The 142,986-nt window shown below is 47.3% G+C and overlaps 3 protein-coding genes and 1 long non-coding RNA gene across 10 annotated transcripts in view; 2 read left to right on the top strand and 2 right to left on the bottom strand.

Annotated features, from left to right (window-relative positions):
• CNDP1 (carnosine dipeptidase 1) overlaps positions 1-32,068 on the bottom strand; it is a 40,043-nt gene extending 7,975 nt beyond the window's left edge. Inside the window, exons 1-8 of the mRNA XM_030925715.1 lie at positions 32,002-32,068; positions 26,729-26,854; positions 24,337-24,486; positions 22,772-22,934; positions 21,494-21,582; positions 16,287-16,487; positions 12,151-12,235; positions 1-83 (exon numbers count right to left, since the gene is read on the bottom strand). The exon at positions 1-83 is cut by the window's left edge and continues 78 nt beyond it. Coding sequence (XP_030781575.1) covers positions 1-83; positions 12,151-12,235; positions 16,287-16,487; positions 21,494-21,582; positions 22,772-22,934; positions 24,337-24,486; positions 26,729-26,854; positions 32,002-32,034 — 930 coding nt within the window. The 5' untranslated portion in view covers positions 32,035-32,068. The remainder of the gene's footprint in view (positions 84-12,150; positions 12,236-16,286; positions 16,488-21,493; positions 21,583-22,771; positions 22,935-24,336; positions 24,487-26,728; positions 26,855-32,001) is intronic.
• Positions 32,069-62,091: 30,023 nt separating this feature from the next.
• Positions 62,092-121,537, bottom strand: CNDP2 (carnosine dipeptidase 2). 6 transcript variants are annotated; one of them, XM_030925712.1, is made up of 12 exons: positions 121,520-121,537; positions 81,203-81,299; positions 80,209-80,352; positions 75,729-75,891; positions 73,220-73,308; positions 71,158-71,358; positions 69,642-69,726; positions 68,406-68,566; positions 65,798-65,962; positions 63,569-63,710; positions 63,121-63,268; positions 62,092-62,221 (listed from the first exon to the last, which is right to left on the bottom strand). In XM_030925712.1, exons 2-12 carry the CDS (start codon positions 81,260-81,262, stop codon positions 62,152-62,154), a joined length of 1,428 nt encoding a protein of 475 aa, XP_030781572.1. In that variant the 5' UTR covers positions 81,263-81,299; positions 121,520-121,537; the 3' UTR covers positions 62,092-62,151. The 6 variants fall into 6 exon arrangements, with proteins under 6 accessions (XP_030781572.1, XP_010355008.1, XP_030781569.1 ...); XM_010356706.2 differs by lacking the exon at positions 121,520-121,537 and adding an exon at positions 84,860-85,031 and having other exon boundaries at positions 81,203-81,354; XM_030925709.1 differs by lacking the exon at positions 121,520-121,537 and adding an exon at positions 84,860-85,017.
• On the top strand, positions 85,311-101,717 carry LOC115895449. Its single transcript, XR_004055616.1, has 6 exons — positions 85,311-85,595; positions 91,413-91,597; positions 92,187-92,316; positions 94,242-94,320; positions 96,620-96,761; positions 99,233-101,717. It is a non-coding gene; the product is annotated as an uncharacterized LOC115895449 (long non-coding RNA).
• DIPK1C (divergent protein kinase domain 1C) lies at positions 120,627-142,124 on the top strand. Of its 2 annotated transcripts, none has more exons than XM_030925713.1 (4): positions 120,627-121,012; positions 130,840-131,517; positions 135,681-135,845; positions 141,221-142,105. In XM_030925713.1, exons 1-4 carry the CDS (start codon positions 120,815-120,817, stop codon positions 141,368-141,370), a joined length of 1,191 nt encoding a protein of 396 aa, XP_030781573.1. In that variant the 5' UTR covers positions 120,627-120,814; the 3' UTR covers positions 141,371-142,105. The 2 variants fall into 2 exon arrangements, with proteins under 2 accessions (XP_030781573.1, XP_010355007.2); XM_010356705.2 differs by having other exon boundaries at positions 120,770-121,012; positions 141,152-142,124.
• Positions 142,125-142,986: the final 862 nt, after the last annotated feature.

The following is a 142,986-nucleotide window of genomic DNA, read 5'->3' as shown; positions in this document are numbered from 1 at the left end:
ATTTATTTCCTCTTCTGTAAGAGGAGCCACTTCATCATAGATTCCAGGGACCAGGATATGACCCGATGAGTCTACCAGGCTACCTACAAAACACACACAGCAAACAAAGCCAGGTAGAAAGGCGTGTGCCAATGTTGTGGTCCTGGAGCCACAGACTGTGGGAGGACTCTCCAGGGCTGCAGCAGGCCTCGTGACTCTCTGGGTCCCCATGGCCAAAGCCATTGGCAGCAACTCCATCCAAGAAGTGACTGTCAGAGAAAGGAGCTGGTCACCAGGTTCACGCAGCTGGAATCAGCCCTGCTTTAGTGTTCACCTTGTCAAAGGTGAGGCTGAAAACGCCTGGGCCCACAACCAGTGAGTTCGGAGTGAGTTACCTCCATCACGTTCACGTTCTCAGCTATGCCTTTTATACATAAACAAGGTTTGTTTTTTAGTTTTACCTTATGCTGATTTAAAAAGTAATACGCGTTCACTATAAAACATTTAAAATACATGCTGGGTGCGGTGGCTCACATCTGTACTCCCAGCACTTTGGAAGGTCAAAGCAAGTGGATCGCTTGAGCCCAGGAGTTCCCAACCAGCCTGAGCAACATGGCGAGACCCCGTCTCTACAAAAAATACAGAAACTAGTGGGGCATAGTGACACATGCCTGTGGTCCCAGCTACTTGGGAAGCTAAGGTGGGAGGATCACTTGAGCCCAGGAAGTAGAGGGTGCAGTGAGTAATGATCACATCACTGCACTCCAGCCTGGGTGATAAAGTCAGACCCTGTCTCAAAAGAGAAATTATATGGCTGGGCGCGGAGGCTCACACCTGTAATCCCAGCACTTTGGGAGCCCGAGGCGGGCAGATCACAAGGTCAGGAGATCAAAACTATTCTGGGTAACATGGTGAAGTCCTGTTTCTACTAAAAATACAAAAAATTAGCAGGGCATTGTGGCAGGCACCTGTAGTCCCAGCTACTGGGGAGGCTGAGGCAGGAGAATCACTTGAACCCAGGAGGCAGAGGTTGCAGTGAGCCCAGATCACGCCACTGCACTCCCGTTTGGGTGACAGAGTGAGACGCCATCTCAAAAAAAAATTTATGTGTGTGTGTATATATAGCTGGGAAATGGTTAACTGCTTATAGTTAAGTGCCAGAAGCCAGTGCCCATTAGACCCCAGTGAAAAAGGACTGGTTGATCCAGCCCACAGGGAAGTGGCTGTGGGCATCAAAAATCTGCCCAGGAATTCACATCTGATTTGGATTCTAAGATATGCAGATATCTTAGATATATATATATACACACACGCACGTACATGTATACACACCTACGTACATACATACCTGAGAAACCAAAAATTGTCATCTCTTCTCAACTTCTCTTCCCCTACACGCACACACACACACACACACAATATTATAATAAACACTCATTTTTAATTAAAAGCATTATACCCTTCAGGTCTACTCTATGAGATCCCATCATGACCGCAAAATCCTCTATATACACTAGTATGCTCTTCATGAAACAGTTTAGGGATCAATACAAGTGGAAAAACCCATCACTAAATATCTAGAAAAGCAGCAGATGTTGAAATTCAGTAAATGCTGCCCACTCTCTGGAGAAAGTGCTTATCAAAGGCAAAATGCAGCCAGGAAATAGACCGATATAAATGACACAAAAATGTCTCCAGGGCAGCTTAGTGAGTCCCCACTGATAATGCAATCATGAGATCTTCTCTTGAGGGTATATGTCTCTAAACTTCTGCTGACAGTCTTCTGTGTAAGGACAGAGTTGCAGAGTCGTGCTTTCTAAGCACGCACTGTACCTCACGAGTAAAACAATCCAACCCTCTGTTCTTGGCATCATTTTAAATTACAACTTTATTCTCTCAGTATACAAGCAGCCTTCCCTACTGCTGGACTGGGAGAAGGAAGAGTAAGAGGATTTCCTCATTTGCCTTTTCCTTCCTTCCTACCTTCTCTTTCTCGCTCTCTTTTCTTTCTCTCTCTCTTTTCTTTCTTTCTTTCTTTTCTTTCTTTCCTTTCTTTCTTCCTTCCTTCCTTGTGTAAACACAAGTATCCTCTTAGCAGTTCCTTCCTTCCTTTCTCTTTCTTTCCTTCCTTTTTTCTTTCTTTCTTTCTCTTTCTTTCTTCTTCCTTCCTTCTTTCCTTTCCTTTCCTCTCCTTTTCGTTCCTTCCTTCTTTCCTTCCTTTGTTCTTTCCCTCCCTCCCTCCCTTTCCTTCCCTTCCTTTCCTTCCTTTCTTCCTTTTCTTTCTTTCTTTCTTTCCTTTTTTTGAGACAGAGCTTGCTCTGCCACCCAGGCTGGAGTGCAGTGGCATGATCAAGGCCACTGTACCTGGCCTTCCTTTCCCTTTTAATTTGCTTGCAGAGAAATCTGATTAGAGAGCTGTGGAGTACAACTCAGTCACTTCAGCCCTGCCTGAAACACCATCACAGGGAAAGGGGAGCCATTGATGTCTGTGCTACTCAGAAATAATGCTGCTTCACAGATCCCATTTTCCATATTTCTTTGCCCTAGTTCTTTAGTATTGAAAGCATTTGAATGAAAATATTTGCTTAAGAGTGTGTCGCCTCCCATCCTGTTCATTTTCCTTTTGCAGTCATGACATGATGTCATTTCTGCAGTTACCACAGCCATCTTGGCAAGTGCAGGGAAGGCAGAAGGTGCCTTTGAAAACTGCCCACAGGAAACAGAATCCTACATGCCCAGCAGCCATCTTGGATTTGAACATTTTAAATAACATCATTTGGTGCTTATAAAAATGCCCTTGGTGCAATGGCCTTTTCTGTTTTATGGCTTTTAGGGAAATGCAAAGAGTAGGAAAGTGTCTGCAAAGGGAAACCACAGAAGGTTAGAGTTCGATTTGTAAACACAAGTATCCTCTTAGCAGCTTCTACGTCCCCTGCACATTAAGCCCCTTTTCAGACAGGGAACTAACTTGGTTTTGCTTTGTACCCTAGTGGAGGTTATCACACACTAGTGTTTATTGTCTGTTCATGATCACAGAGAGACAGAGAGGTTAGGAGGCTTGCATGAGGCAAGGGCTGCCCATGGATTCCCGCATCCTGACTAGCTTATATGGCTGATTGTCAGCCTGCAGGAGTGGACAGAGCAGAGCCGACTCTCACTTGACATCAGGGGGCCCTGGGAGTCCGGGCATCTCCACTACAGCCCAGCCTGTCAGCAAGCAAAATTCCTGCTTGTCATCTGATAAACACTAAAGCTCAACACTATGTCCTTATGTTTTTGTACAAAACATATGAAAACCACATAGAGGACACAATCCAGAAATTACTGTGCTGTGGATTGATTATTTGATTTGTATCAAAAACTAAAGAAAGTCAAACCACGTTTTTAATTTCATTCATGACCCTGAGCCGACTCTTCCTTAGCAGAGCAATGTGCATTTGTGGGGCTGAATGGAATCCTATGCCTGGCTGAAGCCACACAGCCTGAAGAGATGCCATGCAGCAGTCATGCTTGTGGGAAAAGCAAAATGTGCTGCTAAAGATTTCAGATGCGGGGGCGGAGCAAGATGGCCGAATAGGAACAGCTCCAGTCTCCAACTCCCAGCACGAGCGACACAGAAGACTGGTGATTTCTGCATTTTCAACTGAGGTACTGGGGTCATCTCACTAGGGAGTGCCAGACAATCGGTGCTGGTCAGCTGCTGCAGCCTGACCAGCGAGAGCTGAAGCAGGGCGAGGCATCGCCTCACCTGGAAGCGCAAGGGGGAAGGGGATCCGTTTTCCTAGCCAGGGGAACTGAGACACACAACACCTGGAAAATCGGGTAACTCCCACCCCAATACTGCGCTGTAAGCATACAGGCACACCAGAATATATCCCACACCTGGCCGGGAGGGTCCCACGCCCACGAAGCCTCCCTCACTGCTAACACAGCAGTCTGCCGCGATCTATCCGCAAGGCAGCAGCGAGGCTGGGGGAGGGGCGCCCGCCATTGCTGAGGCTTAAGTAGGTAAACAAAGCCGCTGGGAAGCTCGAACTGGGTGGAGCTCACAGCAGCTCAAGGAAGCCTGCCTGTCTCTGTAGTCTCCACCTCTGGGGACAGCGCACAGCTGAAGACCAACAGGGGAAGTAGCAGGAGCCGGTGCAGACGCGAACGACTCTGTCTGACAGCTTTGGGGAGAGCCGTGGATCTCCCAACGCGGAGGTTGAGATCTGAGAACGGACAGACTGCCTGCTCAGGTGTGTCCCTGACCCCTGAGTAGCCTAGCTGGGAGAAATCCCCCACTAGGGGCAGTCTGACACCCCACACCTCACAGCGTGGAGTACACCCCTGAGAGGAAACTTCCAAAGGAAGAATCAGACAGGTACACTCGCTGTTCAGAAATATTCTATCTTCGGCAACCTCTGCTGCTGATACCCAGGCAAACAGGGTCTGGAGTGGACCTCAAGCAATCTCCAACAGACCAACAGACAGTCCTTCTGACTGTCAGAAGGAAAACTATCAAACAGGAAGGACACCTATACCAAAACCCCATCAGTACGTCACCACCATCAAAGACCAGAGACAGATAAAACCACAAAGATGGGGAAGAAGCAGGGCAGAAAAGCTGGAAATTCAAAAAATAAGAGCGCATCTCCCCCTGCAAAGGAGCGCAGCCCATCGCCAGCAACGGATCAAAGCTGGTCAGAGAATGACTTGGACGAGAGGAGAGAAGAAGGCTTCAGTCCATCAAACTTATCAGAGCTAAAGGAGGAATTACGTACCCAGCGCAAAGAAACTAAAAATCTTGAAAAAAGAGTGGAAGAATTGACAGCTAGACTAATTAATGCAGAGAAGATCATAAACGAAATGACAGAGATGAAAACCATGACACGAGAAATACGTGACAAATGCACAAGCTTCAGTAACCGACTCGATCAACTGGAAGAAAGAGTATCAGCGATTGAAGATCAAATGAATGAAATGAAGCGAGAAGAGAAACCAAAAGAAAAAAGAAGAAAAAGAAATGAACAAAGCCTGCAAGAAGTATGGGATTACGTAAAAAGACCAAATCTACGCCTGATTGGGGTGCCTGAAAGTGAGGGGGAAAATGGAACCAAGTTGGAAAACACTCTTCAGGAAATCATCCAGGAGAACTTCCCCAACCTAGTAGGGCAGGCCAACATTCAAATTCAGGAAATACAGAGAACGCCACAAAGATACTCCTCCAGAAGAGCAACTCCAAGACACATAATTGCCAGATTCACCAAAGTTGAAATGAAGGAAAAAATCTTAAGGGCAGCCAGAGAGAAAGGTCGGGTTACCCACAAAGGGAAGCCCATCAGACTAACAGCAGATCTCTCAGCAGAAACTCTACAAGCCAGAAGAGAGTGGGGGCCAATATTCAACATTCTTAAAGAAAAGAATTTTCAACCCAGAATTTCATATCCAGCCAAACTAAGTTTCATAAGTGAAGGAGAAAGAAAATCCTTTACAGATAAGCAAATGCTTAGAGATTTTGTCACCACCAGGCCTGCCTTACAAGAGACCCTGAAGGAAGCCCTAAACATGGAAAGGAACAACCGGTACCAGCCATCGCAAAAACATGCCAAAATGTAAAGACCATCGAGGCTAGGAAGAAACTGCATCAACTAACGAGCAAAATAACCAGTTAATATCTAATGGCAGGATCAAGTTCACACATAACAATATTAACCTTAAATGTTAATGGACTAAATGCTCCAATTAAAAGACACAGACTGGCAAACTGGATAAAGAGTCAAGACCCATCAGTCTGCTGTATTCAGGAGACCCATCTCACATGCAGAGACATACATAGGCTCAAAATAAAGGGATGGAGGAAGATCTACCAAGCAAATGGAGAACACAAAAAAGCAGGGGTTGCAATCCTTGTCTCTGATAAAACAGACTTTAAACCATCAAAGATCAAGAGAGACAAAGAAGGCCATTACATAATGGTAAAGGGATCAATTCAACAGGAAGAGCTAACTCTCCTAAATATATATGCACCCAATACAGGAGCACCCAGATTCATAAAGCAAGTCCTTAGGGACTTACAAAGAGACTTAGACTCCCATACAATAATAATGGGAGACTTCAACACTCCGCTGTCAACATTAGACAGATCAACGAGACAGAAAGTTAACAAGGATATCCAGGAATTGAACTCATCTCTGCACCAAGCGGACCTAATAGACATCTATAGAACTCTCCACCCCAAATCAACAGAATATACATTCTTCTCAGCACCACATCGCACTTATTCCAAAATTGACCACATAATTGGAAGTAAAGCACTCCTCAGCAAATGTAAAAGAACAGAAATTATAACAAACTGTCTCTCAGACCACAGTGCAATCAAACTAGAACTCAGGACTAAGTAACTCAATCAAAACCGCTCAACTACATGGAAACTGAACAACCTGCTCCTGAATGACTACTGGGTACATAACGAAATGAAAGCGGAAATAAAGATGTTCTTTGAAACCAATGAGAACAAAGATACAACATACCAGAATCTCTGGGACACATTTAAAGCAGTGTGTAGAGGGAAATTTATAGCACTAAATGCCCACAAGAGAAAGCAGGAAAGATCTAAAATTGACACTCTAACATCACAATTAAAAGAACTAGAGAGGCAAGAGCAAACACATTCAAAAGCTAGCAGAAGGCAAGAAATAACTAAGATCAGAGCCGAACTGAAGGAGATAGAGACACAAAAAACCCTCCAAAAAATCAATGAATCCAGGAGTTGGTTTTTTGAAAAGATCAACAAAATTGACAGACCGCTAGCAAGGCTAATAAAGAAGAAAAGAGAGAGGAATCAAATAGATGCAATAAAAAATGATAAAGGGGATATCACCACTGACCCCACAGAAATACAAACTACCATCAGAGAATACTATAAACGCCTCTACGCAAATCAACTAGAAAATCTAGAAGAAATGGATAATTTCCTGGACACTTACACTCTCCCAAGGCTAAACCAGGAAGAAGTTGAATCCCTGAATAGACCAATAGCAGGCTCTGAAATTGAGGCAACAATTAATAGCCTACCCACCAAAAAAAGTCCAGGACCAGATGGATTCACAGCTGAATTCTACCAGAGGTACAAGGAGGAGCTGGTACCATTCCTTCTGAAACTATTCCAATCAATAGAAAAAGAGGGAATCCTCCCTAACTCATTTTATGAGGCCAACATCATCCTGATACCAAAGCCTGGCAGAGACACAACAAAAAAAGAGAATTTTAGACCAATATCCCTGATGAACATTGATGCAAAAATTCTCAATAAAATACTGGCAAACCGGATTCAGCAGCACATCAAAAAGCTTATCCACCATGATCAAGTGGGCTTCATCCCTGGGATGCAAGGCTGGTTCAACATTCGCAAATCAATAAACGTAATCCAGCATATAAACAGAATCAAAGACAAGAACCACATGATTGTCTCAATAGATGCAGAAAAGGCTTTTGACAAAATTCAACAGCCCTTCATGCTAAAAACGCTCAATAAATTCGGTATTGATGGAACGTATCTCAAAATAATAAGAGCCATTTATGACAAACCCACAGCTAATATCATACTGAATGGGCAAAAACTAGAAAAATTCCCTTTGAAAACTGGCACAAGACAGGGATGCCCTCTCTCACCACTCCTATTCAACATAGTGTTGGAAGTTCTGGCTAGGGCAATCAGGCAAGAGAAAGAAATCAAGGGTATCCAGTTAGGAAAAGAAGAAGTCAAATTGTCCCTGTTTGCAGATGACATGATTGTATATTTAGAAAACCCCATCGTCTCAGCCCAAAATCTCCTTAAGCTGATAAGCAACTTCAGCAAAGTCTCAGGATACAAAATTAATGTGCAAAAATCACAAGCATTCTTATACACCAGTAACAGACAAGCAGAGAGCCAAATCAGGAATGAACTTCCATTCACAATTGCTTCAAAGAGAATAAAATACCTAGGAATCCAGCTTACAAGGGATGTAAAGGACCTCTTCAAGGAGAACTACAAACCACTGCTCAGTGAAATCAAAGAGGACACAAACAAATGGAAGAACATACCATGCTCATGGATAGGAAGAATCAATATCGTGAAAATGGCCATACTGCCCAAGGTTATTTATAGATTCAATGCCATCCCCATCAAGCTACCAATGAGTTTCTTCACAGAATTGGAAAAAACTGCTTTAAAGTTCATATGGAACCAAAAAAGAGCCCGCATTGCCAAGACAATCCTAAGTCAAAAGGACAAAGCTGGAGGCGTCACGCTACCTGACTTCAAACTATACTACAAGGCTACAGTAACCAAAACAGCATGGTACTGGTACCAAAACAGAGCTATAGACCAATGGAACAGAACAGAGTCCTCAGAAATAATACCGCACATCTACAGCCATCTGATCTTTGACAAACCTGAGAGAAACAAGAAATGGGGAAAGGATTCCCTATTTAATAAATGGTGCTGGGAAAATTGGCTAGCCATAAGTAGAAAGCTGAAACTGGATCCTTTCCTTACCCCTTATACGAAGATTAATTCAAGATGGATTAGAGACTTAAATGTTAGACCTATTACCATAAAAACCCTAGAAGAATATCTAGGTAGTACCATTCAGGACATAGGCATGGGCAAGGACTTCATGTCTAAAACACCAAAAGCAACGGCAGCAAAAGCAAAAATTGACAAATGGGATCTAATTAAACTAAAGAGCTTTTGCACAGCAAAAGAAACTACCATCAGAGTGAACAGGCAACCTACAGAATGGGAGAAAATTTTTGCAACCTACTCATCTGACAAAGGGCTAATATCCAGAATCTACAAAGAACTCAAACAAATATACGAGAAAAAAACAAACAACCCCATCAAAAAGTGGGGAAAGGATATGAACAGACATTTCTCAAAAGAAGATATTCATACAGCCAACAGACACATGAAAAAATGCTCATCGTCACTCGCCATCAGAGAAATGCAAATCAAAACCACAATGAGATACCATCTCACACCAGTTAGAATGGCAATCATTAAGAAGTCAGGAAACAACAGGTGTTGGAGAGGATGTGGAGAAATAGGAACACTTTTACACTGTTGGTGGGATTGTAAACTAGTTCAACCATTATGGAAAACAGTATGGCAATTCCTCAAGGATCTAGAACTAGATGTACCATATGACCCAGCCATCCCACTACTGGGTATATACCCAAAGGATTATAAATTATTCTACTACAAAGACACATGCACACGTATGTTTATTGCGGCACTATTCACAATAGCAAAGACTTGGAATCAACCCAAATGTCCATCTGTGACAGACTGGATTAAGAAAATGTGGCACATATACACCATGGAATACTATGCAGCCATAAAAAAGGATGAGTTTGCGTCCTTTGTAGGGACATGGATGCAGCTGGAAACCATCATTCTTAGCAAACTATCACAAGAACAGAAAACCAAACACCGCATGTTCTCACTCATAGGTGGGAACTGAACAATGAGATCACTTGGACTCGGGAAGGGGAACATCACACACTGGGGCCTATCATGGGGAGGGGGGAGGGGGGAGGAGGGAGGGATTGCATTGGGGAGTTATACATGATATAAATGATGAATTGATGGGTGCTGACGAGTTGATGGGTGCAGCACACCAACATGGCATAAGTATACATATGTAACAAACCTGCACGTTATGCACATGTACCCTAGAACTTAAAGTATAATAAAAAAAAAAAAAAAAAAAAAAAAAAAAAGATTTCAGATGCAGTTCCTAGGGAAGAAAACATTCATTCTGGTAAAACAGAAATTAACCTCCACTCCCTAAAATCGTGAGTTGCGTACTATCTGATTCGTCTGGAAACCATTTAAACTCTTTAAAGGAAAATGGCTGGGTGTATTCTGTCTCAATTGTCAAGCATGGGAAATATCATCCAAGAGCTATATTTCAGGAAAACTAGAAGGCCATAGAAGAATAGATACATAGATGATAGATAGATAGATAGATAGATAGATAGATAGATAGATAGATGAATGGATGGATGGATAGATGATAGATAATGGATGGATGGATAGATAGATAATAGCTGGATGGATGGATGGATAGATGGATGAATGGATAGAAAGATGATAGATGGATAAATGGATGGATGGATGGATAGAAAAATGATAGATGGATAGATAATAAATGGGTGGATGGATAGATAGATAGTTGGGTGGATGGACAGATGACAGGTAGATGGATAGATAGATAATGGTTGGATAGATGGATAGAAAGATGATAGATGGATAGATAATAGCTGGATGGATTGATGGATGGATGGATGGATGGATGGATGGATGGATGGATGGATGCATGGATGGATAGTTGGATGGATGGATAGAAAGATGATAGATCGATAGATAATAGATGGATGGATGGATAGCTAGATAGATGGTAGAAATATAGGTAAATTTCATTATTCACTTTGGGAGAATGAAAGAGAAAGCTGTGCAACTAAAAATGATGCTGAAGACCTTAAGAAGATTCTTCCAACACCTGGGCCATCTGGGCTGATTGTACCATGGCCTGGACTACTGAGGCCAAGGGAGTAAATGCTTTCTGGCAATTTGCCTGCTCAAAAGGGGCACATTATTAAACTTTTCTTTTTTTTGCTTTTTCTATTTCTTTCTTTTTTTGATAAAGGGTCTCGTTCTGTCACCCAGGCTGCAGTACAGTGGCACGATTATCTCAGCTGACTGCAACCTCCACCTCCCGGGCTCAAGTGATCTTCCTGCCTCAGTCCCTTAAGTAGCTGGGACTACAGGCCTACACCATCATGCCTGGCTAATTTTTGTATTTTTTGTACAGACAGGGTTTCACCATGTTGCCCAGGCTGGTCTCGAAGTCCTGAGCTCAAGCAATCCACCCACCTTGGCCTCCCAAAGTGCTGGGATTGCAGGCATGAGCCACCATGCCGGGCCATGTTGTGAAATTTGCATAAAGGAGCTATACATGTCAAGTGGAGCACAGCGAGGTTTTGCAGAGTCTAAAGCATAAGTAATGTGTGAACCTCTTTTTTAAAAGAACACCAAATTATGAATATAAAATGATGATTGTCCCTGCCAGGACTGTGGAAGGAGCTCTGTAAGTGAGGCCCCTGGAGTTTAAACTTCCTTAGCTTCCCTGGGAACCCACCATGGGCAGCCCTGATGCCTAGAAGAGCTGTAGGTGAATTGAGCCTGGGCAAACAGGCTCCCCGAGAAAAACACACAACTCCCTACTGCACACACCAGCAATCCATGGGAAATCAAGGACAGCACCAGGACAATCGGGGAACTCGTTGGCGTTGCTGTGCCACTCAGGGCCACAGCAACCTTGGAAAATGAAGCCAAGTGGTGCTGACGTATTTGATACCATTTCTGGAGTCAGGCCAGGGCAGGCCATTACTCACTGAAGGACATGCTGCATTCCAGCCACCATGACAAGTGCTCTGCACACATCACCTTTTTGCATCCTAAAAGCAATACTAGGTAAATAGAAGATTGTGCCCCTTTACAAATAAGAAATCGAAGACTAGAGAACTCAAGTAACTTGCCAAGGTCACGCAGGTGGTCTGTGGCAGAGCGAGGACATACCTGGTCATCCACACACAGAACCCACATGCTACAAGGTGTGGGCTGGTCCGCGGAGGGGCCAGTCTGTCGTGAAAAACGAGATGCTCTTGAGAAAGTGGGGGAAGGGCCTCATCTGGTGTGTCGCTTAGTTCCTTTCCCTTTTGATCACCCCTTGGTTGATTTATCTTCAGTCAAAAAGTCATGCCAGGTCTACCAAAGTTGAACTTGTGGTTCAACTGGCTTGGGAATAGCACACCCCACCCAGCCCGGCATTCTAGGAGCAGCAATAAGGGAGCCAGGGTGGCCTCTCAATCTTTTGTATCCTTTGAGTCTCTGCCCTCTTGTCCTTGAGTATGGCTGGATGTGTCACAATGTCCAATAAAAGAAAATGGAGGAACTGAAGAAGAGTTTTGCAGACTTACTTATAAGTGGAGGGAACAGTTAACCAAGGGGAGGAAAATCTAAGCATCTACACCCTTGTACAGAGCTGGTTCAGAAAGCAAGGAGAGGCACATAGAATCAAATAGAACTGTCTTTTAGTTGATCCCTGATCAACTAAAAAGTGAAACAAAATAAGGCATTACCGAGAAGAGCAACCAGATCAGCCATTGGCTCATGAAGGATGCCACCAAAGGTTCCCGAGTGAAAATCCTGGTCTCTGCATTTCACCTGTAGAGTAGATAAAAGGCAAGAGATACACTTCCTGCCTTGGTTGCTTTAGTGGAAGCATTTCACGTGGTGAAATACATATCTGCATGTGTCCCTCAGAACTCAGGTAGGCGACCTCCAGACCTGACTTCACTTTCCGTGTTTCTCAGTCATGGGTACTGGAGTTCCTACCCGCTGTCCATTGCTTCATTCCCACCATCTCCTGAATACCCTAAAGCTGACTCATTCCCCAGCTTTTCCACCACCTTTATTCTAGCCAAGATCACGAGGCTCTCCGTGGCCAAATAATTGACGTTTACACAGCTGTCTTCCTTTTGGTTTCATCCAATATTGTTGATCACTCCTCTTTCTGGAAAAATTCTCTTCCCTTGGTTTCTGAGAAGCTTTCTTCTCCTTCTTTTTTTCTTGCCTGCAGGACAATTCTATTGATATCTCCTGTAATAACATCTTTTCTTCCTCCCACCTCTAAAGCTTAATACTTGGCTCATCCTTCCTCTACATGGGCTTCAAGAGCTCACAGGATAGTGTTTATGTATACAGCACCCTTGACATAAGAGTGACTCCGTCTTAGAAAAAGACTCCATCTTACATTTCCTAAGGCACTTTGCCAACAGGGACTAGGTGTTCTGCCTGATCAATAAAGACTGCATCCAGCTGGATAAGGATATAACCAAACACGTTCTTCCACTATTGGTTCTCATCAGAGGACTTGGCAGTCATCAAACAACCAGGACGTCAGCAGTTCAAAACTTAACAGATACGGTCCTGCTGTCACTTGTGCTAAGAACCCAGCATCTGCCACCAAAGGCTCTGCCCAAATCAAAGGCTCTTCCTTACAAGACCGCTGGACCACCCAGGCCAGGCCAGGATTTCTTTTTGTCTATGTCACACTCCCTGGACTGGTTCATTAACCTGTTTTCCTATCCCTTTTCTTTTCTTTTCTTTTTTAAAATTATTTATTATAATTATTTTTGAGACAGAATCTTGTTCTGTGACCCAGGCAGGAGTACAGTGACACGATTTCAGCTCACTGCAACCTCTGCCTCCCAGCTTCAAGTGATTCTTCTGCCTCAGCCTCTCGAGTAGGTGGGACTACAGGTGCACGCCACCATGCCCAGTTAATTTTTTTGTATTTTTTTAGTAGAGACAGGGTTTCACCATGTTGGGCAGGCTGGTCTTGAACTGCTGACCTCAGGTGATCCACCTTCCTCAGCCTTGCAAAGTGCTAGGATTACAGGCGTGAGCCACTGTGCCCAGCTCCTTCTCTCTTGATGGTAAATGTTACTTTGTTTGTTATGGAACGTTCAGTCTATAACATTCACATATTGGCTAGGTATAGCACGATGTATGCTTTACAATATCGACTGCCTTGTGGAGTAGCTTGAGCCTGTGTGCCTGCAGTTCTGACTCCTGAGTGAATGGGAGGCACTAAGGAGAATTGCCTCCTTGGAAACTGCATGGAGCCCGTGGCTTTTATTATTGAGATAGCATCAGTAAAAGCCTGACATTGTGGAAAGACACAAACATGTGTGGACTTGGTTATCTCTGACCATGCAGTGCTCACGATAATTTAAGGGCAGGGATACTATTAACACCTCCATGCCCTTAAATGTTCATCCCTGGAGGTCTGACCTTCTACGTAAACACCAGACCTAAAACTCTGGGGTGCTTACAGCGCATTCCACTTGAGCATGCTTCCAGTTTCTGAAACTCAGGAGATCTAGACCTGGACTCAACCACTTCTGCAATTACTTCCTACCAGCATGATTTCTCCTATGCATGCCATATCCAATCAGTTACCAATTTCTACAGGTTGATTCTTCGGTTCATTCCCTCCCATCCTTCCGGCGCAGCTGGTCTTCACGGTGTTCCACTCCATCTTCAATGTAGTCCAGAGCAATCTTCGGTTTATTCACTTTAGCATTAAGACTTTCAGTTCACTAGGCAATAACGCTAGCTAAATTACTCTGGAGTATGGACGGTCTTACTTTGAAACCTTGAGCTGGCTGCCTCACATCCTGATGACAGCTCCTCTCCTCCTCTCTTGTAACTTTGCTGTACCACCTGTTCTCGGTCTTCATCAAGACGTCAGTCCCTTGACCCTTCCAAGATGTTCCACATTGCCCTCCTGCCTTTGTTTTTTCCCCTGTTCAACCTGAATACCACCATTGATCACCTCAGCCCCTCTGCTCAACACCTTGACGAGCTCTTCCTTACTTTCTCCACCACAACCCTCTGGAGTAACCTCAACCCCAGGGCCAGTCTGCCCCTCCGAGGCCTTCTCTGTCCCTGGCCACTGAGCATGCTGCAGAAGCCATCAATTTGCATGGATAGATGACTCCAGACCTTAACATTGCCTGGCCCTTCTTCATCCTCCCATCCGTTCTCTTCCCCCGTCCCGAAGTGACCACTTCAAGCCATCACTTCACTGCAGATACACTCACTTCCTGCTAAACAGAAAAAAACTGAGGCTAAGAGGGAAGACACTCTAGGACTTGGAGCTCTCTACCTACCCAAGGCCCTCACAAAAGAGGTTACTTTCCTCCCCTGGGTCTGGAGCTCGCCCCCTCCCACCTCCTCAGAGCCTTTGTTCTCAAAAATCCTCCCCCTCCCTCCCAGGTCTCCAACTGCTCCCTCTGTCTATTGCCTCCCAAGGACTTCCTCCAGCCATTATCCCAGCTCTGTCCCACTTTTCATAGCCATGTTTCCTGAAAGCGGGTTCTAGAGGACAGTCCCTGCTTCCTGTTTTCTCTGTCACTCCCACATCTCTTTAGTATCTGTATCTCACTAGAAGTAAACTTCCTGAGGGCAGAGACTATTTTATTCAGTCCTATACCCCCTGGGACTTAGCATCCTCCTATCTGACAAATAGAAGGCACTGTTTTTCAAATGCCTAGCCATATGTTTCCGTGTATGTGCTCACATCTGAATCTCAAAACTGCCTAGGGATTGGATAGAGCATGGATTATCAGCCTACACATTGCTATATGAGAAAACAGACTGAAATGATGAAATAATTAGCTGTTTACCCGGGAGGGATTTTTTTTTCTTTCTTTCTTTTTTTTTTTTTTTTTTGAGACGGAGTCTCACTCTGTCGCCCAGGCTGGAGTGCAGTGGCGCAATCTCGGCTCACTGCAAGCTCCGCCTCCCGGGTTCACGCCATTCTCCTGTCTCAGCCTCCCGGAGTAGCTGGGACTACAGACGCCCACCACCTCGCATGGCTAGTTTTTTTGTATTTTTTTAGTAGAGATGGGGTTTTACCGTGTTAGCCAGGATGGTCTCGATCTCCTGACCTTGTGATCCGCCCGTCTCGGCCTCCCAAAGTGCTGGGATTACAGGCTTGAGCCACCGCACCCGGCCCCAGGAGGGATTTTCTAAGTCTTATGCATTATCACAGGTTGCCTGTATTACTAGAAAAAGAGAAAAGGGGAAGGAAACTGACTATGCGTCAAACCTGAACTAAAGGCTGCATGTAATGACACAGCATCCTGGGAGGGGGCGTTATTGTGCCATCTTTCAAGGTGGGAAACCAAGGCTTAAGGTGAAGTCACCTGCACGAGGCTGGGCATGGTAGAAGCTAGGATTCAGATACTGGCCTCGGGCGACACCAATGCTCCTTCTCCTTCCCTGTAACCACGGCACTTAGATTTCCTGCCACTGCGGCCAGCAGGCCCACGCCAGGAGCAGGACACAGTACAGTTGCCCCTGCATTGATCAGGCAGTCTGCTTACCTCCCTGTGGCTGCCATACCTGCCTGCAAATCCCATGGCCAGAGTTTCCAAGCTTTGCTTTGTGAGTCACAAACCCCTGTGAATCCCCTCTCCAGAACAAGGTACACAGCCACGTCCACTCCAAGTGTCAGGGGGTTCATGACCTCCCCAAACCCTAAGACCTCTGCACCCATCCCACATCCCCTGAGGCTGTGTGTCCCAGGTAAGGCCTCTGCCCTCCGGAAAGCTTTCTTTCTTCCTCTCCAAGATCCCAGAATGGATTGGCGCTCCCATTCACAACCCCCACAGGTCTCCATCCATGCACTGCTCTCTGTGGATACCTCCACCATGAAGTAGCTGTTCCCCCGGGTTCCGTAAGTGATTGCTGGCTTCCTTTGGCTGATCCACAGGTTATCTGAAATTACGATGTAGTCCACACCAGAGAAGAATCGGTTCTTTTCTTTTTCCACAAGTTCCTCCAGGGCAACAGAGCCAGCCTCTTCCATCCCCTCAATGATGAATTTGATATTCACAGGAAGATCCTAAGTAACAACAGAAGAAAAAAATTGCACAAGTTGCCTGATGTGGTTTGGCTGTGTCTCCACCAAGTCTCAACTTGAATTGTATCTCCCAGAATTCCCACATGTTGTGGAGGGACTCAGGGGAGGTAATTGAATCATAGGGGCCAGTCTTTCCTGTGCTATTCTCATGATAGTGAGTAAGTCTCACGAGATCTGATGGGTTTATCAGGGGTTTGCTTCTTCCTCATTTTCTCTTGCTGCCACCATGTAAGAAGTGTCTTTTGCCTCCCACCATGATTCTGAGGCCTCCCCATCCATGTGGAACTGTAAGTCCAATTAAACCTCTTTTCCTTCCCAGTCTTGGGAACGTCTTTATCAACAGCATGAAAATGGACTAATACAGTAAATTGGTACCAGTAGAGTGGGTTGTTCCTGAAAAGATACCCAAAAATGTGGAAGTGACTTTGGAACTGGGTAACAGGCAGATATTGGAACAGTTTGAAGGTCTCAGAAGAAGACACAAAAACATGGAAAGTTTGGAACTTCCTAGAGACTTATTGAATGACTTTGCCCAAAATGCTGATAGCAATATGGAAAATAAAATCCAGGCTGAGGTGGCCTCAGGTAGAGATGTGAAACTTTTTTGGAACTGGACAAAGAGACTCCCGACATTTTGCCCCTACCCTAGAGATTTGTGGAATTTTGAACTTGAGAGAGATGATTTAGGGTATCTGGTAGAAGAAATTTCAAAGCAGTAAAGCATTCAAGAAGTGACTTAGGTATGGTTAAAGGGATTCAGTCTTTAAAGGGAAACAGACCTTAAAAGTTCAGAAAATTTGCAGCCTGACTATGTGACAGAAAAGAAAAACCCATTTTCTGGGGAGAAATTCAAGCCAGATACAGAAATTTGCATAAGTAGTAAGGAGATTAATGTTAATCCCCAAGACCTTTGGGAAAATGTCTCCAGACCATGTCAGAGACCATCACAGGCCTGGAGATCCAGGAGGAGAAAATGGTTTCATGGGCCAGGCCCAGGGTCCCTGTACTGTGTGCAGCCTAGAGACTTGGTGCCCTGTGTGCCAGCTTCCCCAGCTGTAGCTAAAAGGGGCCAATGTACAGCTCAGGCTGTGGCTTCAGAGGGTGGAAGCCCCAAGCCCTGGCAGCTTCCATGTGGTGTTGAGCCTGCAGGTGCACAGAAGTCAAGAATTGAGGATTGGGAACCTCTAACTAGATTTCAGAAAATGTATGGAAATGCCTGGATGCCCATGCAAAAGTTTGCTGCAGAGGTGGGGCCCTCATGGAGAGCCTCTGCTAGGGCAGTGCAGAAGGGAAATGTGGCGCTGGAGCCCCCACATGAAGTCCCTAGTGGGGCACTGCCAAGTGGAGCTGTGAGAAGAGGGCCACTGTCCTCCAGACCCCAGAATTGTACATCCACTGACAGCTTGAACCGTGCACCTGAAAAAGCTGCAGACACTCAATGCCAGCCCATGAAAGCAGGCAGGAGGGAGGCTGTACCCTGCAAAGTCACAGGGGCAGAGCTGCCCAAGACCATGGGAACTCACCTCTAGCATCAGTGTAACCTGGACATGCGACCTGGATTCAAAGGAGATCATTTTGGAGCTTTAAAGTTTGACTGACCCCTGGATTTCAGACTTGCATGGACTCTATAACCCCTTTGTTTTGGCCAATTTCTCCCATTTGGAACAGCTATATTTACCCAACACCTGTACTCACATTGTATCTAGGAAGTAACTAGCTGGCTTTTGATTTTACAGGCTCATAGGTGGAAGGGACTTGCCTTGTCTCAGATGAGACTTTGGACTGTGGACTTTCAGGTTAATGCTGAAATGAGTTAAGACTTTGGGGGACTATTCAGAAGTCATGGCTGGTTTTGAAATGTGAGGACATGAGATTTGGAGGGGCCAGGGGTGGAATTCTATGGTTTGGCTGTGTTCCCACCATATCTCAACTTGAATTGCTGCTCCCAGAATTCCTATATGTTGTGGGAGGGACCCATGGGGAGGTAATTGAATCATGGGGGCAGGTCTTTCTTGTGCTATTTGCGTGACAGTGAATAAGTCTCACAAGATCTAATAGGTTTATCAGGCGTTTCAGGTTTTGCTTCTTCCTCATTTTCTCTTGCTGCTGCCATGTAAGAAATGACTTTCACCTCCCGCCATGATTCTGAGGCCTCCCCAGCCATGTGGAACTGTAAGCCCAATTAAACCTTCCCACTCTGAGGTATGTCTTTATCAGCAGCATGAAAACAGACTAATACATTGCCCATTCACCTTTGAAGATGCACTGTTTGTTTGCATATAACATAAACACATGAAATTATTATTTACATTCAATGTATGAATGTGCATTCCTCACAGTTCTGTTACAGCAATGGAGTCGTTAACTATGGTTGTGAAGGAGAATTCAAGGTAACGCCTGGTGCGTGCCCTCCAACATGTCCTGCCAATTTAATGCTATGATCAAGAATTGGGGAAAGGAGCAGCTACAGAAAAGCACATTCTATACTACAGAGCTTCCCTGTGTGGCTGCAGAGGGAGGCATTTTTCTCCTTCTCCCCAAAAGGAATTTTTCAAGAAAGGTTAGGCAATTACAAATCACTTTTCTGTCCTCATAATTCTGAACATGAAAAAGGAGAAATTTCTCCTTTGAAAGACTGTTAAGCCTCGGGTTAATTTTTACTTCAAGTATCTGTTATTTTTCAACTGTGATTTCAATCTGCCTTTTAACTTATTCAAAGGCTTTGATCTTGCAGCAAAATGGAACTTGAGTTTTTTTTTAGTTAATATTAGGGCATGGAATAGCTTCTTTAAAATTTTTACAACATGCTTCTTCCCCCATTTGGTTCTGATCTTTTTGTATCTTTATAATTTATAACTTCATATCTTTGAGAACCACATTAAGAGGAGAGGTCAAAGTCTTTTCCTAGAGCACAGGATGCATGCAGAACTCTAAAAGTGATTATATGCAGATAAACAACATGCACACACTATAATCAGCTCTAATAAGTGGGCTTGACTCACCACAGATTAACAAATGCAACATGAGCACAGGATTTGTATGAGAAAGTAGTAAGTTATGTAGTAATTAAAACGAGAAAATTAGAAACTCAGTCATTCAGTTGGAGAAGAACTTTTGGGGGATAGAGATTTGTTCATGTTTCCTTTGTGTTTCTGTATGTCTTAGAAAGTCCATCTGAAGTTCTGAGATCTTAATATCCGAAGGTTCTATGTGAACACTGAACTAGCAAACAATTGCTAAAGAGTAGTTTAATCCTACTAAACTACTAAATCCTAAGAATTTTCTGGCAAGTCACTTTTAATAAAATACAAACCCATAGCACTCAGCATGGCAGGCCGCATGCATTAGCAGCTGGGTTTGCCAAGCCTCCCCTTGGCAGCTCACTGCTCTACCTGTGAAATATGGATATTAGTACTCACTCTGCCTCCTAGAAAATAACCCAGGGAGGGAATGTGTCCTAAGAGCTCTGTAGGCAAGGCAGGCAGAGGAGAAGAAGGGAGGGACCTCACACACCACCCCCAGTGCAGATATTTCTTCACTGAATCCCTGCAAGCCTGTGAGGTAGAAACTGCCTTTCCCACTTTGATCACAGATGAGGAAAGTGAGGCTCAGAGATGAACTGACGTGTCCAGGGCAGTGAATATGTCTTCTGTTTTCTTTGTGATTGTGTAATTTTCAGAGCTGAAATTTATAAAGCAAAACAGATTTTGGCTTTTTTATCGGAACAATCTTATAAATATTGCTATCCCTTTGAAGGAGAGAGAGAGAGGAAGAAAGAGAAAGAGAGGGAGAGAGAAAGAAAGGAGAGAAGGAAAAACAGAGAGGGAGACAGAGAAAGAAACCAAAGCCACATGGAATGTCAGGGCACAGGTGGTGTGAGCTTCATGGATAAGAAGCCACCTTTGCAGTGGTCAGCAGGACGCCACCGAGACCTGTGCTGACTTCCTGAGCATGTCTCTGTGAGATTCAGGAGTAGAGTCAGAGTACTTAAGTCCCCTCCATCTGCTTATGTCTCAGGAGAAAATAAACTTCTGAGAGGAAAGCCCCCGGCACCTAATGAAATAACCTTCAGGAAAAGACATCCCAGAAGCCCGGGTCTTCTCTGCAGGACAGGGTGCCAGCGAGGCCCCTCAGCCCTCAGGGCCTTGCAGCCTTGGACAGGGGAGATGGAACCATATCCCCAGGTTGACCGGATTCTGTTCCACAGAACAGAATCCGAGGCCCAGAGAGGTCAAGTCACTTGCCTAAGTTCACACAGCTAGATCCAGTCCTCTGCTGGCGTCTAAGTACATTCGCTAGGAGGGGGAGAAGAGTGGCTTGAGATAAAACCATCCTTGTGTTGAAACATGAGATAGTTAAAGGTACAAACCTGGGTCCTCTGGAGGCCGGAAAGAGGGGACCCACCTCCTCAAATCTGTACCCCTGCCTCTGCTCCAGAGCCCTTATTTGGACATCTAAAGAGAACCACTGTGCTCTCAGGGAAGAGATCCAAGGATTCCTGCGGAATGTCATGGAGATTCCTATCTTGATCATTTGCAAAGTAGCCGATACATTTTAAAAATGTGTGTTTGTCTCTGCTAACAAATCATACTTTGTGATAAGAAGAAAAAGAAGATTAAAAAAGACAAGATAAGATAAAATAAGGATTAAACAGAAAAAGACAAGTCCCATCAGATAGCAGCTTGGCCACAGGCTTGTTGTGTCTTTGGCTGTGTCTTGTTTTTTAACATGATTAAAAGTGCAGGCTGGAATCCATCCTCAAAGTATCAGCCTTGCCACCAGCTGCACTGCTCTGGGGAAGTTCTCTGACCTTCCCAAGCCTTACTGTCCTTATCTGTAAAATGGATACAATTGTTGCACACACCTCCAAAGATTGTTGGAGTGAATAAGTGACCTAAGGCAGTTTGCTCAGAACACAGCAAACAACTCAAAGTAAGTTGTAGTTACCATCCTCCTCCTCCTCTCTCCCGAACACAGCTGTCACCTACTTGTTCCAGGGCTCTGAAGGCGCTCACAGCATTGATCCAAGCCAAGACAGGGCCTTTGTTGTCGGTTGCTCCTCGTCCATAAAGTTTCCCTTTACAAAGGGAAGAAGAATGTTCAGAGAAGTGTGGACACCTCTGCCACATGAGTTAAAAACCAATGTTGTCTCATGGGTACCAATGTTAACAGTGCTTTCTATAATAACATTCCAGGCACAAATCTTGCTATGAAATTGCAAAGTATGATTTCTTATGTACAAATAAGACCGTACACAAGAGATCCTTGGATCTCTTCCCTGACAAATAGTACAGGCGTCAGCTAGTCAGATAAGACAAGTAAATTTGCAGTAGACAGATCCCACTGTCCTTAACAATAATTAGCTATTTTATCCAAGTTCACTGAAGAGACCCACCGGGGACTTGTTGCAGAGTACCATGTGGCATAGCCTCTCATTTTGGGATTTTACAATTAGTAGAAGAATGAAAAAAATATGTGTGTATATCTCTATTCACCTTTCTTCTTTTTCTTTACAAAATGTGAATGACATTTGATACTGTTCAAAAGGAAGGTGTGTGGCCTGGATAACTGTTTTCCTCACAACTCAAGGACCTCCATCCAGGGGCACAAAAGTGTGTTGTTTTTTTCACAAATGAAAGAAAACCGGCCTCAGTGAACCAATCAGTAGGCTATGAGAGCCGCCTCTCTATGCATTCTCCCTTTTTTTTTTTAGATGGAGTCTCACTCCGTCATCCAGGCAGAATGGAGTGCAATGGTGCCATCTCAGCTCACTGCAACCTCCGCCTCCCAGGTTCAAGTGATTCTCCTGCCTCAGCCTCCTAAGTAACTGGGATTACAAGCATGTGCCAGCATGCCAGGCTTTTTTTTTCCCAGACAGAGTCTCGCTCTGTCACCCAGGCTAGAGTGCAATGGTGTGATCTCAGCTCACTGCAACCTCCACCTCCCAGGTTCAAGCAATTCTGCCTTGGTTTCCCAAGTAGCTGTGATTACAGGCGCCCACCACCATGCCCAGGTATTTTTTTGTATTTTTAGTAGAGACGGGGGTTTTGCCATGGTGGCCAGGCTGGTCTTGAACTCCTGACCTCAAGTGATCCAACCACCTTAGCTTCCCAAAGTGCTAGGATTACAGACATGAGCCACCGCACCGGGCCTATGCATTCTTAATGACAGGGAGAGACCCGAAACCCAGGGACAGAGCCACATCTTCACCCCTTCAATCTTGCAAGCACAGCAGCTCCGCACTATAGCCCGGGTGCCTCACTGACCGTCCACCTCCGTCAGCACGTAGGGGTCTGTGAGCCACCCATTGCCCTGGTCGGCAGGCTGCACGTCCAAGTGGCCGTAGAAGCACACGGTGCCTTTCGTGGGATCATTCCCCAGTTCGGCCAGGATGACGGGAGGTATTGGAAGACTCTGACCATCAGGCAGCTGCAAAATGATCAAGAATCACATTTTTTAAAATGCTGTGTTGTTCTTCCAGAAAATTCAAAGACATGATATTGGGAGTCCTGGCCAGGCTATCCCTGGGTCCTTGGAGAGCCCGTGTCATTTTTCTGAGCATCAGTTTCTCCATCTCTAAAATGAGTCCCATGAAACACTTTTTTTTCTTTTGGAGATAGGTGTCAGTCCCGGCGCCCAGGCTGGAGTGCAGTGGCGCACTCGCAGGCTTATGTGATTCTCCTACCTCCGCCTCCTCACAGTAGCTGAGACTCCAGACGTGCGCCACCACGTCTGGCTACCTTTTTGTATTTTTGGTAGAGACGGGTTTTGCCATGTTGCCCAGGCTGGTCTCAAACCCTCAGGCTCAAGTAATCCGCCCGCCTTAGCCTCCCAAAGTGCTAGGATTTCAAGTGTGAGACACTGCACCCAGCCAAGACACTTTTAATTAAGATATAAAACCTAATTAAAAGTAAAGTGCTTCTTTAGATCCACATTGACAATTAGCATCATTAGCTGAATGTGCTCTTCAGTAAGAATGCAGATGGGCCGGGAACGGTGGCTCATGCCTGTAATCCCAGCACTTTGGGAGGCCAAGGCAGGCAGATCACAAGGTCAGGAGTTGAAGACCAGCCTGGCCAACATGGTGAAACCCTGTCTCTAATAAAAATACAAAAATTAGCTGGGCGTAGTGGTGCACGCCTGAAATCCCAGCTACTCGGAGGCTGAGGCAAGAGAATTGCTTGAACTGGGACTCTGGAGGTGGAGCTTGCAGTGAGACGAGATCACACCACCGCACTCCAGCCTGGGCTACAGAGCGAGACTCTGTCTCAAAAAAAAAAAAAAAAAAATGCAGATGACAACTGGCTTAAATTAGGTGGCTTAAATTAGGTGGCCAAATCCTAGAAAATGTGGACGATCTCAAGGTTCCGCAGTGCTAAAATAAGCACAGCAGGTGCTTAGCTTTAAGACATTCATGATGGAGTAGAGTTCTAAGAGATGGTTCTGATGAAAAAAACAGAGCTCCAGATACAAGGCCTTTGAGAAAGATGCATATGAATTTAAAGAAAAGGACAATTTCCTTTTCCTTAAAGAAGAAATTGGAACCTTGTGTCCAGGAAGTGAAGAGTACAAGGGGGTCCTTTCCATAATAAAGCGACCTTCACTTGTCATCTGCACTGGCTTCTAAGAGCCCATCCCACCCCTGGAGTCCTGATATGACTGGAAAGCAATAACACGGCTTCATTCGAGACCAAGGGAATGCTTCATCTTCATTAGGAATTGGGAGGTTTTGGTTGAGGATCAGGGTGAGCCTCTCCCTTGCCACCCCCGGAAAGGCACAATTGATGTCTAGAAGTAGCTGCTCCCTCGGTGGGAGGGAACACCACAGCACCTGCTGAGAACCCATGTCCACCGAGGTCACATGGGCCCCCAGGCGCTGCAGTGTGTCCGCGGCCACAGCCATCATTCTGAAGAGCTCTTGTCTGAAGCGAGGCACAGGCTGGACAGAGTCACTCTCGATGGCCACCCACTCCTTCAGCGTCTAGGAGGAAGAGTAAGCAGACCATTAGCATGGGGGTCCCACATCTGCTCTGGGGGGAGCGAGGGGAGGGCAGGAGACAGCGAGTCCCCAGGTGCTCTTCTGTTGATTGAGGACCTGAGGACCTATGACAGTGCCAGTGAACACTGTGACATTCAAGAGTAACAGACAGAATAGCTGGGGTTTTAATCAGGAATCTGGAGGCCAGAGACGCCTGGTTAGTATAGAAGGTCAGGCAGGGTGGGCTGGGAGAAAGAGGATGGTCTGGGTCCTCACTGGGTTCACCAGGGCTGTCAAGAAGGGCAAGTCCCCACCCACTATTTCTAATTATTAAGAACTGAGGAGCTGGTGGGTTCTCAGCTTTCTCCAGGACTCCCTGCTTCCCACACTTGGCCCTGGAAGCCTCCCAGCCATGATTGAACCCCACAGTGGCCTCCGCTGGGCTGCAGGTCCCTTCTGACATGCTCTGCACTTAGATTCCCCGGCCCGCCCCTCCCTGCTCTCCTAGGATCCCGCGGGCACTGTGACCTCGGGCTTAAACTCAGCCTGTCACAGCTGTGTGACTTTGGGCGGATTCCTTAATCTCCCTTAGCCTGAGTTTTCTCATCTGCACAAGAAAGTAATGCTCCCTAACAATAGGGTGATGGTGAGGACCACTGAGGTAACGTGTGCACAAGACTCAGCATGATGCCGGGCACCTGGCGGCCACTCCAGCAGTGCTGGCTGATATGAATGACTGATAAGAACCACTCACACACCGGGTTGGAACCTGAGTGGCTCATACTGAGACAGTCAGCATTTTTATGAAAAACTACACAGATTTACTGATCTTGGACTTTTCTTCCTGACTCATTTGAGTTTGACCTCTCTATCCTGGTAGTAGTGCTTTCATTTTTATTATGAAGGCATTTATCTAACCCTAATGAATACTGTGTTTTACATTTTTAAACTGGAATTTACAGAACAGAGACTGCTGGCTTCTCCCTAAGTTCAGTAGATTTGGGTATGTTTGAGGGACTTAGAGGGCTTGGGGTACAAAGTTCAGGGAGACCTCAAGGAGCTCCCAGTCTGGTGAGCACAGACAACAACACATCAGTGTGCACATGTGTCGGGGTGTGTGGGGATGGAACCAGATGGCCACAGAGAGGACAAGAGAGCTTAGGAGAGCGGGGCTGGGGAGGAGCTGGTGAATCTGTGGGCTCCAGCAAGCTCCTGCCTTCCCGCTCCTCCTCCTGTCTCCTCCTCCCCAGGCCTCCCTCTTTTTGCCGTTCCACCTCACCCTCCCTCTACTTTACCCCACTCCCACCCCGTATATGTACAGACCCTGTATGGTGAATTAGCGGTGAAGCAGAGGATTATAAACTTGGGAGGCTAAGGCAGAAGGATCACTTGAACCCAGGAGGTCGAGGCTACAGTGAGCTGTGTTTGTGCCACTGCACTCCAGCCTGGGTGACAGAGCAAGACCCTGTCTCAAAAAATAATAACAAAAAAATAAGAGGGCCAGGCCGGGTGGCTCATGCCTGCAATCCCAGCACTTTGGGAGGCCGAGGAGGGCAGATCACTTGAGGTCAGGAGTTCAAAATCAGCCTGCCGAACACGGGGAAATCCCGTCTTTACTGAAAAAACACAAAAATTAGCTGGGCATGTTGGCAGGTGCCTGTAATCCCAGCTACTTGGGAGGATGAGGCTGAGGCAGGAGAATCACCTGAACCTGGGAGGTTGTGATGAGCTGAGGTTGCACCACTGCACTCCAGCCTGGGCAACAGAGCGAAACTCTGTCTCAAAACAAATAAATAAATTAAATAAATGAATGAATGAATGGAGGAGATAAAATGCCTATTGCACACATACTACAAAACAAACGACGTTGCTGTTGAAGTTTGCAGAGCTCCCTGGCTCCCCAGCTCTGCCTAGGCCTTACAATAACGTCAGGTGGCATTAGGAATGGGCGACCTGATGGACCAGGGCAGACTCAAGCTCAGCGGAGGTGCTGGTCATCTCTGCGTGGACATCCCTGGATCAAGTGTGCTGGATATGAAGAGACAGTGCCCTTTGCAGGAGGAGTGGCTAGGAGGGATCTCTTCCATCCATCTAATGAATACTGAAGATTTTTAACCTAATGAGCAGTCACAGGCATTTTAAATGGAATTAGGCAAAAATATCCACATCTCCAAGCAAATAATTGTCTCACCCAAATACCAAAGGATGTAATCCATGCATTCTGTGTGTAGTTTCCTTCTCCTACCTGCACAAATTCATCCTGATGGAGGTCAATGTACTGGAAGACTTTCTCTAACAGCGCCGGGGGCAGGGAGTGTGAAGAGAACATGCCTCCTTCCAGCAGCAGCAGCACCGCCAGCAGGGACGCAGCCTGGAAGGGTTTGACACAGGAGGAACGAACGAAAATCAGCACCAGTTGCTGGACTTTGGACCTTCCAAATTCCTCAAGAAGGGTTGTTATCTCACACAGCTGCCTCCAGTCAGTCGGAATAAAATAATACAAGGCGGTAGAACCAAACATGTTATTTTTTGCTACATCTTTCCCCAAACACTTTATTTCCAATGCTAAAGAATTTTAATAAGACAAAAATCGAGTTAACAAGCTCATCTTTAAATAACATCATTCCATTTATTCCTAGGATAAGGTGTTTCCTTCTGGCCCCTTGGGGAGGCCAGTTCTGCTGCCCAAGAGTGAAGGACGATCTTTACAAGACAGAAAAGAGCAAGGTAGAACCAAAAACAAACATGCAAAAATCTTCCATGTGTGATGAACTGCTGCACTAGACGAAGGAATTTCTGAGCAATGCCTAAAATCCAGTGTTGTGGGGATTCTTTCTACTGGCTCCTGAAATCACAGTACTTTAACAAGAAAGGAAGAAAAAGGTCTGAGGTGGTGGTTCATGCCTGTAATCCCAGTACTTTGGGAGGTCGAGGTGGGCGGATGACTTGAGGTCAGGAGTTGAAGACCAGCCTGGCCAACATGGTGAAACCCCGTCTCTGAGAGACCCATCCACAACCCTGCCTCCTCCCTCCTTTCCCCTCCCTGACTCCTGCTCAGTCTCCCCAGCCCATCCACAGCTGGAATGATGCCACCTGGGTGTCCTCGAGAGCCTGAGAGCCAGCATTCCTCCTTGACGCCTGAAAGGAAGGTCCTGTGGCAAAGTGGGCAAGGGTCACCCCTTCACAGAGGCCCCCCAGAGCCCTGTCTGGAGTGGGAGCTGCCGGCATCAGGCCCAGGGGCCACCTGCACATCTGGAGGGGCCATTAGCAACATCTCCCCCAGTGCAGCCCCAGCCACCAGAGGCTGGAGAAGAGGAGGCAGGGAGTGAGGGGTGGGAAGGGCCAAGGTGGCTGCAGCCCTTGGTCAGACCCCCGACGTCAGGTTCTTGGCTGGGAAAGCCACCCGCTATCCCCAGGAGACCAGCTGGGCTCCACTGTAGAAGCCAAACCCACCCTCCTGCAGCAGGAGGAAGGAGGGGAGAGTTTAACCCAGCCTGTCTCTGTTAGTTTTGTCTCTGGAATCCCATCTTTTATTGTTTCAAATGTTTGAGATGTTTTACATTATAAAATTCTAATTGTTTAATCTATGATTGTTTAAATGCCCACCTTTCCATAGGTGGAGGTGAGCAGGGGTTGCAGGGAAAACAAGGGGAACTAGGCTGGTGAAGTGTCAGTGCCATCCCCAAGACCTTGAGAGACAGGTGTCCTCACAGCGAGAGGACGCTCCGCACGGATGTGGCCCCGCCAATGTTGCTTATTTTACAATGGAGCATCTGCAAGGCTGTTTGAAAAGCAGTTGGTTGAATATTTTACTTTTCATTCTGTCATTTTCATGGCTTCCTCTAATCCACTCTCCACGAAGCAGCCTGGGTGATTTTTTTAAAGGTAGGGCAGATAGCAAGACTCCCTGTTTTAGCTCTTCCAAGAGGTCCCATTGCCCTTGTGGTAAAGCAAATATCCCCATGGCCCCCAGGACTTACATGGTGGATCCCACCTGCTTCTCCAACCAGACCTCCTCCCTTGTTGGGGTACCATGCAGGGCCCCTCCATCACTTTCCACCTGTTCCCAAATGCATTGCTGAATCTTCCTCCACGCCCCTGCCCATCCCTTGGCCTCAAGCCCCCATGGAGCAAAGGTGAGCTGGGGAGCATCCAAACTGATGAGCCCCCCCAACACATTGCACAGGCATCTTAAATGAAATTGTGCACAGGGAGCTGTGTTCTGTCTCTTCTAGGAATTCACTTACAACAAAACATCTGGTCCTACTGAAAATGTCCCAGATGGCAAGAAGGAGTGCCTCTCCCTAACCAGAGTGTCACTTAGCACCTGGGGTCAATCCATCCCATGCCCAAAAGGACAGTCACTCCCAGGTTGTTCTACCTTCTGTCAGATCATCACTGAAATGCTACAGGGATGTTCAGGCTTCAAGAACTTTTCAGCCAGGATTCAGCTGGCACAAAATCTGAGCGACCACAGAGAACCTGTGTTCACAAAACAAGGCGGCAGAGTGAGAGTCAATGCTGGGTGAGGGCATGTGGATAAAGCAGTGCAGTCGGGGTGGCATCACGGGGAGACCACAGGCCTAACAGTCAGGAGGGCCAGCACCAAGTTCAGCCCTGCCAGATCCCAGCTGTGCTCCTTCGGGTACCTCTCTGAGCCTGAATTTCCTCAACTGTCATCAGGGACTGGAAGCCTCACAGCGGTTGAGGACCCAACCAAAGAGCTATAGAAAAATGTGTGGCTCCGAGCGGACAGAGAGCTCACCAGCTGTCAGGAAAGCAGTCAGACATGCCGTGAAATGCAGACCATGTCCCATTATGGGGTGGGGATGGTCAACAGCAGCATCTGGGAGGAAACTGGTGCTGAACACTGACGGGGAGGAAGGGTAAGTTTGGGGAAGGGCAGGCATTCAGGGCAGAAGTTTTAACCTCTGGAAGTTTCCTCTTTTTGAAGTAGGAGAATGTATCAAAACGTTCTAATAAGAGTCTGAATTCTGCTGGAGAATAATCGAGAGGAAATTGTAAAGTTTAAGAATAGTCATAAATATTCTGGAGAGTGAACTGGCTTAAGGACACACATACATATCAATCAAATAGAACTGAAAACCCAGAAATAAATCCTCACATTTATGATCAACTGATTTTCATCAAGGGTGCAGAGATCATTCAATGGGGGAAAAATAGTCTTTTCAATAAATAGTGCTGGGAGAATTGGATATCCCCGTGCAAATGATAAAGTTTCACTCCCTTCCTCACACCATATATAAGAACTAACCCAAAATGATCAAAGACCTAAATGAAAGTACTAAAACCATAAAACTCTTAAAAACAAACAAACAAACAAACATAGCTGTAAATCTTCCTACCTTTGGATGAGGTGATGGTTTCTTAGATATGACACCGAAAGACAAGATGGTTAAATTGGACTTCATCAAAAATAAAAACATTTGTGCATCAAAGAACACCATCAAGAAAATGAAAAGACAACACATAGAATGTGTGTGTGCATGGGGATGGGGGGGACTACAAATCGTATATCTGATAAAGGACTTATGTTGAGAATATAAATAGCAATTACAGTTCAATAATAAAAGAAAGCCAAATTTTAAATGTGCAAAGGATTTGAATAAATGTTTCCTCAAAGACAATATACAAATGGCCAATAAACACATGGAAAGTTTAGGCTTAGCATGATTAGCCATCAGGAAAACACAAATCAAACCACATGAGACACCACTTCCTACCCGCTAGGATGACTAGAATTAAAAAGCCAGACACTAACAAGTTTTGACAAAGATGTAGAGAAATTGGAACATTCATGTACTGCTGATGGGAACTCAAAAGCTTGCAGCCACTGTGGAAAACAGTCTGAAAGTTCCTTAATCTGTTAAACATAGAGTCACCATATGACCCAGTAATTCTACTCCTGAGTACATATCCAAATAAGTGAAAACATATGTCCACACAAAAACTGGTACATGATGTTTATAATGGCATTATTCATAGTAGCCAAAAGGCAGAAACAAGACATGTTCATTAATGAATGAATGGATAAATAAAATGTATATTTCACTGAAATATTATTTGGCTATACAAAATGATTTTCATCTTACATAAAAAGGAATGAAGTACTGGCACATGCTACAATGTAGACAAACTTTGAATACATTGTGCTAAGTGAAATGAGCCAGACACAATGGCCACGTATTGTGATTCCATTTACATAACAGTCCAGAGTAGGTAACTTCATAGAGACAGAAAGTAGTAGATTGGTGGTTACTCAGTGGGAAAATGGGAAGGGAATGCTAATGAATAGGGGTGCCTTTGGGGTGATGAAAATGTTATAAAATCGATTGTGCAATGGTTATACAATTCTGAATATACTAAAACATCATTAAAATTGCACATTTTAAATGGGTCAATTGTAAGGTAAAAGAATTATATCACAATACAGTCATTATACAAATAATCATAGCTATAGCCACTCATTTGACAAATACATTTGACAAATACATTATGGAGTATGAAAACTGTAGACAGAGGAAGCTATGCATTGGTTAAAAGCAGGGTCAAGGTGAGCAATACCCATTCACGAGCTGATTAAGAACTGCGTCCAGTAGGTGGTGCTGATGAGCCGCTCATGATCTCCCTGGCTGCCCTGCACTCAGAAGGACTGAAGCCGGATCCAGCCCAGCTCTGAGGAACTTAGCCAGGAGCCAGGGTCGGCAGATAAAGTCGGTGGGAGAGACTCCTCTGGCCCTCCAGTAGCCGGAGAGGGAGCTCAGGTGCGAGGAAGGCTTCAATAAAGGCTCTCGGAGACAACAGTGGCAACTTTTTTTTTTTTTTTTTTTTTTTTTGTAATCGATCCATCTACATTAACATTTGAGCTTTTATTTTTCCTTCAGACAAGTTCCATTAAAAAAAAATTTGGTGTTCCTCTCCAGTGAAAAATAAAAAAGGAAAGTTGGAAGAAGAAAACAAGCTGCAGGAAAAAAATATGAAAACAGTGATTGTTGTAAGGACAGAATAGTTCAGATTCAGCAGGAGCCTCCTCCTCCTCTGGCCCTGGGAGAGCAACTTAGCCCTGGTCTTGAATAAAAGACTGACCTGATGCCCTGATCTGATGAATGGCCGTGACAGCAGGGATCTGACAAGGGGAAGTGCATGACTTCATCCTCCCTCCCTTTTCCACAGAGCAGGGCAGCCTGCTGTAGTCCATTTGCTGTCCAGGTTCATGGACATTGACTTTGGGCATGAATCCCCACTTCACCATCTGACTGGGATCGGAGACTCCATCTGTTTTCCTCCTGTTCCTCCACGCCTCTGTTTTTGTTTTTGTTTGTGGGTGTGTGTGTTACAGTTGTGCTTGACCTTGAACTAGTTACCTGTACTAGGCTGTTCTTATTGTATTGCTATAAAGAAATGCCTGTGGGGGTAATTTACTTAAAAAAAAAATAGGGTTAATTGGCTCACAGTTCTGCAGGCTGTACAGGAAGCATGGTGCCAGGATCAGCTCACCTGGTGAGGAGGCCTCAAGGAATTTTTACTCATGGCAGAAGGTGAAGCAGGAACAGGCAGGTCATGCGGTCAGAGCAGGCACAAGAGGGATCACGGGAGGTGCCACACATTTTAAACAACTGGATCTTGCATAAACTCACTATTGCAAGGACAGCGCCCAAATACCTCCCACCAGGCTCCACCTCCAACATTGAGGATTACATTTCGACATGAGTTTTGGGCAGGTACACGTATCCAAACTGTACCATTCTGCTGCTGGCACCTCAAATCTCATGTCTTTCTCACATTGGAAAATACAATAATGGGCTGGGCATGGTGGCTCATGTCTGTAATCCCAGCACTTTGGGAGGCCAAGGCAGGCAGATCACGAGGTCAGGAGATCGAAACCATCCTGGCTAACACAGTGAAAACCCATCTCTACTAAAAATACAGAAAAAAAAAAAATTAGCCAGGCATGGTGGTGGGTACCTGTAGTCCCAACTACTCCAGAGGCTGAGGCAGGAGAATGGCGTGAACCCAGGAGGCGGAGCTTACAGTGAGCGGAGATTGTGCCACTGCACTCCAGTCTAGGCAACAAAGCAAGACTCCATTTCAAAAAAAAGAAAAAAAACAAACAAACAAACAAACAAAAAATGCCTTTCCAATAGTCCCCCAGTCTTCACTCATTCCAGCATTAACTCCAAACTCCCAAGTCCAAAGTCTCATCTGGAGATGAGTTCCTTTCACCTATGAGCCTGTAAAATCAAAACAAGTTATTTACTTCCAAGATACAATCAGGGTAGGACATTGGGTAAATGCTCCCACTCCAAAAGGGAGACATCAGTCAAAAGAAAGGAGCTCCAGTTCCCATGCAAGTCTAAACCCCAGCAGAGGCGTCATTAAATCTTAAAGCTCCAAAATAATCTCCTTCAACTCCATGTCCCACATCCAGGGCACACTGCTGCAAGGAGTGGGCTCCCAGGGCCTTGGGAAGCTCCACTGCTATGGCTTTTCCAATGTTAGGATGCAAGCTGCCGGTGGATCTACCAGTGGATCTACCATTCTGGGGTCTGGAGTATGATGGCCCCCTTCTCACAGCTTCATTAGGTAGTGCCCCGTGGGGACTCTATGTGGGGACTCCAACCCCATATTTTCCTTTTGAACTGTCCTACTAGAGGCTCTCTGTGAGGGCTCCACCCCTCCACCCCTAGGTTCTTTCTAGGCACTGAGGCTTTCTCATACATTCTCTGAAATCTAGGTGGAGGCTGGCAAGCCTCCCTCACTCTTGCACTCTGTGTGCCTGTAGGCTAAACACCATGTGGAAGCTGCCAAGGCTTACAGCTTGCAAGTTCTGAAGCAGTGAACTGAGCTGTATCTGGGGCCCTTTGAGCCACAGCTGGAGCTACAGCCGTGGGGATGTGGTGAGCAGCCTTCTGAGGCTGTACAGAGCAGTACTGTCCCAGGTCTGGCCCGTGGAACCATTTAGTCCTCCTAGGCCTCTGGGCCTGTGATGAGAGGGGCTGCCTCGAAGGTCTCTGAAATGCCATCGAGACCATGTTCTTATTTTTTTGGCTTTTAACACTAGGCTACCTTTCAGTTACGCAAGTCTCTCTAGCAAGTGGTTGCTCTGCAACCTGTTCAAATTCCTCTCCTGGTAATGATTTTTCTTTCTCTGCCACATGGCCAAGCTGAAAATTTCCCAAACTTTATGCTCTGCTTTCCTTTTAATCTTTTTCCCATTTAGAAAAAAAAAAGAAAGTGCAGCTCGTTGCCAGTGCTCATTTAATTTTACATAAACTCACTTTTTGAGGCTGAAGCAAATCTGACTGATTTTCAATGTGAAAATAAAATATAAAAACTGTTCATGGAGTTCTTTCTAAACAGAACATCAGAATCAACTAAATCATCGGAATCATCTATTTGAGAGTCATCAAATGAATCTTCGACCCACAATTGTTCGAGAACAATGTTAACATCGCATGCAGGAATGCTACATTTTCTAGGATTTGACATTTTCAGCAGTTGAAAATTACTACATTTTGTACATGGAAATACCACTAACAAAAACCAGAATGCCCTAAATAGAATGATGTCTGTTGTTTCCAAAGTCAATGTACTAGAGTGATGTGAAAATAATAATAAAAGCAAGATAGCTCATGGCAAAGTTATCTCAGAGTAAATGCTGCAGCCACAAGTGCCACTGGTGAATATTCTTGGAGCAACCAAGAAAAGGGTTAAATGTGAATTCCAACTTTAAGTCATTTCTTCACTTCCACATCTGAACATAAGTTGTTAGAAACAGCCAGGCCACACATCTTGAACACTTTGCTACTTTTATTTCTTCTGCCAGATACCCTAAGTCATCACTCTTAAGTTCAAATTCCACAGACCCTTAGGGCATGAACACAATGCAGCCAAGCCCTTTGCTGAGGCATAACATGGGTGAGGTTTGCTCCAGTTCCCAATCAGTTTTTCTTTTCCATCTGAGACCACATCAGCCTGGACTTTACTGCACAAATCACGATCAGCATTTTGGTCACAACCATTAACCAGTCTATAAGAAGCCGCAAACTATTTCCCTCATCTTCCTGTTTTCTTCTGAGCTCTCCAAACTCTTCCAACCTCTGGCCATTACCCAGTTCCAAAGTTGCCTACACATTTTCAGGTATCTTTATAGCAATTCCCCACTCTCAGTACCACTTTTCTGTGTTAGACTGTTCTTGCAGTGCTATAAAGAAATACCTGAGGCTGAGCAGTTTATAAAGAGAAGAGGTGTAATTGGCTCATGGTTCTGAAGGCTGTATAAGCATGGTGCCAGCACCTGCTCAGCTTCTGGGGAGGCCTCAAGGAAGTTTCACCCATGGTGTAAGGTGAAGCAGGAGCAGGATCCTCACACGGCAAGGACGTGAGCAAGAGTGGGAGGCGCCACACACTTTTAAACAATCAGATCTTGCAAGAACTCACTCACTATTGTGAGGACAGCACTAGGAGGGATCCACTCCCGTGACCCAAATACCTCCCACCAAGCCCCACATCTCAACATGAGATTTGGCAGCGACACCAATCCAAACTCTCATCACCCAGTGAAAATCCAGGGATGTAGAAAGGTTATTCCTGGCTTTTGACCTTGCAAAAAGAAGAAAGAGGAGCTGCAGAACAGGAAGCTGCACTTGGCGGGGGCTGGGGTTAGGGATGCGTAGGGTGAGTCCTGGACTGAGAGAGTCTTTTGGAAAGGCCGGGGTGGGCAGTTGCCCAGCTGAGGGTGCTAAGCTCCCACTGGCTATGGGACCCTGAGGGGAACCCCATTTGCTGCAGAGGCTTGTGTTTATCCCAGCTGGTTGTCCTTAGGTTTTTAGATTTGGAACAAAAGTTCCAAGTGCCCCTGTGGTGAGTCTTCTTTCTAAATCCTGTAACTCTTAGGGGAGGTTTACATCCTCTGCTGTGTTACCATCACAACCTGCCCTTCCCCAAGGTGAGAGGTCCGGGGGCACTTCCTGAGTCTTCTTAGTGTCTTGACATATCATTCTTCTCTTTCTCCTCCCACAGCTTGGCACTGGCTGCACCTCCACCTCTCTCCTAGCTCTCACTTACAACTGGAGAGTTGGATGCCCTGTGGGCTTAGCTGATCGAGGCCTTGACAGTGGCCCAAGATACTTTAATGAAGGACACTTCTGTCTCCTGCCAGGAGAGGAGCAGGCACCCCTAAAGGAGGACGGAGCAGGGGTGCTGTGGGAAAACCCCACTTTTGCACTGGTTGTTTTTGTTTATTTTGGGTGTTGAACAGAAGAAAGAATAGAAAATGAAAGAAAGCGCTCTTGCCTCCACCTCCCACAAAGCCTCAGGCCAAGGGTGGGTCCTTGGTGTCCACACAAGGGCCAATCAGCCAGACCCTTGTTCAGTGGAAGAAACCTCAGTGCCGGTCAGTCATCCTGGATGCCAAGAATTCTATTGACCTCCTAGTCGCGAGTCCTTGTGGGATTGTTTTATAGAGGTTGCTCTGTCCTCGGTCTGCTCTGATGAATTTGTTATAACACAGAAAAGAATGTTTTAGTAGCGTAGTTTATCTCACCATCACAGGATTTTTAATACACAACAGAAACAGGCTTTCCTGGATTCTGCTGGGTTCCTGTGGGCACAGAGCTGAGCCAACGTGGTTCCTGCAGATTAACTCACTCTGGCAGCAAGACCCACGGAGGAATCAGCGAGGGCGCATTTCCTTCAGTCAGCAGCCCGGACAAACTCCAGGGAGCACAGTTCCCCAGAAAGTCCCAAGAACTGTGAGTCCCTCCATCATCCTCTAGTCTGGCCCAACCTGTGAGTTTGACCCCCGAGAAGAACATTGGTTGAGGCCAAGTGCAGTTTCGACTCATTCCCAGAATGTGAGGCCACACACCACGTGAAATGGCTGGAACTAACAAAGTTTACTCCGTTCGCTAGGATCCGCACAGAGCTGCTCCTTGAACGCTGAGCAGAGCTGCAAGAAGTCAGAGACCACCGAAGCCAGGGGACGGAGGAGGAACTGAGTGCCAGTCACGGGGTGGTTGTTTTCGTGGTTTGCAGGGAGAGCTGGCCTAAAGCTCAGGTGCCAGCACTTAGGAACTGGCTGGCTCAGGACACAGGCTCTGAAGCAGGGACAGTGGGACCTACTATGCGCCCTCAGGGTGGGTGGCATGAGAGAGTACAGCATGTGGCACCTACCAAGCGCCTTCAGGGGTGTGGCATGAGATGATACCACATCTGGCACATCACAGCCCAAGGCACTGTACGGTGTCTTCTCTCCTGGGCAGCAGATGGCTAGTCCAGCAACCAAGCCGCCCAGGTGGGCCGTCGGTGCTCCCACCTGTGTCTGGGGTCCTCATGGGTAGGCGGTGGGGAAAAGAAAGCTCGCATTGTCAGGGTGTGAGGCTGGTGTGTTGGTAACGGGAACAATGCCCCTTCAGACACTTTTACTCCCCACAATCTGGACGGGGATCTGGGTCTCGTCAGACATCAGCCAGAGAGACAGCACAGCACCACTTTGCACCACTTCCAGAACCTTCCGTCATCTAGAAACATAACAGTGGCTTGTAGCACAATGACACAGCCAGCCAAACAACAATGACAAAAAAGAGTGAATGAAATAACCAGTGATTTCAGTTATTTCTCCAACAGGCCAGAATCTCATGACAGTTACATCGATACATTGAAGTATACTCTACCAGGGACAGTGGCGTCATCAGATAAGACTGAGCTGTGAGCTCCTCAGAGGCAAGAGCGTGTTTCCAATGAGGGAGTAGGACATGGCTTTCAGTTTTGAGGGGTGAAAGGTGTAAATCCTAAGGGATCCACGAGGCTGTGCCTGACACTGGAGCCAAAACCCAAGGCGAAAATCGCCTTTGGAGATCTCATAGCTGTGGCCACACCAGAGCCACTGGCTCTTCTTCCTTTAAATTTTATTTGAGTGATTTCTGTGTAAAAGTGTCGATAGGATATTTACAGAATACCTGCAGGGGAGACTGTACAATCTCAGGGGGCAGCACGTGAAATTGAGATGTTCCGGCTGCAGAATAGCAGAGAGGAGGAGGAGGGTCTGAGGGAACGGGGAGTTGAGAGAGACGCGGACTGGAGACAGAGGAGGGGTGGCGAGGAAGAGAGCAGAGATTTCTCACAGAGTCAGGAGAAGAGAACCTGGCAGGGTTTTGGTGGGACCGTGGGCCAGGGTGGAGACACCAAAATGCAGACAGCACCAAAGAACACGTTTCTTTTCTAGAAACCTGTAATTATGTACACAGCCTTTAAAGTGTTATCTTACACATTCAACTCACAGCAAAATTACTTTGACTTCAAAGTGCAGGACTTTAGGCATCCTTGATGCCTGTGAACCAAGGTCCCTGGTTAAAGGCGGGGGTGGACTCCAGGGCTTGGCCACCTCTGGCAATGGCATCTCAGGCCACCTTTTGGCTTTGAACAAAAGATCGACAAACGTAAAGTCGAGAACAAGGGCCGATTCGAGGAGAGGGTGGGGCTTTCCCAGTGGTCTCCACTAGCTTCCTCAGGCTGCTGGAACAAAGCACCCCAAAGCGGGGGCCAAACACCAGATCTTTACTCTCCGGCAGTTCTAGAGGCCAGAAACCTCAGTCACGTGTTGGCAGGCCCGGGCTCCCTCTGCAGGTTCCAGGGGAGGTCCTTCCTGCCCCTCCAGCTTCCGGTGTTGGCGGCAGACCCTGGCGCTCCTTGCTATGGCGGTGTCCTTCCGGTCTCTGCCTCTGTGTGTGCACAGTCAGCCTCTTTCTGTGTCTCTCTGTGTACTGTCATCTTAGGAGGACACTGGGTTTTGGATTTAGGGCCCACTCTATTCCAGAATGACCTCTTTTTAACTAATTACATCTGTAAAGACCCTGTTTCCAAATAAGGCCACGTTCTGAGGTTCCAGGTGGACAGGCATTTTTGGAGGAGCGTTATTTAACCCAGTACACCCTGGTTATTATTTTCTTACCACTATATAATATCCTTTTTCTTTTTTCTTTCCTTTTTTTTTTTTTTTTTTTTGAGACAGAACCTTGCTCTGTCACCCAGGCTGCAGTGCAGTGACGTGATCTTGGCTCACTGCAACCTCCTTCTCCCGGGTTCAAGCGATTTTCTTGCCTCAGCCTCCCAAGTAGCTGGGATTACAGGCATCTCCCACCACACCCGGCTAATTTTTTGTATTTTTAATAGAGATGGGGTTTCACCACGTTGGCCAGGCTGGTCTCGAACTCCTGGGTTCAAGTGATCTGCCTGCCTCGTCCTCCCAAAGTGATGGGATTACAGGCATGAGCCAGCACACCCCGCCCCCATCTGCTCCTGATTCATAGGTGCCCGCTTACGTTTTGTATTTTCTCATTCGTTCATGTGGGTGTTAGTCTTTCATTTGTCTCTTAAAGAATTTAAACATACTTCATTTGTATCCTGTTTTAAACATGTTCTACTCTTTGTATGTCAGTCTTGGTAAACCCATTTTCTAACACAATGCAAGAGCTGTTTTTCTCAAGGCTTACATACTTCAGAACTTTGGCTTGCAGCCTCGACTTGAATGATAGTCATTTTATTCTCTTTCTCTGTTATGAGTTCTGCCTAAAACGTAATGGTTGCCTCCACCTGGTGCTTTAAGATGCCCATTCCAGGTCCAGGTCTTAAATTGGTGGCTTACAGTTTTCAAACAGTGTTTAGTGGCACACACTTGTAATCCCAGCATTTTTGGAAGCCAAGGTAGGAGGACCACTTGAGCCCAGGAGTTCAAGACCAGCCTGGACAACACAGAAACTCTGTCTCTACATAAATTAAGTTCGATTTTAAAACTTAGCCAGGCAAGGTGTTGCACACCTGTAGTCCCAGTAACTCAGGAGGCTTGAGGTGGGAGGATCACAGAGTGAGACCTTGTCTCAAAAAAAAAAAAAAAAAAAAAAAAAAATTCCTGAAGCATATATAATTGCTTTGCTTGAAGTGGATGGGGAGTTTTAAGGGTGAACTCATACTGTGTGCTGATCGGAGCTGCCTGACAATGATTTCACTTCCTGGGAGGCAATGTCCCCACAGCCTGGCCCAGTGCCAGGCTCAGTGCTGGGAAAGCAACTGCTGCAAACTTTCCCAAATGGGAGGAGAGCAAGATTCGGGCGAAGATAAAAACGGTCCACTTCAAAGCTCACAAGCTCTGTTCAGGACACCTTAAAAGGCATAAATGTTTGTATCCTGGATAACCTCAGCCTCCAGGAATTAGCAAAGAATAACTAATAACTTAGGCCTTGACACCAGGAGCTCAATAAGCAAACCTCACCCTGTCAGCAGGGACGGGGCCTCTGGGATGGCTCCAGGGCAGTGCTCCTGCCCACACCTCTGGCCTGCAGTACAAGGTGCAACGTTGGGTAACAAGACTGCCCCAGGCAAACTGTGAAGCTGAAACACGCAAAGACGTTTCGCCCTGATCACCACGCACTCTGGGATACCAGGGCACTGGAGCTGTCCTAGGAGGCGCAGGGGACCCCTCCTCATCTGCAGTCTTTGGGGAGTTCCATCTGTGCGTGCCTTGTCTTAGCACTGTTTCTCTCCCTTTCACAATGTGCCCTATTCCTTCTGGGATCGGGAGGGGACAGCACCCTGACTTTATGTGCTGTGGTGCCGGAAGCTGAGGCACGTGTACCATGAAAGGTATCTTTGTCCCAAACACAGTGCTTCTGAAGAAGTAGTGGATTGTAACTGCTGGAAAGAGCAACTGCGACTTGGAACACTGGGGCATTGTGGGGCCTGCGGAGAGGTGCTCTGGGGACAGAAAGCCCCTACCTCCTCATTAGGGCTGGGACAATGGGGCTGGGGAGGACCTCAGGGCTCAGGTCCCCTGCTCCAGCCTTGCTGCTGCCTGCCCTGTGACAGTGAGACCAACCGTGCAACAGCCCGCCCAGGTTCCCTCCCATAAACCATCCGCAGGTGCGTATTTCCTCCTGGGCAGGCGCTCTGCGCTAGGACCAGTAGGATGGTGGCTGGGCCCACCCACCCTTTCTCCTTCTGTGACTCCTCCAGGAGCTGGCTCTCAGCTCCAGCCAACAAATGCTACTCACCCTCCAGATGCCATCCGCTCCTGAACCTGCCAGGGTCCCAAGCCAGCCGAGTGGCAGTCACCAGGGCAGCATCTCTCTCTGGTGAGCCACAGATGACAACCTGCTGAGAAGCTAGGACAGCTGCCCTAGACCGTGCATGCTCAGGGGAGGATCCGATCACTGCGCCTTTCCTGGCAGCTCCTGTGGCAGCTAAATGGTGCCTCTGCACGCCTCCTGTCTCCTTCCCCAGGTGCCTCAGCAGAGCCCATGGCTGGGGCTGTGCTCACTGTGAGCCTCCAGCGGGTGATGGCTCCCGACCACAGCCCCATTCCCCCCTCCACTTTCAGAACCTACAAGTTTCCATTGTGAACCACAGAAAAGTGTGTTCCAGTACCCAACAACTCGCAGGGCTGTCCCAGAACGCTGCTAGTGGGTGTCTGGAACTAGCATTTAACTGTCTATAGCAGTCTATGCTAAACCACCCATGATACAAGAAAATCGGCATCACTTCATTAGAAGCCCGATCCGAAATGTGATGTTTGCAATGTTCCTCAGATTCTAGTGCTGGAGTGAGTTAGGGATTCCACACATCATGTGATTTGTTGACTAATAGAAGTCGTGTCCATTTGCAGTAAGGTCACATTTACATTTTTATTGCGTCTTCACACGCATGGAGCCAAGCACTTCATGGCCACGATGTCATCAATCACTCTGAAAATCCAGTGAGGCAGAGCCACTGTGGCTCCATTTCACAGACGAGTGACCTGAAGCACTAGAGGGGTCAAGAGACTGCCTGGGATCACACAGCCAGGATGAGTAGGTTACACCCCCACGTGTCTCAACACGGCTCTCCTTTCTCGGCTTGCCCTCCAATCCTCACCGAGGTTCCCCAAGAGAGCTGCTGCTGTTCCCTCTTATGTCATGTACAGGGGGCCAGGCTGACGCAGGGTGCCCATTCCAGGCACTCAAGATCAGATCAGAAATTCAGGGCAGAGGCCAGGCGCGGTGGCTCACGCCTGTAATCCCAACACTTTGGGAGGATGAGGCGGGTGGATCACCTGAGGTCAGGAGTTCGAGACCAGCCTGGCCAACATGGTGAAACCCCTGCCTCTACTAAAATATACAAAAATTAGTTGGGTGCAGTGGTGGGCACCTGTAATCCCAGCTAAAAGGGAGGCTGAGGCAGAAGAATCGCTTGAACCCAGGAGGCGGAGGTTGCAGTGAGCTGAGATTGCACCATTGCACTACAGCCTGGACAAGAGAGTGAGACTCTGTCTCAAAAAGCAAAAGCAAAAAAAAAACAACAGATTTATACCAAAAACAAATGTAAAGTGTAGATCCTATTTAGATTCTGATTCGAAAGACCAATGGTAAAAATAATTTTAGGGGACAACATGATCAAGTTGACCACAGGTTGTAGGTTGTATATTTGTTGATCTAAAGGAATTATTGCTAGTTTATAGTGTGTTAATGGTATTGTTGATATACACATGTGCTCGCCTTCAAGATATGTGCTGAACAACCTACAGATGCAATAATGCAATGTCTGGAATTTACTGTAGGATTATCTGGATGCTGAGCGTGAGGGTCCTGGGACGGGCTCTCCTGAAACAACATGGGCCACGTGTTGGTAATTGTTGGAACTGGCCGATAGACACACAGGGACTCACTATCCTCATCTGTCTATGTTTGTGCTTGTTTGAAACTTTCCATTAAAACGAGAGAGCAGGGTTGGGGCAGGCTGAGCCTTGACAAGCAGGCAGTGCCCTGGGCCAACCTGAGTTCATGGCCACCGCGCCTGCGGTCACGCCACTGATCCCAGGAACCTCTTGTTGCTCAGGAGCAGGTGGTCGTGCTTGGGGGCCTATCTGCACCAACAACTCTAACAAGGCGTTTGGTCGGAGGAATCCTGCAGGTGGGGAAACTCCCTGGCTGCGGATGAGCAGCTGGCCAAGGAAGGATCGAATGCCTCATGTGCAGGATAGCTCCCTCCGGCATCTGCTGGCACTGGGAATGAGAGATAAGGAAGCCTCTGGGAGCTGGAAAAGAGCCCACCTGGCAGTCCTGCATCCTCAGACCCTTCGTGAGACAGTGTGCAGGAGAAGTGGGTGGCGGAAAATTAGCACACGCCTACTTAGAAATCCAGGCTCTGGGAAAAGCCTGCATCCTTCCGTCATGAGTTGGGAGTCTATTAACGTAAAGAACTAAAAGCTGGTGGGAACAAACAGGTGTAGATCTCCTTAGTCAAATCCCTGCTGGATAGGGAAGGCTTTTTTATTGTTTTTGAAGGGGGAGAAACCTTGTTGTAGGAAGACAGTGTTTGCAGCGAATGTCCAGGTATTTTCTGGCCATAATCTCTCCCTGTTTAGCTTTAACAGGTTGCTTGAGAGAGAATGCCAGTTCCCATCTTGTGCAAATCAACAGCAGAATTGATTAATTAGAAATCAGCTGAACGCTAGATTAAATAAGAGCTGGGCTTAGGTTCGGAACGTCGGAGCAAGAGATATACCCTGGAAAAGCCAAGAAAAATCTAGGGAGGCTCTTTATACTTGAAGTTGAAAATGTTCTCAAAGGCGATAGGTGGAACGCCTCTGTCAGAATTCCCTGACTGGGGTGAGGGGGAGGGTCATTGTTAAAATGGTGGATCTTTTGGCCAAGAAGTGAGGGAAAAAATGTTCCGTATCATTAGGCATTGGGAAATGCAGATCAAACCACAACCAGACACCACTTCCCACCCAGGAGGATGCCAGCAAGCACAAAGTCAGATGACAAGTGTTTTGAGGATGTGGAGAAATTGGAGCCCTCGCACACGGCTAGTGAGGCTACAAAAGGGGTGCAGCCAGGGTGGAAAGCGTCTGGCAGTTCCTCAGACACTGATCCATGGAGCTACTGTATCGACCAGCAATTCCACTCCCAGGTACACGCCCCGGAGAAATGAAAATACATATCCACACAAAAACTGGGACACAAATGTTTATAGCAGCATTATTCATAACAGCCAAATGGTGGAAAGAACCCAAATCTCCGCTCACAAACAACTGGATAAATACAAAATGTGGCATAGTCACACAGTGGAATGCAGTCCTGATATATGCTATGACACGAATGGACCTTGAAAACATGACATTAAGTGAAAGAAGCCAGTCACAAAAGGCCACATACTGTATGATACCATTCATATGAAAGTCCAGAATAGGAAAATCTATAGAGACAGAAAACAGGTTCGTAGTTGTTTAGGGATAAGGGGAGGGAGGGGGAATGGGAGGGTCAGGTGAGGAGAGTGTTGTGAAATGGACTGTGGTGATGGTTGCGCATGTCAGTGAATATACTAAACGCCATTGGATGATGCTCTTTAAAGTGCTGATTCCTGAGCCTCTGCCCTAAAACTGCTCACACTAAAGTCTGAGAGAGAAAAAAAACAAAAAACAAAAACAACCCTGAGTTTGGGATTTAGTGAAAAAGGCAGTAAATAGTACGTGGATGGGTAACTTCCCACCTTCGTCTAAGTTGTACTTTGCCTTTTGTAATCAACAGCTAGAAGTTCTACTCTATGGTTTTATCAAGAATGCTGCTTGTTGTGGAAAGAAACAAGGAGTGTGGACAAAGTGTAGTGATGTATGACCTCGTTCATTCCCCCAGGGAAGCTGCCTGGTCCCAGAGTCCACATCCCTGGTACCACTGTTTGCCCAGAGTGACTGGGCCCGGGCACTAGAGCACACAGGAGCACATCACACATGCTGATTGCACGTGCCCCATCCGAAGGGCGAGTGCTCACAGCACAGAGCCCCTCTGCATCTTGTGGTCCAGCTCCCCAAACCTCATCCAGTCCCCCGGGCCACAACCAGGAATCCACCCTGGCTGTTGGTGGGCATTTGATCTGTGCTACAGTAAAAGAAAGCGTTTGCCCAATCTTGGGCTCAAGATCCCCAGAATAGAACTCATGACTTTCTTTTCTCTCTCAGTATTAGAAAAAGGTGATGGTACTAAGTCAGCAATAGCAACAAAAACAAGCAATGGGAAAGGACGCCCTATTCAATAAACAATGCTCAGTTAACTGGCTGGCCATATGCAGAAGACTGAAACTGGACCCTCCTTACATCATATACAAAAATCAACTCAAGATGGATTAAGAACTTAAACATAAAGCCCCACACCTAAAAGCCCTGGAAGATAACCTAGGCAATAGCATCCTGGACATAGGAACAGGCAAAGATTTCATGACAAAGACACCAAAAGCAATTGCAACAGAAGCAAAAATTGACAAATAGAATCTAATTAAACTTAAGAGTTTCTGCACAGTAAAATAAACTATCAACAGAGTAAATGGACAACCCACAGAATGGGAGAAAATATTTGCAAACTATGCATCTGACAATGGTCTAATATCCAGCATCAAGGAACTTCAACAAATTTACAAGAAAAAACAAACAAGCCCGTTAAAAAGTGGGCAAAGGACATGAAGAGACACTTTTCTTTTTTTTTTTTTTTTTTTTTTTTTTTTTTGAGACGGAGTCTCGCTCTGTCGCCCGGGCTGGAGTGCAGTGGCCGGATCTCAGCTCACTGCAAGCTCTGCCTCCCGGGTTCACGCTATTCTCCTGCCTCAGCCTCCCGAGTAGCTGGGACTACAGGCGCCCGCCACCTTGCCCGGCTAGTTTTTTGTATTTTTTAGTAGAGACGGGGTTTCACAGTGTTAGCCAGGATGGTCTCGATCTCCTGACCTCGTGATCCGCCCGTCTCGGCCTCCCAAAGTGCTGGGATTACAGGCTTGAGCCACCGCGCCCGGCTGACACTTTTCAAAAGAAGACATATGTGTGGCCAACAAGTATATGAAAAAAAGCTCAATATCACTGATCGTTAGAGAAATGCAAACCAAAACCACAATGAGATACCATCTCACATCAGTCAAATAAGTGTATTAAAAAGTCAAAAAATAACAGATGCTGGCAAGGTTGCAGAGAAAAGGGAACACTTACACATTGTTGGTGGGAGTATAAAATGGTTCAATTATTGTGGAAAGCAGTATGGCAATTCCCAAGCAGCTAAAAACAAAACAACCGTTTGACCCAGTAATCCCATTACTAGGTTATACACTCAGAGGAATATAAATCATTCTACTATAAAGACACATGCATGAGAATGTAAACTGCAGCACTATTCACAATAGCAAAGACGTGGAATCAACCTAAATGTCCATCAATGATAGACTGCGTAAAGAAAATGTGGTACATCTACACCATGGGGAATACTATGCAGCCATAAAAAAGAATGAGATCATGTCCTTTGCAGGAACATGGATGGAGCTGGAGGCCATCATCCTTAGCACAGTAACGCAGGAACAGAAAACCAGATACTGCATGTTCTCATTTGTAAGTGGGAGCTAAATGATGAGAACACATGGACGCATAGAGGGGAACAACACACGGGGGCCTATTGGAGGGTGGAGGAAGGGAGGAGCGAGAGGATCAGCAAAATAACTAATGAGTACTAGGCTTAATACCTGGGTGATGAAATAATCTGTACAACAAATTTCCCTGACACAAATTTACCTTTGTAACAAACCTGCACATGTGCCCCTACACCTAAAACAAAAGTTAAAAAAAGTAAAAGAATAGCAAAGGGGAAAATACATATTACAATCTCTTCCTCTCTTTCGTATCAAAGGGTATTATATTGAGTCCAAAAGAAATTATTTCCTTTCTTTTTTGAGACAGGGTCTTACTCTGCCTCCCAGGCTGGAATGCAGTGGTGTGATCATGGCTCACTGCAGCCTCGACCTCCCAGGTTCAAGCCATCCTCCCACCTTGGTCTCCTGAGTAGCTGAGAACACAGGCATGCTCTACCCTGCCTGGCTACTTTTAAAGTCAGGGTCTCACTATGCTGCCCAGGCCAGTCTTGAACTCCTGGGCTCAGGCGACCCTCCTACTTTGGCCTCCTGAAGTGTTAGGATTGCAGGCATAAGCCACCACGCCCAGCCAGGGAAATTATTTCCTTTCATATTGCTTTTAACGTTCATGTTTTGAATAGATACTATCATGACACAGTTTAAAACTTTTTAAAAGACAGACAGTATTCAGTGAAATGTCCTCTTCTAACCCTCACCCCAGTGCCCTGGCCAGTCATGGGTTCTTAAAAAAAAAAAAAAAAAGTCAGCAATAGAAAGCATGGCCAGGCCATGGGGTGAGGTTCTCTCTCTCAGAGCAGCGATTTCGCAGCATGGTCTGGGAGTCTCGTGGTCTTGCAGGTGGGCAAAGACCACTTCTAGAATCCGGTTGTGGTCAGGTCGCCGCCTGCCTTCTCACTGTGTCTCTAGCCTCGCATTTGCATGTATTTGTTTCAGTATGTCTTTTGAGGGTCTTTTGAGAGTCTTCTACATATCAACCTTCCACAAAATTCTGAACATTTCTGTGTGTGTGTATGTGCGTGTTTGCAATGGAAATAAAAAGGGTCCATGAATTTTATCTTTCCAAGTAGTCTGGGACACAATCCCACAAAACCTCACAGCCAAAGACACCTGCCTGCTTGTTTTCCTAGAGAGAAGCCTTCCTGACACACCCACACTCAGGTCTGCACCTGAGCCATGGAAACCTCCCCGAGAAAGGCCTGGGGTGATTTAGCCCGGTGATTTAGTTCTCGTAAACAAGCCCTTAAGCCGGGAAACTGGGACCAGGGCAAACAGCACACTGTTACCATTATTTAGGCAAATTCTTCCAGGAGAAAACTCATTTTTTTAAGAGAAAAAGTACAGAAAAAAATTGATTTAAGAAGACTGAGTTCAGGAACAATTTGAATATGAACTACTTGACAATAATGCCATTTAATTATTGTTAAGAACACACAACCACCCAAAAGCATTACTGATAAAATATAATTCCAAATACCACGTTCCTCGGCCAAGACAGCACCTGAGAACACCATGAGGAGCAGCATCTGGGGCCATGCTGGGTGCCCGACCTACCCACCTGGGCTTAACACACGTGCTCCTGGGACAAATGGAAGTCTGGCGCCCAGTGCACAGACTCTGAGGGTGGAGGTCCTACTCACCGTTCTCCCGAGTTTGGGATCCATTAGGCTGGAGTTCTGAAGCCTCTAGCAACTTTCCCAACCTCCAAAAGATGTGGCAGAGTTAGTCCCATCAAAGCCCCGAGAGGGTGACATTAAATATCTCTCTGTGCCCTGACCCACGTTGTCCCCCGGAAGGAAGACGAGGCTGGTATAGTGGAGCTATTCACATCTGGAGAACAAAGCGGCTTCGGAGGTATTCATTCAGCTCAACTGCAGAGGAAGAGACAATGCATCTCACATGCACAGACACAGGATGAGGCAGTGGCCCCAAAGTCATGTGATGTCACTGGAAGCCAGCAGCTGGGCTCGGCCTGCGACTCCCCGGGTTCTTCTTTGGGGGTATATGTGTATCATCTCTGCGACAGAGCGGGCCCTGGCCAGCAGGCAGAGCCGAGCCAGCGGCATAGCCCCCTCAGGTGACAGCCCCCTCACGTGACAGGCCCCCACACGCTGTGGCTGTGGGCCCTCGTGATGGAATGTGACGGCTGAGGATTAGCTTCCTAGGGCTGTGCAGGGGCCGAGGGGAGAGTTTCCCCCGCTCTCTGAAGGGTCGCTGAAAAATCTTGCACAAGGCAGTTGAATTGGAGAAAAGGCGTACAGATTGATTTGATCCTGGTTTTACGTGACATGGGAGCCTTCAGAATGAAGGCCAATACCCAGTGGGGCTGGGAAGCTGAGTCACCTTCCTGAGGTTCCACAAGGAGTGGCGGCTTGGATGCTGGCGAAACAGGTGACGGGAGGAGAAAAGAGGACTTCAGCTGAGGACAATCAAGGCTCACTAGGGACGATTCCGTGGGCTTGACGAGTACACCGCAGTCTTCGGCCAAGTCTGCTGGGCCGCAGAGCAGACAGTGGCCTTGACAAGTCTGTCCGGTGTGCTCGATGTCAGCCTTCCTTCCTGAGACACGGGTTCAGTGAACGACAACTCAGGGAAGGGACCACCTTTCTTCTTTGGTGGGTCAGACTTGAAGGAGATAAGGACACTTCAGGATCTCCGGGAGAGACGGTGGGGGTGGGGGAGCGAGAGGCCTTGAAACTCCTTTTCAGTTCAATTGGCACAAAGCACCATATTTTGGGGTATTGGCTTCTGAGCCCCAATATCTGCTCTAAAAAGCACCCTACACTGGTGGCTTAAGCAACAGAAATTGGTCTCAGTTTTGGAGACTGGAAGTCTGAGATGAAGGTGTGGGCAGGGCAGGTTTCTCCTGAGGCTGAGTGGGAAGGGCGTGTTCCAGGCCTCAGTCTGCGTGGCTGCTGGCCGTCCTTGGCATCCCTTGTCTCGTAGAAGCATCACCCGATCTCTGCCCTTGTCTTCATGTGACTCTCTCCGTGTGTGTGTCCAGATTTTCCCTTACCATAAGGACACAGTTATCAGGGGTCCACCCTACGTCCACGTGACCTTACCTAAAGGTAAGTAATTCGATCTGCAATGACCCTATCGCCATAGAAGGTCACATTCTGAGGTCCTGGGGGTTACGACATCAACATATAAATTTTGGTGGGAAGCTCAGGGGACAGTAGAGAAAAGGGGGCCCCAGGGCACAGGCCAGAGCCCTGGGTTGAGGGGTCCCGGGACTTTTCTGGGGGATTGGGATTCTTTTGCATCATTTCTCTCTTAATAACTCTTGCAGAGATTGGCACACTGGAGAGTTACTCTGTAACTTTTTGCTGAATGATAGGACAAATAATCAAATAATTTTTGCCAACAAAGAAGCCTCTGGAAAGGCAGAGCTGGAACTCATTACCTCAGCGAGTTGAGGCTAGCTGTGGCTCTCAGGGCCGGGCCCTCTCCCTTGCAGAGGGGCAGCATCTCCACCAGCTGCACCTCCTCCCCATCCTCGCACCTTTTCCCCAACACTTGCCGGGCCGGGCTCCTTGAGCTCCAGGCCCAGCACAGCGGCTCCCGGGAAGTGGGTCTGGCCCTTCTCCTGAAGGCCAAGTTGCTGGGATCATACTCAGAATTCCAAGGGCTGGAAAGGAAGGAGAGGATGAGGCTGGGCCCAGGTGTGGGCTGTGACCCTATGAGGGTGGGGGCCCTGCTGCCTGCAGCCATCAGAGGAAAACCTTGCCCCTACCCGGTCAAAGTCACTTCTGGCAAGAGCATAGCCCAGGGGCAAGTCCAGCGCTTCAAAAGTCCACGTAATTCAGATCAGAGAATTCCACTTTCTCAGCCTCTGTCAAATGCACTTCACTCTTTCCTTGCAGAAAATATGTGAGATATGAGTGTTCCTCACAATAAGTTTTTTTCTAGAAAACAGAGCTGGCTCAAATATTTTGTTAGGATTCTAGCACTTTGGGAGGCTGAGGCAGGAGGATTCCTTGCCAGGAGCTGGAGACAAACCTAGGCAACAGAGTGAGTCCCCATCTTTATAAAAATTAAAAATACATAAATAAAAATTTTAAAAACATTTGTTAGCTGATTACAATAGAAGACATTTGATTCTATTACTAATATAGTTGGAAGGAGGGAAGGAAAGACTCCAATGGATGTTAGCAAGAACAGAAGCCAAACACAAGTCCAGGCGAAAGTGCTCCTACAAGAATTCCAATTATTTTGCCTTCTCAGTCTTTCATCTTCAAACATCTTCATCTCGGTGCCAGTTAAATCTGGGAGACAGTGGAGAGAAGAGAGGGGAGAAAGGAAGAGAGGAGAGAGAGATGGTGGTGGAGAGAGAGGGGAAAAGACAGAGAGGAGACAGAGAGACCAAGAAGCTGCTCTGGGTTCCCTGCTCCTAACACACGTGAACCTAAGCTAGGCTGTGCTTTTCAGCTTCCCAGGTTTCCATTGGAGAGTATGAGGGGCAATGCCTGGCGCTAGTATTTCCTCTAACTTTGCTGGGTCAGAGGCTACCACCTGTGTGTGTCGGCAGAATATGATGTACACCACGTCGGCAGACAGAAATACATCCTAGGTCTGTGCCATGGTAATTAAGCTCTGTGCCAATGACATGTCCCATTTACAGACCTCACTTGGTTGAAATCCTATCATGATTCTTCAGCCAGATCCCCCAGCACCTTCCATACCCTTCATAAGGCACCATCACTCCCGAGGTGGCACTGCACTCACTTATAAGCCGTCTTCTCTCTCTATAACTGTTGCAGGGATTCGCACACTGGAAGTTACTCTGTAACTGTTGAATGAAAGGACACATTTTACCAATGAAGAAACCTCTGGAGTGGCAGAGTTGGAACTCCTTATCCCAGCTAGCTGGGGCTCATGAAGGCTTCCTGAGCATGCCTGGGGCCCTTTTCCCTGCAGTGTGGCATCTTTCTGTATCTGGTGTAGCACAAGCACGTGGCGCCATCCAGTCACACCCAGTGGAGAGAGAAATGGGCCTCAGGGAGCCCGTACTCCCAGGAGGGAGAGAAAGATCTGCTCCCTCATTGGTGTTCACCATCTTCCGCTTTCTCCTCTTCCTCAACCATCCACACCAAGCTACTGCCACCAAGGATCTGGGTAATGACGCACCACGATGCCCATCACTCTGTGAATCCCACAGCACTGGAAACGCCATGCTTTGGTCCACAAAGAGTCCTCCCTGACTCCGGACTCTAAACAGAGCCAGTGGAATCACCTCTCCAAGTCTCCCGTTTACTTCCCTGGAAAGAGGAGGAAGGAACCTACCTTCTCCGGGTTCAATGAGGCAAAGCTGGTGATGGTTATGATTAGAGATGAAAGCAGACCTTTTGCCCTGTCTTGGGACACTAAAACATGTCCAAGAGGGCTCTTTAGAGATGAAGTTGACAGTAACAGCTTCCATTCCAGTTCTGGGAAAATAAATCTCTGCACACACTCTCCTGTCTGTCCCTCCAACTCTTTTTAACCCCACAGAAATCCAGCTTTTGCCTCTCTCTGGAAGCCTTCTCAGAAGAGGCAAGCCCAGGTGTGGGCTGCACCCTGTGACCTTCTTGCCCTCTGGGGGCACGGGTTTCCTGTCCAGGCAGTGGCAACAGTGTGCATCACACTCAGCGCAGGGCTGAGTACACAGTACCGTACACAGTGGGTGCACAATGAACGGGAGCTGACGTGATTCCAGCTCACCCCAGACTCCCCCAGGCCTTGCCCACCTAGTGAGATTTCACAAGCGTGTCTTGGGTGCTGCCCTGCGTTGGGAACAATGGCTGAGCAAGTGCCCGAGCCCTGCCTTCAAGGAGACAGGATAAATGTACGAAATGGTCCAGCAGCTGCAGCTAATGGCTAAGTGGCTCACGTGGACAGAAGTCCTGGGTTTGAACGTGGAAGAGGATGCTTTGGGCAGATGCTGGGGCAGGCGTGGAGCTGGAGGAGGTGAGCCTTCCTGGAGGGCAGGTGGGACTGGAGAGGTCAGGCCCTCCAGCAGGCAGCATGCTAGAATCACCTGGGAGCTTAAAAAAGGCCAGCGGCCAGGCCCACTCCCAGAGAAATCATCTGATTTGGGATGGGCAGATGAGAAATAGGGATAGGCAGAGGAAGTGGAGGCTTCTGGGTGGGGACGGGGCTGCAACAGGGGCAAGCAGGAAAGCCGTCTTCTCAGAAGGGGTGCCCATTAGCTGACAACAAGATTCAAGATCTGAGGATTGGATGGGGCTTCGGATCTCCTGGTCTTTTCCACTCCGTAGGAGTCCAGGCCCTGACCTCCTCCTGCGTGGCTCCAGCAGCCTCACCCTGGCTGGTCGCCCGGACCCCAGGGGTTCAGGCCACAGGACCATCTCATGCGAACATCTCAGTGAAAGCCCACTCTGTGCCCTTTTGGGTGGGGTTTGGTCAATGAAGATCTGTTGTTCTGAGGAACTTCTGCTGTGACTAAACCACTGTTTCTTTTAAGTTGGCACCTGTCTGTTGAAGCAGCCTCCTATCAAAGGCCATTTGAGGAAACTCAGACTGACAGAATTCTGCATAACTGAGTGAAAACTCCTCTCTCTTACCATGTACAGTAGTAACAGATTCTACTACACACAGGTGTCTTATGATACTGAAGAGTCACCAACGATGAACCACCTGCCCAGGGGGCTCTGCGAGCCCAAGAGGGTCCACAGTTGCCTCCTGATTGTGCAGTGGTGAAAGGAACAGGAGGCCGTGAGCACCATTTACCAGGACTGCCTTCTCCCCTCATGCTGCTTGCTTCCCAAAGCTTCAGGGCTGATGTGGACGGTGAGTTTTCTTCGAAAAATTGATAACAAAGTGTGTTCCATGAGTCTTTCCTCTATGTGTTATATATACTTTAAAAAAGTTAGTTGACAAGTAAAGATTGTATATATTCAAGGTGTCAAATGTAATCATTTGATATATGTATACATTGTATAATGATTATCCCAATCAAATGAATGAACACACCATCACTACCACTCCTGTACAGTAAATCCCAGCACTTCTTTATCTTGTAACTGAAAGTCTGTACCCTCTGCTCACCATCTCATTCCCACACCCTCCAGCCTCTGGCAACCACCATCCTAGTCTGTTTCTATGAGTTTGACTTTCAAGTCTGCATAGAAGATTTAATAGCATTGTATTTTTATGTCTGGCTTAATTTAACTTAGCCTAAAGTCTCCAAGATCATCTATGCTGTCACAAACAACAGGACTCCCTTGTTTCTATCAGGCTGCATAGTGGTCCATTGTGTATATAGACTACGTTTTCTTTATCCATTCATCTGCTGATGGACGTTTAGTGGTTTCCCTATCTTAGCTATAGTGACTAATGCTGCAATGAACAGGAGGGTGCAGACATTTCTTTGACATATTGATTTCATTTCTTTTGGATAAATACACAGAAGCGACATGGCTGGATCATATGGTAGTTCTGGTTTCAGTGTTTTGATAAATCTTTATAATGACTGCATTAATTTATATTCCCACCAACAGTGAACAACAGTGTGCAACAGTGTCACCTCCAACACTTATTATCTCTTGTCTTTGCCACAGTAACAGGTGTGAGGTGATACGTCATTGTGGTTTCGATTTGCATTTCTCTGATGATTAGTGATGTTGAGTATTTTTTTTATATGCTTGTTAGCCATTTGCATATCTTCTTTGGAAAAAAATGTCTATTCAGGTCCTTTGTCCATTTTCAAAGTTGGGTTACTTTTGTTTGTTTCTGTTTTTTTTTTTTTTGCTACTGAGTTGTACGAGTTCCTTATATATTTTGCAGGTTAACCCCCTTATCAGATATGTGGTTTGCAAATATTTTCTCCCATTCCATATGTTGGCTTCTCATTTTGTTGTTTCTTTTGCTGAGCAGAAAATTTGTAGTTTAATGAAATCCCAATTGTTTATTTTTTTCTTTTGTTGCCTATGCATTTGGTGTCACAGGCAAAAAATCATTGCCAGGACCAATGTCATGAAGCTTTTCTTCTGCGTTCTAAGAGTCTTATGGTTTCGAATCTTACACTTAAGTCTTCAATACATTTTGAGTTGATTTCTGTATATGGTGTGAGATAAAGGTCCAATTCTATTCTTCTGCATATGGATATCCAGTTTTCCCATTGTTATTTATTGAAGAGACTGTCCTTTCCCATTTGTTCTTGGCACCTTTGTTGAAAATCAATTGGCTATAAGTGTGTGAATTGATTTCTGGGCTTTCCATTCTGTTCCATTGGTCTAAATGTCTGTTTTTATGCCAGTACCCTATTTTGGTTACTATAGTTTTATAGTATGTTTTGAAGTCAGGTTGTATGATGCCACCAGCTTTGTTCCTCTTTTTCAAGGTTGCTTTTGCTATTTGGGGTCTTCTGTGATTCTATATAAATTTTAGGATTTTTCTTCTATCTGTGAAAAATGCCATTGATATTTTGATAGGAATTACACTGAATCTGTAGATCACCTCGGGTACTATGGATACTGTAAAAATATTAATTCTTTCAATCCATGAACGTGGGATACCTTTACATTTGTATCTTCCTTTTCATCCATGTCTTACAGTTTTTGGTATACAGATCTTTCATCTCCTTGGTTAAATGTATTCCTGCATATTTTATTCTTTTTGATGCTATTGTAAATAAAATCATTTTAATTTCTTTTTGGGTAATTTATTTTTGGTGTATAGGAGTGCAACTAATTATTATGTGTTGATTTTGTATTCAAAATCTTTACTGAGTTCATTTAGTAAGTGAACTATTCATTAGTTCTAAGAGTATTTTGGTGGAGTTCTTTTGGGGTTTTCTATATGTAAGATCATGGCATTTGCAAACAGAAAATTTTGCTGTTTCCAAATTGGATGCCTTTTATTTCTTTCTTCCTTTTTTTTTTTTTTTTTCTATTTGTTTTCCTTGGGGCAGATGTCATGGTATAATTGATGTAACAGAGGAACTTAAAGGTTGACATCCAATGTGCAGAAAACTTATTATTGTTTTCCAACATCTGTTCTCCCTCTCCTACGTAGAATTTTTAGCTGGGCATATTTTCATCCTCTCATACGTTTGGATGTGGCCACCTGACTGTTTTCTGGAGAGTAGAGGCAAGGGGTCGAAACGTTCAATCGTGGCTTGTGCCTTTACATGGAGGGATCATGTCTTGCCCTCTCTTTTCCTCCTTCCCACTGGCTGCTCCAGCAGGAGCTGGTGCAGAGATCTTGGCCTGTGAGACAAAACTGAGGAAGAAAGAGGCTCATAATTGAAGGAATCCAGGTCCCAAATGATACAGGAGCCCCCACACCAGCCCTGAACCTGCTGCTCAGACTTCTGTGTGAAGAACAAACGCGTAAACCTTCACCCCGTGGAAGCCTTGATCATTTTGGTCACAGCAGCTTAGACTTATCCTCACTAACTAATACACTGTTGATTAAGGATCCTGAACATTTCTAGCATGACTTATCTGACCCAGACACTAAAAAATAACAAGAAAAGAATGAACTTGACTTTCTCTAAGTCACATGGAGGATTTAACTGTTCTTCAGGTCAGAAGGGCTCACTCAGCTGACCCTCTTCTAGGTCAAGAATGTGGCACAGCAAGTTCTGTCTTTTTCTACATCAGACAAGATTATGGTGTTTTTCCCACTGGCCAACTTCCTGCTGTGGCCTGAACTTGATACAGGACAAGCTTTTGCTTTTGGCAATAGGGAAAAGGCTCCCAAAGCAGCATCTCCTGGGACTGCTTGTTGATGAATGCAAAGACCCCTGAGGGAGATCTGGGTTACACAAGCATGTGAAATGCTTGCTATCACATTGATTTTTTTAGGATAAGCCTCCCTGAGAGGACTAGTTGCAGGGCTTAGGGAGGACTTGCGGGGTGGGAGCAGGAGCAGGAGAACATCTACTGCTGACCTCAGGGCAGGCGCCCAGGGAGCAGAGGTATTCCAATTTCTTCCCTCCTTTCTAGTAAGTGCTGGGCATGAGAGGTCTGAGCAATGGCGCCTCTTTTTCCCCATCCAAGTTCCGACCTATGAGTCAAAGTAGTCAGCAAAGTGGACTGTAATTAATTAAGCTCGTATTTTAAAGCACGGATTGTATGTGTAGGTAATCCTATGCTGATTCCCAGAATGAGGCAGCCTCGCACTGCAGCCCTGGAGGGACAAAGCAGAGCGCCCCCTCGTGGACAGCTTCCTGCAGCCGGCCCGTGCTCGTGGAAGCATGGTGGCCAGCAGCGTCCGGAAGCCAGCAGTTCCCTTGACGCCCTCCTGGGGAAGTCTCATCATGCAGTGCCTTCAGCAAGCCACCTCCCTGTGCACAACTTCCCTGGCACCCCTGGGAGGCATATTCAGCAAGTTCTCCACATGGACTTCTCTGCCGGGTACTGGGCCGGGGCCATGCTGTCTCCAACAAGGTCTGGACTTAGCCCTGAGGAGTAGCTCTTCCTTGGGCTCTCTGTCCCAGGAGCTGGCTGCTCCCTACGTTTGCCCTTCCAACTCTTGGATTCTACAGGTGTTTGACTATCAGTCTTATCTCTAACCTTCAGGATCTAGAAGCGAGATCATTTTTGTATTGATTGGGTCCAGGCAGAAATGCTGAGATACCATGTCACACCCACTAGAATGGCACGATCAGAAGGATTACAGGTGTTGTTGAGGGTGTGGAGAAATCAGAATCCTGGTACACTGCTGGCGGGAATGTCAAATGGTGCCGCCGCTTTGGACAACAGTCTAGCAGCTCCCCAAACAGCTACAATTGGAATTCCTGTATTGGCCAGCACTTCCCCTCCTAGGCATATACCCAAGAGAAACGAGGAGATGTGTCCACACAAAAACTGGGACATGAATGTTCACAGCAGCATTATTCATAATAGCCAGAGTGGAGACAATCCAAATGTCTACCAGCTTATGGATGGATAAGCAAAATGTGGTCTATACTTAAAATCAACACTACTCAGCTATAAGAAGGAATGAAGTACTAACGCATGGGACACCATGGATGAACGTTGAAAACATTCTTCTGAGTGAAGGAAGTCAGACACAAAGACCACATATTAGGCCAGGCATGGCGGCTTCATGCCTTTGGGAGGCAGAGGTGGGAGAATTGCTTGAAGCCAGGAGTTTGAGACCAGCCTGGGTCATATAGCAAGACCCCGTCTCTACAAAAAATTTAAAAATTAGCTGGGCACAGTCACGCACCCTGTAGTCCTAGCTCCTTGAGAGGCTGAGGTTGGAGGATCACTTGAACCCTGGAGGTTGAGGCTGCAGTGAGCCAAGATGGTGCCACTGCACTCCAGCTGGGTGACAGAGCAAGACATTGTTTCTTAAAAACAAACAAACAAAAACTAAAGGCCATATATTGCATAATTCCATGTATATGAAAGTCCAGGCCAGGTGCAGTGGCTTATGCCTGTAATCCCAGCACTTTGGGAGGCAGAGGTGGGCAGATCACCCGAGGTTGGGAGTTTGAGACCCGTGTGACCAACATGGTGAAACCTCGTCTCTACTAAAAAATACAAAAATTAGCCAGGCATGGTGGCGCATGCCTATTATCCCAGCTACTCAGGAGGCCGAGGCAGGATAATCGTTTGAACCCAGGAGGCGGAGGTTGCAGTGAGCCAAGATCGCGCTGTTGCATGCCAGCCTGGGTGACAGAACCAGATTCTGTCTCAAAAAAAAGAAAAGAAAAGAAAAAAGGAAGTCCATAGAGACAGAAAGTAGATTAGTGGATGCTTGGGCCTGAGGGAGACAGGGCGATTGTGTTGGGGAGGTGATAGGTTACAGGTACTGCGTTTCTTTTGGAGGCAGTGAAAATGTTTTGAAATCAACTGGAGATGGTTGTGCAACTCTGTGACTATATGAGAAGCCACTGAATTGTTCACACTAAACAGGTAGATTGTTTGGCCTATGAATTGCACCTTTACCGAAGCTGTCAACAAGAAATCGCCATGGGGGAAACCAGAAGGAGAAATATTGAGACCTCAGTGGGAAAGGCAGGAGGCCAAGTGCACACCAGGAACAACTGGCCTCCTGCCATGGAGGGGAGGCCATGAGTGTCCCCCAGCAAGGGGAGGGGAAGAGGGGAGGCCTGGGTCCCAAGGCTGCCTCCCAGGAGCTGGGTGATGGCAGGCCACCACAAGGCTCTCAGGCCTTTCCCCTCTATAGCACAGGGACGAAGCCTCCTATTTCACTGGGATGCAATGAAACATTAGACAAACATCTTTAAAGCCCTTTGTAACATGGATTATATAAATAGTAATGAATGAATCCTTTGGGAGGAACTCTAACTCCCCCTAAAGGTACTGTCAATCATTTTTTAAAGGAAATGATCCCTAAAATTGGCAGCTCCTTACTTGGGTGACATAGTAGCAATTTTCCTCTCCAATATCAGGCAGCAGATATTTACTTTCTCACATTTTTCCATTTAATACAATTTCTTACAACTGTTAGGCCAGTAGATAGTATGGACATGGATCTATGGTTGCTCTTCTAGAAATAGTCAAATAATTCATTTGTGAATCTGCAGACCACCGTTGGATTCATGGACACTTTTCAAAGCATTTTGTCTTTTCAGTAAATAAAATAGTTTAGTAATGTCATGTTTAAAGGGCCAAGTGGCTGCAGTTTTCAATGCTTCTTGATGTATGAAACACCTTTCTCTAAAGGACCTAAGATATATCTGCTTTTTGAATAAAACTTAGAAGTGACACTTAGAGAAAGTCTTTTGTTTTTAATAAATTTCAATATTCCTATCATGTACCATACTGCAGTAGTCTGAAAAAAACTTTAGACTTGCTTTAAAAAAAACTGGTCCCAGATTACACAGGCTGAAACAGTATCTATTTACCATACCTGTTTCCCACTTGACAAGATCCAGCTTCATGCATGAGTGGGAACAGTTCTTCATTGTTTGCAAAGGGGTCACAGGGTCATTTCTGTCTTCATAACCTCTCTGCAAAAGTGGTTTGTGCTCTTCTGACACAGGAGGACACGGAGGCTCAAGTTCACAGAACCAGCAGTTAGACCCATTAGGTCCAGGGTTTTACAAAACTGTTGTTTACATCAAAATAGCTAGTGGCATGCCAGCTCAGCTTCTCACATGCGGCAGTCTGGATGTGTGAAAACGTCCATGCCACCCCGCTTAGGCATTTATCTGATCATGGGCCAGTCTTGGGCCGGGTGCTAGGAAATTAGAGCTGTCGAGATGGCCCTTGTGCTCCTGGAGATTCCACGAGGGACTGAGCTTGCAGAGATGGAGGTGAGCATTGGCACTTTCCCCAGGAGTCATAGGCCTTCTAGTAGAACACCACTGTGATTTTCTCCAGATCACCCTCCCCTAGCACTTCCAGAGGTGACGACCTTGCACTTACTTCAAGGGAACCTGACTGCCCTGAGCCACGCAGGGTGCTGCAGGTTTTAGCACGGTGATTGCCTGACTGCCCGTAGGCTGCCTTTTGCTGCTGTAATACGATGCCCAAGACTAGGTAATTTACAATGAGCAGAGATGTATTGGCTAATGGTTTGGGAGGCTGGGAGGTCTGAGGTGGAGGGGCCAGGACCTGGCGAGGGCCTTCTGGCTGTGTCATCCCACAACACAAGAGCTCAGAGAAGGGTAGAGAGAGCAAGAGGAGGCCAAACAAACCTTGTTGTAAAGAGCCCACTCCTACAATAACAGCATTCACTCAGTCAGGAAGACAGGGCCCTCATGGCCTGACCAGTTCAAGGCCCTGCCTCTTAATACTGTTACAATGGCTATTAAGTTTCAACACGAGTTTGGGAGGAACCAGACATTCAGACCATAGCCCCTCTCAGCTTGGGTTCCTGACCAATGCAGGCCCACATGCAGCTCGCATGCATGAGACACCAGCAGCTACTCTTAGGATTTCTGGGGGAAGACCATGCAGTTCTTCTTGCAGGATTAGAATCTGAAAGAAGGCATTTCTCACAGTTCTGATGGAGGAGTTGAGAGTTGGAGACACAAGCCCAGATAGCACTGAGTGCTGGGTCCAGCTGTACCTGAAGCCGCTACCCTTGTCTTCTTTTTTTGTTTTTACTTTGAAATGACAGGAGACTTAGATAGAAGATGCAACAGTCATAAAGGGTCCCCAGACATACTTCGCCCAGCTGACCTCTTATGCAGCCACAGCACAGGGATCAAAACTAAGAGATTAACATCCGCGCAAAACCAACTACAGATTTTCCTCACGTTTCATCCGTTTGTGTTTGTCTGATGTTTTTTCACAATGAATGTGATGTTCCCAGAACTTCCTGGGGCACATCCTCCTCAGGGCGTGGTGTCAGGAGTGCCTGGTGTGGATGTGTCATTACTGCTCAAGTTCATTTTGATCTGAGGGTGGCACCTGCCAGGTCTCTCCACTGTGAAGTTCCTGTTTTTCCCTTGGAAGGTGCTTTCAAGCTATGCAAATATCCCATTCCTTAAACCGCCTACCAATCTGTGAGTGTGTCAGGGATCTCACCTGCAGCAGCAGCTGCTCCAGCTTGGATCTCCCACTTCTCTCCCACATGAGCGGAGATTCTTCATCAAGGGGCACTGCTCCTTCTCACCCACTTTGTCGCTTTATTTATTTATATTACTATAAACTCACAGATTGTTATTTATTCCGTGGTAAAAATCCAACACTACTGCTATTTTCTCACTCCAGTTGCTCCGCTGGGCCCCTGCGAGCTCTTCCAGGCTGGCTCCTGCGTCCTTGGACGCAGCCCCATGCCCTCAGGAGCACATCCTTACGTTCTGATGTGAGAGGGTCCAAACTCATCCTGCATTTCCCCTGCTCAGCCCTGGAACCAACCACTTCAAGGAGCCTTTTCCTTTCATTGAGTTTACTCTGTTCTTTTATGTGAACTCGGCCAATCAATTCTTTGTTTAAGCCAGCTGGACTTCCTGTGGCCCCACAGTCGTAAGAAGCAGGGACAGGGACAGGGACAGGGACACTTCTTGGAACATGCGGGGGCCATGAGTGAGCCTCCACTTGTGTGGACGACGGAGGGAGTGCTCGCCTGGGAAGACCTGGGTTCTGTTTTCTGGGTCCTGCCTGCTGTCCCCTGCCCTGAGCTGACACCATCAACCAGACCCCACTCAATAAGCATGTTGTGCACGCCGCGAGCAACTCAGATGGAGCGATTCTTTTAGAGGTGTCATGTTTACTTTTTATTTAGTACAAACTGAGACAAAATCATCCTTCCAGTTAGGTGAGGTTTTGAGGGATCATACTAAAGAGAAGACAGGAAAACGCCAGTAATGGTGAAGGTCTTGAGAAAAGGACGGGACCCACAGATAGCAAGAGATCAGAGGAGGCCCCGACTTCTCTCCTCATTTCCTTTCCAAATATCCCAAATGTGCAATGCATCACCTGAGACAGAAGGCAGAAAGCATCAAGCTCTCTGTTTATCCCAATTCAATGACAACCAGAACTTTTTTTTTTTTGAGATGGGGTCTCGTTCTGTCGCCCAGGCTGGAGTGCAGTGGGGCAGTCATGGCTCATTGCAGCCTCCAACTCTCAGTCTCAAGCAACCCTCCTACATCAGTGTCCTGAGTAGCTGAGACTACAGGCATCCTACATCAGTGTCCTGAGTAGCTGGGACTACAGGCATGCACCACCACACCTGGCTCATTTTTTAAAAAACTTCTTGTAGACGGGGTCTTGCTACATTGCCCAGACTTAAGTGCAGTGGTGCAATTACAGCTCACTGCAAGCTCAAACTCTTGGTCTCAAGCGATCCTCCTGCCTCAGGCTTCTGAGTGGCTGGGACTACAGGCATACACCATCATGTTTGGTTCATTTCTTAAACTTTTTGTAGAGACAGAGTCTTGTTTTGTTGCCTAGGCTGGTCTCAGACTCCTGGCCTCAAGTGATCCTCCTGCCTTGGCCTCCCAAAGTGCTGGGATTATAGGTGTGAACTGTGGTGCCCAGTCAACAACCAGAACTTTCTGCAGACCTTGTGCTTTTGGACCTTGGGTATTTTCTGCAGGTCAAGCCATCCTGACCACTCCGAGAACTTACCCAGGGTGACTCAGCTGTCACTCTAGGTCACTCATAAGCCCATCGGGTAGCTCTACCCATGGACAGCTGGATGCACTTGTGTCTGTTCTCTGAAGTCGTAGATGACCTGACAAGAGGGAGAGGAAAGAGGGAACCTTCACTTCCCTGGGCGAGTCGGAAAAGGGTGGGGTGAGGGCGGGATTCCTTCTCGTCGGAGGTGACACACAGGAGGCCGGGCCTAGTCCTTCAGCTGGGAGACCTCATAGAGGTACGCGGCCAGCATCTTGGTTCCCTCTATGTAGTTATGCCTGGTAAAGAGGAACACATCGTCGTGTCAGCTGGTGTCATGAGCCAACACCGAGGCGCGGGGTGACTCCTCTCGAGCCCAGACACACGCTGCCTTCTTCCTGGGGAGCATCCCCCAGCGCAGCTTGGGGGCCCTGAGCATTGCTTGCCTTCAGAATTCAGCACTCCAGTTCTCAAGTGCAGCTTCAGTCTGACTGCCCAGCCCAGAGACCAATCCTGGTCCCCTAGTGCCTGGGTAGTGAATATCAAGCTTGGATCGTGGGCTCCTCCCATTATCCACTTGTTTCTGAAGACCAGGCCTCCCCTCCGGTCCTCTCAGCCAGGTCTCTGTCTCCCCCTCCCTCCTTCCTGCAGGGTCTCTGTCTCTGTCTTAGCCCCTGATCGTCTGCCTTGGTTACCACAGGATGCATTCTTGCCTTCTGCCCTCCTCAGCTATGTTAGGGGCCAGAGGCCTCTCCCGGAACTGCCTGAGACCCCTGCCTGCTGGGCCCCTCCTGCTCCCAAGGCCGGCTCAGAGGCTGCACCCGCCCTGTTGTGGGAAGAATCCCCATCACGTCTGCCCAAGTCAGGGATGTGTCAGAGCAGCAACATGTGCAGTTAGCAATGACACTGCAGTTCCCCAAAAAGGAAACAGGAAAATGAACAGGAAAAAAAGGAAATGGAGAGAGGGGTAGAGGAAGTGCACAGAAAAACACTGCATGAACCTTGTTTTTAGCACCTGCTCCTGCAAGGCCTCGTCCCGCCTCCCATCTGAAGTTCCCGCTTCGCAGGAAGGCAGGTCACGGGCCATCGCCCCCACCTGCTTCTCTTGGCAGCTGCACACGGTGGGAAGGGGAAGGGGAAGGGACGAGAGGGACGCTGTGCAGGAGACGCCAACCTGGGCCGCACCCTGGACCCTCACCTGTTGAGCTTTTCATTCTGGGAGTGGGCTCCGTCATCCGCTGACCCCATAGGCAGCAGCATGATGTTCTTGCCCGTGGCCTCCTGAAAGGTCAAGGTCACGGGAATACTGCCGCCTTCCCTGGTCAAGTCTGCCTCAACACCAAAAACTGGGGCAAACGGAATAAAATAAACGGTGAGCTTTGGGGCCCCAAGGTTGGGGATCTATCTCAGACCACTATTCAGTTGCACTCAGTCAGACCCCGTGCGAGGCCCTGGGGACAGCAAATCCATGCTCGAGGTCTGCCGGGGCCCAGGCTCATCCCACACACCGGCTGTCCTCATGCTGACTTAACTACGTGCCCAACGATACAGCAGTGCCCCGACACAGCTACGTGCCCACGCGGTGTAAGAGTCCTGTCAGACATGCGAGGGGCCCTGCCCAGCATCATCCACAAGGAGTGTCCAACCTGTCTTCATGGCTCTTCTCCCAGCCACGTAATGAGGGTGACTGCAGTCGGTGACCCAGGGCTTCCCACCGTGGCCCATGTACACCTTGAACTCGTTGGGGCTGTGCAGTTCAGCAAACTTCTTAGTCAGGTAGCTTGTGACCTAAACCACAAATAGAAGACAGACATACGATGCTTTATAAGCTTGGCATTCGATCCAATGCTAGTGACCTACGGGTCTGCTAAAACGGGGTCTACAGCGAGCCTACAATTGGCCTCTGACAGGTCTGCAATGGGTCTATGCTGAGTCTACAATGAGTCTCATTTTCTGTCGCTTAATACCGAGCTACGTAACGAGAGTAAGGAAAGAGGGGACTTCTGTTTTTTTTTTTTTTTTTTTTTTTGAGACGGAGTCTCTTTCTATCGCCCAGGCTGGAGTGCAGTGGTGCGGTCTCGGCTCACTGCAAGCTCCGCCTCCCGGGTTCACGCCATTCTCCTGCCTCAGCCTCCCGAGTAGCTGGGACTACAGGTGCCGCCACCACGCCCGGATAATTTTTTGTATTTTTAGTAGAGACAGGGTTTTACCATGGCCTCAATCTCCTGACCTCGTGATCCACCCGCCTCGGCCTCCCAAAGTGCTGGGATTACAAGCGTGAGCCACCGCGCCCGGCCAGACAGAGGGGACTTCTCATCAAAAAATAAAACCCAGTTATTTCAAAGTAAAAGACAAAGTTTTAGTATCAAGCAATTCACTCTTTCCAAAGATCTTCCAAATGATGAAACTATTTAAATTAAGTATAAAAACAATCTTCCCTGACCTGCTTTATATTATGGACAGAATGTTCGTGTGCCCCCAGAATTCATATATTTAAGCCCTAAACTTCATTGTGACTACATCTGGGAACTTAACAGAAGTAACTAAGGTGTGAGACAAAGTCACAAATGTGAGAAACTGCGTGTGCGCTGATCCGCTTGCCGGCCTATTTCACAGGCTCCACCCTGCCACTACCTGCAGCTCTCGGGAAAGATGCTTTGAAGACAAAACGGGGGAGCACACACCACCCCTGCCTCTTGCCCGAGTCGCTGCATTCCTTAGCAGATAAACGACCCTGTCCTTACCTTTTCCCACACACAAGATAGCGCCTGACCGCATTAGTGGTTGCGCCTCTGTGACCTATGGCCACACGCGCTCTTACACTGAGGCTCAGTGTGGCCTGGCTGGAATGTAACATCTGAGCAGGTGCGATGTGATTCTGCACGCACCGAAGCTCCCCCGCCTGCAGATGAGCTGCGGGCTGAGCCGCTGTCTTGGAGCAGGCTGGCCAGGCCTCTTGAAGGCTGCTCCTGGGCCCCAGGCTGCAATCCGCAGTCCTCAGTGAGACGCCTGAATAAAACTAACTTGAATTATTAAAAGCCTGGCTTTTTTTCTTTAGTATGTTTTTTTTTTCTTTTTCTAAACCTTATTTAGACAAAGGTTAAATGAGGCCAGAAGGGTGGGACGCAGCCTGAGTAAGAAGATACAGAAAGCCTGCCCTCCGCCATGTGAGGACAAGCGAGGTACCCTTGTCAGATGCCACAGCTGCCGGCACCTTGGTCCTGGACTCACCCACCTCCGACACAGTGAGAAATCCGTTTCTGCCACGTAAGCCACCCGGTCTGTGGTCTTTATTGTGGCAGCCTGAGCAGACCGAAAGCACTTCATAAAATAAATGACCACAGGCTACATTGCATCCAGACCCAGGATAGAGCCAGGCGCTTGTCCGGGGACTCCTCCTTGTGACAAGACCTCAGTGTTCAGCACGAAGGGCGAGCCCCAGGCTCCCGTTCCCAGTGGAAAGACTGTGACTCCATCTCCCCATGAATCCCAGCGGACCAGGGCAGTCAGAAGCTGGGCTGACCTCCAGCCACCAGAGTCCCCTCCACACGGTACCACGGTAAGGGGCGGCTCCGGGACTCTGACCAGAACACACTTGGCCCAGCGTTGGTGTTTGGCCTGGAGCCTTGAGGTAAGGTCAAAGGCCAGACTTTAGTAACAAAGGCCAGATCAGTAACAAAGGTCACTTCCATGTGATGCATTATCTTACATTAGCTTCTGAATCACGACTGTCGTTATGATTACTGATTTTGCCAGAGCCAGGAAGCGGGGCCATGCGTGGCCTGGGTGTCTGCCTAGTAAGAGCCTTTGTTACCCAAGTCTCTGCCTGGACACAGCAGCTCTTGGTCCCCGCCCTGCATCCCAGCCCCACATGCCTGCTCGCTGACGACTTCAGGAGTCATGTTTGGTACGAGCCTGATGGAGAACTTGCCAACCACCTTCCTGGGAATCACCGTCTTGGCCCCCGACCCAGAGAAGGCGCCTTCGATGCCATGGAGGGAGAGAGACGGGTACCGCCATCGGTGCATGAGGATGTCTTTCTGCAGAAAAATCAGAGGGTCAGGGACACCTCAGGCACTCGGTGCCAGCCCTGTCTGCTCACTGAAGAGCTGGGAATGTTGTCTGGGAAATCAGCGGTGTGAGACAGGCCCTGGCCCAGGACCCCGACAACCATAGGCAGGAGGTCCAGGTGCAGGCACCCTGCCCCGGTGCACTCTGGAGCTGCAGCGAGTGACTCAGCACAAAGGAGGCCCCTGACAGGCTGCACACCCTCAGGTGAGGCATTTTACTGCTTCTTACTGCAGTGTGGGTGGCTCAGGTCCACCTGGCAGAACTAGGAGAGCCACGCTGGCCACTGAGCACCTGTAGAACTGGGGGTGTCGAGGTCCCACAGATATTGGAGCTCTTGATGAGCCAGAGGCACCAAGAGGAGGAGGGGATGCAGCCCAGACTGTGTGTAGGCCTCTCCCAGGAGGAGGAAGAGGGGATGCAGCCCAGGCTGTGTGCAGGCCTCTCCCAGGAGGAGGAAGAGGGGATGCAGCCCAGGCTGTGTGCAGGCCTCTCCCAGGCCCACAGGACACAGGTGTGCAGCCCGTTCCTACCGAGAGAGGACAGCCAGGCTGACCAGCAAATCTGGTACAGGCCTGTGAATACCGACGATGCCATCTCCTCAGACCAGGAGAGACTTCATCTCCTGTTTCCCAAGTGTGTCATCAACACCATGACCTTCCTGCCTGCCCCCACCCCCCACATCCCTGCAGCAGAAGGTGGGTCAAGAGAGTAGGTGTGCCCCCAAAGGGGCTTCCAGAAAGTTCCTCAGTGACTTAGCCACTGAATATGTAGATTTCTGTTTGCGAACCAAACAGCTCAATGTTATCTGGGAGGTACAGACGAGGCCCTAAAACACCATACACAGAAGCAAATACGAGCCTGAGGGACAGGGCAGGAGAAACAGACCCACCTTCTCCCAGGCCCGCTCCTCCCTGCACCCAACCCCTCGGTCCATGACATCACTGTCCAGTCATTGCCAGTGGGAACTTTCTCTTCCTATTCCAGAGGCTCCTCCCTGATGCCAGCCAAGGCTCCCACGCCTGCAATAGCCTCATGGGTCTCCCAGCTCCACTGACTCAGCTCCGACACCCCAACCCATGATCCTTCCCTATGCGAGAACCGATGAACTCAAAGCCTGGCAGGGTTCACCACCTCCTAGGAAGACACGGCCGTGCCTAGGCCATCAGGCCAGCATGTCGGTCTTGGTCCCAGGCCTCACTCCACTGCCCGTCTGTCTCCAAGCAGCCAATATGTCTGTGCTCCTGCTCACTGGGCACGCCAGCCTTGCCCTGCACCTCTGCTGGCCGACAGGACCCTCTGATGAGCCTCAGCCGCTCCTAGCACCATGACCCTCTCCTCGTGCAGGCGCACAGCCTTTGGGACTGCCTGGTGTGGCCCTTAGCACATCCTTCCAGAGCCCTTGCCTGTCTGTCTCTGGGAGACAAAACTCAAGAGCCCAGCCGGGCCTTATTTCCCTTGTGTCCCAGGGCTGAGTTGCTTGATTCAACTGATGCTGGCTGAATCAATGGCACAGAACTTACATCTGTATCGCATAAACCCACAGCCTGCAGAACTTAACATCCATACCACATAAACCTATAGCCTGCAGGACTTACATCTATACCACATAACCCACAGCCTGCAGAACTTACATCTATACTGCATAAACCTATAGCCTGAGGAACTTACATCTATACTGCATAAACCCTACAGCCTGCAGAACTTACATCCATACCACATAAACCTGTAGCCTGAGAAACTCATATCTATACCGCATAATGCTACAGCCTGCAGAACTTACATCTGTACCACATAAATCTACAGCCTGCAGAACTTACATCCATACCACATAAACCTATAGCCTGAAGAACTTCCATCTATACTGCATAAACCCTACAGCCTGCAGAACTTACATCTATACCACATAACCCTACAGACTGCAGAACTTACATCTGCACCGCATAACCCTATAGCCTGCAGAACTTACCTCCATACCGCATAAACTTACAGCCTAGAGAAAAGTCATGACCCACTTTTCCCCTAACAGTGAGGTAAACATTCGGCAGTTTCCACCTCGCACTCGGCTCTGGTGTGGCTTAAATGATCCCTAGATCCAGTGGTAAGGAGGTTACTCTATAAACACAAACATGGCAGAGCCGCTGCCAGCAGGAGCCAGCCCATGTCCCCTCTGCATGCTTCTCCAGGTCTGATGGAATCAAAAGTGGATTTTGATACTAAAAAATTCCAGCGACCAGCAACCTGGTCACAGCCTACTTTCTGAGTGTCTCCACTGTTTGGTGACTCATGTGCACTGGACACTCCAGCTCCTTCCCTCGGAGACCTCCTGGAGCCAGGGAAGGTGACAGGGCCTGGGGGACACCTGTGTCACAGCGTGGCCCGGGCAGGTGGCAGGGTCGAGGCCTGAATTAGCACCTTGTTGCTGTGCAGGAGGATCTGCGCCCCCACGTCCTTGGCAAACTCCTCTATGTCAAAGTCGATGTCGTCATACAGCTTGTGCTCCTCTTCCGTGACGGCGGCCACAGCCTCGTTAATGCCGGGGATCAGGATGTTCCCCCTCTTGTCCACCAAAGAGCCTGAGGGAAGTGGGAGAGGGTTACAGCACTCAGGGGAGGCCGCGCCAAGGCGAGCTGCTCTTTCCTGCACTGACCCCAGGGAGCCGGGCTCGGGAGAGAGGCGGCTCAGGCCCCACAGCCACATGGCTGAGGGAGGGGCCAAGAGTAGCCACAACGCTCCACAGAATGATGCTCGTGGACGCGTCCCATGCACGTGTCGCCTGTCAGGCACCGTCCGGGACCTCAGGCTTTGCCAGTGATGTAATCAGCCGAACAGCCAGTGGTGTAATCAGCCGAACAGCCAGTGATGGAATCAGCCAAATAGCCAATGAGGGAGCAGCTTAGGCATTCCCATTTCTCAGGTAAGAAGACTGAGGAACACGTGGGGAAAGGAAATTATCCTTGGTCATGGACCACGACACAAATCAGCAGACTGGCTTCACACAGCCCCACTCTAACAACCGCCGCACTGCCCCATGTGCCTTTTAAATACGCATTCCACAAGAAAAGTGCTGCTCCTGAGCTGAGGGGGGTAAACTGTGGGCATCACAGAGTGGATGTCACACGGGCAGCTGGCATTGGCGGGGAGGAATGGAGAGCTTGTGGATGCTGCAGGAAGGGAGGGCTGTGCTTGGCCTCAGAGCAGGAGGACACCAGGGATAGCATGATGGGATGCCTGGTCTCAACGAGCTGATCAGGCGGGGGACCTGGACGGGGACAGTTATCACATAAGACAGGCCCAAACACATGCCCTGCAAGAGATGTCAAATGACCACGTCTAAAGGAAGGACAGCACCATCTGGCGCAAGGGGCTTGGCCAGACAGGACCTGGGGGCGACGGAGTTGGGTGCTGGAGGCAGGGTAAGGTTTCACCAGGTGGTGACAGGCACACGAGGGCTTCAGGGGCAAAAATAAAACAAGGGGGCCTCTCAGAGGCACAAGTGAGTGGGAGGAGGGAGAGGCACAGTTGGAACCGAGACAGAAGTTGGTTCGTGTGGAATGCTGAAATGCACCCAGTGCTGATGACAGACAGCCTGGAAGTCATGCGCGTCCACTTTCCCCTAAACTGCGGACTGAACGCCCATCCCACACTTACCCATCAGCAAAATGAGATCAGTCATGGCCTCGTGCACCGAGCCCCCATACACCCCGGAATGGAGGTCTTTGTTGCTGCACTCCACCTGCACGGAAACAAAGGCTACTGTATCTGGCTGCCTAGTGGGAGCTTATTTTTATCATGTGACAGTGAAATCAACAAAGAGCATTTACAAGGCCTGACAATTTTCCAAATCAAAATTTGCTCCCTCAGGGAGCAAAGCAAAGCATTTCCCAAATTAAAAACTTAGGCAGGAACAAAAAAAAAAAACAGCTTATCTGTGGCATATGCCAATCACAGATAAGATGGTAACACTAGCCACAGATACAAGCATTCCACAGGGCAATCTGCCTCCCACTCAAAGCCTTGCTAGAAGTTTAACAAAGACCCTGCACCTCTGCTGAGAGGCAGCCCAACATGAATGAGACCCACCACGGGCCTGGAGCCTGAGACCTGGGGTCGGACCTCGCCCTTGCACTGAGCAGCCGCATACCCAGCGTAGGGCAGCTGCCTGCAAAGTGCCCGGCCTCCTGGCCTGCAAATGGGAAGAGGCGCAGTGCCCCTCCCAGCACCGGGGGTGACAAGGGGCCACTTTTAAAACCAGAACAGTGCCTTGCTCAGAGTGAGGGCTCAGGGCAGCAACTGCAGTGATTTCTAGCACTGTTCAGGTTATAAACGACGTCTGCAAACAGGATCTAATTTAATCACCACAGTCATCCTGTGGGGTATTGGGAGATGACCACCAGCCAGTAAGTGGCAGAATCCAGCCAGGCCTGGCCCTTCCCACTCTCAGTGCTGCCTCGGTTTCTCTTTTTTTTTCTGACACGGAGTCTCGCTCTGTAGCTCAGGCTGGAGTGCAATGGTGCAATCTCCACTCACTGCAACCTCCGCTTCCCGGGTTCAAGCGATTCTCCTCCCTCAGCCTCCCAAGTAGCTGGGATTACAGGCACCCGCCACCACACCCAGCTAACTTTTTGTATTTTTAGTAGAGACGGGGTTTCACCATGTTGGCCAGGCTTGTTTTGAACTCCTGACCTCAAGTGATCCACCTGGCTCGGCCTCCCAAAGTGCTGGGATTAGAGGCGTGAGCCACTGCACCGGGCCTCAGTTTCTCCTTATCCCGTGCAGTCACTTAGTCATGGGATAAGGAGCCTAAGTGCTAACATATCAATATTTCAACCTTCAAAAGGAAGTGTTTCTAAAATGCTTTGTATGTGTTTGCATCTCCTGAAATGAACTAGCATTTAATCTCCTCTCAGCCGCTCCAAGGCGACATTACAAATCACACTGTCCTAGCTTGACGCTGCTGTGTGTTAACGTCTGATCACTGGAAGTGTTGCTGTCCACCCTGCAGTATGACGGTGGTTTATGGAAGTTGGGAATTGGGGCACTAAGTGAGCCCTGTGCTTCTCCTTCCTGCGCACCTGACTTCTGGGTCCTTGCCTACTTTGGGCTTGGAAGAACCAGGAGACTCAGGGGTTAGAAAAAAGTGAAGCCGTAGAGCTTGCCACTGTACCTCGATGAAAAAGTAGCAAATGCCCCTGAGGCCATAGGTGATGCAGGGTTTCTTCTTTCCCAGCCAGTAATTGTCAGAAATGCAGACATAGTCCACATCCTTAAAGAATGTGTCTTTCTGGGCGAAAATCAGCTCATCTAGGCCCTCGGAGCCTGACTCCTCCATGCCTTCAAGGCAGAATCGGACGTTGACAGGAATCTCCTGTGAGAAGAGAACAGCAAGAATGGATATTCAGCTTTGTGAAACTTCCTTCTAGAAACCACACTCAGGATTACATATTTCACATCTCTGGCATTCTCCAGACTGACCACATGGGCCTCTGTGTGCACCTGTCGTCATCCCCTCCCCAGGCACTGCCAGGCCACTGTGGCTCCAGACCACTTGGACCTGTCCAGTCTCTCAAGGTGGGGCTCTCTGGAGCCACCCCACATGACCGAGGGGAGCTTCCAGGAAAGCCCGTGCCGCTCCCTCTGCAATAAGGGCCACGACACGAAGAACAGCACACAAGTCCTGATTATACCAGCGGAGCCACCAACACGAGGAGTGGTGGGTCCTCCTGTGAGACCTTCGCTGCTCCCAGGCACAGAAGCGCTGTTCTCCCTGAGGAGGCCGATGGGAACGTGCGCACCGTGCCGTGTATCTGGATCATTGTGGCTTCACAGGTGCTCGCCCGACTCTCACCCCAAAACCCAAAGGTGAAAAATGAGGTTGTGCATGAAGCTGGTGATTTGCCAAAGGCCAGGCAGGCTAAAGAACTGCAGGTCCTAAATGAGGACTCAAAGCTACTGAGTCCTAGTTCAAGACCGCCCAAGCTGCCCCCGGACAGCCCTGTTCATGGATGTGCTTCCTCCCCTGCCTCCCCCTCCTCTTCTGCCCTTCACGTGAAATCTTCCACAGGACCTCTGCCCGTGCACAGCCACCTGTCACCCTTGGTTGCCCCAGTGCCCGAGGTGCCTGCACTGCAGCTGAGGCTGAGGGCTCCACGGGGCCAGAGGTTGGAGCGGCTTCCTAGTTCCCGCCCAGCATGCAGGCTTGGCCGCGCCAGGCCAGGTGGTTCTGGGTGTCACTTCCCCACCATGTAAAGTAATCCCCTGGACCAGCAGGGCTGAGACCCGTTTCAGACCTAACATTCCATGTTTTGACAAAAATGCTTATCTTATTCTTATTTCATCATGATACAAGATAAAAAGCAACATGCAAAGATGTCTATACAGCATGATCACAACTAGGCAAAAAGCAACAGAAAATCTTGGTAAATTTCAAAATATTAATTGTCTTTGGATTCTAGGCAAGTATTTTTCTTTCTACTTGTCTGTTTTTTAGCAAACTTTGAACAATGAGCCGGTATTTCACAGGTAGGAGAATGCTTTTTTTCTTTTTTGAGACAGAGTCTCGCTCTGTCACCCAGGCTGGAGTGCAGTGGCATGATCTTGGTTCACTGCAACCTCTGCCTCCCTGGTTCAAGTGATTTTCTTGCCTCAGCCTCCAGGGAGCTGGGATTCCAGGTGCCCACCACCATGCCCGGCTCATTTTGTATTTTGAGTAGAGACGTGATGTCACCATGTTGGCCAGGCTGGTCTTGAACTCCTGACCTCAAATAATCCACCCACCTCAGCCTCCCAAAGGAATTCCTCCCAAAGGAATTGCAGGTGTGAGCCACCGCACCCAGCCAGAGAATACGTTTTAAAAATCAGAATTTAGTTTTAGGAGGACGTAAACCACACAGAGAGAGTGAGGGGCCTGTGTGATGTCATGAAGCCTGCACTACATTCTGGCAAGGGACAACACTCACAGACTGAAGTCAGGGACGGAAAAGTCACATTTCATGCGGTGGCAAAAACCATGCTGAGTTGCCAATATTGTGACCTTAAAGCAGCTGTAAAACAATTAAACTTTGAATGTTTCTGAAAGCTGGAAACATCATTTGTGCTGATAAGGGCTAGGGGACGCTTGTCTTCTCTTTTCCTGTGAGCTTTACAAGCTGTTGTGTGAACAGAGAGCCTGTCTTTGTATGGCTCAGATGGAACCCAGGACTCAGGCAGAAGTCAGCGTGGGGGCATACCTGGTCTGTTTTCTGATACGCTTCCAGGGCGTTTATCCAGCCGGCCACCGGGCCCTTATCATCAGTTGAACCTCTCCCATACAGCTTGCCTAGAACAGCAATCCACAAAATCATGAAGTGATGATTACAACGAACCCAGAAGCAGCATGTCTCAGGTGCACATCTGATAACCCCTTAGCCAAGCAAGGCTTCCCCTTCCAAGATCAGAAGCCCCCAGTCTCCACCTAACACTATTGTTAAATTTGTCAGATAATTCGACATCATCAAAGAGATAAGCCATGTGGATGCTCCCAAGTCCCCCCTTCCCTCTCCCACCGTGGTCACGGTGGTCAGATGGGGGCACGGCTTCCCGCTAGGTCAGGGCAGAGACCTCCAATCTGACTCCAGGAAGTCGCAGCCAGCTGCTTAGTTCATTAAAACCCATTTACCAGAAGCAGCGGGGAGCTCCTGACCTCCCGGGGCTCAGCCTGCTTCCCAGGTCCCGCTGTCTCAGCATGACCCAGCCCATGGCAGTATGAGGCTGAAAGTCATCACCACCTGGGGAATTTCCTTTGACCAATGAAACCCAACTTTTCACAAAAACTGAAGGTCAAATATAAGCTTTTCTAAAAAAAATCCTCTTCCCTACGACAAACACTGAACAACTGCAGTGGCTGGCACGGTGCTGGCTCAGAGCTGCAGACAAATGTGACCTGCCCCCACTCTCCAAGGCTCCCCAACAAGGAGAGGGAGGCCGGGCGGCTGGCAGTGAAGCTTTACCACAGTACAGGTGCTCTTCCAGGTTCCTTGACAGTCAGGAGCCTACTGAGGCTGGGACAGGGAGGGCTAAGAGGATGGTCGAAGGCAGGCCTCACAGAGCACGAGGCAGTGGTGACAGGGCTGATACCTACGCAGGTGCCCAGGTGCAGTTTTGAGCAGCATACGCTCCTGGGGGCTGCAAGTGGTCCCGTGTGGCTGGATACAGGTGGGAGAAGGGGCCAGCAGAAGGCAGGCGAGGGGAGGGACCCTCTGTGCCATCCTGCGTCCCCCAGGAGGAGTCAAGAAGAGAAGTGGCATGTTGAGGTCACTCTGGGAGCAGCCCAGAAAGGGAGTGGCACTGTGAAGGCCCAGAAATGGAGAGCAGGACCCAGCCACAGAGTGGGTGAGGGAGACAGGGAGCTTTCAGTGTGGGAAGGGCAGTGGTCCCGAAGGAGAGCCTGGTAGGGATGGGGACCAGTTCCCGGTGCAGGTGGCAGAGGTGGTGCCATCACAGGAGACTGTAAGACAGCAGACAAGGAGCAAAGACAAGGACTTCTGTTCAGAGACAGCGAGGTCCAGGAGTGAGGGCACAGTCAAGCAGACATGCGGGTCTGACACTTGAGGGCATGGCCAAGCAGACCTGTGGGTCTGATGCTCGAGGGGCACCCAAGTGCACAGAGAGGGTTAATCCTACAATCCACCATGACAAGGACAATGACATGGAATGTTGCTTTAAGTAAAGTCATTTTCAATTTTGCACAATAATGAACACAACTGACACTGGGCCAGGGAAGGTTTGAACACAGATGCAATGAAACACTTGGAAGGGCTTCGAAGAGAAGAGTCTGGAATTCAGCCCAGAGGGGCCTAGCACCAGGGCGGGAGGATTCCTCATCTGGTCAAAGACTCCCATGCAGGCACATGTGGAAATGAAAGCAGAAGGCCTTTCCACCAGAAGGAGCAGGAAGAAAAGAGAGGCCGGTCTGCGGGGTCCCTCACAGCACGGGCCTCGAAAGGCCTGCAGGTGCCCGGCACACGGAAGCACTCGGTGAATAACAGGAACATCGCCACCCCTACCGAGGCAGCTGGGGTGAGGGAGGCCACTAACAGATACTGCACAAGCAGCTGTCGGTAAGGGCAGGGGAGGGGGACAAGGGGACAGGCTTTTCAGGATGGCCCTGCCTTGATTCCAAATGTGCATTCTAAGAAAAAGCGTCAGCAGTAGAGGAAGCCTGGTAGACCCCAGCCATGGGGTGCTCGTTTGCACACGAAAAGGCAGCCTTTCTGGAAGTTCAGCGACAGAGGCACATGTGAGAAACCTCCATTTCTAGCTTATATTAAAAACAGTCTGTGCCTGGCGTGGTGGCTCACACCTGTAAATCCCAGCACTCTGGGAGGCTGAGGTGGGGGGGGCCACTTGAGGTCAGGAGTTCGAGACCAGCCTGGCCAGCATGGTGAAATCCCGTCTCTACTAAAAATAAAAAAATTAGCTGGGTGTGGTGGTGGGCACCCGTAATCCCAGCTACTGGGGAGGCTGAGGCAGGAGAATCGCTTGACCCCCGGGGAGGTGGAGCTTGCAGTGAATTGAGATCTTGCCATTGCACTCCAGCCTGAGCTACAGAGTGAGACTCTGTCTCAAAAAAAAAAGATTTTAAAAAAGTAATAAAATAAATAAAATAAAATAAAAACAATCTGTACTGGAAACAGAAAAACGGACTAGCAGTGACTTTCCAAAAGTCAGTGCTTTTCCTCTGGGCATGCATGGGCTCACCGTCTCGCTCCACCAGGGTGAAGGGCTCGCTGTCCCAGCCGTCCTCCAGGGCTGCAGGCTGCACGTCCAGGTGCCCGTAAATGCACACGGTCTTCTTCTGTGGGTCGGAGCCCAGCCTGCCGAGCAGAATAGGAGGGAGCGGGATCTCCGAGCCATCAGGGAGCTGAGCATGGAGAGGAAAGGAACCAAGGACAGCCTTTGTTTAAGAAATGCAGTACTTAAGGTGGAGATTATTTAAAGACTTTGAGCTTCCTTATCTGTCCTTATCAACCAACCTCTATTGTAGCGTTTAAGAGCACACTGTTCAATGGAGTCACTAATGAAGATTTACTTTCTGACTTTCTTGTACTCCAGAGCACAGGTACAGAATCATGTTTGCCAGTTGCAGGCAGTTCGGTAATTTTTTTTTTTTTTTTTTTTTTTTTTTTGAGACAGAATCTTGCTCTGTCACGCAGGCTGGAGTGCAGTGGCGTGATCCCAGCTCACCGCAACCTCTGCCTCTCAGGCTCAAGCAATTCTTAGGGTCTCAGCTGCCCAAGTAGCTGGGATTACCGGTGCCGGCCACCATGCCTGGCTAATTTTTTGTATTTTAGTAGAGACAGGGTTTCACTATGTTGCCCTCACGGTGGTCTCGAATTCCTGAGCTCAGGCAAACCACCCACCTCAGCTTCCCAAAGTGCTAGAATGACAAGCATGAGCCACTGCACCCGGCTGGATTTGGTAAATTCTTAAAGACTGATGTTTCTTTGACTTTTATATAACAAAACACGCAGGCTGAGTTCGGGATGCAACTTAGTTTATTATTTTCTGAAATGATGGTTAAAATCAACTATAATCTAAAATCAGAAGAGCTATTTTTGAAATTCTGTGCATAGATTACAATTATGCATGGAAGAGGCCATAAACCAAGATATAAAGAATAAAAGGCCGGGCGCGGTGGCTCAAGCCTGTAATCCCAGCACTTTGGGAGGCCGAGACGGGCGGATCACGAGGTCAGGAGATCGAGACCATCCTGGCTAACACGGTGAAACCCCGTCTCTACTAAAAATACAAAAAAACTAGCCGGGCGAGGTGGCGGGCGCCTGTAGTCCCAGCTGCTCGGGAGGCTGAGGCAGGAGAATGGCGTAAACCCGGGAGGCGGAGCTTGCAGTGAGCTGAGATCTGGCCACTGCACTCCAGTCCGGGCGACAGAGCGAGACTCCGCCTCAAAAAAAAAAAAAAAAAAAAAAAAAAAAAAAAAAAAAAAGAAAAAAAAAAAAACTATATCTAAATTCACATTTAGCCATTCTAAAAAGTTAGTGGTAGCTGGTATGCCTTCTGAGCTTTGTCCCAAAGGCACTACCAGTGTTCCACAATCCCATAGGAATGGAGGACGGGACAGGCATCCCAGCCCGCCCCTGCATCTAAATGGAGGCAAAGCAATCTAGGGCTTTTCCAATTTTCACATCAGGTCAATGGTCTCCGCCTTTTACTTTAGACCTACTCAGGCTGAGCAAAACTCCTGTGGCCACACAGCTCCTCACCAGTGCCTATATTCCAGCACGAAGACACCCCCCGCTCATCACAGAGGGCCACAGGCAGGTGGCAGGGGATGGTTTTAGCTGTAGGAGGAAGAGACTGTTCATACTAAAACATGACATCCATATTTTTCAGTCTAGTTACTAGAAAATACTGGTCATGAAAACAGGTATTAACAGACAGACACAACACACAAACTAAAGTGATACTGAAGTTAAATTAACAGTTTGCAATTAAGAGGTAAAATGAGCCGTCACGGAAATGACAACTGGATCAGGACAGTGCTGGTGATGGGCTGAGAAAAGTGTCCCCTCCAAACTGCAGGGCCCCCAGCTCTAAGTGTGCAAGCTCTTTAGGGAACTGGGCAGGTGGCTGGGATTCTTGTGGGATCCAGGATTTGTGTTCCCAGTAATTTCAGTAACTCCTGTAACCTGATGGCTGCCAGTGTGCAGCATGTAGCCTGGCGCCCTCATTTGTCCCAGCAGCACTGTGGCTGCGTGTTTGGCGTATGGCCTGATGCCCCCTGTCCCAGCGGCACTGTGGCTATGTGTGCAGTGTATGGCCTGATGCCCTCATTTGTCCCAGCGGCACTGTGGCTGCGTGTTTGGCGTATGGCCTGATGCCCATCATTTGTCCCAGTGGCACTGTGGCTGTGTCTGTGCTTTAGTTCTCACCAGGACAGCCTGTAGCCACCAGGGACAAAGAATTGTTGCTGAAATCTCCCTGCTCTGGTCCCAGGGGACCCATGGCCTTGGCAGTCCCAGCTGGCCCTCAGCTTGCCTGAGCAGAATAATGATTTTCAAAGGACCACAGATTTTCTCTAAATAAATTCCTGCTCAGTAGGGCTCCTCTGAAATACTTCAGCATTTTCTGAGAAACTGCTTGGGCCCATAGGTAACATTGTTCTGAAATGCCAAACATCACCTTTCCTTCATCAGCCTGAAAAGACTCCGACTTCTGCACTGACACAGGAGAACACACACCTCCACCTTCACCCTTGAATCAAGTCATCATCACTCTGAAAAACAGACCACCTCTGCCACCCGGGCATGCGGGAAGAGAAGAGAAGAGAAGATGTGGGGTCACCCCTCAGCCACGAGCATCTCTGCAGAAGGTTTCCACCAGTGATGAAATCTTTCAATTCCTTCATAAAACTCAGTGTTATGTAATTCAAAATAGTATAACAGTAATTTAGCTTTTTATGAAAGGCCCTTTCTTAAGAACTGTACAGCAATGTCAGTGATCAATGAAGTAAATATAACTATTGTAATGAAACAACTCCTAAAAATGATTTACCTCACCCAGATTTTTCAATATATTAGGAAAAAAGAAAGGAAAGGGAGCAAGGTGAGTCTGACCCTCAAAAGAAACAACATGAAGAAGCTTGGTTTATTCTCCCAAAGACGGGGGGAAATTGGTGGGAAGCTATAATATACCTTCAGTCAATTCTCAGATTTGTTTTCAGAAGAAAACCTCATATGAACAGCCCTGCCTGGGGAATCGGGAGGCCTGGGCGTGCGCCTGCTCTGCATGAGCCTCCCGTGGGCTCCCATGGACACAGCTGCCTGGCCTCCACTCTCTCCCTCTGACGAAACAAACACGCTGAACTGAACGGCCACACCTAAGCTTCCAGGGCTGTGATTTCAGCTTGACACCCAATCATCAGGCCGAAGGACCCAGATAAGCCTAAGCTTGCAATTAGATCAAAGAATACAAAAGAATATTACCAACTTTGAAAATACATGGCATGAAACATGCAATTAACACAAGGCTGAAATCATTTGAAATAAACTAGTGAAATAATATACAGTAAGAGGCCAGGCATGGTGGCGTGACAATTTGGGATGCCAAGGCAGGTAAACCACTGGAGACTAGAAGTTTGAGACCAGCCTGGAAACCCCCGTCCCGACAAAAAAAAATATATATACACATATATATATATGTGTGTATGTATACACACACACACACACACACACACACATACACACACCTAGTAAGTCCTCACTCAACTTCATGGATAGGCTTCTAGAAACTGTGACTTTAAGTGAACAAAATTACCTTATTCAATGACCTGTTGTTGTATGCTGTCTTGCTTAAAGCTGCAGTTTCTAAGAACCTGTGGATGATGTGAGTACTTACTGTACCACAAAGTGAGACTGTTCATTTAGGAAGAAAACAAACCATTCTTACCTGTCAGAATCCTGCAATGAAAAGCAACCGACCCGCACACAAAATATCTGTTATGAAAAAGTGGCTCACACCTGGCATCCAGCATTTTGGGAGGCCGAGGCAGGCGGATCACCTGAGGTCAGGAGTTTGAGACCAGCCTGGCCAAAGTGGCAAAACCTCGTCTCTATAAAAAAATATAAAAATTAGCTGGGTGTGGTGGCGCACGCCTGTAATCCCAGCTACTCAGGAGGCTGAAGCAGGAGAATCGCTTGAACCTGGGAAGCGGAGGTTGCAGTGAGCCGAGATCACACCACTGCACTCCAGCCTGGGCGACAAAAGGAGACTCTGTCTCAAAAAAAAAAAAAAAAGAAAGAAAAAAAGGCTCAGGGATGCAGCACTGTGTGTGGGGGGGGGAGCTGGGAGTTGGGAGGAGTCTTTATCATTTTTAAACGGACATGAATAAAGTGTAACTTCCTAGTTTGAAAGCTATGGATCACTGGGACGGGAATCTCAGCCATTCTCTAAGAAGGACTATTACATTAACTTAGTCTTGAGTAACTGTCAGCAGTTCTCCTTCCTGGAGAAAAATGCTGAGTGCCACAAAACCTTTGCCCCAGTACAACTGAAGCAGTCACGTACAGGACTTACCATCCAAATCGGGCCCTTCCTTTTTTGTTTTAAAGATGCCTGGAGTATTTGAAGCGAAAGATATTTTAAGAACTTGTGGAGTCTTGTCAACCCCTCAGGCAGAATCTGTTTGTGGTCCTGCACTGCAAAGAATGCTGACTCCTACCTTTTGTTTTCCGATATCCACCAGTTCCACAGAGCCACCCAACTGCTTAACATCTGCGGCAGCAACCTCCATCATCCTCCTGATTTCGCCTCTCTTCTCGGGCCACGCGGACACACTCTGGATAGCTACCCATTTTGCGAGTTTCTGTTTGTGGACAACAAGCAACCAAGGATTCTGAAAAGGTGTCCCTGAGGGAGAAAAGGCTTCCATAATGTTGCCATGTTCTAGGCACACGTGGTTGTCTGACCCTCTGTGGCTGCTGCATTTGAATAGGCTGACTGGAAATAGGACAGACCCATCACATGTGCTTTGGGTTTAAGATTTTAAAAACTGTTTGTACTAACCCTGTACCAAGAACTAGAGTACAAAAGAAAAATGTCAGATGGTTTATTTTTAACGATTAAGGAGGAAGTAAATGTAAAATGTACCAGGTTCCACAAATAAGTTTCTATCTGAATCTAACTAAATTACAACTGAAAGATACAGAAAATACCCAATGTTGCCACAGTCCAAATTAGCTTATTTATCATCCTGACAATGGCCAAATTTTCTAAAGCATAATTTTCAGAATGAGAATTCTAAAGATTTCATCTGTAATGTGTCTACGAAGAATACGTTTACAGCATAATGCTCTAAGTTAACATCAAGAAACAGATTTATATATAACATTATTGAATTACTTAGAATATACTTAATGCAACCTATTTAATCTGTAATTATCACAAGAAATTGTTGATGGAGATGAAACAAAAATTTCAATTAGATTTGCTATTCTTAGAAACATATATTAACACTTTGTCAAAAACCAAAAGTGTAACCTACACTGTAGTAAGAAGCTAATGGAACAGATCTCTAGGCAGATCTTCTAACTCTGGATTTAAATGGCATAATTCATATTAGCTCTTGACAGTTTCTCTGGACCCCATGGTATTAAATCAGATTTTAATGAATAGGGATTTTAGTGAATATCAGATTTTAATGAATATTCCCTTACCTTAATGTAGCGATCCTGATTTTCATCAATGTACTTAAACAGGGTCGTGAGGGCCGCCATCTTTCAACCAAAGCCCAGTCCACAGATCTTGAAGGTTCTTGGAAGGAAGAGCAACTGGTCAGTCCTGTCTCTAGTAGGCACTGACCGGCAACCTGCCCAGAAAGCAATTGTTCAGAATTGTAAAGTGTTGCCCCACCCTCCCAGCCAGCACTGCAACACCCTTAGCCACAAATGCTCCAGGAAGTGACTGCAGCTTCAGAGACAAAAGCTCTGGGAACCAGTTAGAGGCTGGGGCTAATCTTCCCTCCTTTACTTGGAAGGAAAGTTACACAAAATTCCATGTCAGATGACAGGTAACAGAGGGAGGGCCTGAGTTGAAGAAAATACGGTGAAAACTAAAAGCAGGCACTTTTCGTTTCACCGGCACTTTAATAAAAATTTTTATACTCTTAAAGCCCAAAGGTAAGTTCCACTTTCTGTTATCCCAGAGGATATAGTCACTTCAGGGATCTCAGCAAGAATGTCACATCCTGTGTCCACCACCACAAACCCACAACACAGACGACAGAGCCCAAGGAAAACCAAAGTCAGTTTAAGAAAGTTGATGATCTTAGTCCAGAAACAGCCAAAGGGTAACAGCTAAACCTCCACAAGCACCTGACCAAGAGGCCACACAGGCTCCAGGACACATGCTCTCACCCCCCTTCAATGTGTGACGCCCAGCAACTTCCGCCCCACTCACAGATACAGGTGAAAACACGTCATCAGACTCTTTTTAGAAGTCGGAATGAATACAATGTAAAAATGATTCTGGTATTGGGACTTTTATAATTGGCTTTCCGCAGAAGAAAGCACCCAGCTGTACTGAGCAAATTCAAGACTGTGGGGCCATGAAGTGCCTTGGAATCACAGCTGCGGAGTGACAGGACCCTACTATAGCCCCGTGTCTACATGCCAGACAAATGCCTGTGCATTGACATGCTTCAGGTAAAGAGCATTGTTTTCTCGGTATAGGATTTCAAAGAGATTTCTCGGCAGAGAGGTCACTTTATCCACCGTGACACCAAGCGTGGCAACTGTTCACAAGTGGCCGTTGCTGTGCAGGGTGATGAAATCGTAGGGCACTGCAAGTTGCAAATGTGATTTCTATATGGGTGGGAGATCCACCCACTGCCTTCTCAAGTGTTCTCTTCCTCCTCTTCAAACACCAGACACAGAGCATGGAAGAGCTACATACTTCCCAGCCAGCTCGGATCTCTCCGCTGAGGCACTCATTTGGAGGAGCCTCAAGTAAGACAGAGCCCATGAGCACGCCGGAGAGGCGTTTATCAGTGTTAATACATCAAATTGTCGTCCACCTGTTGCCAAAAATGTACGCAGGGAAGCTACCTGTTCACATTAAAAGAAATCCTATTTAGCAGGACAATATGCTACATGTGGTGATTTTCATGAGTTCCTGGTTATTAAATGCCACAAATCCCAAGCTCACTGTGGTACATTCTCATTAATATTATGCTCTTGTAGTCAAATTAACCAATGGCATTATAGCTAAAGTCACTCAAAAATATAGTCACGTGCCACATAACATTTCCATCAACAACGGCAGTGGTCCCAAAAGATTATAATGGAAAATAATTCCATTATAATCTAAAAAATTCATTTTCTGTCTAGATATGTTTAGATACACAAATACCTACCACTGTGTTACAACTGCTTACAGTATCCAGTAAAGGAACAGGTATGGGTTTGCAGCCTAGGAACAACAGGCTGCACCACATAGCCTAGGTATGTAGAAGGCTGTACCGTCCAGGTTTGTGTGAGTGCAGCTCAAGATGTGCACACAACAACGAATCGCCTAACGATGCACTTTCTCGGAATGTGTCCCCATCCTTAAGCAACATATGACTGTAATTATCTAAGTTACAACTTTCACTAAAAGCGAGGAAACAGAGATCAGATTGTTCTACCATCAGAGATGGGCTAAAAAGCAACTCCTGCTAATCACTCATCCAGTCAAACCAGGTTAGGCCAGGTTCCAGTTTCTCCTCCCACTCACACTTCTGGGTTACCCCTGTTTCACCTCCCCCCGTTACAAAGCCATTAAATGGAAGCATTTTTATATGCTCTGGAGAACACCACTAATTGAGGTAAAAACAGTATGCTGGATCGAGCAAAAGCAAGCATTATCCTTTTAAATGACACCTCACTCCCCTCTAAAAACCTAAAGTTCATAAGGAGTAACTTTATTTATCGAGACAGGGTGTCATTCTGTTACCCAGGCTGGAGTGCACTGGTGCAATCTTGGCTCACTGCAATCTCCATCTCCCAGGCTCAAATGATCCTCCTGCCTCAAGTAACTGGGACTACAGGCGCGCACCATCACACACAGCTAATTTTTGTAATTTTTTGTAGAGACGGGGTTTCCTCATGTTACTCAGGCTGGTCTCGAACTCCTGGGCTCAAGCGATCTGTCCGCCTCGGTCTCCCAAAGTGCCGAGGTTACAGACATGAGCCACTGTGCCTGGCAAGGGAGTAAGGGAGTAACATGATTTGAATGTTGAGACTGGTGGAGGGAAGGAGAAATTGCTGTGGCACCTGGAACCATCAGTAGTACACACAAATGAGTCTTCTAGTTCTGAGAATCTCAGTCCCTGTTCCTTGATAATTGAAGGCATATATAACAGAAATAACTGAATCACACCTTCATGTCTGTATAAGAACCAATAAAAAAAATCACCAGTCTGCCCAAGCTAGAACTTGATCCCTAAACACAATGTGAATTCTCTTTCTCCACTCCTGCCTGCAAACATTAGGGACAAGGAAGGCATCGGTAGCAGGCCTCGGGTTCTCCGCCGCTTTATGCAGTCTACGCTTGGATGATCTACGGAATCTGACCTTGGTAGGCGGTGGGGAGGGGTAGTTTTGTGGCCCTGTCTGTGAGGACGAAGGTCTCAAGGACATTGGTCAGGCGGACCAAATATTGTTTCTGTTTCACAGATGAGGAAACTGAAGCCAACTGAATGAGACACCTGCCCCAGATCATCAAGCTGGCATGGGAATTTTGTCTCCCCTCAGATGCTTCCTCCTACATAAACGCAGCCTCAAATGCTAGTGGGAGCTAGGGACCCTGTCCAGGGCCCTCTGAACCTGGGGCGCGTCTGTCCCGCCACACCCCCCACCCTAGGTCTTCAGGAAAGGGATCCCTTGGAGAAAGGCTGGAATTCTCAGCAGGCCCCTGAGGAGGGGAGTGGACTGACCAGCGCTCGGCTCCCTGCAACCCCATCTGCAACCAGGGTCGTTCCACTCGACTCCACCAGGGAGGGCCACGCAGGCTCAGGCCAAGTGCGCCGCCCAGCTTGTCCCTGCGGACCGGGGACGCGCTCGGCGCTGCTGGGACATGAGTGGCCCGGGTGAGCGGGGCCCCGGGCCTCCGGAGGTGCGAGAGGCCCCGGGGCCATGGCCGTCACGGGCCTCCGCCCCCGACCGCGCGCTAGGGCACAGCCCGGACACCATTGTTTCCGCGTGGCTGCGGCCGGGCGCCCCACGCTCCCCCACGAATGAGGCGTGACTCTCGCCGCTGCCCGGGGTCCTCCCCGCCCACCCCGTTCTCCGCTGAGGGTGCCCACCCGGGAAGGAAGGTCCATCAGGAAGACCCACCTGGGAAGGGAGGCCCACTAGGCAAGGCCCTCTTACCAGCAGAAAGCGCGGCGCCGGTTCCGCACCACGTGCCCCGGCCACGACCCCCGGCGCGGGCCCGCCCCGCTGTCGCCCAGGCCACCAACCCCGCCTTGTCTGGAGGGCAGACATCGCCACGCCCCCTCCACGCCCCCCTCCACGCCCCCCTCCACGCCCCCTCCACGCCCCCTCCACGCCCCCTCCACGCCCACCAATCCGGCCAGAGGCAGAGGGGTGGTGTCACCCACTCCCCGCCCCATTTCCGTCCGGCGCCTGGTGCGGAAGGCTGAGGTCACCTCTCCCAGCTCCATTTCCGCTTCGCCAGCCAATCCCGGCCTGGTCTACAGGTCTTACGTCACTCCGCCCCTCCCCGACGGTGGACGGGGATGTGGGCGTGGCGAGGGGGGTGGAGATTTCGTGGGTTGGGCTTCAGGGGAGGCAGGACTCGCGGCAGCGCGTGTCCCAGCTGTGGGCTTGTGCTGTGCTTCCCGGTCGCTCCTGGATGGGCGGGAGGGCCTGGCGCTTCAACGGTGGGGTCCGAGAAGTCGCCTGCAGTGCAGCAATGGAGTCCAAAACTGGGGGGCCTTGACTCCACCCTCTAACCTCCTAGGCTCTGGAGGTCCCGCGACACTCCCCTTCCCTCCCGCATCCTGCACTGCGCTTCCGGTTGCGGAGTCGGGGCACGGACTCATGCCGGTCACACAAGCTCCAATGACAGGTCGGTCTGGACTGGATTAGCAAAGCGTTCGTAAGCACCGTTACTGATAGTGGAAATATTTTAGTATTTGTGTCCCATGACCCTAGGAACTGATGAAGGAAGCAGAGCCAGCACCGTTTATGAGCATCTGCGACAGAGCTTCCCTTTTTAATCTTTACAAAAATTCTTGGGGGTAAAATTGTTATTCCCTGGCCTGCTCACTTTTCCGATAGAGTATTCTCAAAAGAGTGTAAAACTTGTGCCACTACCACATTCTTTAAGGAGTGATGGCTCGGGGGCTATTATTTTTTAAAAATGAATTTAATAGTTGTAAGAGATGTGTACGTTCCCACATAACGTAAAATGTTAAAACGAAATTGCCTCCCCCCTTAAAATTTACATGGCTTGTTTCCTCTTTTATTTTTATTTATTTATTTACTTTGAGACAGAGTCTCTCTCTGTCGCCAGGCTGGAGTGCAGTAGCCCAATCTCTGCTCACTGCAACCTCCGCTTCCCGGGTTCAAGCGATTCTTCTGCCTCAGCCTCCCGAATAGCTGGGACTACAGGCGCGCGCTACCACACCCAGCTAATTTTGGTATTTTTAGTAGAGACGGGGTTTCACCATGTTGGCCAGTGTGGTCTTGATTTCTTGACCTTACTGATCCACCCGCCTCAGCCTCCCAAAGTGCTGGGATTGCAGGCATGAGCCACCCAGCCCGGCCTCCTCTTTTATTATTTCCATTCCACATCCCTCATAGAACTTTGTTAAATGTAACGTTTTTATACTTAATAGTCTTACTCATACCCTAATCATATTTCTCTACAACAGAATATGATAAAAATTTGAATTAATATTTACTTTGCTATAACCAGATGAGATTAGGCATGTTCAGGGTGGTATGGCTGTAGACACTTTGCTATAACCAAAAAGCTTCAAGTATTAAAATGTGTTCTTCTGGATTAAATTCTCGTAACAATTATTAGTACATAAATGATAAAAAGAAAAAACTATATTACACATTTTGCAAACATTGCAAAAAGTAAACATTGGTGGAAAATACATCCTTTAGTCATATCTACTGGGCTTTTAAATAAATTCCTTCAGGTATCTGTAAATGAGATGATTGCTGAAAAGAGTCAGGGTTTGGTAAAAAAAAAAAAAAAAAAACCCATATATATATATGTAGCAAAAAGAAGTGATTTAGAGTAGAAGCCGTAACACACTACTGTTACCAAAATTTAATAGGCTCAAAGTAAGAATAAATAATGAGCAAAGTAGTTGAGAACTTGTTAAGAGCAATCAGATGCTTGAGTCCAAGTGAAAACATGAAAATGCATTTGCAATACTCAGTGTTAACAGAAGTTGGGGAACATGTTTCTCCTATGAATCTGAATAAATGTTAAGAAAATACAAAACACAAAATGTACCCTTAATATAGAACTCTGTTACTTGGAAATAGGTTAATTATTCCCCTGGCAACGATGTTAAGTCAGTACCTGATCAGTGTCCTTGAGTAAGGAGTCGTCCTACAGTGGTACCACGTGGCATTTCAAATTGTCCCTTTGTCTGGAGCATGCCAGGCTTCAAGAGTTGATGACATACAGCATCAGGAACAATGCCTGGCACTAAGAAGGTGCCTCGTGAGTGTTAATTACTCATCATTGTGCAGGGACCAGGACTCCTAGGAAGAGGAGACCCTGGCTGAAGTCAGCAGGTCAGCTGCACCACCCACATGCTCTAGGAGAGAGCCTCTGGAAAATTTGAGCAGCTGGAGGTTGATGCCCTTTAGAACTCTCTGAGTCCTTAAGTCTCCTTGCGCCCTCAGTCGTCTGTCTCAAGACCACCGCCTTACACAGCTGGTAATGCAAGCAGCTGGTATTGGAGCCTGTGTGCTCAGTTCTGACTTTCCAGCAGGTGGCCCCGCAAGTCCATTGCTTCTTAAAGGGTGCATTGGAGGTGGCTCGGTGGCAACAAATCTGAGCTTAAAGAGCTACATAAATATGTTCCTGTTCCTCTCTGCTGAGTTTGAGGACAACAAGGACATTATGAGAGAAAGCAAAGAAAGAAGTATGTGGATGAGTGACCATAGGTTAAGTACTTCAGAAAGAGAAAGGCTGTGACTGTTCTCAGAATTTAGGGAATGCAAACATTGTAAAAGTCAGTACCTAAGGGAATCATGACTCAATCTCAATGTATTTCACATTTTAAATATCCTTTCTCATCAAAGTACCACCCATGTGGTCACACTTGCAACAATTCTTATAATAAACATATCTCACCTTAAACATATTGAGTTCAGAATTTTTGTAATTGAGAAATTCAAGAATTGGAAATCTCTGCTCTATAACCTTTAACATGGTTCTGAGGCTAGTAAAACATAATTTTTAAGGTTATCTCATTCAGAAGATCAAGAAAGTAGACTGTTACCCACTGTAAGTCTTTTATCAGTGCATATTTATTATTATTATTATTATTATTTTGAGACGGAGTCTCACTCTCTCACCCAGGCTGGAGTGCAGTATGATCTCAGCTCACTGCAGCCTCTGCCTCCCAAATTCAAGCGATTCTCCTTCCTCAGCCTCCTGAGTAGCTGGGATTATAGACACGCGCCACCACACCCAGCTAAGTTTTGTATTTTCAGTAGAGACAGTGTTTTCATCATGTTGGCCAGGTTGATCTCGAACTCCTGAGCTCAGGTGATCCACCCACCTCGGCCTCCCAAAGTGCTGGGATTACAGGCATGAGCCACCATGCCCAGCCTTTTTTTTTTTTTTTTTTTTTTTTTTTTTTTGCATACATGTTATTAATCCCCATGTGTACTTTCGTTTGTTTTGCTATTTATTTGGTTGCATGCCAAATCTAATTTTCACATCGTGATTTGTGAGCTGATTAACCTGTATAGTTGGAACTCTTATGTCTTGTGTATCAATTGTAATATGCAGACAGCAAACTCTTAAAGAAACAATAACCACCATATAGCTAGTCTTATAATTTAGAAACATTTTCCCACATATGAGTCTGTCATCAGAAAGAACACCAGGGACTATCACTGCACACACTCTGAATGTGCCACTGTAACAGAAAATGCAAAAAAGGAAATAAAAGATGGCCGGGCATGGAGGCTTATGCCTGTAATCCCAGCACTTTGGGAGGCTGAGGTGGGCAGATCACGAGGTTAGGAGTTCGAGACCAGCCTGACCAACATGGTGAAACCCTGTCTCTACTGAAAATACAAAAATTAGCCAGGTGTGGTGGTGTGTGCCTGTAATCCCAGCTACTCAGGAGGCTGAGGCAGGAGAATCGCTTGAACCCGGGGGGCGGAGGTTGCATTGAGCCAAGATCACACCATTGCACTCCAGCCTGGGTGACAGAGCGAGACTCTTATCTCGAAAAAAAAAAAAAAAAAAAGAAGAAAGAAAAGAAAGCTTTTATTTTATTAATAAAGTAGAAGAACATTTCCTCTTTTAAAAGTAGCATGGATTATTTAATATGTTTCTTTTTAGTAGTGATATTTTCAGGGAAAGATATTATGTCATTGTATGCCTTTATAAAAGTACAGGACATGTAATGGCTTGGTCTCTGGTCTAGAAGGTTATGTGTGTCTATTTTCTGAGGTTTTTTTTGTTGTTGTTAACAAGCTGATTTTAAAAAAAGCTACCAGGCCAATGAATCTTAATCCCCACTATGCCTCCAGAACTAACTTTCTTAGTAAATTTTATTGCTTCATGCCATGGACTAAATGTTTGTGTCTCCCTAAAAGTCATATGCTGAACCCCTAATATCCTATCTGTTGGTATTTGGAGGTGGGGACTTTGGGAAGTAGTTAGGTTTAGATGAGTTCACCAGAGTGGAGTCCCCATGACGGGATTAGTGTTCTTACAAGAAGAGGAAGAGACCTTTCTCTCTCCCTCCCTACATCCCTTCCTCCCTCTTTCTCTCTTTCCGCCCTCCTCCCTTGTTCCCTCCCTCCCTATCTCTCTCTCCCCTCTAACTGACACAGTAAGAAAACAGCCATATGTTAACCAGAGGCGGACCCTCATCAGACATCAAATTTGTCGGCACCTTGATATTGAACTTCCCAGATTCCAGAACTGTGGTTTAAGCCCTCCATGGCTGTGGTGTTCGGTTATAGCAGCCTGGGCTGACAAAACACCTCAATTTATAATTTCAGCTTCTTGGCTAAACACTTAGTTCTCATATTAACCCGTAAATATGAAAGGATGACCGGAAGTTGTAGTTGTCTAGTGTAAGATAAAGCAGTCAGGAACGTCCTCTGAACACCTCATAGATCAGATGGGTTTTTGATTTGGCAAAGTTCCAAATAAGAATTTGAAGGCTATATGTTTGGATTCTCATATATTCTTCAAGAACGTATAGATTATTCTAGGAAGAGCCAACATTCCTGGGAGGGCAGATTTCGCAGACAAACTGATTGTCTTTGCATTTCCTCCAGACCCTCTCCTGTCTCCAATTCTCCAATGGATTTGTCAATTCTGAATGCGCCCAGCTGTTAAAGAGCAAACTCCCAAACCTCCACAACGTCTTCCTGTGCTTTGCCACTTTCACCCAGTGGATCTAATTCTGGTCCATCTAATTTCTCCGAAGGGTCCCTGGCCCTCCTCTGAGAGGCCAGCATTTGCCTCCTCCCCTCCACCTTTGAGGTCCTTCAGTTACCCAGGCCCATGGGCTTTCAGGACATCACTTCTTTTAGAAGTTAACAGGTCTGACCCAGAACTCATGTCACCTGAGGAACGGTCGGCTTTCTCATTGTGGATTCTGCTCGTTTCCTTAGGGCTGCTGTACAAGGTGCTATAAATCAGGTGGCTCCAAACGACAGACGCTTATCCTCTCAGTTCAGGAGGCTGGAAGTCGAGAATCAAGGTGTCTGTCCTCAGAGTTGGCTCCTTCTGGGGCTTGAGGGCTCTGAGGGAGGGCCGTTTCATTGTTTTCTCTCCTTTCGGGGCTGTGCCAGCAATCCCTGGTGTCTGCTGGCTTATAGCGGTCTCACTCCAGTCCAGTCTCTGCCTCCATCTGGACATGGCCATTGTGTGAATCTGTTCTCACACTTGAGGCCTCAGGAAACTTACAACCATGGCGGAAGGCGAAGGGGAAGCAAGCACATCTTACCATGGTGGAGCAGGGGAGAGACAGAAAAGGGGAGTGCCATACACTTTCACACCACCACATCTAGTGAGAACACACTCCACTCACCAGGACAGCAACAGGGATGTCCGCCCCCAGGATCCAATCACCTCACACCACCACATCTCCTGAGAACACACTCCACTCAGCAGGACAGCAACAGGGATGTCCGCCCCCAGGATCCAATCGTCTCATACCAGGCCCCTCCCCTGATACATGGGGATTGCAGTTCCAGATGAAATTTGGGTGGGGACACAGACTCAAACCATATCAGCTATCTTCCCTCTGTGTATGTCTGTGTCTATGGCCTAGTAAGAAGGACACCAGTCATTGGATAGGGCCCATCCTAATCCGGGGGACCTCCTTTTACTTTTTTTTTTTTTTTTGAGACGGAGTCTTGCTCCACCACCCAGGCTGGAGTGCAATGGTATGATCTCAGCTCACTGCAACCTCTGTCTCGCAGGTTCAAGTGATTCTCCTGCCTCGGCCTCCTGAGTAGCTGGGACTACAGGCAACCACCACCATGCCTGGCTGATTTTTGTAGTAGAGACGGGGTTTCACTATGTTGCCCAGGCTGTTCTGGAACTCCTGACCTCAAGTGATCTGCCCATCTCAGCCTCCCAAAGTGCATAATTCACCACGCCTAGCCCCTTTTAACTTTTTTTAATAACTTAATTTTTTTTTTTTTTTTGTAGAGACAGGGTCTGCCTATGTCACCCAGGCTGGTCAAAAACTTCTGGGCTCAAGTGATCCTCCCGCCTCAGCTTCCTAAAGTGCTAGGACTGCAGGCGTGAGCCACCGCGCCTGGCCGGACCTCCTCTTAACTGGATGGCATCTGCGAAGACCCTATTTCCAAATAAGCCACATTCATATATTCCAGGTGGGCATGACTTTTGTGGAGACACTATTCGACCCAGGACAGATCTATACTTATTTAAATACAATTTACATGATTTTCATCTGAAATGGCTTCCACATGCAAACACTTCTCTCATTTGCACAGCTGCCATCCTGTGGGCCTTTCTCTCCTCGTGCCTCAGCTGCAGCATCCAGTGTGCTAGTTCAGTGTGTCCCTCCCGTCACTCACCACCGGTCCATCCTACTGTGTGGATGGGAGACAGAATCCCCGCTTGCCTGGCTGTGCACCCGCTGTATGCGGGGTGCTGCGAAGCGCCTCGTGTGTCTTAGAGAATTAAAGCCCCAATGCTTTATCTGCAAAAGCACGATTTAATTTTTTTTGTAACTATACCTGATTATCTCAAAGACCCAGGTCTGAGGTAGAGACTAATAGAATCCTTTCCAGATAGAGGCACTCACTCCAGTGAATTTTCTTAGTTCCTGTGGGACCTAGTCATAGTTAGAATTCATGTCCCTCCCCTCGCCTCCTGCTTTCCCCTCTCCCCCAGGTTGATGTGAAGCTCATGGCTGATGCCAGTGCTGCTGTCTAAGGACAGCTGGTGTCTTTTCAGTTTGTGTGTCCCCAGCCACAGGGGGTACGAGTTCTGGCCTAAGTGACAGCAACAGGATAGACGAAGGGCTACAGGGACCAAGTGACCCCTGGATTCCTGCTTCACTTCATCCTGCCACAGTCCCCGCCCGGTAAGTCGTGTGTCCCTGCAGAGAGCATTTATGAGCACAGAAAGTGGGAATGTGCCCCCTGCCCAGAATCTGTTTCTCTAGAATGATGGCTTGTACATGTGGGACAGTATAACACCCCACAGGTAGTAACTTCTGTACCTAACAAATAGGAAAATTGGAAACAAATTGGAAAACCGTGTGTTTTCCAATTCCCAGCCCAGGAAAGTGCTTTGAGAATGAGATTGAAAGCACGTTGGGGAGGGTAAGGCAGCTTCTTCCTTGCTCTCTGTTGATCCTTAGTTTTGTGCCCCACCCCACCCACCCACCCAGCCTTTACTGCAGGGGAGTCTCCTTTAGGGTTGGGACCAGGCCTAACATATTTCCTGAACCTCCCTGGGTTAGACTTTCAAGGAACCAGGAACAGAGTAGCACACAGGTTGCTAAGCCTAGTGGGGCTTACCAGGAAAGAGCTTCTTACGGTGAACTGGGAGAGCACGCTGCACGGGACGGTCAGCCCCCCTCTGACCTGCAGCTGCCGAGGCACCCACACCACCCAGGCCTTTGTTCCCTGCTGTCTGTCATTCTGCTTCCAGTTTCTACTTGGATACTTCATTTTCTTCATCTCAGGTTGAAATTTCTCAAAAGAGAGTGTGATTCATTTAGCAAGTTATCGTTAGAACTAAACTTCCCCAGCTGGGCAGGATGTTTGCTCCAGGCTTTCTCCAGGCCACCAGGACCACCGGCCCAATCTCACATACTGATGGCTGCCTTTGGGTCTGGTGCCCACCTAGCAGAACCACACAGCACACAGTGCGGCCATCTGTGCTTGGGGACCCCCTAGAGCAGTGTGGGCATGGAGGACTTTCTGGGACTTCTCCCAGGACAGGGGCTGCACAGCTGGCACACCCCACAGGGCCTGTGGGACAGCCCAGCTCACTGGACATATAGCCGGAAAGGCCTTTTGGCCATTTTCACTGGCTCACTAGGGAAAGTGCTGGAAAGAAGCAAGCAGCAGGAGGCAGAAGGTTCCCGTGCCCTCTTTCTCCACAGTTTTGGGATCAGGTTGGAACTCTCCCTGCATCGTAAAAACAACTATTTTTATCCTCAAGTTAAAAGCTGCCACTGGACTCAGTGCATGCTTCTCGATTCCATGGTCCCCAGGCAGCATTTTTATCCTAGAATCTAGAGGGGCCAACCTGGGCAGAGAAGTTCAAGTAGGCAGTTAAGAAGATGCAAACAAGCTTGCAGAATGAGGCCCTTAAAGTCTGTAAATCGCTCGCGACTTTGAAGGAAACTCCAATTATTCCCATGACTACCCTCCACCCAAAACAGCAGAGCAGCAGCAGCATCTAGTCTAAACATTTTTTATAGGTACTTCTTGCTCTCTGGTTCAGAACAATTATATAATATCTTAACTCTAAGTATGTTAAAGAAAGTTAATTTAATGAATTCAAAACATTGGCTGCAATCTCCTCCAATTCAGTGAAATCTTCCTGGACTACGCCACAGATTTTCACATTCAGAAAGCTCAAAAGAGCTTCAGAACATAAGGCATCACTTTTTTCCACTAATATGTACAGGTTTTTTACAAAGGTCAACAAAAACATCACGGAATGAGAGTAAATCTCATTGCGGCTGTGGTTAGCGGTTAGGTCTGTCATTCTGGCTTTTTGTCTTGTGTTGTCATGTCTGTGCCTTCCGGACAGTATGTTCTCTGTTTTACTGCAGTTATTTTTAGCCATACATATATTTTTTCACTAGAGATAGGGTTTGGCTGCCATGTGTCTGAATAGGAGTCTTGTGATCAGCTTAACGCTGCATTTTTCTTTTTTAACGTTTGTCTTTTAGAGATGCATTACTGTTGATGTGTTAGAGTGGCACATAGATGTTCAAAATATGACATTTTTGGAAAGACTGTTCTGAAACATCACTATGTGTCATGCCAGCACAAAGCGCCAACTAACACTGAACTTTGACCTCAAAGACTGAACTAGCCATGTGCCCGGCTCCATATGAATTTGAAGAGTAAGTGAACAAATGAATGGTTGGATGAAGCTATTCTTTCTTTGCTGCTTTCCTTCTCTGCTTCAAATCTTCCTCTCAAGCAGGTTTATAGCTGCGGGAAAGTTACAATGCTTTCTCTTCCCCCAGCTCTTCCCGCACTGGCAAGCAGAATTATATATGTATATATACAGTGAGATTACATATATAAAATATGTATTGGCTGGGTGCGGTGGCTCACACCTGTAATCCCAGCACTTTGGGAGGTCGAGGCAGACAGATCACCTGAGGTCGGGAGTTCAAGACCAGCCTGACCAACAGGGAGAAACCCGTCTGTGGTAAAAATACAAAACTAGCTGAGTGTGGTGGTACATGCCTGTAATCCCAGCTACTCGGGAGGCTGAGGCAGGAGAATCACTTGAATCTGGAAGGTGGAGGTTGCAGTGAGCTGAGATCATGCCATTGCACTCAAGCCTGAGCGACAAGAGTGAAACTCCATCTCAAAAAAATGTATATATGTATTGTATATGTGTGTATGTACATATATGTGTATTTATATATATTTATATAGGCTGAAAAGGCTTGAGACTCAAGATTATAGTTACTTATAATCTGAGACTGCACATCTGAATAAATGCATAAAACTACTTTTGCAGGTTATAAGTGCTTATAGGCAATCTAATTCTATCCAAGGCAAAAAATAAGTATAATCCCTGACCCTAACAAAATTGCAACACAGTCCAAAATTCCTGCCATAGGTACAGTCCTTGGACATAAGGAAAGAAATCTCCTTCCTCGATTCATGTGCAAGTTTTGAGATGCTAGACCAATTGCCAGCTGGGTGTGATCGCTGTTTAAATAGCCTTCACATGGTTCTACGCTTTCAGGTGTACTTGAATCTTTAGATTGTATCTGAAACTAAATTGTGGTAATTTCCCTTGAGGTTTCTTGCAGTAAGATTCTAATCTTGCAATTAGATTCTTATTAAATCTAAGAAAAATGCAGAAATGCCCTTTAAAAAGCACTATCCTGTTTCAGAATATAAACAGCTTTAAAACCTTTGATAAGGGCCAGGCACGGTGGCTCACGCTTGTAATCCCAGCACTTTGGGAGGCCGAGGCAGGCAAATCACAAGGTCAGGAGATCAAGACCATCCTGGCTAACACAGTGAAACCTCGTCTCTACAAAAAACACAAAATTTAGCCAGGCGCGGTGGCAGCACCTGTAGTCCCAGCTACTCAGGAGGCTGAGGCAGGACAATGGCGTGAACCCGGGAGTCGGAGCTTGCAGTGAGCCAAGATTGCGCCACCGCACTCCAGCCTGGACAACAGAGCAAGACTCCGTCTCAGAAAAAAACAAAACAAAACCAAAAAAACCCCTTGATAAGAAAAGGGAAATTGAAACCATTAAAAGTTCCTGCAAATATCCAAAGTTCTGTGTGCCTTAGGCGATAGCAGTCTACCCAGAACCAGAGGAATGGAAGAAAGCAGGAGGCAGGCCAAGCGCCAGCCCACGCCCTGTGCCTCATGTGTTACCACACAGAGTCTGTAAGCAGAGACTGGAGATTTTCATTCCTTCTTCGGCCATAGCAAAATAACCAAATGCACAAATAAATGTTCACTTATGTGACTGCATTTCTGTTTGCATTCAAATATTTGGCACCGTCAGTGCCCAAGTAGGTTTTCAAAACAATGTTTGGCTCAGAAACATCACTTATCATGAAGTCTGAGTCAAATCAATGTATTACCTTTCCGGGACCCATTTGCTTTAAGGTCTTACCTTTACTTAGGAAATGAAAGCCACGCTGAAAAATCCAGGCATAAACAGGCAAGTTGAGGTGTTTTTCTCTCTCAGTACCTTACAGTCAGCCACACACTTGAGACTTGGTTTCCAAAGTAATTTATTTCCATGTATTTTAGGTGCCTGGGGCTGTGGTAACAAATTGTCGCAAACTGGGTGGCTCACAAAGCCCAGAAACGCATTGTCTCACAGCTCCAGAGACCAGAAGTCTGAGGTCAAGTCACTGGCAGGGACACACCATCTCTATAGCCATGAGGGAGAACGCTTCCTCCCCAGCAAGCCTCGGGGCTCCTGGGTCATGCCACTCCAGCCTTGGCTCTGTGTTCACATGGCCTTCGTCCCTGTGTGTCTCTCTGTGCCCCTCCTCTTCTTATAAGGACAGCAGTCATTGGGTTTAGGGCCTGCCCTAATTCAGTACGACCTAATTTTAATGAATTGCATCTGTAAAGCCCTATTTCCAAATAAACCCAGGTGGACGTGAATTTTGGGGCATGCTATCCTGAGTCGCGTATTATTTACACAGGTTACAAAGCACATTCTGTGTTCCTGGCCTCCTGAAAGCCACTTTGACTCAATCCTCCAATGGCTGCTATTATGGTTTGGCTGTGTCCCCACCCAAATCTCATCTTGAATTCCCACGTGCTGTGGGAGGGACCCTATAGGAGGTAATTGAATCATGGGGGCAGGTCTTACCTGTGTTGTTCTCGTGATAGTGAATAAGTCTCATGAGATCTGATGGTTTTAAAAAGGAGAGTTTCCCTGCACAAATCCTCTTCTCTTGTCTGCTGCTACGTGAGACGTGCCTTTCACCTTCCACCATGATTGTGAGGCCTCCCAGCCATGCGGAACTGTAAGTCCATTAAACGTCTTTCTTTTGTAAATTGCCCAGTCTCAGGTATGTCTTTATCAGCAATGTGGAAATAGACTAATACAGCTTCTATGCCCAACCATGTCTCATGCTGCAGAGTCAGCCAAACAAACCCGCTAATGAGCAATGTTTAGGGCAGCTGAGGTTTACTGGTAGTTCTAAAAGGAAGAAGATAAATAAAAAGAGGAAGAAAAATTGATGGGAAAAGGGAAGAAAAGACTGCTTAGCAGAGACCAGAAATTGTAGCCAGGAGATGACAGTGTGAGCCCCTAGCCGAGGGGCTGACTCTCAGGGCACAGCAGCCTCCCCTGGGCCAGCGTGAGAAATGAATGCTCCAGCCACCCACAGTACCGCGGGTGAGTTGCTTTAAGCCACACATTTGAAGCACAAAAGTGTGAGTGAAATGATGCCCGAGATTAGGTCTTCCAGTAATTTCACTGCATGGAACTGTAGTATAGAAATGGCTAGTTCCGTGGGGCATGCGGCAGATAACTGCCATTCATCCGCAGAGTGCTGGGAGCAGGGCTGGGGAGTCCTGGCACAGACAACACAGAATGCACGGCCTCTCTCAGCCCACTGTCTAGAGCCTCGTGGCCCTTGAACATAGGAGTCCCTCCTTGGAAGGCCTAAGAACACAACCAGTTATCCACACACGAGGAAGCAAGGACAGGTTGACAGTGACACTTGATTGATGGTTGATTAGCACCAAAGAGAGCCCAGCCTGTGCTAGGATATTGAAGCCAAGTTGGAGAAGTTATCTACCATGAAATTAATAAAATTTAAGGTGCAGGGCTCCTCCCCCACAGGCTCCTTCTAAATAAGCAATCACTTTTGTGCCTCACTTTTTTATGCATAGTTTTGTGTTCCTTTTCTTAGGGCAATTCCTAAATTGCAAAACCTTCATGTTGCATAAGCCTGGTTCCAGCCTTGGGCTAATGAAGGAGGCCAGAGCTGCTCAGAACCGCCAGGCAAAGACAGCCAAGGCACCCCAGCCCTGGGTCCCAGCTGCTGCCACAAACCCTGCTCAGGATGTCACATGGGCCCCATTCGAGAGGCTTCTGCCGTCTCCTGATTCAACCATGCTGTCTGTTTTCAAAAACCATTTAGCTCTTCATTGTACTTAATTTGACAAAATAAAATGTAAGAAACCATCTGTGCTAGCAGCTCCACCACCACTTTTAGCTTAGGATATTGATGATCTTCGAGAATTATCTCAGTCCATGGACAATCTCCTGGGAAGCTTTAAAGAGTACAGTCATATCCCCAGTGCCCCAGAAAGGCTAGGTAACTGCTCTGTGGTGCAGCAGGAGCGTCAAGACACTCCTGCCCCTGGGGTGTCTCTGAGCCCAGTAGGTTGAGGACCACTGACTGAAATCCAGGCCTGCTTTCTGGAGCATAGTGGGCCATAAGGATGGGGTGTCTGGGAAGAAGCTAGGGAACTTTCTGCGCACTCAGGGTGATGGGTCACGGGGTTCTGGGCCCATGAAGGAGTCAGGGAGGCAGCTGGGACATGGGCGGTGGGGTTTCTTCTTCCCATCACTCCTCCTTGGTTTTCCTTCTTTTGGAACTACGGGTCCAGTGAGGCCTTGGAGTTGGGAGTTGGGTAGGGGGAGCAGGAGCAGGCGGGGGCAGAAGTGGGTGGGGGCAGAAGTGGGTGGGGGCAGGAGCAGATGGGAGCAGGAGCAGGAAGGGCTGAGGCTGCTGGCAGGGCCTGGGGCCTGTGGCCAGGGGCATGAGGACCAGGCCCCGGCAGAATTCGCTTGACCACAATGGCACTGCTCTGGGATGCAGCGTGACCCCAGGCTGGAGAGGCAGCCAGTCTCCTGCTTGCATCCCAGGCCAGCTGATGCTGCAGGGCTGTGAGCGTAGGGAGCACCCAGCTCAGCCTAGAGGGGATGGTGGTGCCCTCAGGTGCTGGAGCTGACAGGAGGGCCAGGAGACCTGGGGTCAGTGTGAGGCCCTGAGCCACCCCATTGGAGACACTGAGAACTATGGGGGACATGTGTGGCTAGAACATGGGCGTAGAGAGGAGCTGTGTCCTTACTTCTTAGTCACTGTTGGGTAAGACTGGAAACATACGGGTGACTGCTGGAGTCTGAACGTATGTATCCTCCCAAAATTCATATGGTGAAGCCTAAATCCCCAATGTGATGGTATTTGGAGGTGGAATCTATGGGAACTACTTAGGCTGTGAAGGTGGAGCTCTTATGAAGGGAATTAGTGTCCCTATAAGGGGATGGAGAGATCAGAGCGCTCTCTCTTCACCAGGTGAAGATATAACAAGAAGGCGGCCATCCATAACACAGAAGAAGAGTCCCCACCAGAGCCAGGCCACGCGGACACCCTGATCTCAGACTTTCAGTCCCCAGAACTTTGAGAAATTAATGTTTGTTGTTTAAGCCACCCAGTTTGTGGCATTCTTTTAGAGCAGCCTGAACTAAGACAGAAATATTAACATAAACTTATCTTTCAGTTGGGTGGCTTAAAAATTCCCTCAGTACAACTGAAGACAAGTTCCCAGTTAAAGATTTTATTGAACAGATGGACTCAGTTGTTAAATGCTGCTGGGAACCCTGAATAAAGTTTATTTCTCTTTAAAACACATGTTTCCTATTGGATGAACAAGGGCCAGATAAATTAAGTCATGAATTCAGGCAGGTAACCTGGTCATGGATTATTATTCGGGGTTTCAAGCTGTGAACAGTTGTTGTCACTCGCAATTCAGGTGTCTCTCTTCACTGTGCTTCTAAAAAGAAAAACAAATGAATCAGAGCTTGGCTTTATGGACATGAGGAACGCATCCTTAAATTAGCCCACAATGGGATTCAGCTGAATGTTGGATGTGTTCCAATTTCCCCTTTAAGTGTGCTGAAAATCCATAGGAGACAGTGGAAAACCCATTTGCATTTAGCACCTGCGTTTGTCTCATAACTGTGTATTATTATGCTCTTTAGATTTGAAAGTACCTGGAGAACTTTCCTTCCTTTGGGCAAATAAAAGGCAAATAAAAGCTGTGTGTACAGTATTAGCTTCCTGTAGCTACTGTAACAAACTAACATAAACTTAGTGACTGAAAACAGGAGGCATTCATTCTCTTACAGGTCTTGAGGTCAGAAGTCTAACATCAAGGTGTTGGCAGCGCTGGCTCTTTCCTGAGGCTTCAGGGGGAGGATCCACTTCCTTGCTTCTTCCAGCTTCTGAAGGCCACTGAAATTCCTGGGCCTGCGGCCCCTCCTTCCATCGTCAAAGTGCATCACCCAATCTCTGGCTCCAACCTCACACCCAGTTTTTCTGACTTTGACCCTTTGGCCTCCCTCCATTCTAAAGGATCTTGTGATTTCAGTATTGGGTCCACCCAGATGATCCAGGATAGTCTCCCATCTCAAGATCCTTCACTGAATCACTTCTGCAAAGATTTCTTTGCGATACGAGGTAACATATTCACAGGTTCCAGAGATTAGGACATAAGCATCTTCGAGGAGGAGGGGGTCACTATTCAGACCCCCACACTGTGAGGTATCAGTGGAGAAGTCTGGGAAATGCAGTCAGTTCTCAGACCCATCCTGCAGTACCCCGAAGGAACACTGGGGGTCTCTTGCTCCCGCACAGCGGGTTTTTGCTTGGACGGGGGATCCGTGTTGACTTGGCTCACATGAACAGAAAACCTTCCTTCTCTCTTTCCCATTCCTCCTCCTTCCTCTCTCTTGTTAGTAACCACCTTGTTTTATGTGTGTGACAAGATGTTACATGAGACTTCCTGTCGCCTTGGAGTTTCGACAGAAAGTTCTACCAGAATAGAATAGGTCCAAGTACTCTGATATCTCAGCATGAGGGGCTAGACCAGTCAGCAAGGCTTGCAAAGGAGATGCCTAAATTGGGTCCTACCAGGGTTAGACCTTCACCTCTCCCCAGGCCCCTGGTTACCAGCAAAGCTAAGACTATTTAGAGAGGTTGTCTTAGTCTATTTGGGTTGCTATAACAAAAATACCACAAACTGGATGCCTTATATACGATATAAATGTAGTGCTGACAGTTCTGGAGGCTGAGAAGTCCACGATCAAGGTGTTGGCAGATGTGGTTCATGGGTGGTGCCTTCTCACTGCATCCTCACACGCCTGAATGGGACAACAAGGTCCCTTGGGGACAGTTATCAGGGCACTAATCCCATTCATGAAGGCTCTGCCCTCATTCCCTAATCACCTCCCAAAGGCCCTACCTCCTGTTCCCACCTCATTGAGGATTACGTTTCAACATATACATATTTGAGAGACACAAACCTTCAGCCCATGGCAGAGGTTGGAGGCAGGTGAAGTGAATCTCTTTGGGGTGAGCTGTTGGGGTGCTAGAATTTGCTCTCCTCTCCCCACTGGGAAGGAGAGGAGGTGCTTGGCCTGCGTCTACTGACGTGAGTTTGATTGATGCTGGAAAAGCCTGCAGATGAATGTCTATGGCTGCTGGCTGCCCTAGGAAAGCAGAGAGGAAGTGGCTGGGATGGGACTGGTCTGTTTGCAGAGTTTCCCATGGGCCAGGGCCTCGACTGAATCAGCCAGTTTGGGCGGCCATGACAAAGCACCATAGGCTGGGTGGCTTAAAGAATGGGAGTTCATTTCTTATAGTTCTGGAGGTTGGAGTTCAAGATCAACATGCTAGGAGATTTGGTTCTTGTTGGGGACCATTTTCCTGGCTTGTGGCTGGCTGCCTTCTTGCTGTGTCCTTTCATGGAGGGATTTGGGGGTTGGGGGAAGAGACAGAGAGAGAGCACACGCTCTGTTCTCTTCCTTTTATAAGGACACTAATTACCTCTACCGTAGGGTCTCCACCTTCATGACCTTGTATTAGGTTATTGCAAAAGTAATTGCAGTTTTTGCTTCCTTTTTTCTTTTCTAATAATCCTAATCACCTCCCAAAGTCTTCACCTCCCAATACCATCACATTGGGAGTTAGGGCTTCAATGTGTGAATGCAGGGAGGGGTACACAAACATTCAGACTATGCACCACTCACAGGAACCACCTGGAAGGGGCAGGGGTAGAGGACACAGGTACAAGCAGCCAGAGGAGCTGTCAAGGAAATGGTAGGAGAGACACTCAGCTTTTGGAGTGTCATCTCTGAAGAGCCTGTAAAGCATCCCTTGAGGGAAAACCCCCCAGCATTTGAACTACACTATATCTTGAGGGCTTCAATGTCAAATTCAACTGTCCTCCTCAAGTGAGACCTTTCCTGCCCAAGGCTGCCATATGCATGTGAAATCAGTCCCTGGAGTTTTGCAGTGTGCAACCTGCACCATCACACAGGACAGCATAGTTTCTCACTTCTCTTCTGTCCCCTACTCCACAATTGTAGGGGCCTGAAACATCAGCCAACAAGAGGGGAGGGGCATCAAGTTTCTGCTAAAATGTGGACTTAGCATAGGCTCTGGCTGTCTTTCCACAAATCAGCCTTGGATAGAAGAGAAAAACCTGGAATCAAGAAAACCAGAAACAGGCAAATAAGCCCCTGGGGAGAGGGGGCGGCTGAAGGCTGCTTTTGTTGGTGTGGGAGAGGTGGGGGGAAGGGGTAGCTGGGATGGCTGTCAGGGGGTAAGTTAATTGAGAGCAAAGCAATTTAAGTTCTCCTCTTGCCTCCCCCATCAGTGCATAGGGATAATCATTGCCCAAGACCAACAATGGAGGTGTCTGTTGGAGTGGAACCAGGGCAGCATCAAAGCCTTGCTGAGGGATGAGCTGATTCAGGCATTCATTTACTCAACAGATATTTACCAAGTTCTCTCTAATCTGGGCCCTGGAAATATAGTTGCACTCATGGATCTATATTCTTGAGAGGAGACAACATTAAATAACAGAAGTAAAGTATGTAGTATGTAAGATAATAATGAGTTCTAGAGAGAAAAAAATTAAACAGGAAGAGGTAGTGAAGGTGATTTTTGGGTCCAGGCCAGAAGGAAGTGAGGGACTGAGCCATCGGGACTTCTGTGAGAAGAGCATTCCTGGTGGGCGCAGTAAGTTCAAAGGCCATTAGGTGGCCATGTGCCCAGTGTTGCAAAAGAACAACAAAGGAGCCTGTGAGGCTTTCATGGACACAGTGGGAAAAAGAAAGCCAGGAGGTGGGGTCTGAGAAGTCACCAAGGGCAGAACCTGTAGAAAGTGGTGAGGCCTTGGCTTTGCTTATGGGAGATGGAAAGTCTTGAGAGGGTTTGAGCAGAGGAATATCTGTTCTTGAGTATGAGCTGCAGGAGGACAAGGGTAGAGGTTGGCTGAATGGTTAGCTTACTGTGAGTAGAGATGTGAATGAGTGGCAGTGTGTGGTGACGAGTGACTGAATCTGAATAGATGCTGAGCAGAGCCAACAGGATTTGATGATGGATGGGATTTGGGGGTAAGAGAAAGACAGAAGGCAAGGTGATGCCAAGGGCTTTTGCCTGAGCAATGGCAAGAAGGAAGTTGCTGTTTACTGAGTTGGGGAAGAATGCAGAGGGAGTTAAGGAAGGAGGAGCAGGACCTCTATTTCAGAAAGGTTAGGTTTAAGATGCATATTCATTATCCTGTTGGAGACAGATTAAACAGGTCAGGAGTCCAGGTCACAGGGCAGAGCTGGAGATACAATTATGGTAAGTCATGAGCACACAGAAGGTACTTAAATCCACAAGAATGGATGAAATCATCAGGGAGTGTGTGTAAGTAGAAAGGAAAAGTCCAAGGTTTGAGGCCCTAGGCACTGCAACATTTAGAGGCTGAGGGGTTGAGAACAAACCAGTATGTAGGATGAAGCAGAAAAAAGGAGGAAAACCAGGTTAGATTGTGTCCTGGAAGGCAAAGGAATAAGAACATCTAGGAGGAGAGACTGATGAATGTGGTCAAATGTTGGTGCTCACTCAAATTAAATGTCAGCGAAGAAATCGCCATTGAATATAGCAACGTAGAGGTAATCGGTGACTTGGAGAGGAGGAGCATTGGTGGATCATCAGAGTAGTAAGGGCAAAACCATGACTGGAATGGGTTCAAAAGATAACGTTGACAGAGAATAGATGATTTTCTCAAGGGTTTTTGTTGTACATAGAAGGAGAGAGATTAGGCAGAAGATGGAGGCAAAGGGTTTTTGTTGCTTTTTTCTTTCTTTCTTTCTTTCTTTCTTTCTTTCTTTCTTTCTTTCTTTCTTTCTTTCTTTCTTTCTTTCTTTCTCTTTCTTTCTTTTTTTTTTTTTAACAGCGTGAACAGCATGCTTGCATGAATGATGAACTTTGTGCCATCTGAACTTGACCCATTCTCATATTCCCTTTCCCCAGCTCTTCAGTAGCCTAAAAAGCAGCTCAGTCTGGCAGCCACTGGAGAGAGCAAAACAGGTTTGAAGCTATGCAAAAAGTCCCACCCCCAGAGAATTGTCACTATTTGACCTGTCTGGAAGCTTTCTGGAAAAGCTTCATTTTGTCTCTATTTGACGCTATTTGTCTTAGTTTGACCTGACTCAGAGTTCAGGCTGTAAACAGCCCTATCTCCAGAGCATTCCTCAAAAACAGTCAGTAGCAATTGTTTCACATTGTATCCTCCTGAGGTGGTGATAATAGGACCTACAAGAGGCTGACAAAAAAAAAAAAAAAAAAAAAAAACTTAAAGAAGAAGCTAATGAGTAAGATGACTACAGGGGACTTCGAAAAACTCCAACATATTTCTGGGAACTGAGAAAGCCACACACAAATGCAAGGCTGTGTGCATGCCCAGAGAAGACCTCAGAAAGCTCTAATGTCTCATCTCTGGCTGATCTTGAGGTTTTGAACAAGCAGCAAGTAAAGACTAAGACAGAGTTGTGAGTTGCCCAAGAAGAGATGTGCTCCAACAGTGGTTGCACACAGTGAAGAGTACAGACTTCATATAATTAGTCCAAGAAACTCATTAAACAAACAGATGTTACCAGGGGTCCTTGCTCGCAGAGCTCCCAAAATGGTGGCAAGCCTGGTGTTCTCTGACCTGGGGTTCTTGGCCTCATGCATTCCAAGGAATGGAATCTTGGGCCATGCGATGAGGGTTACAGCTCTGTTAGAAGCTGTGGGTCACGGAAGAGAACCACGGAACCCAGTGACTAGTGTTCAGCTTTATTAGGATGAACCCAGGCACTCAGCCATGCAGGAACAATGGCGAGCCTTTAGCCCGATCGGGAGCGGCAAGGGGCGCCTCCCTGGATCAGGAGCACAGTGGACACCCTGCTGGATTTGGAGGGATGGAAGTCAGCGGTGGGTCTGCGACGGCAACAAACAGCAATGATGGATGGCAAGCCAAAGCTCAGCTCCAGCGGAAACAAACACAGACCAGAAGATAGTGCAGTTGCAAGATTTAATAGAGTGAAAACAAAGCTCCCATACAAAGGGAGGGATCTGAAGAGGGTAGCCCTTGCCGGCTCGAATGTCTGGGTTTATATCCAGATCATTGTCCCTCCTGCTGTGCTCTTAGGTGATAGATGATTGGTTATTTCTTTACCTCCTGTTTTTGCCTAATTAGCATTTTAGTGAACTCTCTTTACTACCTGATTGGTCGGGTGTGAGCTAAGTTGTAAGCCCCATGTTTAAAGGTGGAAACAGTCACCTTCCCAGCTAGGCTTAGGGATTCTTAGTCAGCATAGGAAATCCAGCTAGTCCCGTCTCTCACAAATAGCAACAACAACAACAAACAGACAGAACAACAACACTTGGGAATAAAAGAAGAATCTTAATTCCAGATCCGACACACTGCATTATTTTAAAGGTACAGCTTTCAACAAAATATGCAAAACGTAAAGAAGCATGAAAGTATAGCCCATACACAGAGTGGGGGGTGGGAGGCAGGGAAAGCAATCAATAGAAATATCTGAGGAAACCCAAATGTTGAACTTACTAGAAAAAGACTTTAAACCAACTGCTATAAATATACTACAAGAGCTTAAGGAAACCATGTCTAAAGGATTAAAGGAGAGTATGAGAATGATAGCTCAGCAAATAGATAATACAAACAAAGTGATCAAAATTGTAAAAACGAACAAAAGGAAAATTCCAGAGGTGAAAAGTTCAATAACTGAAAGTAAAATTTTACTACAGAGGCTCAGCAATAGATTTGAAATGGCAGAAGAAGGAATCACTGAACTTGAATATAGGACACTGGGATCATCCAGTCTGAGGAACAGAAGAAAATATGCCTTAAGGAAAATGAAAAGCTCTTCTGAGACATGCAGAACACACTTGAGCACACCAATATATGCATGATGAGAGTGCCAAAAGGAGAGGAGAAAGAGCAAGAGGCAGGGAGAATATTTGAAGAAATAATGGCTGAACACTTCTCAAATTTGATGAAGATATTAATCTACACATCCAAGAAGCTGAGCAAATCCCAGATTGGATAAACTCGAAGAGACAACTAGACACATCCTAGTCAAATTGTTGAAAGACAAAGACAGGATCTTGAAAGCAGCAAGACAGAAGCAATGTGTCGTATGTAAGTCATCCTCAAAAAGATTAATAGTTTCTTTTCAGAAACCATGAAGGCCAGAAGGCAGTGGAATGACAGATTTACAATTCTGAAAGGAAAACACTATAAAGCAATAGTTCTACATCTGGCAAAACTATCCTTCACAAGTGAAGGGGGAAAACAAGACATACCCAGATGAACAATAAGGAAGTTTATAACAAGTAGACTTGCTCTACAAAAAACGCTAAAGGAAGTCCCCCAGGCCGAAATGAAAGGACATGAGACAGTAACTCAAAAGCATATGAAGAAAGAAAGAAGAATGGTAAAAGTAAGTACCATTTATATGCTTATTAATATATACTTATATATAAATATAAAAGCCAGTAGCACTGCATTTTTGATTTGTGACTCCCCTTTTTTCCTATATGATTTAAAAAACAAGTGTATAAATCAATAATTATAAAACCATGTTGATAAGTTTATAGTGTATAAATATGTAATTTATGTGATAATAGCACAAAGAAGAAGAGAGAGTGGAGCTATATTAAAGATTTTATATGTGATTGAAATTAAGTTGGTATTAATTCAAACTTTATTGTCTTAAGATGTTATTGTAATCTCTATGGAATCCACTAGGGCAATAACTTCAAAAAATGCAGGCACACATCCATGTTGAGGGGAAGGGGAGAGAGAAAGAGCAGGGAAATTAAAATATTATACTACAAAAATATCTAACACAAAAGAAGGCAGGAATAAATAGGGGAAAAAACTAATACATATGGAAAACAAGCGGTGAAATGGCAGATGTAAAGCCTACCTTATCAGTAATTATATTAAATGTAAATAAACTAACCACTCCATTAAAAGGCAGAGGTTGGCAGAATAGGTAAATAAATATGATCCAACTCTATACGGTCTGTGAGAGATACACTTTAGATTCAAAGACACAAAGAGGGGCCGGGCGCAGTGGCTCAAGCCTGTAATCCCAGCACTTTGGGAGGCCGAGACGGGCGGATCACGAGGTCAGGAGATCGAGACCATTCTGGCTAATACGGTGAAACCCCGTCTCTACTAAAAAATACAAAAAAACTATCCGGGCGAGGTGGCCGGCGCCTGTAGTCCCAGCTACTCGGGAGGCTGAGGCAGGAGAATGGCGTGAACCCAGGAGGCAGAGCTTGCAGTGAGCTGAGATCCAGCCATTGCACTCCAGCCTGGGCGACAGAGCAAGACTCTGTCTCAAAAAAAAAAAAAAAAAAAAAAAAGACACAAAGAGGTAAAAAGTAAAAGGACAGAAAAAATTATACCATGCAAACAGTAGAAAGATGGAGTTGCTATACTGATATGAGACAAAACAAGTTTTATGACTTTTTACTAGAAGCAAAGAATGACATGTTATCAGGCTAAGAGAATAAATCATCAGAAAGACATAACAACTGTAAACATACACCTGCCTACCAACAGAGCCCCAAAATACATGAAGCAAAAATGGACAGAACTGAAGTGAGATACAGAGAGTTCAAGAGTAAGACTTCTAATACACTTTCAATAATGGATAGACCAACTAGACAGAAGATCAACAAAAATATAGAAGACCTGAACATCATAAAAACCAATGAGACCTAAAGACATGAATGAACACTTTCTCCAACAACAACAGAGTACACATTTTTTCTCAAGTATATTCTCCAAGCTACATCACATGTTATGTCATAAAACAAACCTTAGTGAGTTTAAAATGACTGAAATTATACACAGTATGTTCTCTGACCACAGTGGCATAAAATGAGAAATCAGTGAATAAAGGAAATTGGGAACATTTACAAGTATTTGGCAATTAAATAACATACTTCTTGATAATCAATAAACAAATATAAAGAATCACAAGGACATTTAGAAAATACTTTGAAACAAATGAAATGTACAACATGCCAAAAATTATGGGATGCAGCTTAAGCAAGAGTTAGGGTGAGGGGAAGGGTGACTATAAAACAGTAGCATGAGGGAGTGTTTTTGGGTGTCAGAACTGTTTTATATCCTGATTGTGGTGGCGGTTACACAAATCTATACATGTGTTATAATTCATAGAACAGTACACATTTTCACACGAAGGCTGATTCTGTTATGCTAATTAAAAATAAAACTGTAGAAGCTAATATCAGAATTTGTACAGATGATTATGTATCTTAAATGATAGCTATCTTTAAGACCTTCTTTAAAGAACTCCTTAAAGCTCCTAGTACCAGCTGTACGCTTTCTTCAGTTATGCAAATAAAATATTTGATTTAATGACAGGAAAAAAAGTAGGAACAAGATAGGGATGCCTACCACTGCTACTACTGCTATGATTACTACTTCTTCTTCTTTTTTTTTTTTTTTGATATGGAGTCTCACTCTGTCGCCCAGGCTGGAGTGCAGTGCCGTGATCTCGGCTCACTGCAAGCTCCGCCTCGCAGGTTCATGCCATTCTCCTGCCTCAGTCTCCCGAGTAAGTGGGACTACAGGTACCCGCCACTGCACCCGGCTAATTTTTTGTATTTTTAATAGAGACGGGGTTTCACCGTGTTAGCCAGGATGGTCTCGATCTCCTGACCTCGTGATCCTCCCGCCTCGACCTCCCAAAGTGCTGGGATTACAGGCATGAGCCACCGCGCCCGGCCTGCTACGACTACTACTTCTAAACAACATTGCACTGGAGGTCCAAAAATAATTAAAGACATAAGGATTGGAAGAAGGAAATAAAAACATCATTATTTATAAGTAGGGGAGGAGGGAGACCAAGAAATAGAGAGGACACCGATGATACCCCTCCTTCTTCAGTGCAGATGTTCTAGTCTGAGGCTGACCTGAGCCAAGAGAGGAGAGAATTTGTAATGAATTCTGGAGTTCTAATGTTAAACAGGACTAGACGCTTTACTACCTAAAAAAGAGGCTATTGTTTAGCAGTGAAAGTGACTAATCTATGAGAGCTGCCAAAAACGTCAGGAGCCAAGAGCATTAAAAACACTAGATGCTGTGAACAAAAAGGTCTGCTTTCTGATTGCACCATAATAAGACAAGCTAATTAAGTATGCTGATGAGATGTTCACCCCCTGATACGATAAAAGCAAGAAAGAGCCGTGGAAGGGAGGCCTGGACCTGCTCTGCAACTTCCCTGCCCAGATTCCCTCCATCTCCTCCACACGGAGGAGCAGGAAACACAGGCAACTTTCCCAACTCAAAGTAAACAAAACCAATACCTACCCTGCCTTCTTGGAATTTACAGTCTAAGACAGCATTGATGTGAAGGGGCATGTAAGGCTTATGGACAACTAAACAAGACCTTCCTATTAAAACTGGAACCCATTAAAGTAAAAGGGTAAGTGCATTTGGCAGAAGGCATGAGTGAACAAGGTGAAAATGACATGGTAGAAGGAACGAAACTTGGCAGTAAGGCTGGAAAGGGAGACACAGGGCATGCTGGAGGAAGGCCTGTAGGGAATTAGATGATCAAGGTATTGAGATAATTGATCTGTGCAGATGAAATTCACCTTTTTTTTTTTTTTTTTTGGCTAGAGTTATCTGATTACTTGCATTGAGTGGCATTTGTTGTATGAGATTTTCTTCCTGAGTAATACTGTACCTTGGCAAGCCTGTAAAATACAGTTTTTAAACTTAAAAAAAAACATGGTTATCATGTCTTAGTTGCAAGCAGAAAAGCCATAATCCATGCTTTATAAAGAATCAGTTTGTTTTAATTTCACAGAGGCAATCATGCTTTATCAGAAGACTTTCTTTACTGCTTGATATTTTCATTTATTAAAAAACAAGTTTTCTAGCAGGGAATCAAACAAACATTTGTATACCAATGTTTATAGCAGCACCATTCACAGATCCAAAAGGTGGGTGCAACTGAAATCTCCACTGACCGAGGAATGACTAAGCAAAACATATATACAGACAACGGAAGGTGATTCAGCCTTAGGAAGACAATTCTAAATAACATAAGCATCACCTAAAGGACAAATACTACATAATTCCACTTATATGAGGTCCCTAGAATTGTCAAATTCATAGAGACAGAAAGTGGAATGGTGGGTGCCAGAAGATGCGGGGAGGAGAGAAAGGGGAGTTAGTGTTTAACGGGTACAGATTTTCAGTCTGAGAAAATGAGAAAGTTCTGGAGATGGATGGTGGTGATGCTCATACAATAATGTGAATGCACTTAATTAATGTCTGTACATTCAAAAACAATAAAATGGCAAATTTTATGTTATATATATTTTACCATAATAAATAATCCTATTTTATGATGGGGAATTATGTATCTTGCAGTCACTTGTTTTATCATTAAAAATTAATATCAACAAAGAAAAATATATAATATCATTAATCTATTTATGAGCTGCTTTCATGGTTTATCCTTTACTGACTTTTCTCTCCTTTACTCCTTTAGTGCCAAAATTATCTAGAAAATTAACAAAGTGCATATTGACTCAGGAAGTCATGGCCGTGTTTCCTCCTTTTATGAAGTACTATTTAGTGAGGTAAAAGTTGCAATTAGTGGTAGGATATGAGCAGTAGGCTTAAGAGAAATGAAAAAGTGTCTTGGGTCTGGGTTATGTCTGTAGCAGAGGTGTCCATGGAAACACTATGGAACCAATGGATTTGTAAATTCATTTACCAACTTCTCCTGAAGCGACTTTTATTTCCCATTATCATCTTTTGGGTTGTTGTCTTTCACAGATTTGCTATCTGCAGGGAAAGCATTCTTTGGAAGGGCTTCCTGTTGATTCTGAATCTCAAAGTTGGTGAATGAGAAGAGCAGGTGGGACCCTCTTCACTGTCATCTGAGGAACAACCCCGTGCAGCGGGCGGGATGCTGAGTCCAGGAGGAATGAGAAGTCCCCCTTTAGTGGGAGGACCAGGTCTGTAACACACACACAGACGTGCATACAAACACACACACAGTTAGACACATGAGGAAGTATTAGAAGGTGCTGGGGGAGGGAGGAGTCAGGTGAGCCTCCAAGTGGTATTGGAGGTGGTCTTGAAGGATGAGCGGGGGCCCAGGAACGAGGGAGGATCAAGACTTCCGGTGACAAATATCGAGGAGTGGACTGAGACCATGGGGACTGGAGGGCTCGTGCAGGAAAGGGCGGGAATGGCAGTGGCTGGGAGCAGTTCACGGGGCAATCAAAGGACCCTGGTCGGCTTCCTTTTCCAAGAAAATAACTCATAGCTTGACAGAGGCAGGATTAGAAGAGGCCAGCCTAGAGTCTGCAGTCCAGGTCTACAGAGATGACACGGGAGTTGAGCAAATGGCAGCCTTTGCGGAGAGGAAGAGATGTTGTCATGGTGGTCTAGACAGGACTTGCACACTGGGTACCAGGCCTGAGAGGCCAGTGAAGATCTTTCTTTTGTGTCCTAAAGTACTGAATGATGGCAATGATCCCACAAAACTAAATCAACATAAAAATAATTCTCCACCACAAGTCAGGTGCAAGGGAGTATATCGAATTTAGTTGTCCATGATGATTATTTCACTGGCTTTCATGAACTATCCAAAATCAAATTATTTTCTAATTATTTAACATATGTAATTTAATCATTAATATTTAATATAATTATTCTATTTTTAAAAATTATTTTCAGTTTTTTCTGCCATCCTTATGCCTTCATCATTGTAAATGTGTCTTACAATGCCCATTTAAAGTTCATTTAACATCATGTGTCATCAGGGAACTGTAAATTGAAACAATGAGATACCACTACACATCTATCAGAATGACCAAAATCCAGAACGCTGACACCACCAAATGCCAGTGAGGATATGGAGCAATGGGAACTTTCATTCATTGCTGGTGGGAATGCAAAGCGGTCCAGCTACTTTGACAGACAGTTTGTCAGTTTCTTAGAAAACTAAACATACTCTTACCACATGATCTAGCAATCATGCTCCTGGGTGTTTACCTAAATGAGCTGCAAACTTAAATCCACACAAAAAACCTGCACACATATATTTATAGCATTCATAACTGCCAAAATCTAAAAGCAACCAAGAAGTCCTTTAGTAGGTGAATGGATAAATAAGCTGTAGTATAAGCAGAAAACCAAATATTATTTGGTGATGAAATAAATGAGTTATCAAGCCATGAAAGACATAAATGAAGCTTAAATGATTATTGCTAAACGAAAAAAGCCAATCTGAAGAGGATACATGCTATATGATTCCCTATGAAAAAGATCAGTGGTTGCCAGGAGTTAGTGAGGAGGGTAAGATGAGTAAGGTGACATGTAGAGGAATTGTAGGGCCATGAAACTGCTTTGTATCTATATCTGTATCAACTGTAACTGTCACTGTGTCTGTATCTGTAACTGTCACTGTATCTGTATGTGTATCTGCAACTGTAATGGTAACTGTATCTGTATTTAAAACTGTATCTGTATCTGAAACTGTATCTGTGACTATTATGGTATCTGTATCAGTAACTATCTGTAACTGTATGTGTACCTGTATTCCTATCTGTATCTGAAACTGTATCTGTATTTAAAACTGTATCTAGGCTGGGTGCAGTGGCTCACGCCTATAATCCCAGCACTTTGGGAAGCCAAGGTGGGTGGATCACCTGAGGTCAGGAGTTCTAGACCAGCCTGACCAACACAGAAACCCAGTCTCTACTAAAAATACAAAAATTCGCTGGGTGTGGTGATGCACACCTGTAATCCCAGCTACTTGGGAGGCTGAGGCAGGAGAATCGCTTGAACCTGGCAGGCGGAAGCTGCAGTGAGGAGAGATTGCACTCCAGCCTGGGCAACAAGAGTGAAAAAACAGAAAACAAACAACAACAAAAAAACCCACACACACAAGAAAAACTGTATCTATAACTGTATCTGCAACTGTAACTGGATCTATGTTTGTATCTGCATCTGTGTCTGCAACTGTAACTGTCGATTTGTATCTACTGGTAACTGTATCTGTATCATCTGTAACTATCTGTAACTGTTTGCATAATTGTAACTGTATCTGTATCTGTAACTGTATGTGTATGTGTATCTGTAACTCTATATCTGTCTATATCAACTGTAACTGTATCTCTGAATGTATCTGTAACTAATCTGTATCTGTAACTGTCACTGTATCTGTATCTGTAACTCCCTCTGTAACTGTTTCTGTATGTTTACGTTTGCCTTGTATTTACAATGGTGGATCCATGTCATATGTTTATCCAAACCCATAGCATGCAGAGCACCAAGAGTGAACCCTAATGTAAACTATGAACTTCAGGTGATAATGACGTGACAGTGTAAGGTTATTGATGGTAGCAAATGTACCACTCTGGTGGGAGATGTTGATGATGGGGGAGGCTGTGCATGCCAGGGGGCAGGAGTATATAGAAAATCTCTGTACCTTCTTCTTAATTTTGTTGTGAGACTAAAACTGCTTTTAAAATATTCTATTTTTAAAGATCTGGTGTTGGGTGTGAGAGAGGGGTGGAACCAAGAATTTTCCTGGCTTTCTGTATTAGGAGGTTGCTGGGTAGATTGCGATGTCATTGGTGGATGTAATGGCTCCCAGGAGTACTGGGTTTGAGCAAAAGCTGTCTCAAAGTAGAAAGGCTATGAGGCCCTTTTTGGAGAGTGGGGTCAGCTGCCACTAACTCTCCTATGTAATAATGCAGTCTCCACTGATGGAGCCAGTGCCGTCTTACACCAGCATCTGGAGAGCTGAGATTAAAGCGGGCGAGGGAGGTGGTGCTGATGTGACACTGTGGCTTCTCATAGGCTGACCTTCAGCAGCCACCTGATCCTTTGGTAAGGGGAATCTAATTTCAGAGGCATCCGAATCTTTAGGAGATTTATTCAGCAAAGCAGCTACGGCTTTTCTGATGTGAACATCCTGCACCCACCAAAGAGTAAAAAGCCTTCTCCTTCCATCTGCTGCTGAGAAGAACCCACCCAATCGGTCTTGATTTCATGTCAGGTGAGCAGGTCGGGCTACAGGCTCTTTCAGACATGCTTAACATTGGAGCACTGCTCTCTGCAAGAGTTGCATGTTATTTGTTGAAAGGGAAATGACAAATCCTAGGATGTCACTTTTTCCTAAGGACCCTGGTGTGAGAGTTCTAAAGTCAAACAGCACGATATGTTTTCCCCCGTGTTGTGCTTTTGCATGAATAGAATGAGCTTGACAGGAATCTTCATGCGCTTGCGTGAAGACAGTGCCGTGTATGTGGGGGTGAAGGCGGGAAGGAGTAGCATCAAGCATCAGTAGGACTCCTCCTGTCTCTCCCTTTGCACTGGAGGGAAATCTCAACAAGCAGCTGTGTCTCTGTTGGAATGAAAAGACAAGAAGGGCAGCCAAAAAATGGTGAGGAATTTCCTAAAGCTTCGTCCCAGTGAATGCAGTGCAACTGTGGGTGGTTAGGAAATCCCAGAGGGTTACAAACCAAGCTGAGTCCTATAAGGAACAGTGCTTCATTTTGTGCAAAGGTTTCTGGCCAACCTCAACAAACAACAAAAGCATCACAAAATAGAACAGCAAAGACTCCAGTGAGTGGTTCTAGAGGCATGACATTCAAAACAGCCTAGCAAATAATGTTCAGCATCTTCAGTTTTCCACTTCCCGGGCCTTCGTCAATGTGGTAGTCGTTCTAAGATCAAAGGATAACACTGTGTTGATGTGTACTCCAGGAGCTGGAATCCCCATGGCACCCACAATGAAGATGGGGTGCCCCACGTTCTTGGGCTGCAGCTCCCCGATAACTCCATGATAAACAGTTTTGCCTTACCTCTTGTGCAGGCTCTTGCCACTACATCAACCCAGGCAGTGCCACAAAGTGGAGAGAAAGTGAACTAAAATTCTTAAAATGTGGTTCTATTCTAAAAGGACCCAGCTGCAGGACAATGAAAGAATGATTACTTAAATTGCAGGGTGCCTTCTAGCTATTGAAAATAAAAGCTATGACTCTTCATAGGGAAATGCAATGTAAATGCAGACAGAAATACCACCTTGCCCCCTCTAGGATGGCTATAAGGAATATAACGAGTGTTGGTGAGGATATGGAGAAACTGGAATCCTCAGACATGGCTGATAGGAATGTTAAATCGTGCAACCACTTTGGAAAACAGGTTGGCAGTTTTTTTGTTTTTTTGTTTGTTTTTAAGTGAAACATGTATGTACTATGAGACTCAGTAATTCTACTCCTAGGAATTGAAGAGACATAAAAACATACGTCCACATAAGACACATGCATATGTGTCACTGTGTACACAGTGTACAATAGCCAAATAGCTGCACTATGTACAATAGCCAAAAAGTGGAAACAATTCAAATGTCCCTCAACTGAAGAGTGGATAAACACTATCTGATGTATTCACACAATGCAATGGAATGCTATTTTTAACACAAAAGGAACAAAGTAGTGATACATGGTGCGAGACGGGTGACCCTGAAAAGCATTAAGTGAAAGAAGCCAGGTGCAAAAGATGCCTGCTATATGATTCTGCTTATATGAGATGTCCAAAAAATCCCAGCTGTAGAGACCGATTAGCAGTTGTCTGGGGCTGGAAGTAGGAGCATGGAGGGAACACAAGTGAGCAGGAGGGAGCTTCCTGAATGATAGAGACGCTCCTCAGTCACACAGTGGTGGTGTATACAAATTATATACACATATATAAATTATATACACAGTATACAAATTATACCTCAATAAATCTGCTTAGAAATGATGATAGTAGTCAGGCATGGTGGCTCATGCCTGTAATCCTAGCACTTTGGGAGGCCAAGGCAGGAGGATCCCTTGAGCCCAGGAGTTTGAGACCAGACTGGGCAAAATAGCAAGACCCTATCTCTAAAAAAAAATTTTTTTTTCCAATTAGCTGGGAGTGGTGGTGCACAACTGTGGTCCCAGCTGCTCAGGAGGATGGGTTGGGAAGATGGCTGGGCCTAGAAGGTGGAGGCTGCAGTAAGCTGTGGTGATGTCACTGCATTCCAGCCTGGGCAACAGAGTGAGACTCTGTCTCAAGATTAAATAAATAAATAAATAAGATGATGACTATAACCCGGTAGTCGGAAAACCTAAGGTATGGAAGAGCTATGATCCCCCTCCCCTTATAAAGGAGGCATGGACCAGACACAGTGGCTCACATCTGCAACCCCAGAACTGTGGGAGGCAGAGGCAAGAGGATTGCTTGAGCTCAGGAGTTTGAGACCAGCCTGGACAACACATTGAGCCCTATCTCTACAAAAACTAAAGTTTTAAAAAATTATCCTAACCAGGCAGGAGGATTGCTTAAACCCAGGAGTCAGAGGCTACAGTGAGCTATAATCACACCACTGTACTCCAGCGTGGGCAACAAAGTGAGACCCTGTCTCAAAAAAAAAAAAAAAGAAACGAAAAGAAAAAAAAGAGGAGGCATGAGGCTCAAGAATGTGTGTCCTCTCATCATACAGGCAGGAGTTGGAGGAGCAAGAGCTGTTGTCCTGAGTTCCTGGGCAGACGGTTGAGAGACTTACTCAGGCCTGCAAGACGATGAGATGAAAAGTCATCAGGAGAAAAAGAAAAATGATAGGATCCTGTGCCTTGGCCCACTCCTTTTCCTCTGCTATGGCTCACACCCAAGTCCTTTTGGGGATCCTTATGGACATTTGGAGTGCAAGACCTCTCCCATGGCCCTGGGACTGGCCTCTGTGAGGGCAGCAGCAGCAGCAGCAGCCCTGGCTCTGGCAGAGCCCCGTGGGGCAGGGGTAGTGGAAGGGACAGACAGTGATGGACTCGCAGCATCTCCCTTTGCACAGAACCCGCTGGAGAGAGCTGCTTGATGGTCTCCCTCACCAAAGAGGGCTGAGTCCAGTTTCTCCTATCTTTATATCTTTGACATCAAAATAGAGGTGCTCAGTAGTGCTTTGAATGAATGAATGAATGAATGAATGAATGAATGAATGAATGAGCTCCTACCAGGTTCAGCTTTATTACAGAAAAATGAACATGGCTGGGAGGTCACAGTGGACGAAGCAATAAAGCCTTCAAAGCGGTTCAGTGTGGCTGAGGCTGTATCTCTCCCGCGTCCCGCCCACTGGAGCAGCTGCACAGACCAGAGCTGCAGAGGCCAGGACTCCCATATCTGAGTCTCTTTGGGTAATTCTCCTCTTTAAATAACATGGTTTTACTATCACACAAATAATGTGAGCTTATCTGAAATAAAATTAGAAAACTGACATAAGCAAAAAGAATAAAATAAAAATCGCCTGCAATCCTTCTGCCTGGAGATAACACTATCAACATTTTCATGCCACTTTTCAGATTGTGTGTGTGTACATTGCATTAAGTATATAGTATGCCTTAAAACAACAACAACAACAACAACAAAAAAAAAAACGTACGATGGAATCACACGGAACATAATGTTTTGGAACGTGCTTTTTCACTCATTGATATCATGAGCATCTGTACTGGTCAAGGCTCTTTCCACTGTAAATGACAGAAACTCAACCCGAACTTGCTTAAGCCACTAAGAGAATGTATCATTTGGGTAACTGGAAAGTCGGGAACTCGAAGGACATCCTCAGAAGTCCCTCTCCATTCCTCCCCCTTCCTCTGGGCTGGCTTCCCCTTCAGCAGATTCTCCCCTTGTGGTGACTCTTGGCCACCACATCCTCAGAGCCTGGCCATCTCAGCCCAAACAAAACTTCTCTCCCAACTGTTCAGAAAAAGCCTGAGAAGCCTGCGTGCTTGGCTGGGATTGGCATGTTGGGGCCTGGGCTGCCTGACTGGCCCGTGTGACTGGGGAATGAGAAGCTGATCTCAGCCCAGGGATCAGGAGCCCACCCTGGGCTGGCACTGCAGGTGGGGTCAGAGCTTGAGAGGGTGTGATTCCCCAAGGAAGCTCTGTGCAAGAAGAAGGGGAAGAGGCGCAGGACAAGGAGAAACGACAAATTTCTCCTGTAATATCTTTCCTGTCCACATACACCTCACATCACAGTTTTTATGCCAGCATCATTTTCCCACCAGCGGAGGACTAAGGCTTATTTCACCAGTCCTCATGGCGCACAGTAGCTTACTTCCAATGTTGCTATTACAAACTGTTCTAAAGAACATCGTGATGCTAAATCTCTGCCTATATCCTACAAAAATTCCTAATTACCTTAAATCAGTGCAAAACAGTTCATAAGCTTTACAAGCTACACAGTTTCAAAAGGCAAAACTGCAAAATAAAACTTTCTTTGGTATCAACCTAGGCTGTATTCTCCACCTTGTGCCAGCACCATCACTTCTGTATTAAAACAGTGCTGAATATGAAAAGGATTTCTTTATTGTGGGGTTATAATTTTATTTTCTTCTGAATACTTTATAAAATGCCAAAAGAATTGTGCTTAATACTGGATTTTTAAAACCCACAAAAGTAAAACACCATGTAGATCTGAATGTGGTTAATTTTGACTTCAAGTTCTGCTTTTCCCCCTGTAATTTCTGTTCCTGTGTTTTAAAGGATAAGTAGTCACACTTCTTCTTCTCATTCTTCCCATTCCTGTGCTCCCCTCCCCACACCAAATGCAATTCTTGGGAAAGGAAAACAACTTCACATCAGGTTGAGATTTCTTTTTTTCCTTTTAGGTACAGGGTCTCGTTCTCTTGTCCAGGCTGGAGTGCAGTGGTGTGATAACAGTCATTACAGCTTCAAATTCCTGGGCTCAAGCAGGCCTCCTGCCTCTACCCTCAGAGCAGCTAGGACTACAAGCCCACACCAACATGCCCTCTATTTTTTTTTTTTTTTTTTTTTTTTTTTTTTTTTTTTTTGCCCAAGCTGCTTTCAAACTCTTGCCTTCAACCAATCCTTCTGCCTTGGCCTCCCAAAACACTGGGATTGCAGGCATGAGCCGGCAGACTTGGCCTCAAATTGAGATTTTAATGCAGCATCCTAGGATGCTTTCTATGCTCCACACCTATTTTGAAATGAAACAAGTTTCCATACAGCCAGCCCATTAAAATACGGTACTTGTGGTTGGGCTCTGCTGGGATGGATGGAGGTGGGGGAACCTTCACACAGAGGGTACTTCACCTGACCTTACTGCTATTCATTGAGTGATACCCAAACCCCAAGGGTCTGTTGCATTTGGGGCATATTTGTGGTGTCCCAAAGTGCTTCTTGGGACTCAGGGTTTGTTAACCCGATGTTTGCTAATTTCTGGGGACTCCTACCGCCGAGCCAGCCATAAAACAAAGTTAAACCAGCGAGTTGCAGGAGAGACAAGGGCAAGAAGCCAGCTCGTGTGGGACAATCACAGCACGCCGTGATCAGAGCATGTTTCCATTATCTCTAAACTCGGGAATGGGTCATGTGAAATTCAGGCGCAGGGCAGGCGGGAGAGCGATCCGGGATGGGCTGGCACGCACTGGGCACTGAATAAGCTTTTGTTCAGTGAACGCAGGAGCCACCGGGCGTGCCGGCTTTCACGGTCCCTCAGCTGTGACAATTCCCCTGGGGCGGCGCCACCTCCCTGTGTCCTGGAGAAAGGCGTTCAGGGAGTGAGAAGCATCCCTGGGTGGGGTGGGGGATGCTGGTGAGAACCAGGGACGCCCTGTGGGCCCAGGGCCAGTCTGCTTTACAGAACGATTGGGATGCGAACACGATGCCTGCTCTCCCAGATGATACTGCGAATCTATAAATACAGATTTAGACACACGTGGTGGACGTGTTCTCCTCCCCGGGGAGACGTTTCCAGAGCAGCTCTTTGTAGCCCTGAAGAGGACGCCAGCGAGTTTTCCAGCCGGGGAGACGGCGGGGGTTTGATTCAGGGGTGCCGGTGGGAAGGAGAGGGCTGGGTCGTCCCAGAACCTCCTGACTGTCCTCGACCCCCGACTCTCCGCACACTCCGGATCTCACTCCCGGGAGGGCCCGGAGGAAACCCAAGTTGGGGTGAGACTCAGAGGAGGGCGGTTCTAGAGGAGAGGCAAACGGGTGGGAACAGCGCTGTAGCCCCCCTGGGCGAGGGTGTGCTGTAAAAAGCGCCGGGGTCAGGGGCACCTGGCAGTCGGTCAGAGAAGAAGGGGGGCGGGCGGGCAGTGTGACAATTGAAGATATGTAGTCGGAGGAATCAGTACCCAAAGAGAGAGGGGATTGAATCTACCCGGATTTTGTTTAAGTGGGGAGCTGGTCTTCTTGCGGAAAAAAGTGCAAAAAAAAAAAAAAAAAAAAAAAAAGTGGGGAGGGTGGAGCAGGGGATGCAGCGAGTGGGCCCCCAGCCGGTGCTCAGGCTCGCGGGGTGTTGCTGCTGGACGCCCTCCCTGCACCTCCGCCCCAGGCGCGGGGCCTGCCCCAACCCTCACTCGGCCCCTCCCCTGGGCCCCCTCCCCGCCGCGAGGGCCTGAGCCGCGGAGCCGCGACGCGAGTGCAGAACTAGGGGCGCGGGCGGCCGCGGGGCCGGGGCGCGGGCCGGGCTGGCCATGGCGCGGGCGGCGGGCGCGCGGGGCCCGGCCGGTTGGTGCGGGCGGCGCGGGCGCTGCGGGCGGGGCGCGCTCCTCGCCTTCACCGCGTGGACCGCGGGCTGGGTGCTGGCGGCCACACTGCTGCTCCGCGCGCACCCGGGTGTCCTCTCCGAGCGCTGCACCAACGAGAAGAGCCGGCGCATCCTGGCCGCGCTGGTAAGTCCCGCCGCCGCTCTGCCCAGCGCCGCGCGTCCCGGGAGGGGGGATCGCACCCGTCCCCGACCCCCAGCCTTCCCCGGGGACTTGGGTGGCACCCGCCGGGAGCGTGGGGTCCCGACACCTGCGTGGAATGCCAGAGGTGCACGCCCTGGTCCCCCGAATGGGGAAGCAGCCGGGAATGCTCTGTGGGCTAGCTGGGGGTGTCTCTCCCCTTTTCGCCAGAATTTGCCCTTTGTCCCCAGACAGCCTTTCCATCCTACTCTCGCTACCCCTGAGCCCGAGCTCCGGAAGAAAGTTTGCGGGTCTCATACGAGTGTCTAGGTCTGGTCGAGCCTCCGGACAGCCCCTTGGTGCCGGCGCCCGGTGTCAGGCCGCCCGGCTCTGGGCACGAGCCAGTGCGGGGTTCGGGATCGGGGGTGCCACGCCTCTGTCTCTCGGGTTCGCAGCGCGCCAGCCCAGCCCGCGTTCTGTGATTCCACCCTGAGCTGCCAGGTCTCCCCCTACCTCGCCAAGCCCATGCGGAGGGGCTGGTCAGACCCCGGCCCTCCTGCGCTCCAGAGCCCCGGCTCTCCGCGAACGCGGTCTGTGGGAACCGATGCAGCGTGCGCTCTGGCGAGCAGAGCGCGCTGCGAAGGCGGCTCGGACCGGGCGGATCCCGGATCCTGGGTCCTCTACAGGAGCCTCCTAACCCGGGAGGGCCCGAAAGCTCGCACCCAGCAGCTCCTCAACTGAACCGGAAATTAGGGTGAGGAAAAAATCATAATTGGCATTTTGCAGACTGCTGCGTGCGCTGGGCTCACATCACGTGAATGAACTTTAGTTGATTGGAAACGCGGCTAGCCGTTCTTTCAGGCGCAAAGGAGACTTGAATAAAGGTGGGAGTTCCCTAAATCCCAGAAAGGGGAAGATAGTAGCAACAAATCTTACACGACTTCTTAAGCGATTATTCACTTCCTAAAATAGTGACCGTCTAAGCATTTGGTTTGAAAAGTGATCTATTTTCTAAAAACTCTTCAAGAAACACATGGGAGGTTTTCAGTCCAGTTGCTTACATATGGGTGGGTCTTTTGAGATTGTAGATTTTCAAAATGTGGGACCACAAAGGTTTTTAAAGTAAATGATTTTTTAAGTGAGATTGAAATTGTTTTTTTAAATAGTGAGCCGGGTATACTAGCTAAAACAAGTTATGCTCCCTAATTAACTCTGACGCGGGTCATAGTTAATTGAATTGAACATATGTAGGTGAGACACCCATAGATTCTATTGACCCCTTCTAGTGTTACACTTAAGTTTCATCAAGTTATTGTTTTGTTTTGTTTTGTTTTGTTTTTTAATGGGGTTTTGCTCTTGTTGCCCAGGCTAAAGTGTAATGGCCTGATCTCGGCTCACCGCAACCTCTGCCACCACGCCCGGCTAATTTTGTATTATTAGTAGAGACAGTGGTTTCTCCATGTGGGTCAGGCTGGTCTCGAACTCCCGACCTCAGGCGTTCTTCCCACCTCGGCCTTCCAAAGTGCTAGGATTACAGGCGTGAACCACCACACTGGGCCAGTTTTATCAAAGTTGTAAGAGCTCACTGATTTTTCTTAGGAACCCAAAAAAATTCTTTTCATTTATAAATTCCCACCCCCCCCCCCCCCCGTTTTCTTTTCTTGTGAAGGGAGTGCTGATAGACTAATTATAGTAAACAAACATTGATGGTTTGCCTAGAGTGGAACACCTATTTACAAATTTAATCTAGTAATCCTTTAGATTAAGATAAAAAAGGAATGCCATTTTTCATTTCTTTACCTTTGGTTAAGTGAGGAAAGGCTTAATAATGGAAATTAAATCGTCCAGCATAATTTAAGTAATTGCTCATCATAACTTTCCCAGCATTCCAGGTCGTAAATTAAAACCAATTCTGTTTAGAGGCTTTACCAATACATCTTCAATGGCAGCCATATGGGATCATTTCTGGTCAGACATAAAGCTGGAGAGATTGGTTCTGCCCCTGAAGGCCCTCAATCTTTCCTACTGCCAAAAGCATGATGGCAGAGGCCACATCCATCTCCCTAGGTTTTGATGTGACGCTGTCTCCGTGAACTGGTTTGTTGGGGAACAGCCTTTGCCGCAGGCCTTGTTTGAGTTCCTTACTCCTTACACACTCTCAGAACTCTTTCTCCCCGTCTGCCTGCCACTTCCTTTTCTACTGTTTTCATCCTGCATATGTTGATGTGAGACCCACACAGTGCCCTGGCTCAAGTTTTACCCAGGACACTCTCAGTTAGGACAGGGTTTAAATACGACCCCAATCTTCACAATCCCAACGCTGCCGGGCTGAGTTGCCAAGTAGAGGTTGGCATTGTGTCTTCTGAGGACTTGAACTGAATTGAGCCTCTGTCTCTGCTCCCCTGGCACTTTCCGATTCATTCTGCCTGGCTTTTATCTGTAATAATAAAACTGGTTGTTATTTTCCTGATGGGCCTCCAGACTCTCATTAGCTTTCACTCTGAATACCGGAGCACAGAAGAAACCACTTTGCCAGCTGAGCCAAAGGGAGACTTTCTGGCAGAGCCCAGGGAGTTGTGGTGGATTTCCTGCCCCCGGTAGCAGAGGCTGCCAGTGTTCCCAGGCTCCTGCCTGGCAGGGGGCATTGCTGGCCTGCCAGGGGTGAACCCACCTGTAGGATAAAGGAATCAGAGGAAAAAGCTTAGGGGCGAGTCAGAGTCAGGGGATAGGGGTCAGAGGTCTCCATGTTCTCCCCAAGTCCACACTCCACCTCCCCAGGGAAGTTCCACTCTAGCCAACCACATCCCACTGACAAGTTCCTAGAAGAGCCAACCTGAATTGTTCCAAGGGAATTGAGCCCCGGGTCTTCCAGCTTAGATTTTCCTGGTCAGACTCTAGGGCTCTTCTTAATGGCGGCTTGAAGAGGAACAACACACCGTAATCAAGAAATAGGTGCACTCAGGTCTCTGGAGCCCCGCTTTTCCAGTGGGCTGTGTCAGCAGGCCCAGCCAGCTGGGGAGCTAGCTTGGTGCTGGATCATTGATACGCCTGGCTTCTCATTCATTCTGCAGGCTGAGCCCTTCACACAGAGGCAGAAGATGTGGGCTGCTGTCTGTTGACTCTTCCTCTGGGAAGGCACTGTGTGAATCATTTCATGGGTCTTATTTCATTGAATTCCCTCAACAACCTCTATGAAGTATTTGCTTTTAGTATCCCCATTTCACAGATGGCAAAACTGAGCCCCAGGGAGGTGAAGTGACTTGCCCTGCTTCACACAGTTAATATAGTGAGGAACCAGGACATGAGTCTGTGTAGTCTGATGGTAGCAATGACGTGACGGTAAGCGGCTTCTCTAATAATGGAAACCCTACATAACACCTCGTATACTTAACCCTTCCATAGCAAATCATTTTCAAAGCATGTCAAAGATATTCCCACAGACTGTTATCCTGAAGGCTTAACTGCCTTTTGGCTAGTTAGGTCTTGATGGAATTTCATGTAGTTGTCTACATTAGAGCTTCGTTTTTAATAGGGCGGGCTTATCTTTCTTTGCCTCTGTGATAGAAACTGTCGAGGTCCCAACGGGACTACAGTATCCAGGGCACATACCCAGAAAGATTTCTCAGCAGTGAATGACTCTGCCTGAATGCTCAGCCACATTCCTAAAGTAGAGAGGGGTTACACAGTGGACGAGCTAACTGCGCTGAGATTCTGCAAAGCACAGCATAGCTGCTTCGGAAAGAATACCACTGTCCAGTATGAGTGTTGCTAAACTGCATAGGAGCTTAATGCTCCTTAAAAACAAACACACAAAAGAAAACCCAGCCCTCAGACGTGACCTCTGGGACCTTCTCAACAGTTTTTCTAGACTAGAGTGGACAGGTTTTGTTTTTGCCTGAGAACCATGACTTAGAGAGATACTAAGCAATGATTGCAAAGAGTGCTTCTTACAAAAGCTAGGACTGATTTGATGGGAATGTGCGTCTGTGTGGATATTTTCACATCCATGAGAAGCACAAATCCACTGCAAATGTAATTAATTTTAAAAGCACGCCAGAGTTAGCTGCAATGAGACTAACTTGTTTATTCAGTTTATTTCCGACTCCAATACCTGTGGATTATATATACACACACATTCGGGTACAAAAAATGTATCTGTCTTTAAGCCGGCCTTAGGAACTCCTCCTATGCACAGAGGAGTCTGAGAAAGACTACCTTTTAACATAGACCTGTATAAAGTACTTCTATTGAGTTTAAAAACAAAAAAACCCAGCTACTTCAACAGGACATGCTGCCAATAAAATAATTCTACTATTATCTTTAAGATGATGAAAGTTTTTGGGGTTTTCCTTTGTTTTCTTGAGACAGGGTGGCTCACTGCAGCCTCTACCTCCTAGGCTCAAGTAATCCTCCTGTCTCAGTCTCCCAGGTAGCTGGGACTATAAGTGTGGCCCAGCTAATTTTTTTTGTTTGTTTGTTTTTGCAGAGACAGGGGTCTCGCCATATTGCCCACCCAGGCTGGTCTTGAATTCCTGGGCTCAAGTGATCTTTCAGCCTCAGCCTCCCAAACTGCTGGGATTATAGGCATGATCCACTGTGCCTGGCCTGATAAAAATTTTAAATTCAAACGTGCAATTTGTACATTAAGTTGACTGTTTTTTTTAAAAAGGCTGGATGAAATCTTTTTCTGTGCTTAGCAGGCCCAGACATGCAGAACAATGCTGCAGACTTAGACGTTAACACTGGTAAGCCATGGGAGACGAATTTTGTGTTCTACATGAGAAGAGTAGGAACTGAAACGCCAAAAATACTTCATTCTAAAGGATATCAAGGAACATCTGTGCCATAACCACACTTGTATACAGACGGTCCCTGACTTACAATGATTTCACTTACGATTTTTCAACTTTATGATGTGGTGAAAGTGAGATGCATTCAGTAGGAACTCACTTTGAGGATCCATACAACCATTCTGTTTTTCACTTTCAGGGCAGTATTCAATACATTACATGAGAAAGTCAACACTGTATTTTATATTGGCTTTGTTTGAGATGATTTTGTCCTGCCATCGGCTGCTATAAGTGTTCTGAGCATGTTGAAGGTAGGCTGGGCTAAGCGGTGATGCTCTGTGGGTTAGGGGTATGAAACCCATTTTCAACTTACTCTGAGGTTGTTGGGACATCACCCATTGTAAGTTGAGGAAGAGCTGAGTGCGTTTTTGGGCATGCGTCGCTGTAATGTAAATGCTTTCTTAGGACAAGAGCGGTGACCGGGATACTGAAAAGTTAGGTTATAAACCCAAGACGTTACCTGTGGAAGCTGGCAGGTCTGGTTAAGACTTTCGTCACCTCCTGCACTTTCTGCCCTTTCTAATACCCAGTGTCGCAGCAAGAAGCAGGCATCAGGGAGGCAGGCTTAGAAGTCAATGTTCTGATCTTCAGAAAAACAGCCAAAATGAATGTTTCCTTCCAAAACCCATAGGCTGGATGCCAAATTCAACAGTTACACCATTGTTCTAAATGTCTCACAACTCCTGTTTGGAATTGCCCTCCAAATTCACAGGGGCAAATCTCGTATAGATTTGTATTTCATTGACGAGGCACAATTTGTATTAAACATGATGCTGTGGGGACCCACTGACGCTCTCACATGGCCATGATTTACTGAGCGCTGGGGTAGGGGAGGAAGATAAGAATTCCACTTAGGGGTGGGGCTGGCTTCCGGGCAAATTTTGATTTGGCCAGGCTGGGTAGGAAGCACGTAAGTCCGATGGAGACACCCGAATGGCATTTCGCATAGAGCAGCCCCGCCTGTCGCTAGGTGCTTGCTTCAACTGTGCCCTCTCCTCCCAGGAGTTGTTTCTGGGTCTCTGAACACACAGGGTTACTTTGAAACTCGGGGCCTTTGCACAAGTTCTTCTCCGTGATTCAGCTGGCCTCTCCCTTGCCTGCTAAGGCAGATTTCTAACTCCTCTTTCAAAACTGAGCTCAGAGGCATCTCCCCCAGGAAGAAGACGCCCTGGACCCCCACCCTTTCCTAACCAGGGCTGGAGAGGGGACTAGCCTTGAGCGAGCCACCTTAGGCCGGGCACTGTGTTAGGACTGTCTCCCTGTGACCTTGTTTGACTCCATGACACGGTACCGTTGTCCTCACTTTCCAGACTCGGAAGCAAGTCACACAGCAAGCCAGGGGCAGACCCCAGAGGCAGACCCAATCTGTGCCTCGCTTAGCCTCACTGTGGCCCTGCCCTGTCACTCTCATGTTAGTTAGGAATTTCGAAGGCTGTCCCCTCTGCTCCACAAACTCCGGAGTCTGGTGGCTGTGGCCAGATGGTGGCCCGTCCAGGCTCAGGCGCAGCTGGGAAAGCTGGCGCTGGTGATTTGGGGGTGGCCCAGTCCCAATCCCAGTGGAGCCAAGAGGTGGCTTCTTGGCCGGCAGGTGTCTCTCGTGGCTAGTGGCTATGGTGGCCACAGTTCAGATGACAGGGGTGAGGGCCCTGGCAGTCACAATGGGCACCCTCCTCACTCTGCTTATCACAGGCTAATAGAAAACAGGGCCCCGTGTCTCTCTGACACTTCTCTCCTGAGCCTCCTCTCTCAGTTGCAACCAGGACCACGTCTCCCCAGCCCCCCGCTCCTCAGCACTGCAGGACTCTGAAACTCCCAGCTCAGGGTCACCCCTCTGGCTACACTGGAGTCCTGTTCTTTGCTTTTCTTTCTTTTTCAATGGTTCTCTACTTTATGCAAAAGTACTTTTTATTAAATATGTGAGAACACTGTAAAATGTTATGGGAGTGAATCAAACTATTTTGGGTATCATACTTACAGAAGCTTTTTTTTTTTTAATTTAAAAGGAGAACAGGAAACAATGTTTTGTTTGTTTGTTTGTTTTTTGTTTTTGCTTTGCACTTTCCTATCAGATTTATAGAGACGTGAAACTCTGTAAATACCAGATCTAGTAGGGGACAAACCCCAACAAGTAAAATGAACAGCCCTTGCTGTTTCTGCCATCTATATCTTCCTGTTCATGGTGGCCTCAGTTCCTTATCATTCCTCCTCACCTCACCTCTCAGGGCTCTCCTGAAAGGTCTCAGAGGAGCTTGACCAGCTGCCGCGTTCTTCCGAAGGGCGATGTGGAGGCGATGGCAAGCAAAGCATGCTGGGCGCGAAGGGTCTGGATCCTCCCATGTGCCTTTCACGATCCGGTGCCTGGGAAAGAGTGACCAGGGTTAAAGCCAAAGAATGACATTTAACCAAGATTCTGTTCAGTTCAATTCCAAGATGAACACAGGAGGTGCACCACTCCAAAGGTGTTTAAAGCAGCTGGTGAGTGTATGTTCATACAACTTCCTTACGAGTGTGCGTTTCCAAAGGACACAAAGTCAGCCCCAGGCAAATAGGGTGGTGTCCCTAGCTCCAGGGCCAGGTTCATGAGTTTCTGTCTATAGGTCTCTGTCACTTGCATCATTGTGTTAGCCAAGCAAGATCCCCCTCGCCCCCACCCAATGCATTATACAGAGATCTAAATTGCAGTGGCTGGCAGGATCCCCCCGCCCCCCAACAGGAAGCCAGGGGGGCAGTCAGACAGCTTGGCTTTGGACTTTCAGGCTGTTGTACTACCTGAAATAGTCCTGAAAAATATCTAGATATTTCTTTCAAGCACTGGGAGTGTTTCTTTTCAATAAGCGCTTTGAACAATTAGCCCGCAGTGCTTATAAAGGCCCCCAGTCCCTCTCTTATCTAATGGTTTGGAGCCAGGTGTGTCTCAAAATTCAAATCTTGTTGAATGTTAGAAAGATCATATACTACCTTATATTTTGCATATGGGGCAGTGCCAGTAATGAAGTTAATAATTCTGCAGCAAAATGGATGTGAATTCACACCAAGTCAAACACATACAGATACAAATACGCTCGTAACTTTTCAGCCGGGTTTTGACACCACATAAGGTCAAATGAGTCATGAAAAACTTGTAAGTTTTCAGAGGTTTTTTGATTTTGGATTTTTTTTTTTTTTTTGAGACAGAGTCTTGCTCTGTTGCCCAGGCTGGAGTGCAATGGCACAATTTCAGCTCACTCCAACCTGTGCCTCCTGGGTTCAAGTGATTCTCCTGCCTCAGCCTCCCTAGTAGCTGGGACTACAGGCATGTACCACCATGCCTGGCTAATTTTTGTATTTTTGGTAGAGAAGGGGTTTCGCCATTTTGGCCAGGCTGGTCTCGAACTCCTGGCCTCAAGTGATCTGCCTGCCTTGGCTTCCCAAAGTGCAGGGGTTACAGGGGTAAGCCACCATGCTCCTGATTTTGGAATTATTTATACGTCTAGACACTAGAGGTCCAGCTTTTGACCTCAAGGAGCTGCTTCTAATCTGCTTGGGATGGGTCAAGTTGATCTACCTGGCCACCTGCGAGGCTGGGCAGTATCCAATTATGAACCCAAGGCTGTTCCTAGGCCTCTCCTGATGCCTGGTGCTCGTGCATATGCTGTGGCATGCACGCACACTTCCTTTTTGGCCAGTACACACCATGCAGGGAGGCAGGGGGTGCGACGCAGGAAAGGAGTTTGAGGCCCAGAGCAGGTGAGGATGTGGCAGCAAGGTTGGGCCATGGAATCCAAGCTCAGTGGCCCTTGGCCCCATCCTTTGTCCCGGCACCAAAGCTGCCCTTCCACTGCTGAGACTTCAAGGTCCTTTCTCATACATGAAACGGGGTGAGAATAACAGCTTTGGGATTTGGTATTTCTCATGGCCTTAGAGGAACGAGGGTGACTCTGTTGTTTCATGTGCTGTAGAAGTTCCCGGAAGGAAGAGAGGCCTTCATTTGCTGACATGGAGGAAGACTCATTTGTTGGGGAAACGGGTGGGATTAGGAAATATACTCAACCCCTAATAGAAGTGGTCCCATGGATTAGATTTTCTGAAAAAGAAAAGAGAGAAGAGGATGACAGTCTTCTCATTCCTTCCATACTTCACTTCTTCCTTCCCTTCCTCTGGCAGGATTATCGGGCTGGACGGGCTTCTCAAGGAATTTGTGGTGTGTGGGGAAGGTCGCCAGGTCCCCTAGTGGCTCCATCCTAAGGTCTCCTAAAGTTTAGGAGAAACACCCCATCCGGGGACTCCTGGACAGCCTTGCTTGCCGCCCAGATGAAAACATGCCCTGCTCTTCCAGAATGTATCCTGCATGGGTCCTCCTCGGTCCCCTTTCTTCTCCAGGTCACCAGCCATGAGCCCTGTGCTCACTCGTGGATCCTCCAGAGGCTTCTGCTCTGAACATCTGCAAACCTCCAGCCTGAAAGCTTTAGAGGCCATTCCATTTCATGTGGAAAACAGCAAGCTCAAGGAATGTACCTGCAGGAAGGGTCATTACTGTGGTCCAGCCTGCGGGCAGATAGGGCTCCTGGGGTCCCCTCTGCTGAGACCTGACCTAGCTGCTTAGATGCGAGACTTAGAAGCTCTCCCAGTGACCCTGAAGTGTAGCCAGAGTCGAGAGCTACTGGCCTGGTCTAGCCCTTCACCTGTTGGTTTCCTGGCCTCTGGCTTCCCAGAGCCACCCAGCTGAATGATAGGAAGTTGCGCTTCCCGGTCGCAGGTGTCCTGATTCTGCAGACCTGTCCTAGGCCTAACTGAGTCGTGTAATGACTGTGAGCAGCTCCTTTAACCTTCCCCTGAATTACTCACTGAGTGGCCTCTGTGATCCACAGGACTGAGTTTTCTCTGCACAGTTGGCTTATCAGCATCCTGAGGGCAGAGGCCAGGCTGTCCCTTTCCCTAACCCCAGCCGAGAGACGGACGGCACCTGGCCCTCCCGATATTGACTGACTCTTCCCTTCCTTGCAGTGCCAGGACTACCGGGGCGGCGCGCTGGCTGGGGACCTCTGCGAGGACCTGTGTGTGGCGGGAAAGCTGCTGTTTCAACGCTGCCTGCACTACAACAGGGGCAAGAAGGTGCTACAGGCCGACTGGCGCGGCCGGCCCGTGGTCCTCAAGTCCAAGGAGGAGGCCTTCTCCAGCTTCCCGCCCCTCAGCCTGTTGGAAGAGGAGGCAGGGGAGGGTGGCCAGGACATCCCCGAGGCAGAACTCCTCCTGATGGTGGCTGGGGAGGTCAAGAGCGCTCTGGGCCTGGAGTTGTCCAACAGCAGCCTGGGGCCATGGTGGCCGGGCAGGCGGGGCCCGCGCTGGCGGGGACAGCTGGCCAGCTTGTGGGCCCTGCTGCAGCAGGAGGAGTATGTCTACTTCAGCCTGCTGCAGGACCTGAGCCCACACGTGCTGCCTGTGCTGGGCTCCTGTGGCCACTTCTATGCGGTGGAGTTCCTCGCTGCGGGCAGCCCCCACCACAGGGCACTCTTCCCCCTGGACCGGGTCCCAGGTGCCCCTGGGGGTGGCCAGGCCAAGGCCATCAGTGACATCGCGCTCAGCTTCTTGGACATGGTGAACCATTTTGACAGTGACTTTTCCCACCGTCTCCACCTCTGCGACATCAAGCCGGAAAACTTTGCCATCCGGAGCGACTTCACAGTAAGTGGCCCGGGGCGGTGTGTTTATGTGCAGAGAATGGAGCCCTCGGGTCTGGTGGGAAGGAAATGAGAAGGCTTCTGAGCTCCTGTCCCGAGTTAGCAAACTACTATCGCTTCTGTAGCCTCAGAGAATTCCCACCTACCAGAACACTTCCTTTCGGGTGTCAGCAAGGAACAGATGCATCTCGAGTGAGAATGTGAATGAACAGAGCCCCCAGTGGGAGGCAGAGGGCCGGGCCAGCTTTGTCCTCCCAGGGGGCTGTTCTGCTTCCTTCACCTGAGCTCTGTGGCTGCTTCGAGCTCATGCAACAGCAACCTCTCTTGCGGGTCTGTTTAACTTGTGCAGAAAACCGTCCACAGGAGGCGGGGAGCTGCGGAGGACGATGAGGGAGGACGGCCTCCGGGGTGGAGACGCTGTTCTCAAGCTGCCCATGCTCTGTGACAAGTAACTTTCCCCAGTGCTTTTTGTCTGGAGAGGCTCCAGTCAGTTTCCATTCCATATGTAAGACTTCTAGAGGAACAAATGGGGTTTTAGTGCCTTCCACAAGGGAAAGCCCTGCCCAGGTAGAAATACCTGCTGCTGCACCACAGGGCACATGCATGCTCGTCTCCACTCTGGGGCCAGGCGGCTGTGTGAGAACAGCCAGGTGTGGAAGAACAGCAGCAGGAGCCTTAGTGTCTCCGTGTAACACAAGCCCCTGTCCCTTCACCCAGCTAGGTGAACACTGATGTGTCAGATTAATGCGGCTGCGATCATCCCGGTGCCCTCATGCTGTGCCAGGTGCTGGGACCATCCAACAGGAAGTAGTAAGAAGACTGGCAGGGATGTCGTGGGTGCAGGCTGGGTTTGGGGAAGGTGGCATGCTCTGCTCCCCTGCCTGCTGTAACAAGTTCATTCTTATGTGACCAGTGCCGGCAGCAGAACGGCCAGACCAGCTTAGCTCCAGTCATCTGGGTGTGCTGGTCACTGTGGGGCCTGGTTCATGGTGGGGCCATGCTCTTCAGTGTGGTTGCAACCTAAAGGGACAAAAAGCAGGCACTGTGACTGCCAGTCATGGCCTCCAAGGCAGGTAGCATAGGAGTGGCATGGTCTTCTGAAGGCAGCTGGAAAACTAAATTTGCTGCCAGTGTAATGCCCTCATTCCTGTGAAGGGCATCACACATCTTACCCTGAGTGCTTTGTCCTAATGCCTCGCCTCCTGCTGCCCTGGAGGGGCTGACAAGTCAGCGGTGTCAGGGAAATAGCTAGGAGGTTCTGGGAGGTTCCAGGAGGTCTGTGTGCTGGGCTGGGAGCTCTGGTGGAACTCAGCCCCACCTGCGATACCCTGAACATCTCCCAGACACTGTCCTGATATGTGTGTCAGGGGGAATGACCCACAGCCACACTGAGGCCTTGAGGAGGAAGTCAGGGAGTATCCATGCACAACCCACCTCCCCCAGCTCCGGGCAGCTGCGGGCCAGTTCTCGCCACTCAGTCACTCCCTTATTCCTCCAGCAGGTATCAGTGGGCATCAATGAGTGGGACCCAGCAGGTGCTGTAATTGTTGCGGGAACTTCAAGGATATCCGCTTCTTGAAGGAGCAGAGGCTGATGGGGTCTGTGATGCCGAGTGGGCGACATCAGACGCTTTTACCTACATACTTGTTGATTATCCAGTTATTGGTTTGTGGGAACCACCTAAGTTGTGCCTCCAGTATCTTGCACACCATCAGCAGAAAATAGTTTTTCAAAGAAATCGTGACTGTGCGTCCTCAACCTAGCACCAGACTGTATTTTGTCGACTGGTGCTGCACCGCTCAGGGCTCTTACCTCCACTGCAGCCTTGGCCTGGGCAAGAATAGGGAGGGGAGGGCAGGAGGAGTCCCCTTCACCAGTCCTGTTCTCCACCCTTCTTGCAGACCCCGAAGTTCAAGGAATTGTTTTACCCAAGATTTTACAACTTTTAAGTGAAAACCAGCAGTATCTGCATGACCAGAGAGCTCCTTTAGAAATGCAAATTCTCAGACGCCACGCCAGACCTATTGAATATGAAATGGTGGGGGTGGGAGCCAGCAATCCCTGTCTCCAAAACAAGGCTCCTAGTTGATTCTCATGTGTGCTCAAGTTTGAGAGCTAGTGATCTCAGAGTCCCGGCAGGTGGGTCCTGCCTTTGAGCCCAGGTTGCTGGGCTGCCCTGGCAGAAGGAAGGGGCGCCTCCCAGTGGAGGTGTAAGAATTGGTCATTCATAGTCGTTCTCTCGTCTGCAGGGCAGGTGCACACTTGCAGATCTTGAGAATGTGTCCAGTGGCTGTAAATGAATAACTAGGAACCTTCATGATCCGAAACTATTGCCAGCCAGTGCTCTTTTCCAACGGATGGTATGGCTTCCTACTCCAGGGCCACAGTTTCTGGTGAAGAATGAAATAATTCTCATTCATCTTCCTATTCTGATGCCAGGAGGAAGTTTGAAGAAGATGAGACAAGTTAGGTAATTTTATGCAGGAAGGACTTTATGATTCTCTTGATATTAAGAAACACGATGTAGGCTTTTTTTTTTTTTTAATACTGTTCTTATTTTAGGTGCATAAGGTTATGTTTTATAAGAGTTGTAATCCATTCTAGACCCCATACACTAAAAATTAAAAAATAAATCTGGCTCTCCCTGGGAGATGAGAAGGAAACTCTCAGAAATGGGAAGGGGAAGTTGCAAGAAGCTAAAATTCTAAGTAGGGGCCCAGGGGAGGCTGGGGAGGTCGCGAGAAACCATAGAAAGAACAGAAAAGTCGTGTAGCCCCAATAATGAATTATAAAGATGCGAGATTCATTAGCATAGTCCTTACTCACTTTTAGTGTATTAACCAGGGTAAATAATGAAATCGGCTATTTGTTTTGGCTAAATAATGGGATAGGAAAGATTAAAATGAGAAGTTGCTTACAGCGCCTGAGTTCATAATTAGGCAAAACCTCTTGAATAGAGAAAAGGTCTGTCTGTAGTGTTTATCTTCATTATTCTCCACACATTTTGAACTAAATTATTCTCCCCTGCTCTGTTTTACTAAATAATCCCCAAGAAACTTCATTGCCTTCTAGCATCAATCCTGAGTGAAAAACTAAAACCCAAACCGAAAGGTGCCTCCCAAACTGCGTAGGTTGAAGCTGCCATGACCAGCAAATGAAACCCTTGTTGAAACTCCCAGAGGGAAAAAGAAAGGCTGATATTTCAATGCTGACCTGTGAAGGCTTGTGAAATGCCACTGACTCCATCAAGTTCATCAACTTTCCTAGTGGCTGTGTAATACCTCGCAGCTATAAACGGCTTGATTTGGGCAGATTCCAGGTTTCCTCAGGTTTGAGCTCATCTGTTTTTGTTGTTGCATCCAGGTGGCAGGAGGAAGAGCCACATCATTCAGAAGTTATTCTCTCTGTTTTTGAAGTCTGTTTGGTTCGATGCCAGGAAGATAAATCTGAAGTTCCAGTGGTCATTGTGCTCTCATGATGACAGTGGAACTCAGGCGTCGCTCCTGTTCAGGGCCTCCGTGTATCAGTCCTAATGCGAGAACTTTGGTATTTCCCCCACTTTGTCGTCTGACTGGTCAGTTCGAAACCAGCTGACTCAGGTAACAGACGTGCCATGAAGAGAATGTAGGCACTGCCCACCTCAGTTTCTCCATCACACCTGGAGACCCGCCACTCAAACGAGGATTCCCTGGATTGCTTGTATTCACGGGAATAGATTTGCTGTATCTTACAGCTTTTAGAGTCCTGACCCTTGAAGGTCAGAGACCCACGTGGTAAGGCAGCGGAGGGAAAATCCATGTATAAGGCCTCTCAGAGATGCTACCTGCAAAGCTGAGAAAATGACTAAGGACGAAAAGTGATACTTGTGGTGATAGTTCCAAATCCTGGGCTTTCACTGGTGGCTGCTGAGGTCTTTTTTGCAGTTAAAGCCTTCCACTGTAACTATGACAGTCACCTATGTAAAAGGAAATGCATGCAGACACTTTAGGGGATCAGTCCACTCCCCAGGGCATGGCCGGGGCTTTCCTCTTGGCTCGTGGGAGTTGTGGGATCACCTGTGACCTGGACAGTGGCACCCGCATGAGGTGAATTGAAGTTGTGAAGAGGCTCCCTCTCCGCGGAGCCCACCAGTAGTCCTTTGATAGCCCCATGCTGTTTTGATTACAGGTGGTGGCTATTGATGTGGACATGGCCTTTTTTGAACCTAAAATGAGGGAAATCCTTGAGCAAAATTGCACAGATGATGAGGACTGCAATTTCTTTGACTGTTTTTCAAGATGTGATTTACGAGTCAACAAGTGTGGAGCGCAGCGCGTCAACAACAACCTGCAGGTAAGCAGAGGCTGCCAGGGCTGGGGGGAGAGAGGGTGCTGTCTGGCTGTTTCTGCCTAGCACTTCAGACACCCTCAGTGGAGCTCAAGGTCAACCTTTTCAGGCCATCCATCCAGCTCGATGTGGTCAATAAAGGCAGGAGGGTGGGGATGGGACAATCATGTGCTCTTGGTTGCCTACCCGTGGGGTTGTTGGCCAGGCGACCAGGGGCATCTGATGAGGGAGCTCCCTGCAGAGCTGGCTGCTGGGCTTCCTCTTGCCCAGGCTCCATCCCACATCTCTATAACCTCTCATAAGCATGGGCACATACACGACGAGAACCCTGAGACTAATTCATCAAAGATAATACGGAGAAGGGTGCGAAGCAGTCCCGAGACACTGGCCTAACTAGAGGTTGAACAGAAACTACCATCCAGACAGGCCACGGTCAGTACCAGGAGGTGGTTTAGACAGGCCAGAGGTCAGCACCAGGAGGTGGCTTAGAGAGGAAGAAAGGAGCCGAGTCCAGGAGATCAGCCACAAATGGAATACACACAGGGTTCAGGCAGTCAGAGCTGGCGGGTCTCAGGTCCCCCAGCTGGGGCTGGAGCATCTCCCCTCTTTTGGCAGAAGCTGTCTCTTTCTGCCCTCACTTGAGGCTTCCAGGTGATGGCGGAGACATTTGGGCCCACAGGTGCTGATCATACCCGGAGGAGGCTCCGCAGTATCTAGGCAGACCTCCCTTATGGCCTGGTTGCATGCAATGGCTTACGGAGGCTCTGGACCCACACTATCCAACCCACTCCCCTAGTGGGCCCTCCACTGTGGCTTGTCCTCCTCATTCCTTAAACCTGAAAGGCCAATGTGAGCCCACTGGAGACCCAAAATGCAGGTGAGGTGGGAGCAGCAGGGAGGAGCCCCGTGTGGTGCTGCATCAGCCGTGATGGGGGATGATTTGGGAAGGCGGGGACAGGTCTGCTGTTAACCTAGTGGTCCCAACCAAGCCAAACGAACACCCCGACTCCACCACCCCAGAAACTACACAGACCTTTTAGGCCAAAGAATCACTGAGCACTTCCCTTTCACGAAGCCTAGGAATGTAGCGGCCTTCAGAGGCGTCTCCATCCCAGCCTCTTTAATGTGGACTCACACCCTTGGTGAGGTCCGTCATGAAATCATTCTTCTTGAGCTGTGGGAAGAAGATAATTTTCACCTGAGCGTCCACCGCCTTGCGATCCCAACCCACAAAATGGGAACACAAATGCCTGCTCTTTGCAATGTAATGAGAGGCTGAGTTTACACCTTTCTGTAGAAAGGGCTCTTACCAAGTCATCAAGAGGCAAGAGGAACACAAAGAAAATTGGCAGAACAGGCACCAAACACACAAACGATGGAATCCAAATGGCCAAACAACTTGGACAAACTTTTCTATTTTTTAAAAGACAAAGATCTGCTCTCGTTGCCCAGGCTAGAGTGCAGTGGTGCAATCTTGGCTCACAGCAACCTCTGCTTTCTGGTTTCAAGAGATTCTCCTGCCTCAGCCTCCTGAGTAGCTGGGATTACAGCGCCCGCCACCACACCCAGCTAATTTTTTTGTATTTTTAGTAGAGACGGGGTGTCACCATGTTGGTCAGGATGGTCTCGAACTGCTGACCTCGTGATCCGCCCGCCTCAGCCTCCCAAAGTGCTGGGATTCCAGGCATGAGCCACCGCGCCCAACAGAAAAACATTTTATCTTACCATTCAAAGACATTCAGATTAAAATCCAATGATTGTAAATTTCACTTACCAATTGGGAGTAGTTATTTAAATGCTATTAATTAAGAGTTGAGGCTTCAGGGAAATAGAAAAGTGTCTATATTGTTAACGTGATTGTGAATTACTTCTCTCTTGAGGGGCTGTGGCTGTTAGACATAGCCATGCTCTTTAGCTGAGCAATTTTATTTGTGCACATATCTGATTATTGACTTTGAATAAAGTCCTGAAAATGAAATTACATTTTCTTTAAGGATATGAGAAAATATGAAGCATTATTAGGTGAAAAAAATGCAGGTTACAAATTAATATTTACAATACCATTCCATTTCTGTTAAATAGTATACAATCCCTTATATACCAAAATGTCAAAAGCAAGTATTTCTGGAAGGCAGGATTACAATTTTCTTTATTTTTTATTTTCTTAGCTTTTTACTTTTTATTTCTATTTTATTTTAGAGACAGGGTCTCGCTTCATCACCCAGGCTAGAGTGCAGTGGCGCAACCATAGCTCACTGCAGCCTTGAACTCCTGGGCTCAAGGGATCCTCTCACCTCAGCCTCCCAAATAAACAGGACTACAGGTGCATGTCACCACACCTAGCTAATGTTTTAATTTACTTTTTGCAGAGACATGGTTTCACTATGTTGCCCAGGCTGGTCTCAAACTTCTGGCCTTAAGTGATGCTCCCATCTTGGCCTCCCAAAATTCTGGGATTACAGGCTTGAGCTACCACACCCAGCCTTAATTTTCTGCATTTTTAACCCAAATTACCCCCAAAATTCTTGCTCTATATAAATTTACAAATCAATGAAATGGAATAAAAACTGTCTCAGAAATAGACTAATGAAATATGAATATTTAGCCTCTGATAAAGGGCCTTGTAGACCAGGGCAGGGAGAGCTGGGTCGCACAGTGAACGGTGCTGGTGAACTGGCTGCCGGGCACGACAAACACCAAGGTAGCTCCCTCCTCCTGACCTCAGACTAGACTCCAGATGGCTCAGATACTTACAAATAAAAAGAAGAAATTCTTAAGGTACCAGAAAAAGCTGGGAGAGTTTCAAATACTAGTATAGAGAAGGCCTTTGCAAGTATGAAACAAAGCCAAAGAGGAACACTTCACAAATTTAATTATCTTTCAGAATAAAAAAGACAAACAACAAACAAACCCATGTTGGCATAAACAAAATTACAAAAAAAAAAAAGCAAATTTAAAAGTTAAATGAGAATATTTGTAAAACATTTGGAGTTCTTCTTATAGACCAGGAATGCAGAGGGTGGAAGGGGGCTTATTCCCGGCTGCTGGAGCTCATTCCCCCCAGGACTGGCTTTGCCAAGGGGAGACCCACTTTCCAGGGGCAGCATCTAGTGATTGGTTAAAGAGGGTGGGCCCGACACCAAGCCCCCTGTGCCTCACTAAGGGACAATTCCACAGGGACCCCCTCCAGCCCCACACATTTACTTCTTCCTCAGTTCCATGGAGTATGCTTCCCAAGGACAGACCTCAAAGAATCCCTGTGTGCAAACCTCCGTCTTAGAGTCTACTTCCTGGGGAACCAACCTAAAGCAAGGGCGATGTCCTTAAGATATAAAGAGCATCTACAAATGAACACAACAAAGGCCAAAAATATAAACTTGACCATTCATTGAAAAGGAAGCACAAATAACTCTCAAACTAAGAAAGATGCAAATTAAACCACTTTCACCCATCTGTTGTCAAAATGAATCTGTGACATTTGTATTGGAGTGGCTAAGGGAGGATGAGCAGTCTTGGATACATTGCTGGGGAGTGTAAATGAGAAGAAATCTTATGGAGTCAATTTAACGTATCTATCAAAACAAAAAATGCACATGCCCTTTGACCCAGAAATCCTATTTCTAGAAATGTAGTCACATGCACAAAATGCAATAGCATATATCTGCAAGACATTTCTTGCAGCATTGTTCATAATAGCAAAAGTTATTATGCAACCTCAATTCCATCTATAGGGAACTGGTCAAATAACTTATGACACATGCACACATTTCAAAAGGAGCCATTAAATCACATGGAATAGCCTCATAAGAACTGATTTGGAGGGAATGGCTGGGCGTGGTGGCTCACGCCTGTAGTCCTAGCACTTTGGGAGGCCAAAGTGGGTGAATCACTTGAGCCCTGGAGTTCAAGAACATCCTGGGCAACATGGCAAAACCCTGTCTCTACAAAAAATACAAAAACTAGCCAGGCATGGTGGTATGCCCTTGTAGTCCCAGCTACTCAGGAGGCTGAGGTAGGAGGATCGCTTGAACAAAGGAGGTCAAAGTTGTAGTGAGCCAAGATGGCACCACTGCACTCCAGCCTGGGTGACAGAGTGAGAGCCTGTCTCAAAAAGAAAAAAAAATCAATTTGGAGGGATCTCCCTCATACAAACGAGGGTGGAAGATTGAGAACAGTGTGTATAATATATTACCTGTGTGTGAAATAAAAGAAAAAGGAAATGTGTATGTCAAAGAATGTCTCATTCTCAGAGTGGGAGCTGAGCGTCAGGGTGAGGTGGAGCCTGAGATCACAGTCTAGCCTTAAGAACATTTTAAATTTTGCACATGAAAATGTATTCTCTATTAAAAAAAAAAAAAAAAAGCCATAATTAGGTTTTGAAAAGAATCCTTGCCTTTGCAGGGATTGTGAAATAGAAGTTGAAGGTTTTTGTTCTCTGTGAAACAGTAGCTCTTTACAATGGAGGCATTTGTTAATTGAGTCTGATATAAAGTGTGATATAGAGTAATAAAGCATGATGCACCATGCAGCTGGCAGGTCATTTCTCCCAACGTGGGGGAAGCTGTCAGAGCTATAAAACAAACAAGATGTTTACAGGGAGAAATTTCCAGGATCCTCAGCATCACTGAATTTCATACCTGATAAGAATTAAAGAGAGTGTCTAATTTTTACCTCTGCTCCTAGAATAACACATTTCACAGAGCCTTCAAAGATCCTTATGCCTGCAGCCTTTTCTATCAAATATACCTTTGTTTCATGAGCCTTAAAGTGCTACAGGGGCAGTCACACAAGTTCACACACTTCTCCCTCATGCACTGTTTGGCCCTCTGGACGACCCGGTCAGATGGTCGGTCATTGTGGTCACTAGGACCGGCTTGTGGATAAGAAATCTTATCTCCAGGTGGTGACAGCAAAGCTGACCTCCCTCAGGCCTGCAAAGGACCAACTCCTTCTGCAGCAGTGACTGTGATTTTTGCTTCCCTTCCTCCCTAGAAATGTGTCCAGTCCTTTTACAGTGTCACCCAGAACTTCGTCCATCTGCTAGGGGGCTGGAAAGGGGAGTTTCTGCCTCACACAGACGTTGGCTTCTCCTCTCGGAGGCGTCGTTTGTTCATGGTGCTGAAGGGTTTAAGGGGCAGAAGTGAATGCATGTTTCCAAATCGGATGGTCTCTGGAGTGTGCTCCCTGAAGGACGGGGGTGGGGATGAGGGTGGGAGAGAAGCCGAGATCTGTTTCAGAACCAATCCTGGGCTTGGGAAGCTTTTAGGAGGATTTGCTGCCCTAAATTAACTGCCCACCCTTCTTTCCCTCAGGTCATCTGTGACAAAATATTTCGCCATTGGTTTTCCGCACCTCTCAAGAGTTCTGCGGTCTCTTTCCAGCTTCAGCTGCAGTTACAGGAGGCGGTGCAGGAATGTGCAGACCCTGAGGTCCCCAGCGGGAACACCCGGAGAGACGCCCCCAGCGTGTTCTGGAAGCTTCGCCGACTCCTCCAAGCCACACTGAGGGAGTTGCAGGAGGCAGAGAAGTAGCCACTCTCTGGCCTTAAACATGCTCACACAGGAAAAGTGAGCTTTGCTGGATTTCTTCTGCCATTGTTTGAAAGATGAGCCATTTCCCCTGTGCAAATGAGTGCTCTCTGGGGTGCTGTTCTGGCCTCCACAGTGTGGAGTGGCACGTGCCGCTGCCAGAGACGATGCCTCCCTCGCTCTGGTCCCACCCTGGCCTCTGACCTGTCGCCTTGTGTAAAATGAGGGAGGAGGTACAGACCTCCCTTCAGGAGGGCCCTCAGTCAGAAGACACAAACCTGTGTGCAATTATTCTCTGCAGAGAGCACTCATACCTGGTCATCCCAGCGAGTTCCAGCTGTTCTTTCCTGTAAATCGTTACATTAAAAAGTGTGTGCGTGCATGCAAATGAATGTGTATGCCTGTGTCTGGGTGCAAATGAGCATGTGAGCATGTATGAGTGTGCCCATGAGTGTCTGCATGTGTATGAGTGTGCACAGGTGAGTGTGCTCATGAGGCGTATGAGTATGCCTGAGTGTGAATGTGTAGAAGTGTGAATGAGTGTGTGCACATGAGTGCACAGGTGTCAGCATGTGTATGTAAGTGTGGGCATGTGTATGTGATTGTGTGAGTGTGGGCAGGTGAGTGTGTTGGGAATGTGGGTTGGGGTGGGGAGTGGTGCTTTCTCTAGTGTGTCCTTTGGAACAGCTTGCCTACCTAGCAAAGAGGTGTGACCTTTCTTTTGGAATTAAATACAATGAAAAGAAAATAAATTGCATCCTTAGGGAATGTAATTTGCATTGGAGAGCGTGTGTAATGGCAGCTTATAGTATTTTTCATTTTGTGGAATCCACCGAGGTTACGGATGGGGTTTTAGGGAGCCTCGTATTGCACCTTCCCCTGGGCAGGGACTTGTAGGCTGGCTTGACGCAGCATTGCCTTCACCTCCCTCGAGAATTTACAGTAGAGCAAATGCTGAGGTCAGCATTGACTCCAGGCAGGACCAGAGACCAGCACCTTTCTTTTGATGGACTGAAGACCAAGTGATAGGCATCAAGTCATACTGCGGCATGATACGCTCATCAGTGGTGATCCCAAGGAGGCTTTTCCAGCAAAAGACAGACAGGGGGACTGGCCACGTGGAGCCAGTGAGCTTTCACTTAAAGGGACCTGGCTTCTACCCATACCTGGGACCCATGAGTGCTCAACAAACCAACGGGTCACCCCCTTACAGAAATCCCATGAAAAGGGAAATTGAGAAAGATGAGAGAATCAGGAAGTCATGTTGGCAGTGTACACATTAAAGAAGACAAATTAATCTGACGTTGTGAAAGTCACAAATGGACACATTCCAAATGATCTCTTATCCTGGCCTGCAGCCCCTTTCTAAACCAGAGAAACGGGAGTGCCTTCTTCCAGACTTTGGGGTCACATTTACTGACTCTGCCCCTCAGGGCACGCTGAGAATGTTGTGTGAAGGACTAGGATGATCAGAGGCCCCCAGCTCTGAATTCTGCCTTCCCCAAAGACCTGTGGGAAGGCCCACTGCCAGCTGCCATTCTTACCCGTCACCACTGGGGATCTTCCAGATGACACTGAGTTCCACAGAGGGCCTCCTCATCATGGACATGAAGACTCAC

The sequence above is a fragment of the Rhinopithecus roxellana genome, chromosome 21 (genome assembly GCF_007565055.1).
Source record: "Rhinopithecus roxellana isolate Shanxi Qingling chromosome 21, ASM756505v1, whole genome shotgun sequence".
Lineage (NCBI taxonomy): Eukaryota > Metazoa > Chordata > Mammalia > Primates > Cercopithecidae > Rhinopithecus > Rhinopithecus roxellana.
Note: the sequence above shows the minus strand (reverse complement) of the source record. Positions and strands in the feature narration are given on the sequence as shown.

Bases quoted from the DNA above. Each gene is read 5' to 3' on its own strand.
- CNDP2 (XM_030925712.1), bottom strand. From the start codon at position 81,262: ATGGCGGCCCTCACGACCCTGTTTAAGTACATTGATGAAAATCAGGAT. The intron at 75,892-80,208 runs GTAGGAGTCAGC...CTCCATGCTCAG, and splicing joins TGGATATCGGAAAACAAAAG to CTCCCTGATGGCTCGGAGAT. The intron at 65,963-68,405 runs GTGCTAATTCAG...ATTTTTCTGCAG, and splicing joins TCCTCCTGCACAGCAACAAG to AAAGACATCCTCATGCACCG.
- DIPK1C (XM_010356705.2), top strand. From the start codon at position 120,815: ATGGCGCGGGCGGCGGGCGCGCGGGGCCCGGCCGGTTGGTGCGGGCGG. The intron at 121,013-130,839 runs GTAAGTCCCGCC...CCTTCCTTGCAG, and splicing joins GGCGCATCCTGGCCGCGCTG to TGCCAGGACTACCGGGGCGG. The intron at 135,846-141,151 runs GTAAGCAGAGGC...TCTTTCCCTCAG, and splicing joins GCGTCAACAACAACCTGCAG to GTCATCTGTGACAAAATATT.